The sequence below is a fragment of the Erinaceus europaeus genome, chromosome X, assembly GCF_950295315.1.
Source record: "Erinaceus europaeus chromosome X, mEriEur2.1, whole genome shotgun sequence".
Taxonomy (NCBI): domain Eukaryota; kingdom Metazoa; phylum Chordata; class Mammalia; order Eulipotyphla; family Erinaceidae; genus Erinaceus; species Erinaceus europaeus.
This window is the reverse complement of record NC_080185.1, coordinates 84,607,473-84,751,651: the sequence shown is the minus strand read 5'-3', so window position 1 is coordinate 84,751,651 and position 144,179 is coordinate 84,607,473. Positions and strand designations below refer to the sequence as shown.

General features: G+C 41.8%; 2 protein-coding genes across 5 annotated transcripts; one reads left to right on the top strand and one right to left on the bottom strand.

Annotated features, from left to right (window-relative positions):
- The first annotated feature begins 54,515 nt into the window (after positions 1–54,515).
- On the top strand, positions 54,516–74,711 carry TSR2 (TSR2 ribosome maturation factor). Of its 4 annotated transcripts, XM_060183396.1 has the most exons (6): positions 54,522–54,640; positions 54,798–54,888; positions 57,038–57,129; positions 58,218–58,394; positions 58,561–58,709; positions 72,370–74,711. In XM_060183396.1, the coding sequence occupies exons 1-5, from the start codon at positions 54,560–54,562 to the stop codon at positions 58,693–58,695; spliced, it is 576 nt and encodes a 191-aa protein (XP_060039379.1). In that variant the 5' UTR covers positions 54,522–54,559; the 3' UTR covers positions 58,696–58,709; positions 72,370–74,711. The 4 variants fall into 4 exon arrangements, with proteins under 4 accessions (XP_060039381.1, XP_060039379.1, XP_007538381.1 ...); XM_007538319.3 differs by lacking the exon at positions 72,370–74,711 and having other exon boundaries at positions 58,561–59,375; XM_060183398.1 differs by lacking the exons at positions 54,798–54,888; positions 72,370–74,711 and having other exon boundaries at positions 54,516–54,640; positions 58,561–59,375.
- FGD1 (FYVE, RhoGEF and PH domain containing 1) lies at positions 59,519–128,380 on the bottom strand. Its single transcript, XM_060183395.1, has 18 exons — positions 127,247–128,380; positions 98,488–98,661; positions 98,044–98,221; positions 97,477–97,915; positions 94,956–95,045; positions 93,567–93,715; positions 90,164–90,320; positions 89,869–90,007; positions 82,374–82,432; positions 82,092–82,238; positions 81,034–81,126; positions 80,817–80,896; positions 65,167–65,197; positions 64,566–64,667; positions 64,104–64,229; positions 63,766–63,927; positions 60,915–61,058; positions 59,519–60,414 (listed from the first exon to the last, which is right to left on the bottom strand). Exons 1-18 carry the CDS (start codon positions 127,548–127,550, stop codon positions 60,121–60,123), a joined length of 2,868 nt encoding a protein of 955 aa, XP_060039378.1. The 5' UTR covers positions 127,551–128,380; the 3' UTR covers positions 59,519–60,120.
- Between the last annotated feature and the right edge of the window lie 15,799 nt (positions 128,381–144,179).

Genomic DNA, 144,179 nt, shown 5'->3' with positions numbered 1-144,179 from the left:
GTTTACGTGTATGTTTAAAGTTTGGTAAACAGTAACTTTAAGGCTAAATTTTTACTAGTCAAAGTTAAATGAAAAAGGTTTTCAACGTAATTCTCATAAAGATAAAATTAACTTACGTTTAGAGTCTGAGGTAAAAATTAGTTAACAATCAATATATTTTAACTAAGTTGGTCTAAACAAAAGGTTAAATAGACTTGTTGATATGTAAAACTCTCCATTACCTTCTCTATTAGAAATGGTAGATCGCACAATGGCTATGCTAATTATTCTCATACCTGAAGGTTTCCTTTCCTGACTCCATCTTGAATGGGTGTAACAAGAGGTTAAAAAGACGTTGTTGCTATATAAAAGTCTCAAATTCCTTCTCTATTAGAAATATGCTAATAACAAGTTTTGTTTCATAGTAAATAAATTGCAGCCAGCTGCCTTTGGGACTCTAGGCCATTCCCCGCCCCCATGCAAATGCCCGTTGAGGCAAGTAGCCCCCCAGAGGCAAGAAATGTTTTTTTAAGCTGATAAAGTTTTGCCCACAGAGGCAAAAAATGGCCAGCCCCCTCAGGCCTTCCCTTGGAGGCATACTGGTTCTTGTTACTTGCTTACATGTTTCTCCGTGTTTGTGCCAGTTTCTTTTTTAAAAATGCCTGTATGATATATGTTTCTGTTCACCCCACACCCTTGATACTATAGTCATTTAGTTAAAAAGAAAAGGGGGAATTGTTGTATGCTTTACATTGGGTAGTTCTCCCCCACCAAGAGAATTGGATCAGTCCAGTTAGTTTCGCGGGCCTGCTTGGCCCCGCCCCGAAGGAACCCCGCCAGAGTTCCAGAGTGACAGGGTTAGAGAGTTCCGGAGTCGGAGAGTTGCTGAGTTAGAGAGAGTGCTTGCGCCACGGCAAAGAGGCAGCAGAGTTCTGTTTGGTGATTAGTTTGGTTTAGTTTATGAATCGTTGTTCCTGAATAAAGAAATACAGCTTCCCTGCCCAGCCGTTGTCTCTGCATCTCTGTTACCCACCCGTGAAGCTAGCCGGCCAGCTAGAACCTCCGAATTTTAACAACGGTTTTTGTCAGTGTTTCCTTTTTATAAATAGTTTTTTTTAAAAAAAGAAGTAATTTTTTTTTTTGAAATACAAACCCTTAATTTATTATTCCAATCTGAAATTCAAAAAAAAAATTTTTTTTTAAATTTTTTATTTAAGAAAGGATTAGTGAACAAAAGCATAAGGTAGGAGGGGTACAACTCCACACAATTCCCAACACCCAATCCCCATAACCCACCCCCTCCCATGGTAGCTTTCCCATTCTCTATCCCTCTGGGAGCATGGACCCAGGGTCGTTGAGGGTTGCAGAAGGTAGAAGGTCTGGCTTCTGTAATTGCTTCCCCGCTGAACAAGGGCGTTGACTGAAGTAATTTTTTTAGAAAATAATTTTTTAAAAAAGACTGGGCATCTTCAAAATGGTAGAAAGTTTCTTTCTTAGATAACAGCTGAGAGAATCCTTTGGAGAATTATGTGTATAAATGCTTAATTTAGGTTCATCTAATTTTGCTGCTTTAGTAAAGAGAAGGTCTGAAAATCACTATGATTCTTTGCATTGATATCAAAGTCTCCACTGACAACTGTTCTGTTTCATCAAGTTGCAGGAAGGCATGTTCAAAAGACTTGGTATTACAAATGCAGTGGTTTATTAAAAGCTATGTGATGAGAAGGAATATGATTAGAGGTTATCTGAGCTTGATGTTCCAAACTCACTGTTCTCATGATTTGGGTACAAAGCTACATAACACAGTACAAATTTCTCAATGTGTACCTGAGAAATTGTTACCAGCTGATCTGGACAATTCAGAAAGTTCCTCATTACATTTTTTAAAATAAACTAACTTTATGTGTATTAACCTTTGAATAAAGCAGTCATGTGAAGCCTCTAGTTTCAGAAATGGAATGGATGTCTGGATACATAGGCTTTATTGTGGATGAGGCAAACTCAGCAGCTGGGAATTCCAGGAACTATTCAGTTCTGGTTTCTCCCAGACAAGGTAATAGAACATTCTTATGGGATTGTCATCTAGGGGCTATATTTGGTGTGGAGCAGATGCTATAGTGGAGGAAGCAAAAATATTAGTCCACATTGTTCTTATGACCCATGGTCCCAGCCTTTCCAACATCTCCCTGAAATTACTCACCCTCCTCTGGCTAGAAAAATTTCATGGGAGCAAATAGTATGACCTATTACATCCATTTCAACTTTGGTTTATAATTACATATAGATTAGATGGGATAAACTTGAATATGTAAGACTTCATTCACTAATATTTAAAATGTTATTCCAAGGCTTTCCCTTAAAATTATTCTTTTTAATTTTTCTTAACAATTTAACAGTATCTTACAAACTCACTAGATTTTAGGGGTATAAATTCATATCCACACATGATTTGTGTAAGTCAGCACACTCTCCACTAAAGTTTTGTATTCTCCCACCAACTGATAGCTACTATTGTTCACACAAATTTCAAAAGACAGTTTAGCTACTGGTTTTTTTTTTTTCAAATTCACTTGCTTTAGTGTCTATATTGTACATATAAGGAAAATCATCTGGTAATCGTCCTTTACCTTTTTCCTTATTTCATTTAACAGAATCAAACACTCTGTTATCATTTATGTTACTTGAAGAGTAGTATTCCATTAAATGTATATCACATTATTGAAGAGTAATATTCCATTAAATATATATCACATCACTTCTTTTTTATTCTGTAATTAATTTTAATTTGTTTTTATCCATAAGTGCTTAGCTTGATGAGGGAAAGATGAGGGAAAGGATGGCAAAGCACAATGCATACACTTTTTATTTTTCAAAACTTTCCAAGATCATTAGATCATTGCTGCTCTGACAAGTAAATGACTATCCCTTTTCCCCTTGCCAGTAAAATGATTTGGAAAAATTATATATTTGAATATTATGTGTTCTTTGAGGCTGAACTCAAGTCATGAGAATGAAAATTAACACTAGTATAGTGATAAATCACATTAATTTTAACATATTGTCAGACAACAGAAATCCATCTGCTAAAAGGTATTCCCCAATAGTTTCTACCTGTATTCCCTCCCCTTCTTTTTTCTGTTTATTATTATATACATATATATATATATATATATATATATATATATATATATATATATATATATATAATAATTACATGTTGACAGGGGTTTGAATCCACACCATTCCCACCACCAGAGTTCTGAATCTTCACTCTCCCCACTGCAATCCACCACATTTCCACTCAAGTTGTATATATGGTTCGACCATCTTCTCTACAACTGTCAGCATTTATACATAGTTGCCCCTTCTTTTACTGATTCAATCCTCTCTTCCCTTTTAAGCCATTCATAACATCATAGCTACCTTCATATGTCTCCTTTTCCTTCTCTCTCTCTGAGTGCTGATGGAGCTGGAGTGCAGAGCCCTCTTATCTTCATCCTAGCACTTTCCCCCGCTGGGAGTATGGATCAAGGTTGTTTATGGGGAGCAGAAAGTAGGAGTTCTGGCTTCTGTAGCTGCTTCTTCACTGAGCATGGGCATTGACAGATCGATCCATACCCCTAGCCTATTTCTATCTTTCCCTAGTGGACCAGAGCTCTGGAGATGCGAGGGTCCAGGACACACTGGTGAGGTCATCTGCCCAGAGAAGTCAGGGTGGAGTCATGGTAGCATCTGTAACTTGGTGTCTAGAAAGTGGCATGACCTAAATTGAGACAAGATGGTTAACATACAGGAACCAAAAAGTAGGACCAGAGCAGATGAGATTAGAGATTTTAGGGTAGAAGAAAGCTAGGAGAACCATTTTAGACGTGTTCCTAGGGGCACACAACAATGGTAGTTTTGCTTGATTTTGGTAGCTAGCCTGAGATTGGATGAGAATATTGTCTGATAGAATGGTGTCAGAGTAGAGAAAAGGGCTAGAAAGTTGGATTAGGGCAGGGAGTATCTCCCATTCTTACAAAAAAAGCTGTGGCTAAAAGTAACTATTTACATCCATGCACCTGCTCCAGGGTCCATATGTAATTACATACACACACACACACACACACACACACACACACACACACACACACACACACACACACACAGTGCCAGAGTCTGTGTAACCTCTAAGTACCTATTTAGTCTGAGTTTATAGCTCATGGTCACACCTGAGGAACACTCATTTCAGGACTAGTCTTTTTTGAGTGGCAGGGCAACATACCCCCAGCCTCCCTTTGGGGACTGGTCCTATCCCTACCGTCATAACTTTATGGTAGAGCCAAAGTCCTGAGAGGGCTCACAAGATGCTGTTATTTATGGAAGCGACCAGTGATAGTAGAGAGAGGGACCCTTTAGAGGTCAAGGCCCATCATATATGTATGGGAATCCAACGATTCCCTAATTAGGACCCCAGATGATCAGGTGGTGTGACATTGGCCAATTGGGCCATTTTTAAGGGGGCTAGTATCTTGCCCTTATTCAACTTTTGTAGTCCTTTCTTTATCTGATTATCTTAGATTTTCTCTCAGTTGTTTAGGCTTTGAATATCATTTGTTGAGCCCAACCAGAGTTAGGTTTTGGTGATCTGTCTTCTTTGGGCCTCTCTGCTAGACTGTCCTGCTAATTTGGTCTAAATCCAATCAATTACAGAATTTATGATGCCTTATTTAGGCACTTCAAACATTATTGATCACTTTGATTTTGAGCTATATGATTGCCCCTTGTTTATGTATATGTGTACACCTGTATCCAGTACCCTAAACCATAGCCTAATCTGGTGTCTGTTACTTAGTTAAATGATATGCCATCTAACTTGGATGTAGGTAGTCCCATGTGTTAGGAACGGTCTCAGCAGATTTGAAGAGTTGCAAAGTTTATGTCTCAGGTTACAGTAGGATTTCAATAGCAGCATAATACAGGATGGCAGTACCTGTAGTGGTTTTGTTGAAGTCAACAAAGTTGGTATGATGGTAAGAAATTATAGAGAAGGAATTTCAAGAAGTATGGGCATGTCCTAGATGTACCAGACTAGGAGAAATGAGGGTCTTAAAGAGAATGCAAGGGGGTTCTTATAGTCTTAGAGAGAGTTAAAATATCTATAATTAATTATTATAGCCAGGTTAGTTGGGGGTTTTGTATCTATATTAATATACTTGACTTCACTATGATTTGAACCTTTTAGTGGTATCTGAAACTCTTTGTATTTTAAATACTTACAAGGTCAAAAGACCTGTCTGGCCTAAAGCTATAGTTGATTTAGATGTTCGCAGAGCTATATTTTCAGACACATTTTTAGTGATCCATAAACATATCAGAGTTTGATTATTTTGCAAATCTAAGATAAATATTAGCAAAATCTGGCATTTGTGCTTAGGGCTATGGTCTAGGTAGTTAGGGAACTTGAGGTATTAAATCTCTCCACCCCCCCATGTCGTATTGATAGGACTAAATAGTGATAAACTACAGTTTCACATCTTTCCAGCCCTACCCCCTTTGTGCCCTACCCCCTCCCTCCTAGGAAACCACTATAGTTTTCCCAGTTTAAATATGGGCTGTGTTGTGTCTGGTTGTTTAAGTATGTGTGTTCAGTTCTTTAAATTCCACATATGAGTGAGACCATCCTGTAGTTTTCCTTTGCCTCCTTGTTTATTTCACTAAGCATAATGTTCTCTAATTTCATCCATTTAATCCCAAAGGATGTAAAAATATCGTTTTTATTGCTGAGTAGTACTCTATTGAGTATATGTCCCAGTTTTGAAGTAGCATCCTTGCAGAAATCAGGCCATGTGTTGTCTCCAAGTCACCATATTGGCTTGGCTCCCTTTTCCATAACTTTTTTAGCCAGTCATCTGTGGAGGGACATTTTGGTTTCTTCCAAATTTTTGCTATTGTAGATAATGTAGCTAAGAACATGGGGGTGCATATATCCCTTTGAATTAGTGATATTATCTCTTTTGGATAAATGCCTAGAAGTGGGATTGCTGGGTCGTAAGGTATTTCTATCTGTATTTGCTTAAGGATTCTCCATACTGTTCTACATAATTGTACCATTTTGCATTCCCACCAGCAGTGTATTGGAGTTCCTTTCTCTCCACATCCTTTCCAACATTCATCTTCTCCTGTTTTGTTGATGAAGGCCATTCTTACAGGTGTGAGGTGGTATCTCAATGTGGTTTCATTTTGCATTTCTCGAGTAATGAGTGAATTAGAGCATTTCTGCATATGTTTGTGGGTCATGCATATCTCTTCTTTGGAGAACTGTCTATGCATGTCCTCTGCCCACTTTTTTATTGGGTTGTTCTTTTTCTTTTTCTTGAGCTGAATGAGTTCTTTATAGATGTTTGATATCAAGTGCTTGTCTGAATTATGATGTGCAAATGTGTTCTCCCATTTGTTGGGTTTCCTGTTTGTGGAGATTTCTTTTGATGTATGGAAGTCTTTTAATTTTATATATTCCCACTTGTTCAATATTGATTTTTCCCTTGCCCATGGGGTGAAGTCTCCAAATATGTCTTTATTGTTTATGTCATGAAATGTTTCACCAGTAAGTTCTTCTCTGTATTTTACACTTTCAGATCTGATATCCAGATCTTTGATCCATTTTGAGTTAATTTTGGTGTATGCTGTTAATTAGTAGTCTAGTTTCATTTTTCTACATGTGGCTGTCCAATTCTGCCAACACCATTTATTAAAGAGACTTTCTTTTCCCCCATGGGCAGATTTCGCCCCTTTGTCATATGTGAGGTGTCTCTACATGTATGGATTGAGTTCTGGGCTCTCTACCCCATTCCATTGGTCCATATGACCATTTTTGTTCCAGTACCACACTGTTTTGTTTACTACTACTTTGTAATATAACCTGAAGTCAGGTATTGTAATGCCTCCATTTTTCTTCGTTTTCTTTAGGAGTGTTTTTGCTATTTCAGTTTTTTAGAGTTCCACACAAATTTTTGAATAATCTGTTCAATTTCCTTGAAATATATCATTGGGATTTTAAGAGGGGTTGCACTAAATCTATAGATTGCTTTTGGCAAAATTGCCTTTTTTAAATAATTTATTTCTTTATTGGGGAATTAATGCTTTACATTCAACATTAAATACAATAGTTTATACATGCATAACATTCCCCAGATTCCCATTTAACAATACAACCCCCACTATGTCATTCATCATCTTTCATGGACCTGTATTCTCCCCACCCAACCACCCCAGAGTCTTTTACTTTGGTGTAATACTCCAACTGCATTTCAGGTTTGACTTGTGTTTTCTTTTCTAATCATGTTTTTCAACTTCGGCCTGAGACTGAGATCATCCCATACTCATCCTTCTGTTTCTGACTTATTTCACTCAACATGATTTTTTCAAGGTCCATCCAAGATTGGCTGAAAACGGTGAAGTCACCATTTTTTACAGCTGAGTAGTATTCCATTGTGTATATATACCACAACTTGCTCAGTCACTCATCTGTTGTTGGACACCTGGGTTGCTTCCAGGTTTTGGCTATTACAAATTGTGCTGCCAAGAACATATGTGTACACAGATCTTTTTGGATCGATGTGTTGGGTTCCTTAGGATATATCCCCAGGAGCGGAATTGCAGGGTCATAGGGTAGGTCCATTTCTAGCCTTCTGAGAGTTCTCCAGACTGTTCTCCACAGAGGTTGGACCAATTGACATTCCCACCAGCAGTGCAGGAGGGTTCCTTTGACCCCACACCCTCTCCACCATTTGCTGCTGTTACCTTTTCTGATGTATGACATTCTCACAGGAGTGAAGTGATATCTCATTGTCGTCTTGATTTGCATTTCGCTGATGATCAGAGACTTGGAGCATTTTTTCATGTGTTTTTAGGCCTTTTTGATCTCTTTTGTGGTGAATATTCTGTCCAAGTCCTCCCCCCATTTTTGGATGGGGTTATTTGTTGTCTTGTTGTTGAGTCTGGCAAGCTCTTTATATATATATTGGTTATTAAACTCTTATCTGATGTATGGCATGTAAAGATCTTCTCCCATTCTGTGAGGGGTCTTTTGGTTTGGGTAGTGATTTCTTTTGCTGTGAAGAAGCTTTTTAATTTGATGTAGTCTCATAGGTTTATACTTGCCTTAGTCTTCCTTGTAATTGGATTCGTTTCATTGAAAATATCTTTAAAATTTATGCGGAAAAAAGTTCTGCCAATATTTTCTTCTAAGTATCTGATAGTTTCTGGTCTAACATCCAAGTCCTTGATCCACTTGGAATTTACTTTTGTATTTGGTGAAATACAGTGATTCAGTTTCATTCTTCTGCATGTTTCAACCCATTGTTTCCAACACCATTTGGTGAAGACACTCTTCTTTCCCCATATAATAGTCTGGGCCCCTTTGTCAAAGATTAGATGTCCATACGTGTGGGGTCTCATTTCTGGGCTCTCAATTCTATTCCACTGGTCAGTGTTTCTGTTCATGTTCCAGTACCAAGCAGTTTTGATGACAATGGCCCTATAATACAGTTTGAGATCTGGGAGTGTGATGCCTCTGGTTCTGTTCTTTTTTCTCAAGATTGTTTTGGCAATTCTAGGTCTTTTCTGGTTCCAGATAAACATTTGTAGCATTTTTTCTATTCTCCTAAAAAATGTGCTTGGGATCTTGATGGGGATAGCATTAAATTTGTAGATGGCTCTGGGTAATATATTCATTTTGATGATGTTAATTCTTCCAACCCATGAACATGGAATATCTTTCCACTTCTTTGTGTCTTTTTCAATTTCTTTGAGTAGTGACTCATAATTTTCAGTATACAAGTCTTTCACTTCTTTGGTTAGGTTTACTCCTAGATATTTTATTGTTTTTGTTGCTATAGAAAAAGGAACTGATTTCTGGATTTCAATATCTTCTAAATTAGTGTTTGCATAAAGGAATGCCACTGACTTTTGAATGTTAATTTTATAGCCTGACACCTTACTGTATTGCCTGATGATTTCCAAAAGCTTCTTGCTGGATTCCTTAGGTTTTTCCATGTATACTATCATGTCATCTGCAAATAAGGAGAGTTTGACTTCTTCTCTTCCAATCTGTATGCCTTTAATTCCTTGCTCCTGCCTGATTGCTATGGCAAGAGCTTCCAACACAGTGTTGAATAGTAGTGGTGATAGTGGACAGCCCTGTCTAGTACCTGATCTGAGTGGAAATGCTTCCAGTTTTTCACCATTGAGTATGATGTTGGCTCTAGGTTTGCTATATATAGACTCCACTATCTTCATGAATTTTCCAACTATTCATATTTTTTGTAGTGTTTTGATCATAAAGGGATGTTGCATTTTGTCAAAAGCTTTCTTTGCATCTATTGATACGACCATGTGGTTTTTGGTCTTGCTTTTGTTGATGTGGTGGATCACATTGATTGATTTACGTATATTAAACCAACCTTGCATGCCTGGGATAAACCCCACTTGGTCATGATGAACAATCTTTTTGATATACTGCTGTATCCGGTTGGCTAGAATTTTGTTCAATATTTTTGCATCTATGTTCATCAGAGATATTGGTCTGTAGTTTTCTTTTTTGGTTGTGTCCCTGTCTGCTTTTGGTCTCAGGGTGATGTTGGCTTCATAGAAGCTGGCAGGGAGTATTCCAGTGTCTTCAATCTTCTGGAAGACTTTTAAAAGTAGAGGTATTAGTTCTTCTTTGAAAGTTTTGTAGAATTCATTTGTAAAACCATCTGGTCCAGGACTTTTATTTTTGGGGAGATTTTTGATAACTGTTTCAATTTCATTAGCTGTGATGGGCCTGTTCATGTTATCCACTTCCTCTTTACTTAGTTTTGGAAGTTGGTAGGTATCTAGGAAATCATTCATTTCTTCCAGGTTCTCTAGCTTGGTGGCATATAGTTGTTCATAGAAGCCTCGCATGATATGTTGAATTTCTGCAGTGTCTGTTGTGATTTCTCCTCTTTCATTTACTATCCGATTTATTTGGGTCTTCTCCTTTTTTTGTTTTGTGAGTCTGGCTAGAGGTTTGTCGATTTTGTTTACTCTTTCGAAGAACCAACATTTACTTTCATTGATCTTTTGTATGGTTTTCCTATTCTCAATGTTATTTATTTCTGCCCTAACTTTAGTGATTTCTGTCCTTCTGGTTGCTTTAGGATTCCTTTGTTGTTCTTCTTCTAGGTCTTTAAGATGTGCAATCAGGCTGTTTATTTGTGCCTTTTCTTGTTTCCTAATGTGTGCTTGTATAGCTATGAACTTCCCTCTTAGGACTGCTTTAGCTGTGTCCCAAATAGTTTGATAGCTTGTGTCTTCATTTTCATTGAACTCTCGAAACATTTTGATTTCATCCTTGATTTCCTCTTTGACCCAGAAGTTGTTAAGAAGTGTACTGTTGAGATTCCACATTTTTGGACTGTTACTAATCTTTTGTTGATTGTTAAGTGTTAGTTTAATTCCACTGTGGTCTGAGAAGATGCTTGGGATGATTTCAGTGCTCTTGAATTGGCTGATGCTGTCTTTGTGGCCTAACATATGGTCTATCCTTGAGAATGATCCATGTGGATTTGAGTAAAATGTGTATTCCAGTTTCTTGGGATGAATGACTCTGAAAATGTCCAATAGTTCTAGTTTATCTATCTCCTCATTTAGCTCCCTTGTGTCTTTACTGATTTTCTGCCTGGATGATCTGTCAAGTTGAGAGAGTGGGGTGTTGAAGTCCCCTACTATGATTGTGTTGCTGTTAATATATTGCTGTAGCTCTTTCAGTAGACGTTTGATGTATTTAGATGGCTTCTCATTGGGTGCATAGATATTAATAATTGTTAAGTCTTCTTGATGGACTGATCCTCTGAGCATTAAGTAGTGTCCATTCCTATCTTTTTTAATCTTATCTATTTTAAAGTCTATCATGTCAGATATGAGAATAGCTGCTCCTGCCCTTTTTTGTGGGTCATTGTCTTGTATGATAGTTTTCCATCGTTTCACTTTAAGTCTGTGTTTGTCTTGTTGAGTTAGGTGAGTTTCCTGTAGACAACATATTGTTGGGTTGTGTTTTCTGATCCATCTTCCTACTCTGTGTCTTTTAATAGGTGAATTCAGGCCATTCACATTTATTGATATCAAAGATTGAAGATATTTTAAGGCCATTCTTGTAGAGTTTTAGAGTGTTTTGATATATGTCCTATTTGTGGTGGTCTGGTTGTTTATAGGAGACCTTTCAGAACTTCTTTCAGGGCAGGCTTGGTGATGGTTGCTTCCTTCAACTGTTGCCTGTCTGAGAAGGTTTTGATGCTTCCATCTAGTCTGAATGACAGTCTAGCAGGATATAATATTCTTGGCTGAAAGCCTTTCTCATTGAGCACTCGATAGATATCTTGCCAGTCTCTTCTGACCTTTAGTGTTTGTATGGAGAAGTCTGCTGCTAATCTTATGGGTTTTCTTTTGTAGGTGACTCTTTGTTTTTCTCTTGCAGCCTTGAGGATCCTTTCTTTATCCTTATTCCTTTCCATTCTAAGTATGACATGTCTTGGTGTCTTTAGGTCTGGGTTAATTCTGTTTGGGACCCTCTGGGCTTCTTGAATCTTTATGTCTTTGGTGTTGTCTAGACTAGAGAAATTTTCAGCTATTATGGCCTGGAAAATGCTTTCTTCCTCTCCTTCTCTTTCTTCCTCTGGTAAGCCAATAATGCGTATATTGTTTCTTTTGAAGTCATCCCATAGGACTCTGTTGTTGTTTTCAGCATCTCTTAATCTCTTTTTGAGATCTCTTACTTCTTTTTTAGTTGTCTCTAATTCATCCTCAATCTTGCTAATTCTGTCTTCAGCCTCATAGATTCTATTCTCTCTGCCCTCTACTGCTTTCTGGAGTTCATCTATTTTGTTGTCCTGTTCTGATACTGTTTTAGCTTGTTCAGCTAGTTGCCTTCTTAGCTCAGCGATTTCAGCTTTCAGCTCTCTAATAACCATGAGATTATTAGAATTTTCTTCCATATTCTCATTTGTTGTTCCTGCATTTCTGATTACAATTTTTTCAAATTCTTTACTCACTCCTGTTATTATTTCCTTAGCTAATGTTTGGATGTTGAACTCATTGTGCTTCACCCTCTGGAGGACTTTTAGCTAGACTCTTGTCCTGGTTGGATTCTCCAATATTTTTTCTTGTTGTTTTAACCATTTTATATGTTATGTTATGAGTTCCCTTTATCAGTACTTTTCAAATTATTGATCACTATGCCTGGATTGATTTGTGTCTAAGTAAGTTAATTAAAGGGTTCACAGTGGTGGAAGTTAACAGTTTTTTCAATCCCTGAGTTGGAGCTCAGTGGTGTAAAAGCCTCTTTGTTTTTCTTCCCTGTAGGCTATGGGAGCCTGAGGGCTTTTAAACTATCAATAGGCTTCTTAGCTTAATCACTGACTCCTTACCAAGCGATAAAGCAGGGTGTGGCAGAGATAATCCAGTGGTTATGCAAAGAGACTTTCACAGCCCCTCAGCTATGCCACCGAGGTATAGGTCTTCTCCTGAGTTTCCCGGTTAGATCTCTGTCCCCTGGTGTCCCTCCCTGTTGCTGCTCCAGATTCTGAGGGTAGTAGCAATGGAGACTCAGAGTTGCACTTGGTGAGTCTCTGGGGAGTCCTTTCCTCCCTTCAGCTGTCTCCTTGTTGTGGAGCAGAGTGGAGGTGGTGTCTCCACTGATAAACTGTTGAACTGTTAGCAGTCACTTAATCTCTCCTTAGGGCCCTCTCTCCTCTCTGTCACCAGCCACGCATGTTTGTACTCACAGGTGATTTACTGGGTTCCTGTGGTCATTCTAGTCCTGTCTTGTTTCGGTCTGGGTGGTCTCCTTTGGTATTCCTAGTTGATCCGGGAGAGGAGAGGAGAGGAGAGAAAGCGATCTGCTGCTCATAGCTCCGCCTCCGGAAGTCGAATCGGCCCTCTTTCTTTCTAAATAGCCAATAGGATCTACAAAAGGGAAAGACTGCCCTTAGGTGTTTTTTTTTGTGTGTGTGGCTTTTTTGTTTGTTTGTCTCTTTTACTTTCTTAACAATCAGCTGCCTCTGCTCAGGAAGCTTGAGGCAATCTGGGACAGGTTTTTTTACCCTGCTCTATTTTATTATTAATATTATATAAAGGTGTATCTCTTTACCCCTCCTTTAAGTTGACCAGAATTAACTCTTAGTGTATTTTCCATTGCTATGGGACTGGGCGTCTTATCCATTGCGAGAGGAACTTGTTTCACTACTCCTACCTCCTCTACCCACTCTCCCCTTCTCCCTCCTCCTAGCTAATTAAAAAATAAAATAAATAAATAAATAAATTAATTAATTAAAGAACTTTCCTTTCTCTGCTCTTTATTACAGTTCTTTTTCTTTTCTTTTTTTTTTCTCTCTCTTGTTTTTCTTCCATTTTTTTTCTTGTCTTCCTTTCTTCCTTTCTCCTTCTTTGGCTTTCTGAATTCACTGATACTCATTTGTGAATTATTTGGGGGAAGAAATCTGACTCAGAGTGGACTCTCTATGTGTGTATCTCTGCACTACCTCCCTTTCACCTTTTGCTACCCCTAGAATATACAGTGGATAGTAGATTTGCATAGATGTCTATTCTTACTATCCCTTTTTTCCTTTCTCTTTCTTCTTCACTTGGACTTGGTTGCTATTTTTTCATGGACTGGAGACATTGTTTGGCTAACTGGTAGTGGTTCAACTGATTCAATCCTTGCTTCAGTTGCTATTGTAATTTCTGAGGTTGATGATTGCATTTGTCATAAAGCTATTCAGTACAGTGTTGCTTGTACTCAAAACACAACAACTGGGGAACAACAGAACATAAAAATAAGAAACACATAAATCAAAAAAATGGGTAGATCAAGAGCAAATAAAACTGCTACTACAATGAATGAAGACAAGAACCCAGAAGAAACTATAAATCAGCCAGAAGTAACCATAGATAAGAAAAGTATGGAAGCAATAATAAACTTATTAATCACAGAAATGAAAACAACATGGGAGGAAAGGAATGGCAGTATTAGGGAAACAACAGTTGAGACCCCCAAGGAAAATACTGATTATCTTGAGGCAATTAGAGAACTGAAAGCTGAAATAGCTGAACTGAGGAAAAAAGCTGAGGGAAGGGAAAGCTAACAGACTAACAGAAGTAGAAAACAAAATTAGTCAGACAGAGGATGAGCTAGAGAAAACTAAGAAAGAGGTGAAAGAGCTCAAAAAGAGATTGAGAGACACTGAAAACAACAACAGAGACATATGGGATGGTCTCAAAAGAAGTACCCAGAGAGTTCCAAATAGAATCAACCCAGAACTGAAGACACCAAAACACATCATAGTCACAATGAGAAGAAGTAAGGATAAAGAAAGGATCCTAAAGGCTGCAAGAGAAAAACAAAAAGTCACATACAGGGGAAAAGATTTTCTGTAAGATTATCTGTAGACTTCTCCACTCAAACTCTAAAAGCCAGAAGAGAATGGCAAGATATCTATCAATCCCTGAATGAAAAAGGGCTTCAACCAAGGATAATATATCCTGCTAGGCTTTCATTCAAACTAGATGGAGGGATCAAAAACTTCTTAGACAAACAACAGTTAAAGGAAGCAACCATCACCAAACTGGCCCTGAAAGAGGTTCTAAAAGACCTCTTATAAACAAGAACTTCACTATAATACTTTCCATATATCAGAGCAAATAAAAATTCATTGAACAATGGCACTACAATACATTAAATCCATAATATCAATAAATATCAATGGCTTAAACTCACCCATCAAAAGGCACAAAGTGGGAGGATGGATCAGAAAACATAACCCAATCATATGCTGCTTGCAAGAATCCCATCTGACACAACAATATAAACACAGACTTAAAGTGAACGGATGGAAAAATATCATACAGGCTAGTGGACCACAAAAAAAAAAAAAAAGCTGGAACAGCCATTCTCATCTCTGTCAGAATAGATTTTAAATTAAATAAAGTAATAAAAGATAGGCAAGGACATTACTTAATGATTATAGGATCAATCAGCCAAGAAGATTTAACAATTATTAACATCTATGCACCCAATAAGGGACCATCTAAATACATCAAACACCTACTGAAAGAACTTCAAAAATACATCAATAGTAATAAAATAATTGTGGGAGATTTCAACACCCCACTCTCACACTTAGACAGACCAACAAAGCAGAGAATCAACAAAGAAACAAGAGAATTAAATGAAGAGATGGTAAGACTAGACCTCCTGGGCATCTTCAGAGCCTTCACCCCAAAAAACTGGAATATAAATTCTGGAATATAAATCATGTCTTACGGATGTTTACCACACGGCCTCTTTGACCTTCTACGACTCCATTACTATTGGAACCATTCAGCTCGTCAACATATATAAGCCTCCCAGTGCCTCATGGGATAATGAGGTCCTGCCTAGCCCGAATCACCCAGCTGTTTACGTTGGAGACTTTAATAGTCATCACCAAGACTGGGGGTATTCCTCATGCTCGTGCTGACAGCTCTAAGCCGACTGGGCTTCAGCAAATGACCTCTCCCTATTATATGATCCCAAACAGCCAGGCTTTTTTCACAGTGCTAGATGGAATAAAGACTCGTCACCCTACCTGTGCTGGATTTGCAGTCAACGGCCAAGCCTTTCCTGCTACGAGACACGTTCTCAAGATCTTCCCACACAGTCATCACGGCACAGCTATCATCCACATTAGTCTCCAGCTCCCACTGATTCTGTGCTCGGAGAAACTAAGATGGAACTTTCGGAAAGCAAACTGGCATCTGTTCAGTGATCTTACCAACAAATCTATTCCTGCAATTCCAATTAACTCTATCCCCTCTGAAGATTCCTACAGGTGCTTCCGCCAAGCCATCTTCAAAGCAGCTTCCCAAGCCATTCCTCATGGGAGACGTGCTAACTATACGCCTTGTCTTGATGCTGAATGTGAGCAACTACTAAAGCAGTATGATGAGTCGGGCGACCCAGATGTGGCTGACCATCTCATTGCCTCCCTGGATGCAGCACGCCAAGCCCGCTGGCAACAACTCATGGAAAGTCTGAACTTCACCCACTCAAGTAGGAAGGCCTGGAAGCTTCTTCACAGACTGGGTGCCGGTAGCCAACCCCCTCCCGTCTCCCATGCTCCCGTATCTCCAAACTCAGTGGCCAGTCACCTAACTCAAGTTGGACATGCTAAGATCGACCCAGTCTGGAAAAGAGAAATTTCCCATGAGTAGTCATCCCACTTCCGTTTATCTTGTCATCTCCAAAACTCTCTCCCTTTACACTGTCTGAACTGGAAGACACTTTGAAGAGGGTTAAACCAGGAACAGCTGCTGGCTATGATAACATCACCCCAGAACTCATTCTTAACCTGGGTCCCGCGACAAAGAAGTGGCTTGCTTCATTCCTGTCCCACATCTTGGAATCTGAGTCTATGCCCAAAGTTTGGCGTCATGCGAAGATTATAGCGGTTTTGAAACCAAAGAAAGACCCAACACTGGCCGCCAGCTACAGACCAATTTCTCTCCTCTCTGTGTGTTACAAACTCCTTGAGAGGCTGCTTCTGTCACGTACTTCTCATCTTACAGAGAAATTCCTATCACCCGCCCAAGCTGGTTTCCGCCCAGGAAGATCTACCTGCGAACAAGCCCTGGCCCTCTCAACTTACATTGAAAATAGATTCCAGAAGAATTTAAAGATGGGTGCTGTCTTTGTTGATCTCACAGCAGCCTATGACACGGTCTGGCACCGTGGTCTCCTAGTCAAGATCCCAAGATGCCTGCCTCCATGGGTGGCCAACACTATATCGTTTCTTCTCCAAAACAAGATTCTGGGTGCATCTGGGTGACAAGTCTAGCAGATGGAGACTTGTCTCAAGTGGCCTCCCCCAGGGCTCTGTTCTGGCTCCTACGCTATTTAATATTTACATCAATGACCTCCCAGAAACTTCTTCAAGGAAGTTCATCTATGCCGATGACATCTGCTGTGCAACTCAGGCATCCAAGTTCGACATCCTAGAGGAAACACTCACGAAAGACATGTCTCTGATATCTGATTACTGTAAAAAATGGAGACTAATCCCTAGCACTGCAAAAACAGTATCATCTGTTTTCCATCTACACCATGTCTCGGCCTCGCGTGAGTTTAATGTGCAGCTTGGCAGTACGAGAATCCGGCATGAAGCCCAGCCAGTCTATCTTGGCGTTACTCTCGATCGCACCCTGTCATTTCACAAATATCTCATAAAAACTGCAGCAAAGGTGGGCGCGAGGAATAACATCATTGCAAGACTGGCCAGCTCCTCATGGGGCATGAGCACTTCCACACTATGATCATCATCTCTGGCATTATGCTATTCCACTGCAGAATACTGTGCCCCAGTATGGTTCCGTAGCCCCATGTCCACTTGGTCGATTCCAAATTATATTCCTCCATGAGGATAATTTCTGGAACCATCCGTTCCACCCCGGTTCCATGGCTGCCAGTTCTTAGTAGATATTCGTTGGGATGCGGCATCATCTAAGTTCATTTCCCACGTCTACGCTCGACCGGACCTGCCAATATACGCGGATATCTTCGCCCACCCTGTCCAACGCTTGACCTCTCTTCACCCAATCTGGTCTCCTATGCCTACACTGAACTTCTCTGTTCCAGTCTCTTGGAAACAGAGTTGGCAGTCAGCTGAGGTAAAGAACAAACACCTCATCACAGACCCCTGCAAGCGTCAACCCGGCTTTGACCTAGCATGTTATGATTGGGCCCTCCTCAATCGCTATCAAACAGGCCATGGCCAGTGCGCCGCTATGTTCCATCGCTGGGGAGCCAGAGACGACCCGAATTGCCCCTGCGGCTACAGACAATGACCCACATAGTCAATGACTGCCACCTCTCCAGATTCAAAGGAGGTCTCGAAACTTCACATCAGGCTCAACCTGATGCTGTTGACTGGCTACGGAAGAAGGGCAAACGCTAGAAGAAGAATAAATTCTTCTCAAATTCACACAACACATACTCAAGGATAGACCACATGTTCGGCCACAAAGACAGCATCAATAAATTAAAGAGCACTGAAATCATCCCAAGTATCTTCTCAAACCACAGTGGAGTAAAGCTAACATTTAGCAACAAACAGAAAATTATGAAAAGACATAGAATTTGGAAACTAAACAACATACTGCTTAATAACCACTGGGTCAGAGAGTCACTCAAGCAAGAAATTCAAATGATCCTGGAAACAAATGAAAATGAAGACATAACCTATCAAAATATTTGGGACTCTGCTAAAGCAGTATTGAGAGGGAAACTCATAGCCATACAATCACATATTAAACAACAAGAAAAAGCTCAAATAAACGACCTTACTGCACACCTCAAGGACTTAGAGGAAGAGGAACAAAGGAACCCTAAAGCAACCAGAAGGACAGAAATCACTAAAATTAGAGCAGAAATAAACAACAATGAAAATAAGAGAACCATACAGAAGATCAATGAAGCCAAATGTTGGTTCTTTGAAAGATTAAACAAAATTGGCAAACCCCTAACCAGACTAACTAAATAAAAAAGGGAGAAGACTCAAATTCATAGAATTTGAGTAAACGATAAAGGAGATATCACAACTGACACCACAGAAATCCAGAAAATCATGCAAAACTTCTATGAAGAACTATATGCCACCAAGCTAGAAAACCTGGAAGAAATGGAAGAATTCCCAGAAGCATACACCCTTCCAAAACTGAACCAAGAAGAACGACAAAACCTAAATGCACCAATCACAGACAAAGAAATCAAAACCATTATTAAGAATCTCCCAACAACAAAAGTCCTGGACCAGATAGCTTCACAAAAGAATTCTACAAAACCTTTTGGAAACAGTACCCATACTTCTAAAGCTTTTCCATAAGATCGAAGAAATAGGAACACTCCCTTTCACCTTCTATGAACCCAACATCACCCTGATACCAAAAGCAGATAGGGACAGAACAAAAAAGGAAAACTACAGACCAATATCTCTGATGAACATAGATGCCAAAATATTAAACAAGATCCTGGCCAACCGGATACAGCAGCATATTAAAAAGATTGTTCCATCCCGACCAAATGGGATTTATCCCAGGAATGCAAGGTTGGTTCAACATACGTAAGTCAATCAATGTCCTTCACAACATCAATAAAAGCAAAGCCAAAAACCACATGGTTATTTCAATAGATGCAGAGAAAGCCTTTGACAAAATCCAACACCCATTCACTCTCAAAATATGGGGAAAATGGGAATAGATGGGAAATTCCTCAAGACAGTGGAATCCATATACAGCAAACCTACATCCAACATCATACTCAATGGACAGAAGCTGAAGCATTCCCCCTCAGATTAGGGACTAGACAGTGCTGTCCACTGTCACCATTACTCTTCAACATAGTGTTGGAAGTTCTTGCCATAGCAATCAGGCAAGAGAAAGGAATCAAAGGAATACAGATTGGAAGGGAAGAAGTCAAGCTCTCACTATTTGCAGACGATATGATAGTATACATAGAAAAACCTAAAGAATACAGCAGAAATGACTGTAAGTTACTAGGCAATATATCAAGGTGTCAGGATACAAAATCAATGTACAAAAATCAGTGGCATTTCTTTATGCAAACACTAAATCTGAAGAAGAAGACATCCAGAAATCACTCCCATTCACTGTTGCAGCAAAAGCAATAAAATACCTAGGAGTAAAGTTGACCAAAGAAGTGAAAGACTTTTATACTGAAAACTATGAGTCGTTCTTCAAGGAAATAGAAACTGATACCAAGAAATGGAAAGACATTCCATACTCATGGGCTGGCTTCACGGGCAGGTAACAGACGACCAGGGACTCATAGTTGAGCTGTAGGCAGTATCTCTTTATTCATGCAGGACGCAGCACAATCTAAGCCGAGCTGAGCTAAACTAAAGGTAAAGTACTCTAAAACTCACAATGCTGTCTTTATATATACTTCCCAAGTAGTGTGGAAACAGGATGTGACATAGAGAGGGTGGAGAGAAAAGTGACTGGTGAAAATCAGGGTGTGACAAAGAAGGGATCAGGGTGTGACAAGGAGGGGGTGGAGCAGGCGAGAATCCTATCACTGAACCACAAATGCCCTGGAGGGAGGTGGAACTTGTTAACAGTGGTTATGTAAATAGAATAGTGTTAAGCAGGGGGGATTTAAACCAAATGAAACAGAAGGGGTCTCATGCATACCAACAGGTGGGTGGGTGGGATGGGACACAATATTTTGGTGATGGGAATGGTGTTTATGTACACAGCTATTAAATTGTAGTCATATAAATCACTATTTGGAGCAGCAGATCGCTTTCTCTCCTCTCCTCTCCTCTCCTCTCCCTGATCAACTAGGAATACCAAAGGAGACCACCCAGACCGAAACAAGACAGGACTAGAATGACCACAGGAACCCAGTAAATCACCCGTGAGTACAAACACGCGTGGCTGGTGACAGAGAGGAGAGAGGGGCCTAAGGAGAGATTAAGTGACTGCTAACAGTTCGACAGTTTGTCAGTGGAGACACCACCTCCAGTCTGCTCCACTAACAAGGGGACAGCTGAAGGGAGGAAAGGACTCCCCAGAGACTCACCAAGTACAACTCTGAGTCTCCATTGCTACTACCCTCAGAATCAGGAGCAGCAACAGGGAGGGACACCAGGGCACAGAGATCTAACTGGGAAACTCAGGAGAAGACCTATACCTCGGTGGCATAGCTGAAGGGCTGTGAAAGTTTCTTTGCATAACCACTGGATTATCTCTGCCACACCCTGCTTTATCTCTTGGTCAGGAGTCATTGATTAAGCCAAGAAGCCTATTGATAGTTTAAAAGCCCTCAGGCTACCATAGCCTACAGGGGGAAAAAAAAAGGCTTTTACACCACTGAACTCCAACTCAGGGATTGAAAAAACTGTTAACTTATATAAAATGGTTAAAACAACAAGAAAAAATAATGGAAACTCGAACCAGGACAAGAGTCCAGCTAAAAGTCCTCCAGAGGGCGAAGCACAAAACAATGAGTTCAACATCCAAACATTAGCTAAGGAAATAATAACAGGAGTGAGTAAAGAATTTGAAAAAATTGTAATCAGAAATGCAGGAACAACAAATGAGAATATGGAAGAAAATTCTAATAATCTCATGGTTATTAGAGAGCTGAAAGCTGAAATTGCTGAGCTAAGAAGGCAACTAGCTGAACAAGCTAAAACAATATCAGAGCAGGGCAACAAAATAGATGAACTCCAGAAAGCAGTAGAGGGCAGAGAGAATAGAATCAATGAGGCTGAAGACAGAATTAGCAAGATTGAGGATGAATTAGAGACAACTAAAAAAGAAGTAAGAGATCTCAAAAAGAGATTAAGAGATGCTGAAAACAACAACAGAGTCCTATGGGATGACTTCAAAAGAAACAATATACGCATTATTGGCTTACCAGAGGAAGAAAGAGAAGGGGAGGAAGAAAGCGTTCTCCAGGCCATAATAGCTGAAAATTTCTCTAGTCTAGACAACACCAAAGACATAAAGATTCAAGAAGCCCAGAGGGTCCCAAACAGAATTAACCCAGACCTAAAGACACCAAGACATGTCATACTTAGATTGGAAAGGAATAAGGATAAAGAAAGGATCCTCAAGGCTACAAGAGAAAAACAAAGAGTCACCTACAAAGGAAATCCCATAAGATTAGCAGCAGACTTCTCCATACAAACACTACAGGCCAGAAGAGAATGGCAAGATATCTATCAAGTGCTCAATGAGAAAGGCTTTCAGCCAAGAATACTATATCCTGCTAGATTGTCATTCAGACTAGATGGAAGCATCAAAACCTTCTCAGACAAGCAACAGTTGAAGGAAGCAACCATCACCAAGCCTGCCTTGAAAGAAGTTCTGAAAGGTTTCCTATAAACAACCAGACCACCACAAATAGAACATATATCAAAACACTCTAAAACTCTACAAGAATAGCATTAAAATATCTTCAATCTTTGATATCAATAAATGTGAATGGCCTGAATTCACCTATTAAAAGACACAGAGTAGGAAGATGGATCAGAAAACACAACCCAACAATATGTTGTCTACAGGAAACTCACCTAACGCAACAAGACAAACACAGACTTAAAGTGAAAGGATGGAAAACTATCATTCAAGCCAATGGCCCACAAAAAAGGGCAGGAACAGCTATTCTCATATCTGACATGATAGACTTTAAAATAGATAAGATTAAAAAAGATAGGAATGGACACTACTTAATGCTCAGAGGATCAGTCAATCAAGAGGACTTAACAATTATTAATATCTATGCACCCAATGAGAAGCCATCTAAATACATCAAACTTCTACTGAAAGAGCTACAGCAATATATTAACAGTAACACAATCATAGTAGGGGACTTCAACACCCCACTCTCTCAACTTGACAGATCATCCAGGCAGAAAATCAGTAAAGACATAAGGGAGCTAAATGAAGAGATAGATAAACTAGAGCTATTGGACATTTTCAGAGTCATTCATCCCAAGAAACTGGAATACACATTTTGCTCAAATCCACATGGATCATTCTCAAGGATAGACCATATGTTAGGCCACAAAGACAGCATCAGCCTATTCAAGAGCACTGAAATCATCCCAAGCATCTTCTCATACCACAGTGGAATTAAACTAACACTTAACAATCAACAAAAGATTAGTAACAGTGCCAAAATGTGGAAGCTCAACAGTACACTTCTTAACAACTTCTGGGTCAAAGAGGAAATCAAGGAAGAAATCAAAATGTTTCGAGAGTTCAATGAAAATGAAGACACAAGCTATCAAAATATTTGGGACACAGCTAAAGCAGTCCTAAGAGGGAAGTTCATAGCTATACAAGCACACATTAGGAAACAAGAAAAGGCACAAATAAACAGCCTGATTGCACATCTTAAAGACCTAGAAGAAGAACAACAAAAGAACCCTAAAGCAACCAGAAGGACAGAAATTACTAAAGTTAGGGCAGAAATAAATAACATTGAGAATAGGAAAACCATACAAAAGATCAATGAAAGTAAATGTTGGTTCTTCGAAAGAGTAAACAAAATCGACAAACCTTTAGCCAGACTCACAAAACAAAAAAGGGAGAAGACCCAAATAAATCGGATAGTAAATGAAAGAGGAGATATCACAACAGACACTGCAGAAATTCAACATATCATGCGAGGCTTCTATGAACAACTATATGCCACCAAGCTAGAGAACCTGGAAGAAATGAATGATTTCCTAGATACCTACCAACTTCCAAAACTAAGTCAAGAGGAAGTGGATAACATGAACAGGCCCATCACAGCTAATGAAATTGAAACAGTTATCAAAAATCTTCCCAAAAATAAAAGTCCTGGACCAGATGGTTTTACAAATGAATTCTATAAAACTTTCAAAGAAGAACTAATACCTCTACTTTTAAAAGTCTTCCAGAAGATTGAAGACACTGGAATACTCCCTGCCAGCTTCAATGAAGCCAACATCACCCTGATACCAAAAGCAGACAGGGACACAACCAAAAAAGAAAACTACAGACCAGTATCTCTGATGAACATAGATGCGAAAATATTGAACAAAATTCTAGCCAACCGGATACAGCAGTATATCAAAAAGATTGTTCATCATGACCAAGTGGGGTTTATCCCAGGCATGCAAGGTTGGTTTAATATACGTAAATCAATCAATGTGATCCACCACATCAACAAAAGCAAGACCAAAAACCACATGGTCATATCAATAGATGCAGAGAAAGCCTTTGACAAAATACAACATCCCTTTATGATCAAAACACTACAAAAAATAGGAATAGATGGAAAATTCCTAAGATAGTGGAGTCTATATATAGCAAACCTACAGCCAACATCATACTCAATGGTGAAAAGCTGGAAGCATTTCCTCTCAGATCAGGTACTAGACAGGGATGCCCACTATCACCATTACTATTCAACATAGTGTTGGAAGTTCTTGCCATAGCAATCAGGCAGGAGCAAGGAATTAAAGGAATACAGATTGGAAGAGAAGAAGTCAAACTCTCCTTATTTGCAGATGACATGATAGTATACATGGAAAAACCTAAGGAATCTAGCAAGAAGCTTTTGGAAATCATCAGGCAATACAGTAAGGTGTCAGGCTATAAAATTAACATTCAAAAGTCAGTGGCATTCCTCTATGCAAACACTAAGTTAGAAGAAATTGAAATCCAGAAATCAGTTCCTTTTTCTATAGCAACAAAAACAATAAAATATCTAGGAATAAACCTAACCAAAGAAGTGAAGGACTTGTATACTGAAAATTATGAGTCGCTACTCAAAGAAATTGAAAAAGACACAAAGAAGTGGAAAGATATTCCATGCTCATGGGTTGGAAGAATTAACATCATCAAAATGAATATATTACCCAGAGCCATCTACAAATTTAATGCTATCCCCATCAAGATCCCAAGCACATTTTTTAGGAGAATAGAACAAGTGCTACAAATGTTTATCTGGAACCAGAAAAGACCTAGAATTGCCAAAACAATCTTGAGAAAAAAGAACAGAACTGGAGGCATCACACTGCCAGATCTCAAACTATATTATAGGGCCATTGTCATCAAAACTGCTTGGTACTGGAACATGAACAGACACACTGACCAGTGGAATAGAATTGAGAGCCCAGAAATGAGGCCCCACACCTATGGACTTCTAATCTTTGACAAAGGGGCCCAGACTATTACATGGGGAAAGCAGAGTCTCTTCAACAAATGGTGTTGGAAACAATGGGCTGAAACATGCAGAAGAATGAAGCTGAATCACTGTATTTCACCAAATACAAAAGTAAATTCCAAGTGGATCAAGGACTTGGATGTTAGACCAGAAACTATCAGATACTTAGAGGAAAATATTGGAAGAACTTTTTTCCGCATAAATTTTAAAGACATTTTCAATGAAACAAATCCAATTACAAGGAAGACTAAGGCAAGTATAAACCTATGGGACTACATCAAATTAAAAAGCTTCTTCACAGCAAAAGAAACCACTACCCAAATCAAGAGACCCCTCACAGAATGGGAGAAGATCTTTACATGCCATACATCAGATAAGAGTTTAATAACCAACATATATAAAGAGCTTACCAGACTCAACAACAAGACAACAAATAACCCCATCCAAAAATGGGGGGAGGAATTGGACAGAATATTCACCACAGAAGAGATCCAAAAGGCCCAGAAACACATGAAAAAATGCTCCAAGTCTCTGATTGTCAGAGAAATGCAAATCAAGACAACAATGAGATATCACTTCACTCCTGTGAGAATGTCACACATCAGAAAAGGTAACAGCAGCAAATGCTGGAGAGGGTGTGGGGTCAAAGGAACCCTCCTGCACTGCTGGTGGGAATGTCAATTGGTCCAACCTCTGTGGAGAACAGTCTGGCGAACTCTCAGAAGGCTAGAAATGGACCTACCCTATGACCCTGCAATTCCCCTCCTGGGGATATATCCTAAGGAACCCAACACATCCATCCAAAAAGATCTGTGTACACATATGTTCTTGGCAGCACAATTTGTAATAGCCAAAACCTGGAAGCAACCCAGGTGTCCAACAACAGATGAGTGGCTGAGCAAGTTGTGGTCTATATACACAATGGAATACTACTCAGCTGTAAAAAATGGTGACTTCACCGTTTTCAGCCGATCTTGGATGGACCTTGAAAAAATCATGTTGAGTGAAATAAGTCAGAAACAGAAGGATGAATATGGGATGATCTCACTCTCAGGCCGAAGTTGAAAAACAAGATTAGAAAAGAAAACACAAGTCGAACCTGAAATGGAATTGGAGTATTACACCAAAGTAAAAGACTCTGGGGTGGGTGGGTGGGTGGGGAGAATACAGGTCCATGAAAAATGATGAATGAAATAGTGGGGGTTGTATTGCTAAATGGAAATCTGGGGAATGTTATGCATGTAAAAAAAAAAAAAAAGAAGTAGAAACGCAAAGCAGAAATTGACTGAGTTTGGAGTATGGCACCAAAGTAAGAAAGCAGAAGTATACTAGAGTTTGCAGTGAGTACCTCCCTAATACTTCCTCTCCACTTTTCCAAGCTTTGGGTCCATGATTGCTCAACAATTTGTTTGGCTTTGTATGTTAACTCTCTTTTCAGTCACCAGGTTCCAGGTGTCATCAGGATGCCGGCCAGACTTCCCTGGATTGAAGACACCACCAATGTGTCCTGGAGCTCAGCTTCCCCAGAGACCCATCCTACTAGGGAAAGAGAGAGGCAGACTGGGAGTATGGACCAAGCAGTCAACGCCCATGTTCAGCGAGGAAACAATTACAGAAGCCAGACCTTCTACCTTCTGCAACCCTCAATGACCCTGGGTCCATGCTCCCAGAGGGATAGAGTGGGAAAGCTATCGGGGGAGGGGGTGGGATATGGAGATTGGGCGGTGGGAATTGTGTGGAGTTGTACCCCTCCTACCCTATGGTTTTGTTAATTAATCCTTTCTTAAATAAAAAATAAATAAAAAAACAATCACTATTTAATTAATATGAGAGGGGGGAAATGATTGTATGTTTAACAAAGGGTCTTTTCAAAGTTAACCCAATTACCAAATAATGTGATGATAACAGTAACTATCCATTGTCTTTTTGAACCCTAAAACAACAGGAACCTCACATTTCCACTATAGAGCCTAAACTTCTCCCAGTCCTGGGACCCTAGGGTAGGCCCACTTTTCCGTATGCTTCTCCCAGTTCTTATCTAATAATATTGCATCTGCTGATCACAACCTAATCAATGCAACAAGTGCCACCCCAGTGTGCTTCACCTCAGACTGTGTCCAGAGACTTCAGGTGTGGAACGACAACCCTTCAGCTTCATCACTCGGGTGAGACCTTTCCTTTCATAGTATTCTCTAATTCCATCCCAGGTGGTTCACTTCCTAACAAAGTCCCAAAACCTAGATATAGACCAGGTTCCAGGATATAGAGCATATGCCCACACGTATCCATAAACTAGGGCAAATATATACCTGAAAGCAGTACTACACTAGCGTTTGCAATGAGTACCCCCCACAACACTTCATCTCCACTATTCCAACCTTTGTGTCCATGATTCTTCAACAATTTGTTTGGCTTTGTATGTTAACTCTCTTTTCAGCTACCAGGTTCCAGATGCCATCAGGATGCTGGCCAGGCTTCCCTGGACTGAAGACCCCACCAATGTGTCCTGGAGCTCAGATTCCCCAGAGACTCACCCTACTAGGGAAAGAGAGAGGCAGACTGGGATTATGGATTGACTAGTCAATGCCCATGTTCAGTGGGGAAGCAATTACAGAAGCCAGACCTCCCACCATCTGCAACCCACAACTACCCTGGGTCCATGCTCCCAGAGGGATAGAGAATGGGAAAGCTACTGGGGAGGGGATGGGATACGGAGATTGGTTGGCAGAAATTGTGTAGAGTTGTACCCCCCCATCCTATGACTTTGTTAATGTCTCCTTTCTTAAATAAATTAACTAATTAAAAAAGAATGTGTCCATTTCTTCTAAGTTGTCAAATTTTGTTCCATACAGATGTCCATTATATTTTGCATAATCTTTTTGATCTCTACTTCTTCTGTTGTAATATCTCCTCTTTCATTTTTGAGTGATTTTACCATAACATTCTCTCTTTTTCTCTTGGTGAGTGTAGCTAGTGGCTTATCTATTTTATTTATACTTTCAAAGAACCAGCCCTTGGTTTCATTAATCTTCCTAATGGTATTTGTGTTTTCTATTTCATTGATTTCTGTTCTGACTTTGACTATTTCCTGTCTCCTGCTGACTGTTGGTTCCTTTTGTTGCTCCACTTCTAGATGATTGAGGTGGGTTGTTAGATGGTTTACTAGTGATTTCTCCTATTTATTAATGTGGGTCTGTATTGCTATGAACTTCCCTCTCAGCATTGCTTTTGCTGCTTCCCATGGGTTCTGGTAAATTTTGATCTCTTCAATGACTCCTTTACTGTTCAGCAGCATATTATTTAGTATCCAGGCTTTGGGGAATTTTTTTTTCCTTTTTTGGTTGAATTCTAGTTTCATGCCTTCATGATTTGAGAGGATGCATTTTAATATTTACATATCTGTTTAGACTGTCTTTGTGCCCCAGCATATGGTCAATCCTTGTAAATATTCCATGTGTACTTGAGAAGAATGGGTATCCATTACTTTTGGCATGGAAAGTTCTGTATATATCTATTAGGTCCATTTCATTTATGGTTTCATTTGTGTTTGCTATTTCTCTATTGATTTTTTTTTGTCCAGATATTGTCTCTTGCTGTGAGTGGTGCGTTGAAATCTCCTGCTATTATTGTTTTGCTATCAATGTCTCCCTTGAATTCAGTAAGTGTTTGTATTTTATATTTGGTTGCTCCTAATTTGGGAGTATATATATTTTTGATGGTTATATCTTCTTGTTGGATTGACCCCTTAACCATTATGTTGCTCTCTATCTTTGATTACTTTCTTTGCCTGAAAGTCTGTTTTGTCAGGGAATAGGATAGCTGCCATTTCTCATGAATTATTAGCTTGGAGTATCTTGCTCTTATATTCAGATTCTGTTCGTCTTTTCTTTGGATGTGTGTTTCCTAAAGGCATATAATGTATGGGTCCTGCTCTTTAATCTATTTAGCTACCCTGAGTCTTTTGACAGGTGAATTTAGGCCATTCACATTTAAGGTGATTTTTGACATATGTGGTTTACTTATGTCTATTCTGATTTTTGTTTTGAGTTTATTTTAAATTGTTGAATCTTTGCCCATTTGTTTCTATCTAACCTATTGTCCTGATGAGTTTCTGTGGTGAATTCCTCACTGATTTTTTTTGTGTGTGTTTTCTGTAAATCTCTGTTCCCTGGTTTTTTTCTGTGGTTACCATGTGTGTGATAACTACCATTGTGTGTTTAGAAAAGTCTTTTTTATTTTTTATTAATATTAAACAAGATCCTGGCCAACCGGATACAGCAATATATCAAAAAGATTGTTCACCATGACCAAGTGGGATTTATCCCAGGAATGCAAGGCTGGTTCAACATACATAAGTCAATCAATGTCATTCACCACATCAATAAAAGCAAAACCAGAAACCACATGATTATCTCAGTAGATGCAGAGAAAGCCTTTGACAAAATCCAACACCCATTCATGCTCAAAACATGGGGAAAAATGGGAATAGATGGGAAATTCCTCAAGATAGTGGAGTCCATATATAGCAAACCTACAGCCAACATCGTACTCAAAGGACAGAAGCTGAAAGCATTCCCCCTCAGATTGGGGACTCTAAAGGGCTGTCCATTATCACCATTACTCTTCAACATAGTATTCAAAGTTCTTGCCATAGCAATCAGGCAAGAGAAAGGAATCAAAGAAATACAGATTGGAAGGGAAGAAGTCAAACTCTCACTATTTGCAGATGATATGATAGTATACATAGAAAAACCTAAAGAATCCAGCAGAAAATGACTGGAAGTTATTAGGCAATATAGCAAGGTGTCAGGCTACAAAATCAATGTACAAAAATCAGTGGTATTTCTTTATGCAAACACTAAATCTGAAGAAGAGGATATCCATAAATCACTCCCACTCACTATTGCAGCAAAGTCAATAAAATACCTAGGAATAAACCTGACCAAAAAAGTGAAAGATTTGTATACTGAAAACTATGAGTCACTATTCAAGGAAATAGAAACTGATACCAAGAAATGGAAAGACATCCTATGCTCATGGATTGAAAGAATTAATGTCATCAAAATGAATATTCTCCCCAGAACCATATACAAATTTAACATGACACCCATCGAAGTTCCACCAAGATCCTTTAAGAGAATAGAACAAAAACTACTATGATTTATCTGGAAGCAGAAAACACCTAGAATTGCCAAAACTGTCTTGAGGAAAAGAAACAGAACTGGAGGCATCGCACTCCCAGATCTCAAATGACATTATAAGGCCATCATCATCAAAACAGCCTGGTACTGGAACAAAAACAGGCACACAGACCAATGGAACAATATTGAAAGCCCAGAACTAAACCCCCACATCTATGGACATCTAATCTTTGATAAAGGGGCCCAAAATATTAAATGGAAGAAGGAGGCTCTCTTCAATACACGGTGCTGGGAAAACTGGGTTGAAACATGCAGAAGAATGAAACTGAACCATTTTATCTCACCAGAAACAAAAATTAAATTCAAATGGATCAAGGACCTGGATGTTAGACCAGAAACTATCAAATACTTAGAGAAAAACATTAGTGAAACACTTTCCCACCTAGACCTCAAGGACATCTTTGATGAAACAAACCCAATTGCAAGGAAGACTACAGCAGAAACAAATCAATGGGACTACATCAAATTGAAAAGCTTCTCCACAGCCAAAGATACTATCACACAAACAAAGATATTACTCACATAATTGGAGATCTTCACATGCCATACATCAGACAAGAGACTAATCACTAAAATATACAAAGAGCTCAGCAAACTTATCAACAAAGAAGCAAATGACCCCATCCAAAAATGGGCAGAGGATGTGAACAAGATATTCACTACAGAAGAGATCCAAAAGTCTAACAAACATATAAAAAATTGCTCTGGGTCGCTGATTGTCAGAGAAATGCAAATAAAGACAACATCGGGATACCACCTCACCCCTGTGAGAATGGCATACATCAAAAAGGACAGCAGCAACAAATGCTGGAGAGGCTGTGGGGACAAAGGAACACTTCTGCACTGCTGGTGGGAATGTAAATTGGTCCAGCTTCTGTGGAGAGCAGTCTGGAGAACTCTCAGAAGGCTATACATGGACCTTCCATATGACCCAGTAATTCTTTTCCTAGGGATATACGCCCAGGACTCGATAATGCATATCCAAAAAGATATGTGTATGCCTATGTTCATAGCAGTACAATTCATAATAGCTAAAACCTGGAAGCAACCCAGGTGCCCAACAACAGATGAGTGGCTGAGAAAGCTGTGGTATGTATACACAATGGCATACTATGCAGCTATTAAGAGCAATGAACCCACCTTCTCTGACCCACCTTGGATGAAGCTAGAAGGAATTATGTTAAGTGAGCTAAGTCAGAAAGATAAAGATGAGTATGGGATTATCCCGTTCATCAACAGAAGTTGAGAAATAAGAACAGAGAGGGAAACTCAAAGCAGGATTTCACTGAATTTGGATTAGCGTACCAAGTAAAGACCCTGGGTTAAGGGTGAGGGTTTATGTTAGGCTTCATGGTGAAGGTAGGGGGGAGGGAGAAGGGACACAGTCTTTTGGTGGTGGGAATGGTGTTTATGTACACTCTTATTAATCTGTAGTCAAAAAAATCTCTAGTTAATTAATATGAGAGGGGAAATTTGATTGTATGTCTCAAACTTTTTAATACATAGACCATAGGCTGAGTCTTTGATATGTTGACTCTCTTAAAAGCTTAGACCAGGAAGAACAGAAGCAACCGGTGCCATAGCTATATACAAATTATATCAAAGGACATAAATTGTGGTGGTGTTGTATATAATATAGCAAATCCTAACAAAAAGACTTTTCAAAGTTAACCCAATTGTCAAATAATATGATTATAGCAATAACTTTTTTTTAATTTTTTTAAATTTATTTATTTATTCCCTTTTGTTGCCCTTGTTGTTTTATTGTTGTAGTTATTATTGTTGTTGTTGTTGTTGGATAGGACAGAGAGAAATGGAGAGAGGAGGGGAAGACAGAGAGGAGGAGAGAAAGATAGACACCTGCAGACCTGCTTCACCGCCTGTGAAGCGACTCCCCTGCAGGTGGGGAGCCAGGGTTCGAACCGGGATCCTTATGCCGGTCCTTGTGCTTTGCGCCACCTGCTCTTAACCCACTGCACTACAGCCCGACTCCCAGCAATAACTTTCTATTGCCTTCTTAAACCCTAAGACAGCAGGAACTTCCCGCTTCCTCTATAGAGCATATATTTCCCCAGTCCTGTAACCTCTAGAATGGGGCTCACTTTCCGGCATGCTTCTCTCAATTCATACCAAATGATATCGTATCCGCTGATCCCAACCTAATCAACGCAACGAGTACCACCTCTGTATGCTTCACTACAGACTGTGTCCAGAGACGTCAAGCATGGAATGTCAACCATTCATCCTCATTACTCAGGTGAGACCTTTCCTTTCACAGTATTCTCTAATTCCATTCCAGGTGGTTCACTTCCTAACAAAGTCGCAAAACCTAGATATAGACCAGGTCCCATGAGATATGGCGATATTCACATGTATCCATAAATTAGGGCAAAATATATACCTGAAAGCTAAAGTACACAATGGTCTACAGTGGGTCAGTATGAAGTTCATAATGAAATAGTGTGTACTTAGACTCAGATACCCTCCTCACCTATTTCCCATTATACTTCCCTCACTCACTCCCAAGCTATGCTTATCAAAGCAAGGACTGCAAAAACTGCATAAGGGCATGAGACTGGCATACTTTAACGATGACTCTTTAGTCACTGTTAGGTCTGCAAATCTATGGAAGCACCAAGAGACTGGGATGATGTAAGAAACAAAGAGCCTTTTTTGAAAGAAGCTTAAGCCTGGGCTACATGCACTTTCTAATAGTGGCATGTGAGCCCTGAAATAATGCAAACAGGTTCCTTTTATACACGTTAGGAAGGCGGCGGGGAGGGGGGTTGGGGAGTCACTTAAAATTCAGACCTGTTTGTCAGGGAATTTGACCACAGTCACTGGCAGTTTTTGTCAGTTCTGCAAATTTTGGGTTTCTGGGCTATCATGACCTCTGTTTACAGAACTACTGCTGATAGGTAGAAACGTTGAGACTAGTTTTTCAAGGGTAAAGTGTGGCTGCACTGCTGCTGTTGGATTATGAGGTCTCTCTTGGCTACCTTAGACAATATGAAGTAACAGTGGCCCTCACATCACAATCGGGCCACCTCATCAGCTGGGGCCTTATTCGGGGAGTCCTGAGATTCCCAAACAGACATGATGGGCCATTGTTACCAGTCATCTATATCAGAAACAACAAAACAAACCCCTTTGTGAGCCCCCCCATAGGAACTTGCCCTCAACTTGGATCAACAGTGGTAGAGAATATGTCATCTTCTGATGGGAGGTTGGACAACATACTCTATGCTACACCTGAGGAAGATGGGTCCTGATATTAGGGCAGCTTGGAATGTTCCTACTCATGACCACAGAATGTCAGATCTACAAGGATGCAGAGGTCACATATGCTCCTAAGCTGAATATGGGCCCCAGATCACATCTAATTGATGGGGGTTATAGTCAACAAAATCTATACACCTTTCCCATACTAGAGAGCTACTCTCTTCCCTGATCCAGTTTTCTGGTCCTTTTTCCAGCCATGACATCATCTCCCCAGACAATAACTTGGATCCACCTACATATCAGATTTCAGGCTCAGGGGAAATAAAAGTAGTATAGCCACAGGCCCTTTGAAATATAACTAAAATATGCCTACTAGCTATCTACAGAACAGAGACCCCCTAACTCTTTATCTGCACTACTCCAGCCTTTAGGTTCATGATTAGTCAATAACTTATTATGTTAACTTTATATGTTAACTCTCTTTTTAGCCACCAGGTTCCAGATGCTAGCATGATGCCAACCAGACTTCCCTGGACAGACGACCCCACTAATGTGTCCTGGAACTCCAATTCCACAGAACCCCTCCCCACTAAGGGAAGAGAGAGGTAGGCTGGGAGTATGGATTGACTTCTCAATGCCCATGTTCAGCGGGGAAGCAATTACAGAAGCCAGACCTTCCACCTTTTGTATCCCACGATGACCTTGGGTTCATACTCCCAGAGGGTTAAATAATAGGAAAGTTATCAGGGTAGGGGATGGGATACGGAGTTCTGGTGGTGTGAATTGTATGGAGTTGTACCCCTTTTATCCTATCGTTTTGTCAGTGTTTCCTTTATTACTTAATTTTATTTATTTATTTATTTATTTTTATTATTGGATATAGACAGAGAAAAATTGAGAGGGATGGGGAAGACAGAGATAAAGAAGGGCAGAGAGACACCTGCAGCCCTGCTTCACCACTTGAGAAGCTTTCCTCCTGCAGGTGGGGACCAGGGGCTTGAACCTGGGTTCTTGTGCACTGTGATGTGTGCACTCAATTAGGTGTGCCACCACCTGTATCCCTGTCAGTGCTTCCTTCTTATAAATAAATAATGATAAAAAGTCTTTTTTAAGTTGATCTTGATTAACAAACATTTGATAGGGCTTCTTTGTCTTTTAATTCCCTCCCCATTTGCCTGTTGTTCTTTCCTATTTTATTGTTTTTGTCTCTAGTCTACTACTATTCACCTTGCTGAGATAGTGTGTTCCTTTGCTTCATCCTTTTCTGTAAGACTCTATTAAGTATTTCTTGTAAGGTTGGGTTGATTGTGGTGAATTCCTTTAGTTTTTGAATATTTGGGAATACCTTTATTTCTCCCTCATACTTGAAGGATAATTTTGCAGGATACAAAATTTGTGTCTGAAATTCCTTCTCCTTTAGTGCCTTGAATATGTCATTCCACTCCCTCTTTGCCTCTAGGGTTTGTGAAGAAAATTTTGATGAGAGTCTGATATTTCTCCCTTTGTATGTAACTTCTTTCCTTTCCCTAGCAACCTGAAAAATCTTTTCCTTGTCGTTGACTTTTGATAATTTTACAACAATGTGCCTTGGTGTTGGTCGTTTTGGATTTCTGAACCTGGATGATTGATCTGCCCCCGAAATAAATATGTTCTTAGGATAGCCTAGGTGAGGGAAATTTTCATCTAAAATTTCTCTGAAAATTACCTCTGAACCTTTGAGCTGGTCTACCTCCTCAGGTTTCCCTATAACTTGTATATTCTACCTTTTTATGGAGTCTGCAATTTCACAGAGAGTAGCTTAATTCTTTCTAAACCTTTCCTCTCCCTCATGTTTAAATTGAGAGAGTGGGCTAATTGTGTCTTCTAGATTGGAAATTTTTTCTTCAGCATGTGTGAGTCTATGTCCTAAACCTTCTACCTGAGTTTAAACTGCACGAAAGGTGTCTGTCGGTCCTTGCAGTTCTGTTTGAAAATTTTCTTCCTTGCTGCTTAACTGCTTATTAAACTCTGCTTGGAGTTCTTCTTTTATCCTTTGTAGCTTCTTATCTAATTCCAAAGTAAAACGCTCTTTCAACTCTTGCTTAAATTCTTGTAGAGCTCTCATAACCTTTCTATAGTTTGTTTATGATAGACTCTCTGCATCTGGAATTTCTAGGATTTTGTCTGATTTGCTTTTCTATGTTTATTGTGGCATATTGCGTAACTGTCTACCTCTTTGCTTTTGCATGTATTGTGTTGGTTATTATTTGACCAGCAGGTGGTGCTGTTGTGGTCTTTGCATTCCACTTATTTGTATAATCTGCAGTGGTGGATAGGGGGAGGTGTGTTTTGGGCTATCTTGAGGGCTGAATTTTATGTCTTAGCCTTTTTTTTAATTTAAAAAATTTTTTTATTATATTTATTTATTGGATAGAGACAGCCAGAAATTGAGAGTAGGAGGAGATAGAGAGACAGGGAGACACCTGCAGCCCTGATTCACCACTTGCAAAGCTTTCCCCCTGCAGGTGGGGACCGGGGTCTTGAACCTGCATCCTTGTGCACTGTAACATGTGAGCTCAACCAGGTGTGCCACTCAGACTGAGAACAAAAACGAACACACACACAAAATAAAATAAAATAAAATAAAATAAAATAAAAGTAAAGTAAAGTAAAAACCCTGAATCAAAGATTGAGAGGTTTTAGGCTCTAATTTCTTTTCTTCTGGGGAGTCTGATACTGTCCAAGATGGCACAGTCTGTGCCAGAGCTCTTGTTTCGACCATGTCTTCCAACCCACTCCCGTTTCCCAACCGTGCTTGTGGGCACCCATCTGAGGCTGTGGATTTTTTTTCAGCTGTAGATTACTTGTCTGATTTGATCTCTTGTTGTGTAGAATAGTTATGTTGGGGAAAGCAAAGGTCTGATTGCAACTACTCCACAAACCATGCCTCTTGGAACGTCGCTTCTTTATCCAGTGTCTTTTGATATATTTTTTTATATTTGACAATATTTTGATCATTGTAAGTATTACAGTTATGACCATAGGAGTGCATAAATACTTTCAAATTAGTGCTTTCATGCCCTTTGGATATATGCCTAAAAGATCAATTGATGGATCACAAGGGACTTCCATTTTATTTGTTTAAGGACTTTACAGACCATTTTCCATAGGGGCTGCACCAGTTTGCATTCCCACCAACAGTGCAGTAAAGTTCCTTTTCCTCCATATCCTCACCAGCACTTGTCATCCTCTGTTTTGTTGATAATAGGCCAGCCTCACAGGTGAATTGTATCTAATTGTAGTTTTAATTTGCATTTCCCTAATGATAAGTAATGTGAACAGTTTTTCATATGTCTATGGGCCATTTGTATGTCTCCTTGTTTAACTTTATTTATTTTATATGATAGAACATAGAGAAATTGAGTGTGGGAGTTAAAGAGGGAGAGACAAAGATACACCTGCAGTCATACTTCAGCACTCAGGAACCATCCTCCTTGCAGGTGGGGACCAAGGGCTTGAACCTGGGTCATTGTACATGGTTATGTGTGTACTTAACCATGTATGCCACCACCTGTCACCTTCTGTATACCTTCTTTAGAGAATTATTTGTTCAGATGTTTCAATATCAATACCTTGTAATATGTATGTTATGCGAATATCTGCTTCTGGTTGCTTGACTGTTTTAACTTTGTGAAAGTTTCTTTCAATATGCAGATACTTTTAAATATGATAGAGTCTTATATATTTATTCTTTCTTTAGTTTCCTTGGCCCTCAAATTCATTCTTATAAAACTGGCAGGTAGTCAACTCAAGCTCATCTTCTCTCTTATAACTGTAGGTTTTGATTAGGATTCCTTGGCTGCAAGAAACAGAAAGTGGCCATAGGAGAACTCACAGGTGGTGTATCCAGTTGAGTGTACATATTACCATGCTCCAAGAATTGGGTTCAAATTCCTGATCTCCACCTGCAGAGTGGAAACTTCATAAGCAGTGAACCAGTACTGCATGTGCTTCTCCTTCTCCATTTCTATATTTGCCTCCCTCTCTCAGTTTGTCTCTGTCTCTCTCTATTAAGAAAAAGAAAGAAAGTCCACTGAGAACAATGGATTCCTCGTGCAAGCATTGAACCCCAGGGATAACCCTGGTTAAAAAAAAGAAAAAAAGAAATAAAGAAAGAAAGAAAAAGAAAGAGAGTAAACCCAGTAGAGCACACATATTATAGTGCACAAAGACGTGGGTTCAAGCCCCTGGTCTCCACCTTCAGGTCTAAAGCTTTATGAGAGTGAAATATTGCTACAGGTCTCTCTCTCTCTCTATCCCTCTCTATCCTCTTCCTATTCCTCTCTATCTTCTTCCATCAATTTCTCTCTGTCTCTATAAAGATTTAGTAAATAAAAATATAAAAAAGAAAATTGAACAAGTAGCTCTTCTATTACCAAGGAAATTTGAAAACAGAAATGTATTAAGAGTTTCACCCAGATACCACTCTTAGAATCAATGAAAACAACCATTTTTCCTCCACTGCTGATTACTGGACACAAAGAACACCAAAAGAACAATAAAGAATACCAAAAGAACAATAAAGAATACACTAATAGACAATTCACAGAAAAATAAATACAATAGAGGAGTTTGTATTAGAGTAGATGAGAGAAACACTAGATGAACAGAGATGGTCCCTGCTACAGGGTGTTCAGGCTAAATTCCCCTCAGGCAGGGCCTAGGTCCCACTATCTATTTAAGGCTCTTTATTAGGTGATTTGCATAATTTAGTTCCTTCAGTCCTCACTATGATTTTTTTCTCACTATGATTTCTAAATAGGTAAAGTAAGTATGATTATGTCTCCATTGTCCAGGGAAGAAACTGAGGCTCAAAGAGTGAAGGTCACTGTTCTGTTGTCTAGCTAAATGGTAAAAGAACTGAGACTGGGAGACGTGGAAGTTGGGAGGTAGTGCAGCGGGTTAAGCTTACTTGACAGGAAGTGCAAGGACCCGCCAAAGGATCCCAGTTCGAGCCCCTGGCTCCCCACCTGTAGGGGAGTGGCTTCACAGGTGGTGAAGCAGGTCTACAGGTGTCTATCTTTCTCTCCCCCTCTCTGTCTTCCCCTCCTCTCTCCATTTCTCACTGTTCTATCTAACGATGACATCAATAACAACAACAATAATAACTACAACAACAGCAACAAAAGGGAAAATTAATTAATTAATTTAAAAATTCACTGAAATATTATCTTAAAAAAAAGAACTGAGATTGACATCATAGTGGTCATCTCCTCTATCCTTGCTGCCATAGCTGGTTTGCAATTTATGTGCTGTGTAATAGTACTCATTCCAGAGCATGAGTGGAAATTAAGCTAGGATCCAGCTTGTAATCTACTTAACAAGCCAACTTTCCCTTTGTGAACCAATGCCTTCTTGAAGAAAGGAGCTTATTTTTCTAATTTGTACACCAAAGGGGATACCTTTCTCACTATATACAGAAAACAGTGGTAGGACCAAGCAATGGCCATGTTAAATGCACGTGTTATCATGCACAAGGTCCCAGGTTCAAGTCCCTCATCCTCTCAAGTGCAGGGAGGAAGCTTCATGAGTGGTGAAGTAGTATTGTAGGTGTCCTTCTTTCTCCCTCTCTATCCCCTTCCCTCTCAATTTCTGTCTGTTATATCAAATAAATAAATATTTAAAAGAGAAAATTGTGGCAAGTATAGGGCAGCTCTTACCTGTTGTATCTCTCTAGAGTAAGCAGGTAGAAAGGGGTGGGTAGGTGTGACTGAATAAGTATTTCTGGTCACCCACCAGTTGCTTACTATTCTTTTGGCAAAAAAACATTTAGATTTAAGAGATTTTAATCTTCATTTCCCCCTTTGATATAGTCAGTAGGACTGTGAATCACCTGCATGGGGGTCGCTTCACAGGTGGTCAAGCAGGTCTGCAGGTGTCTATCTTTCTCTCCCCCTCTCTGTCTTCCCCTCCTCTCTCCATTTCCATTGGTCCTATCCAACAACAATTACATCAATAACAACAACAATAATAACTAAAACAATAAAACAACAAGAGCAACTAAAGGGAATAACTAAATAAATGTTTTTAAAAAGGATCCTGTTCCAGCCCCCGGATCCCCACCTGCAGGGGGGTTGCTTCACAAGCGGTGAAGCAGGCCTGCAGGTGTCTTTCTCTCCCCCTCTCTATCTTCCCCTCCTTTCTCAATGTCTCTGTCTCATCTAAAAAATATTGAAAAAAAAGTGAATCCAAAATAATTAAGTACATAAGTAAATAAACAGGTAACAATGTTGAGGGGCAGGGCAGGGCAGGCAGAGGGAGAGAAGACACTACAGTACCAAAGCTTCTTCTTCTTTAAAAATTTTTTTTTCTCTTCTGTTGCCCTCGTTGTTTTATTGTTGTTGTAGTTATTATTGATGTCGTCGTTGTTAGATAGGACAGAGAGAAATGGAGAGAGGAGGGGAAGACAGAGAGGGGGAGAGAAAGATAGACACCTGCAGACCTGCTTCACCACCTGTGAAGCAACTGCCCTGCAGGTGGGGAGCCCGGAGCTCGACCTGGGATCCTTATGCCAGTCACTGGACTTTGCACCATGTGCGTTTAACCCGCTGTGCTACCGCCCAACTCCCCCAAAGCTTCTTCTGATAAGGTGTAGGGTTGGCTCAAACTTGGGCCAGGTGTAGGGCAAAGCAAGTGCAACTGTCCAAGTAAGCTATTTTGCTGGCCCTCTAACTGATCATATTCTCATACCTTATCTATTTTCCTCTCTAATCTCTCTATTCATCATTCTAGCTGTACATATGACTTCATCTTGTTAATACGCTAGGAATTCAACTGTGAACTTTAAAGAGGAAAGCTGCTTTGATATAAGCTGTCCTGGAGACAGTCAGATTACAGGGGATTTCAGGCAGATTCTAGGATTGAAGGCTTTATAGGCACAAAGGACTAAATTCTGCTAGTTACCAAATGAACTTAGAAGAGAATATGAGATGGCAACCTTGGATAGGGCTCACTTTCCCGTATGCATCTCCCAATCCAAACCAAATAATATTGCATCCGCCGATCACAACCTAACCAAAGCAACGATTGCCATCTCAACATGCTTCACCTCAGAGTGTATCCAGAGACTTCACGTGTGGAATGACAACCCTTCAGCTTCATTACTCGGGTGAGACCTTTCCTTTTATAGTACACTCTAATTTCATCTCAGGTAGTTCACTTTCTAACAAAGTCCCATAACCTAGACATACACCAGTTTCTGTGAGAGAGAGCGTATGTGCACACGTATCCATAAACTACTGCAAAATATATACCTGAAAGCAGGATTACACTAGAGTTTGCAGTGAGTACCTCCCTAACACTTCCTCTCCACTATTCCAAGCTTGGGATCCATGATTGCTCAACAAATGGTTTGGCTTTGTATGTTAACTCTCTTTTCAATCACCAGGTTCCAGATGCCACCAGGATGCTGGATAGGCTTCCCTGGATTGAAGACCCCACCAATGTGTCCTGGAGCTCAGCTTCCCCAGAGACACACCTTACTAGGGAAAGAGAGAGGCAGACTGGGAGTATGGACCGACCAGTCAACGCCCATGTTCAGCGGGGAAGCAATTACAGAAGCCAGACCCTCTACCTTCTGCAACCCTCAACGACCCTGGGTCCATGCTCCCAGAGGGCTAGAGAATGGGAAGGCTATCATGGGAGGGGGTGGGTTATGGGGATTGGGTGGTGGGAATTGTGTGGAGTTGTACCCCTCCTACCTTATGCTTTTGTTCACTAATCCTTTCTTAAATAAAAAATTAAAAAAAAATTAAAAAAAAAAAAGAAGAAGAGAATATGAGATAACTGAAATTACAGCCATGACCATCATCTTAGCTGAAACCTGTGAATCACTGTGCAGAGAACCCATCTAAATAGTGCATGAACTTATATTATAGCTCATGCAAACTGTGAGATAATAAGCATGTGGTCCTTTTAGTTGTTAACTTTGTCATAATTTGTTAGGTAGCAATGGAAATACATCCAGCTTAGATTTCAGAAATCACATTATAATAATTTCCTTATAAATATTCTTACTGTTCTAGCACTTGTGGCCTAAGGACCCTACAAACTATAATCCCCAAAACCACATGTTAATGTCCTATGTAGTCTTTTCCCCTTAAGTGAAAATATAACCCATGACTTGCTTCTAGTCAATAAAATAGACAAAAGTGATGGGCTATCACTAGCCCTAAGACAACACCTTATCCAACTAGAATTGGAAAAACTCTTGCTAACACTGAATAAACTGTTATTGTGTGAGAGACTATGGAGCCATGTGGCAAAGAACTTGGTTTCTAGCAGCTGAGATCCATTCATGCCTGAAAGTTACCAAGAAAATGAAAACCACTGTCCTACAGCTTCAAGGAGATGAATTCATCAGACATCCCAAAGACTCCTGGAAGTGGATTTTTTTCCTAGTCAAGCTTTTAATGATGCTGCAGCCATAATAGACATCCATATTGCAATTTGATGAGGTCTGGAAGCTATTTTCCCCAGACTTCTGACATATAAATCATAAGGCAATAAATGAATGTTGTTTTAAGTCTCTACAATTGTTGCAATGTTTTATGCAGCATAAAAAGGAAAAAAAAGTTTATTACAGCTCCTCTCCCATTTTCATACAAGCCTGGTCAAGCATAAACCAGTTAGTCAGAATTTTCCATTTGCTCTTTATCTATATCAGAGCAGTTGAATGTTATTACAGAAAACCAAAAACCACACACATTATTTATTTTACTCTAAATTATCATTTGAAACCTCAAATACAACCCAACAGTATAGTAATCCCATTATATTCACTTCCCTACACTCAGAGATAAGCATTTCATAACTTTTCTTTCCTCTTCAGCCTCCTACATCAAAGACTAGACCATAGTCGGTCTCAGCTGATAGCCTCCTGTTGCCTTTCATTAAGAAAATAGAGGCATTCAAATGGATTATCTCACCATCAAATCTCTGCACCCAAATTCCTGTTCCTCTGACTTGTCACAAGGAATAACTGTCCCTCATTATATCAAAGGCCAAACCTTCAGCTTCTGCTTTAGTTTAGTTCCCTCCTACTTACTCAAGGCTTTCATTTCTTCACTGACTCTCATCTTTCCTGGATCATCAACTTCTCTTCACTGAGTTGTTCTCATCAATCTATGCATCTATATTTACAAGATCTAAGGTCTCCACTTGAATTCCGCTTGCTCTTCCTGCTTCTACATATTTCTCTGTCACTTTCACAGTAACATTTCTTTAGACATTGAGAATGTTACAGGATTATGTATTGTCTCCACTTTCCAATCACTTTTTTTTAAGCAGTGAGGCTGGCAGTGCCACCCCATTCACTCTTCAACCAATTCAAATTTAGTATTTTTGTGCTACTTCATGAAAACTGCTCTTGTTAAAGTCACCAAAGAATTCATGTAGCCCCCAAACCAAAAGCAAGCCAAAAGAGGTTTCCTCTTCTTATCCTATTTGTTTTCTCAATAGCATTGAACATGATCAACAAATATATCCTTCCTGAAACATGTATGTTTCTTCTCACTCTCCTTTTCGGACTTCTAAATGTCATGCATAGGTCCAGGTATGAGTACTGGCACCACATAGAAGATGCTATGGACCTGCAGGAAACTCTGATACTGTAGCATCTTTCCTTTTTCTCTCTATCTGAATGAAAAGTGCCACAGAGTAATGCAATTCTTTATGGGTGAGGTCTTAGAGATGTCAAAAAAAAAAAAAAGATTGGAGGATTTTTTTTTTAAATCAGAACTACTTTCTAGGAATACAGAGCTCAGATAATCTTCAACATTACTAATTATTTCAGTTTCAGTAAAGGAACTTAATTTGAAAATTCAGTCTGAAGAATCACTTGCTTGTCTAATCTACGCATTCAGTCTATAGCATCTTTTATTTGGGTTTAATCCAAACAGCCTGGAAGGCCCAGTTCGGACTGACATTGCAAGTCAGTCAGTCTAGAGTCATCCTGAGGGACTCTACTATGGGACTTAAAATTGACAGACCAGTTTCAGAGAACTGTATCAGGGAATTTAATTCTTGAAAGCTGAGTTTGGGAAGTTGAACTAGGGTATTTTTTAAAATTTATTTAAAAGTTTTTTTATATTTATTTATTTTCCCTTTTGTTGCCCTTGTTTTTTATTGTTGTTGTTATTGATGTCACTGTTGGATAGGACAGAGAGAAATGGAGAGAGAAGGGGAAGACAGAGAGGGGAAGAGAAAGATAGACACCTGCAAACTTGCTTCACCGCCTGTGAAGCTACTCCCCTGCAAGCGGGGAGCCAGGGGCTCGAACTGGGATCCTTGAGATGGTCCTTGAGCTTTGTGCCACCTGTGCTTAACTCGCTGCACTACTGTCTGACTCCCAGGGGTATTCTTTATACTAGGTACAGTCAAGGGGCTCATTCTGGATCTAACATGGTAGTGTTTCATTTAAGGATTCATTCTGAGGCTGGTATTATGGGTTGGTTTCATTTAGTGCTCAGAATGTTACCTCAATATGGAGGTGTTAAACTTCATTTTTCAGAGTTAACCCCTTGCTTCAAGGACTTCACATCTGCATGATTCTTCTGCTCCCAAAGGACTTATTTTCCTCACTTTTTAAAAATTCATTTTTTTAGAATTTATTCATTTATTTATGAGAAAGATAGGAGAAGAGAGAGAAAGAATCAGACATCACTCTGGTGCATGTGCTACCGGGGATTGAACTCAGAACCTTGTGCTAGAGAATCCAATGCTTTATCCACAGCACCACCACCCAGACCACAAATTATTTTATTATAACTATTTTTATTTATTTATAAAAAAAAGAAACACTGACAAAACCATAGGATAAGAAGGGTACCAGTACAACTCCACACAATTCCCACCACCAGAACTCCATGTCCCATCCCCTACCCTGATAACTTTCCTATTCTTTAACCCTCTGGGAATATGGACCCAAGGTCATTGTGGGATACAAAAGGTGGAAGGTCTGGTTTTTGTAATTGCTTCCCCACTGAACATGGGTGTTGACAGGTCAATCCATACTCCCAGCCTGCCTCTCTCTTCCCTTAGTGGGGAGGGGTTCTGTGGAATTGGAGCTCCAGGACACATTGGTGGGGTCATCTGTCCAGGGAAGTCTGGTTAGCATCATGCTAGCATCTGGAACCTGGTGGCTGAAAAGAGAGTTAACATATAAAGCCAAACAAGTTGACTAATCATGAACCTAAAGGCTGGAGTAGTGCAGATGAAGAGTTGGGGGGGTCTCCGTTCTGTAAATAGTTAATAGGCATATTTTAGTTCTATTCCAAAGGGCCTGTGGCTATACTAGTTGGTTTTTTTTTCCCTGAGCCTGAAATCTGATATGCAGGTGGACCCAAGTTATTATCTGGGGAGATATTGTCATGGCTGGAAAAAGGACCAGAAAACTGGATCAGGGAAGAGAGTAGCTCCCTAGTATGGGAAAGGTGTATAAATATTTTTGACTGTAACTCCCATCAATTTGATGTGATCTGGGGCCCATATTCAGCTTAGGAGCATATGTGACCTCTGCATCCCTGTAGATCTGAGCTCACAGTCTGTGGTCATGGGCAGGAACATTCCAAGCTGCCCTAATATCAGGACCCATCTTCCTCAGGTGTAGCATAGAGTATGTTGTCCAGTCTCCCATCAGAGGATGGAACATTCTCTACTGCTGTTGATCTAAGTTGAAGGCAAGGTCCTATGAGGGGCTCACAAAGGGGTCTGTTTTATTGTTCCTGATATAGATGACTGGTAACAATGGAGAGAGAGATTTATTCGAGGTCTAGGCCCATCATGTCTGTTTGGAAATCTCAGAACTCCCCGAATAAGGCCCCAGCTGATTGGGTGGCTTGATAGTGAGTAAAGAGTCATTGTTAAAGTATGCCAGTCTCTTGACCCTACCCAGCTCCTGCAATCCTTGCTTTGATAAGGTAAGCTTTGGAATGAGTGAGGGAAGTGTAATAGGAAGTAGGCAAGGAGGGTATCCAAGTCTAAGTAGATACTATTCCATTATGAACTTTATACTGACTCACTGCAGACTATTGTGCACTCTTGCTCCCAGGTATATATCCTGCCCCAATCTATGGATACATGTGAACCTATGCTCCGTCTCCTGGGACCTGGTCTATATCTAGGTTTTGCGACTTTGTAAGGAAGTGAAACACCTAGAATGGAATTAGAGAATCATATGAAAAGAAAGCTCTCACCCAAGTAATGAGGCTGAAGGGTTGACACTCCACGCCTGACATCTCTGGACACAGTCTCAAGTGAAGCATGCCGAGGTGGTTGGTACTCATTTGCACTGACTAGGTTAGGATCAATGTACACAATATCATTTGGTATGAACTGAGAGAAGCATGCAGAAAAGTGAGCCCCATCCTAGAGGTTCCAGGACTGGGGGAAATACAGGCTCTAAAGAGGAAGCGGGAGGTTCCTGCTGTCTTAGGATTTAAGAAGGTAATAGTTATTGCTGTAATAGTATAGCACAATGGGTTAAGCGCACATGGCACAAAGACCGGCCTAAGGATCCTGGTTCGAGCCCCTGGCTCCCCACCTGCAGGGGAGTCGCTTCACAAGTGGTGAAGCAGGTCTGCAGGTGTCTTTCTCTCCCCGTCTCTGTCTTCCCTTCCTCTTCATTTTTCTCTGTCCTATCTAACAACAACAACATCAATAACAACAATAATAACTATAACAATAAAAAACAACAAGGGCAACAAAAGGGAAAATAAATAAATATAAAAATAGTCTATAAAAGAAAATTAGGTATTGTTATAATAACATTATCTGGCAATTGGATTAACTTTAAAATATCCCTTTGTTAGGATTTGCTGTATCATACACAACATCACCATAATTTATGTCCTTTGACATTATTTGTATATAGCTGTGCCACTGGTTGCTTTTGTTCTCCCTGATCTAAGTGTTTAAGAGAGTCAACATATCAAAGACTCTGCCTATGGTCTGTGCATTAAAAAGTTTGAGACATCTAACAAAGTCCCATAACCTAGATATACACCAGTTTCTGAGAGAGAGCTTATGTGCACACGTATCCATAAACTACTCCAAAATATATACCTGAAAGCAGAAGTACACTAGAGTTTGCAGTGAGTACCTCCCTAACACTTCCTCTCCACTATTCTAAGCTTGGGATCCATGATTGCTCAACAAATTGTTTGGCTTCGTATATTAACTCTCTTTTCAATCACCAGGTTCCAGATGCCACCAGGATGCTGGCCAGGCTTCCCTGGATTGAAGACCCCACCAATGTGTCCTGGAGCTCAGCTTCCCAGAGACACACCTTACTAGGGAAAGAGAGAGGCAGACTGGGAGTATGGACCGACCAGTCAACGCCCATGTTCAGCGGAGAAGCAATTACAGAAGCCAGATCTTCTACCTTCTGCAACCCTCAACGACCCTGGGTCCATGCTTCCAGAGGGCTAGAGAATGGGAGAGCTATCATGGGAGGGGGTGGGTTATGGAGATTGGGTGGTGGAAATTGTGTGGAGTTGTACCCCTCCTACCTTATGTTTTTGTTCATTAATCCTTTCTTAAATAAAAAAAAAGTTTGAGACATTCAATCAATTTTCCCCTTTCATATTAATTAAATAATGATTTATATGACTGCAAATTAATAGGAGTGTACATAAACACCGTTCCCACCACCAAAAGACTGTCCCATCCCATCCCCCACAACCCATGAAGCCGAACATCCACCCTCACCCTCAACCCAGGGATTTTACTTTGGTGCCCTACTCCAATGAGTCTGATTCTTAAGGTTTCACCTGGAAGTTCAGTCTGAGATCTTTCTGAACTTCTTTATTGGCAGTTTGATTCTTTATTATGGGTTTTGAGTTTGTGGGCCCAGATTTTGGAAGCTAAATATAAAGGCAATATTAATTTGGAGAATTATCCTTCAATTGCCACTTTAGGACTTAATTGTGGGGCCCTCAGTATGAGTTTTCATGGAACACTTTCTTTGGATGTCTTTCTGATGATTCACATTTAGACTACATCTTGGGAACTCAGTCTTCACAGCTAATTATGTGACATAAATCTAAGGTTTTTAGACTGAAATTTCAATCTGGTAGTCTCTATGGTCCACCTGGTTTGTTCCCTCTTCCACACAAGTCCAAAGATGGACAGTGAGGTAATAGTTTGGATTTGAGGCCTTCTGTTTCTAATTTATAATCTGTAAATTCACTCTGAAAATAGGTGTTGAGAGTCTCAGTTATTAGTAGCTCTGTATTGGTAACCAATTGGCTTAACAGTTATTGCAAGAATGGCCTTTCAACTACATGTGGGGTTGAATTTCAGAAAACAGAGGTTGGATTCTTGATCAGTAATGCTCCCTGAAGTCTAAAGTCTGATAAGCATTTTCATTGTTCCACAGAGTGCATAGTAGTGTTTCTTTTTGACAGTTCTGTCTAGGATTTATTCTGGGCATACTATTCAGGATCCCACTGTAAAGAAATTTGTTTCAGAAACTGACACTTTCAACAGAGGGACTGCCTAAAGAGGAATCAAGGCATTCTCAAATGAGTAAGTGCTTTACTGTGAACACATACAACATAAGAGGATTTATACCAGAAGAAACTCCTCAGACAATGAAGAAGCAAGGATTTTTATTCTTTACTGGTTTCGCAAGTTTGGATGTAAAGGACAAAATCAGAGCATGTAGAAGTTGGACCATAATATACAGTGTATCACCATGTTTCTTCTCACATCCTACATTCAAAAAGTAGCTCCCAAATCCTGTCCAGAAGTGAGATCTTACTACAATAACGAGATATTGGTCAGGCTCTGTCTCAACTTTGCAAACATGACCACTAGTTCAGTCCCTGGGTTGCAGTCTTCACAGAGCACTGATTGGTCTGATAAATGAAGGAATGTGTGGTTTAACTGAGAAACAACTTGTGATAAGATTATCTTCCTTCCTTTGCCCTTGTCTACAGACCTTTCCCTAGGATAAATGTAGGAACTTTTGATTGGACCAATGTCTTCGATATCAACATTGTGGTTTACAGAAAAATGTAGTCAGTCTTTGAACTGTTTCTGACACATAGATCCTAAAACTCAAGGAATTTCCTAAATGTTGAGAATGGAGAAGGGGAGGGAGAGAGAGAGAGAGAGAAAAAGAGAGAGAGAGAGAACACAAGAGTTCTAGCAGTCTCATTGTTTCCATCCTCCAGTGCCATGAGTATTGTGGGCTAGAACCTGGGTCATGAGCATGACAAAGCAGGCACCTTCCCAAGTGAACTATTTTGTTGACCCTTGGACAATCTGGCACACCAGACTGAACATCTGACCAAACCCCATTACTCAGAGCATTTAGTAGCACAAGGCCAGGCCTAGGAGTGTCAATATAGTTTGTTGGCATGACCATGTTCAAAGTTTGTAACCTCTGCAAGAAAAACTCACCTACATTTTTCTAGAAACAGTTTTATTAAGCTATAGTTTAAACATCTAAATGTTCAGTTCAACGTTTTTGTTTAATATAGTTATAGAGCTCTATAGCTATATTAGTTTTCAGGGCACCCAGAACAAATACTACAGATTAGTAATTTTAAATACAATTTTATTTTCTCAGAATTCTGAAAGCTAGAGGTCTGAGATCAAGGTATGAGCAGGTTTAGTTCCTTTGGAGACCTTTCTCCTTGGCTTGCTGATGGCCACCTTCTTTTTTTTTTTTTTTTTTTTTTCACATTGTTATCCTTTTGTGATTGGTTACCCTTTTTTTTTTTTACCAGAACATTTCTCAGCTATATTAGTTTTCAGGGCACCCAGAACAAATACTACAGATTAGTAATTTTAAATACAATTTTATTTTCTCGGAATTCTGAAAGCTAGAGGTCTGATATCAAGATATGAGCAGGTTTAGTTCCTTTGGAGACCTTTCTCCTTGGCTTGCTTCTTCTTCTAGCGTTTGCCCTTCTTCCGTAGCCAGTCAACAGCATCAGGTTGAGCCTGATGTAAAGTTTCGAGACCTCCTTTGAATCTGGAGAGGTGGCAGTCGTTGACTATGTGGGTCATAGTCTGTCTGGAGCCGCAGGGGCAGTTCGGGTCGTCTCTGGCTCCCCAGCGATGGAACATAGCGGCGCACCGGCCATGGCCTGTTCGATAGCGATTGAGGAGGGCCCAATCATAACGTGCTAGGTCAAAGCCGGGTTGACGCTTGCAGGGGTCTGTGATGAGGTGTTTGTTCTTTACCTCAGCTGACTGCCAGCTCTGTTTCCAAGAGACTGGAACAGAGAAGTTCAGTGTAAGCGTAGGGGACCAGATTGGGTGACGAGACGTCAAACGTTGGACAGGGTGGGCGAAGATATCCGCGTATATTGGCAGGTCCGGTCGAGCGTAGATGTGGGAAATGAACTTAGATGATGCCGCATCCCGACGAATATCTGGCAGGGCGATGTTGCTAAGAACTGGCAGCCATGGAACCGGGGTGGAACTGATGGCTCCAGAAATTATCCTCATGGAGGAATATAATTTGGAATCGACCAAGTGGACATGGGGGCTACGGAACCATACTGGGGCACAGTATTCTGCAGTGGAATAGCATAATGCCAGAGATGATGATCGTAGTGTGGAAGCGCTCGTGCCCCATGAGGAGCTGGCCAGTCTTGCAATGATGTTATTCCTCGCTCCCACCTTTGCTGCAGTTTTTATGAGATGTTTGTGAAATGACAGAGTGCGATCGAGAGTAACGCCAAGATAGACTGGCTGGGCTTCATGCCGGATTCTCGTATCGCCAAGCTGCACATTAAGCTCACGCGAGGCCGAGGCATGGTGTAGATGGAAAACAGATGATACCGTTTTAGCAGTGCTAGGAATTAGTCGCCATTTTTTACAGTAATCAGATATCAGAGACATGTCTTTCGTGAGTGTTTCCTGGAGGTGGCTTGCTGATGGCCACCTTCTTTTCTTCACATTGTTATCCTTTTGTGATTGGTTACTTTTTTTTTTTACCAGAACATTTCTCAGCTCTGGCTTAAGGTGGTGTTCTGAACCTGGAACCTTTAGTGTCTCAAGCATGAAAGTCTTTTTGCATAGCAGTTATGCTATCTCCCCAGCCCTTGATTGTTCATCCTGTCTTTATCCTAGTCTCTTTTTACAACCTTTTTTTATCAATCCATATTAGAGTTGGCCTCATTTACCTCAATTAATTCTTTAAATGTTCTATCTTTAGTCACACTCTGAGGTATTGAGGGCTAAGGATGCAATATATGAATGGGGGGAGTGGTGAGATTGAGCTGATAATAGCTACTGTATCTACGTTGAATTTTCTTCACATTCCAGTTAAATCTCTGTAATTATGAAGGAGTCAGAATCTCTCCCTCCCACTCCATCCCCAAGCACTGGGAAACTACTATTTTCCATATCTGTAGATTTGCCTATTCTGAACATTTCATATAAATAGTATCATATGATACATGGTCTTTTTTGACTAGATGGTTAGGATGTCCCCCCTTTCATTCCTGATTTCAGTAATTTTAGTTTTCTTTTTGTAATAATTCTAGTTTTGATCTTTTTTAATAACTATTTTTCTAAATTTTTTAAAATTTATTTTCCCTTTTGTTGCCCTTGTTTAACATTGTTGTGGTTATTGATGTCATTCTTGGTGGATAGGACAGAAAAATGGAGAGAGGAGGAGAATACAGAGAGGGGGAGAGAAAGATAGACACCTGCAGACCTGCTTCACTGCCTGTGTAGCAACTCCCCTGCAAGTGGGGAGCCGGGGGCTCGAACCAGTATCCCTACACCGATCCTTGTGCTTTGTGCCACGTGTGCTTAACCCGCTGCACCACCGCCCGACTCCCTAATAACTATTTTTAATATTTTAAATGGTTTACAACATTTTAAGATTCTAGGAGTATAATCATACACACACAGACACACACTCCACAGTACCCACCACCAAAGTTTCTATACTAGCACACATAAATCCACCTGCCCCTAACCCTATTCCCCCTGATAACCATTATAGTTTTCACAGAATCTAAAAATAAATTGTGTTATTACTTTTTGCAAGTTCATTTGTTTTAGTTATCTATATTACACGTATGAGTGAAGCCATATGGTAACTTCTTTATTTCTTAATTCGTCTAGACTAATTACCTACAATTCCATCCATTTTTTGTCCTGAGCTACACAGGTCAGCTTTTTAAAATTTAATTTAATTTTAATTACCAGAGCACTGCTCAACTTTGGCTAATAGTGGTGTGGTGAATTGAACCTGGGTTGTTGGAACTTCACACATGAGATCTTTTTTCATAACCATTAAGCTACCTCCCCCCCACAATATCACATTTAAAACATTGATTTTTTTGCATATATCTCATAATTCTTTATCTAGTTATCTGTTGATGGGTATTTCAGTTAATTATATATATTGGCTACTGTAAATAGTGCATCTATGAGCATAGGAGTAAAGATTTTTTTTCTAACTAGTTCAAATAATTTTTGTTTACACTGATTTTAATTTTTCTTTTTTCTGTCCATCTTTCTTACTTTCTTTTTATTTTTCTTTTTACCAAAGCACAGCTCACCTCTGGTTTATAGTGCTGTGACTTGAATCTGGGAGCAAAGAGCCTCAGGCATGGAATTCATTTGCATAACCATTATGCCTTCTCCCCAGCCTTTTTTCAGTCTTTCTCATTTCTTTCCTCTGCTCACTTTACAGCTATTTCATTTTTTCCATTTTCTAGTTTCTTAAAGTAGATTTAGGTTCTTAACTTGCAATATTTTTAAATAATTTTGTTTCATTTCTTTAAAATTTTTATTGATAGAACAGAACGAAATTGATAAGAAAGGGGGGATAGGGAGAGACAAAGAGATATTTGCAGCATTACTTCACCACTCATGAAGTGGGTGAAGCAAGTGGGAACAGAGGCTTGAACTCGGGTCCTTGTACATGGTATTGTGTGCACTCTTCCCCTTGCTCCACTGCTCAACCCCAGTTGATATTTATTTATCTATTTATTTATTGCCAGAGCACTGCTTAACTGCAGTTTATGATATGGAGGTTTAAATCTGTGACCTTGGAGCTTCAGGCATGAGAGTCTCTTTTGTATAACCATTATGCTATTTCTCCGCTCAAGTGATCAAATGAGAGAGAGAGAGAGAGAGAGAGAGAGAAGCCAGAGCACAGGTAAAGCATATGCAATGTAAAGGATCAAACCCAATGCCTTATGCAAGTCCTTCACTCTACCCACTGAGCCACCTCTTCATGAGATCATTTTTAATATGGGCATTTGTTGTAGCTAAATAAATATCCATGTAAACATTGCTTTAGTTGTATCTCATAAATTTTGCCATGATAAAATTTCATTTTCATTTCAATATGTTTTATTTTCCTTGATTTATTTGTTATTTAAAAGTGTGTTAATTTCTGTCGGGCGGTAGTGCAGCGGTTAAGCACAGGTGGCGCAAAGCACAAGGACCCGCATAAGGTACCCGGTTCGAGCCCCCGGTTCTCCACCTGCAGGGGAGTCGCTTCACAGGTGGTGAAGCAGGTCTGCAGGTGTCTGTCTTTCTCTCACCCCCTTCTCCATTTCTCTCTGTCCTATCCAACAATGACATCAATACCTACAACAATGAAACAAGAGCAACAAAAGGGAATAAACAAATATTAAAAAAAACAACTTAAAAAAAACGGGCGTGGGTAGATAGCATAATGGTTATACAAACAGACTCTTATGCCTGAGGCTTCGTCAAGTTCCAGGTTCAATCCCCCGAACCACCATAAGCCAGAGCTGAGTAGTGCTCTGGTAAAAAAAAAAAAAAAAAAAAAAAAAAAGTGTTAATTTCTATACATTTGTTTTTCACAAATGTGTCACTGGTTTCTAATTTCACTCCATTACAATTAGAGAACAAGCTTCACATGACTTCAAGTCTTTTATGGTCTGTCCTGGAGAATGTGTCATGTATACTTCAGAAAAAAAATGTATTCTGATGTTATGGGGTGCAGTGTTCCACAGATGTTACAGCTGAGATCCTATTGTTTTTATTAATACTTACATTCTTTAAAGTTAGATGTAACTAGAGGGCAAGGAAGATAGCATAATACCTATGCAAAAAGACTTCTATGCCTGAGGCTCCAGAGTCTCAGGTTCAATTTCCATATCGCCATGGGACTAGGTGGTGGTGCACCTGGTTAAGCACACATTTCACAATGTGCAAGGACTTGGATTCAAGCCTCTGATTCCCACCTGCAGGGGGAAGCTTTGCAAGGTGATGAAGCTGCAAGTTGTTTCTATCTAACCAGTCCACTCTCGATTTCTCTCAGTCTAATAAATAAATAAATAAATAAATACTTTTTAAAAGACTTAACTAGACATGTTGGTTCTTTGTTGGTCTTTTTTGCTCACACCTGCAGCCTGTCCCCATCTACAACTTGCTAATATATTGTTTTAACTAGATAATTTATGAAATGGCTTTACAGAAGAAACAAGTACCCTTAAAAAACTAGAGTTACAGCTGCTCTGATGCTAAGATGTCTAGTTATACAAAGTGCTAGGAAGGGGGAAGGGAAGAGATAGCATAATGGTTTTGCAAAAAGACTCTCATGACTAAGGCTCCAAGTTCCCAGATTAATCCGCCACACCACCATAAACCAGAGCCACTGTGATCTGGTTTTAAAAAAGAAAATGCTAGCAGGATGTGAAGAACTCCCCCTCCTTTATCGATGGATATTTTATTTTCCTTTCTTTTAATCAGATCACTGCTCAGCTCTGGCTTATGGTGGTGATTGGGATTGTACACGGGACCTTTGGTGCCTCAATCATGAACATTTCTTTTTGTATAACCATTATGCTGCCTCCCTTAGCCTCCACAGTCCTATGAACACCTTGCCTTTTATTTCCCAGGCATAGCGAATTTGATCCTCTGTTCTCACCTTGACAAATTTTAAGTAAATCCGGTCTCTCTCTCTCTCTCCAAGGACCTTGGTGCTGTGTTTGCATTCAATTGCCATTCAGATACCGAAAACCAAATTGGGTTCTCCGGATACAAGGTTAGAACTTTTTTTAAAGTTATTTTTATGGCAATGTTCACTAAACGAGGTTGATTCTTCTGCAGAGGGGGGCTGGAATCTATATGAAGTTCTCCATATCTTTTCTATGTAGGCCCGCGGTTTGGAACCCGTGACCATGCCTGACCCCTAGTCCAGACGCCCTTTGACTAAATTACTACATGTGACTAGGAGCACTTGCAGCGGCTCTGATCGATAACTATTTTTCTATTGCGCTTGCCTTGCTGCACGTCAGCGGAAATGCGGATCTAAGTTCTCAAGATCGGCTTTCGATTAATTCATCCTGCGCCTTGCTACGCGAGAATTGGGCCACTTGGGCATCACGTGGCCCCTAGCAGGATAATGGCGGGCGGAGGGGAAGACTCACGAGCTCTCTTCCGGGCTGGGGTCCGTGCGGCTCTACAAGGTTGGCCAGCCTTGCAGGTGAGCGGGGCCATATACGGGGATAAATTTGAGGGCCTAGGGGCAGAACTGGAGTTGACCTGACCAGGAACCTGAGGTTCGGCTGAGCGACGAACGCCTCCGCCACTAGCAGACCCTCTCGGATTCTGATGTGCTGAGCTTGGGCCTGTTTTCGCAGATTGCTGTGGAGAATGGCTTCGGGGGCATACACAGCCAGGAGAAGGCCGAGTGGCTGGGAGGTGCTGTGGAGGAGTACTTCCTCCGCAATGGTGAGTGAACGTTAGTCATTGAGACCTGGAGGCATGAGGAAGAGTCGACAGGCCCTCAGTTTCCTCCACGAGCAGTTGTTGACTGGTGTCTGAGGGATAGCCGGGATAATTTCAGACTTAAGGAGTCAGAATTGTAAGCTCTAATGCCTTTCGGACTGTGCCATTGCAAGATGGAATCAATCTGGGAAAGTTGTTGTATGAAAGGTTACGTACATCTTAATTTGTCTTAGCCACATTTTCATTACTAAGTAACCACATCTGCTTATTTGAGTAGTAACTATCTGCTCCTTTGGCTTAGCTTGAGGGCCATACAATAATTAAGGGCCCTGCATAGTATAATTTAAGATATGTTGTATATTTTTAATTTGTATTTAATTCGATTATTTTTACTAGAGCTCTGCTCAGCTATGTCTTATAGTGGTGCTATGGATGGAGAACCTGAAACCTCAGAGCCTCAGATTTGAAAGCCTTTTCCATAACCAGCCCTGTTCTTTCATTTTATTTTTAAAGCACTTTATTTTAATGAGAGCAGAACAGAGAGAGACTAAACCCAGTACACTGTTCAGCTCTGGTTTATGATGGTGCTGGGGACTGAACCTGGGACCTTGGAGCCTCAGAGAGGAAAGTCTCCATTGATTTTTTTTTTAGTCTTGGAGATATCGCGAGGTACAGTTCTGTATCTCAAGGAAGGTTACCATCTAGTGAGACAAATAAATGGGCATTTACACAGTTTGATAGGTGTTTTGACAAACTGAGTAACAAGATTGGGGGGGGGGCTGGAGAAATAGCTCACCTGGGTAGTGTGCCTGCTTAATCATGCATGCTACTTATGTTTGGGCCTGCCCCTTACATAATTGGAAAAGGTTTCAGTGTTTTAGTGTCTTTCATTCAGTTTGTCTATCTGAAAAAGTTGATCTGAAGTCTGGTGACAACAAAAAGATAAAATTAAAAATGAAACTGGGGGGTTGGGGGGTGAAGTATAAGAACTGGCACAAGGATCCCATTTGGAGCCCTGGCTACTCACCTGCAGGAGGGTTATTTCACAAGTGGTGAAGCAGGTCAGCAGGTGTCTTGTCTTATCTTTCTCTCCCTCCTCTCTAGATTTCTATCTGTCCTATCCAACAACAATAGCAATAAAAACACTCTAGTTCTCTTTGTACAACTTTCATTAAATCCAACAGGACCATTATTTCTCTAATGCTGGTTCTGAAATACCCCAGTGGGTGATAGAAATTCATGGACATAGCCTGGGAGATGGTACAGTGGATAAAGCACTGGACATTAGGAGTGGTTCTGTGCTTCTGTCTTCTCCTAAATCCACTTTTTTTTTTTAACCAGAGCATTTCTCTGTTCTGGTTTATGGTGATGCTGGGGATTGAACTTGGGACCTTGGAGTGTTAGGCATGAAAGTCTTTTGTATAATCACTATGCTATTTCCTCATCTTCCCATGCATCAATCTTTTTAAAAAAAACAAGTCCATGTCCACTACCCAGGGAGGTGTCACAGTGGTACTGGACTTGCAGGCATATGCTCCTGGACCCAATTCCTGGCATCGCATATGCCAAAATTATGCTCTGGTTCTTGCCTCTCAATTCATTACTATTAATAAGGTCTTCAGATTTGTGAACAGGTTCTTTTAATATGGCCTGGTGGCGGTAATAGTATGCAGACACTGATCACTTCACCACTTGTGAAGCTTTCCACCTGTAAGTGGGGACCAGAAGCTTGAACCTGGATCCTTACACACTGTAATGTGTGCACTTAACCAGGTGTGCCACTGCCTGGCCCAGCATAAAATATCTTACCTATCCTATTGGTCTGTGGCCTCCTTGTGTCAGTGAACTCAGTTGCTAAAGGTCTCTATATATCACAAGTTCTAACTTTTGAGTGATGGAAACTGATGTGGATGGGGAGAGGTCCTCCTTTGTGCTGGAGCACTCTTCATAACAGATCTTCAAGGAGACTACTGTTAGCCTCACATTACAAGTGAGAAAACTTGAGACTTAAAAGATAAATAAGTAACTTGCTCACTGTTTGGACCTTTAACCACCAATCCGATGTTGATTCACCAGTCGGTGTTGAAAAGCAGCAGGCAGGAGAAATGAAGTTGACTGATATAATTAAAAGATCCTGTATTTTTCTACTCAGCTGACTTGGAACTAGATGAGGTGGAAGACTTCCTTGGTGAACTCATGACCAATGAGTTTGATACAGTTGTGGAGGATGGAAGTTTGCCCCAGGTGAGTATATTGTGGACACAACTGTATTCTGTTTTACCCAGATGTCTGTTTTGAGCCAAGACCCATGGTGTGTGTGGTGTGTTTTAACCATTCTTCTCTTGAGTCCTGCACAGGAATTTTCTCTGACTCTTGCTTAAAGGAAAAAGTCTAGCTATCCTAGGCTTGTCCAGACCTTGCTTCTTCTCTCATTTCTCTCCATACATTATACTCAACCAGGTCTGTTTCTTACTCCCATGCTAGGTCAGGCTAGGTACATTTCTATCCCTGCTCTGGCTAACATTGCTCCTCCAACTGGGATTGCTTTCCATTTATATTTCCTTTAAATAACAACTAACATTTACTGAGGATTTGTACTTTTTAAAAATTTATTCCCTTTTGTTGCCCTTGTTGTTTTATTGTTGTAGTTATTATTGTTGTCATTGTTGGATAGGACAGAGAAATGGAGAGAGGAGGGGAAGACAGAGAGGGAGAGAGAAAGATAGACATCTACAGACCTGCTTCACCACTTGTGAAGTGACCTCCCTGCAGGTGGGGAGCTGGGGGATCTACCTGGGATCCTTACGCCAGTCCTTGTGCTTTGCACCACCTGCGCTTAACTCGCTGCACTACCGCCAGACTCCCGAATTTGTGCTTTTTTTAATTTATTATTGGATGGAGATAGAGAATTGAGAGGGGAGGGGAAGTTAAAGAGGGAAACAGACAGCAAGACACCTGCAGCCCTGCTTCTCCATTCATGAAGCTTTCTTCCTGGAGGTGGGGACCAGAGGCTTAAACCTGGGTCCTTGTGTACTGTAATGCATACACTTAACCAGGTACACCACCACCTAGCCCCTCCATTTATATTGTCTAAACCCAGTTATAGTGCTGTCTATGGCAGGAGGACCTGCTTTAATGTTTTAAGTTCTTTTAGGCTCTCCCCTGAACTCTTCATATGTAGTTGTTTCATTCATAAACTCCTTGGGAAGGGAAGAGTACCACTCTTCTGAAAAATCACAACCCCTCCCCCCTAAACACACTTGCTCTAACATGGGCTGGTTGTGTTGTAGGTTCTCTGGAAAATTGTAGCTGGTTGAATGTTTTCTTCATAGGTGAGCCAGCAGCTGCAGACCATGTTCCATCACTTCCAGAGGGGTGATGAGGCTGCACTGAGGGAGATGGCCTCTCACATTGCCCAAAGAATGCACAGAGTCAGAGCCACCATGGTTACAACAGCTAGGGAAGCCGATGAGGATGAAGACGACGTGGACAGTATGGAAGAAATGGAGGTGAAGGGGGTACTTCCTGTGGGGGGGTCGGGGGGTGTTATACCTAGGACAGAGAACTTTTCTAAGGTCACATAGCAATCTCAGTGAAGGTAGGATAGCCTGGGTTTCCAGTAACCACAGTCAAAGAAGGCATTATATTGAGGTCTCTCTTGTATTTCTTCTGTAGGTTACAGCTATGAATGATGGGACAGCAACAGATGGGGTCTGCCCCCAACCTGAACCCTCTAATCCAGACTCCCAGACCATTAAGGAAGAAGATATAGTAGAAGATGGCTGGACCATTGTCCGTAGAAAGAAATGAGTGCACTGGAAATGGTTTGGGTTCTTACTTGCTTCTGGGTTTGCAACCATTTTAGGTGACCTGTTTATTTTTTTGAGGGTTGTGAACCTTTGGACTGATTATCTCATCCTCACTTTTTCCCCATTTTTTTAACCAGCCCCCTTTTGGGGAAGAAGAGACCTAGGGTCCTTGGTCTCAGGGTGATGGGACCCGATTCACCAAAGTTACTAGGTAATGAGGCCTGGTTTCTGAGCACAGGATCTCTCAGTATCTGTGTTCTCCGTGTGAAGAGATATAGATAAGGTTGGTAAGGCTCAAAGAGAAGCTCAGTGCCCACTGACATTGAGGAGGTGGCTTTGTAAAGGGAGAGGACCAGCAGGAGAATCATTACTCCTTATAGATCACTAGTGTTCAAATTAACTTGTTGACTGAAGAGAGATTAGTTGAAGGTGTGAATGGAAGTAGTTGTGGAACTCTTCCTTCCACCCAGCATTTCTATGGCCCTGCCCAGAATTTGAACCTTGTAGCCCAGCTTCCAGTCCTGGATTCCTTTGGAAAGTCTTAAGACCTTGGGTAGATGTTCAGCTTGGGATATTGGGCTTTACTTTCTGTCTCCTCCAGTCTCTTTCTAATCTCTTCATCTCATCCCATCCAAGTACAGGGGTGAAACTTAAGACCTCAATAAATAATACTGTATTCAATCCATGGCTTGATTGTGAGTAGCCTAAGAATCAGCCCTTTGGGGGAGCTGAGCTTCAGAGCTGAACAAAGGAGGTTTCTGGGTCCAGCCTACAATTTTGGACAAACAACAGATAGGTAAATACAGCACAGCAGTACTCTGAAATCAGTTTCCATAAGCCTGAAATAAACTGTATTTTTCTTAAAAAACAAAAACAAAGCAGAGTATCCACCCCCCCCCCCCCGCTCCTGTCCTGCCCAGTGGCCCTGCCGTGGGTCTGGACAATAAAATACCTGGGTAGCCTTGTGGCCCTGTAGAAGGTGTGGGAGAAGCAGGAGGGGTCTGCTTACCATCCCACATGAAGACACTGGTTGAATGGGCAGGAGTGTGCCAGGGCTGGTCAGTGGCAGATCAGGCACTTTGTTCCAGGTCTCCTGCCTCTGTTGCATTGTGGGGAGAATTGGATGGAGGCAGGATATATAGGTTGTTGAGGGGGTGGTGGAATGACCTAATTCAGGCATGTCCCACCCTTCCTAGGGATTGGGGTTAAGAAAATGAACATCACTTTACGAATTTTTTAAAATTCACAATTTGTGAAAAAAAATGAATAAAAAAAAAAAAGCCCAAGGCCCAGCATTCAGGATTGAAGTGCCCGTGAAGGGAGTTCAAGTATTGACTGAGCTTGGGGGAGGGCTGTGGCCCCAAACTGGACATGGGCAGCTAGAAAGGGAGAAGGAATCCCCACCCCAAGTCCTCTAGGTCTTATCTCAAGTTTGGGGGGCTTCGTGGGGTTCAGCAGTGGTCCCAGAAGTGGCCACTGATACCTCCTCCCTCTCCTTGTCCTCAGATAGTGTGGGCCCTGGGCAGAATGTGTCCCCACGGCCTGCCCGGCCTAGGACTGCCATCCAGCGCCGCTGTAGCTCCTCAGTCTCAGGGCTAAAGTACCAGCTCAGGTGGCTCTGTGTGATCTTGAAGACATGTCGTCTGTCGGGCCTCTCCCCTGCCTCCAGAGGCCCCACCTCAAAGCCAATGAGAGGGAGGCTGCGCTGAGCTTTCACATCCTAGTGAACAAGTAGAACCAGGGTTATCTTGAGGCTGGGCTCCTCACTGGTTTTAAATTTAACTTTTCTCCCTTCAGAAACCTTCCATGGCTTCACTAGTAACAGTAGGAAAATATCCAAACTGGGGCTTGAAGGAAGGCTGGTTTAAATGCCTGTTTGCTCACATACCCATAAACAAGATGGCTAGTGCACATAGCAGATAACGTATTCAGACTTTTCTGTAAATGATTCCCCCATCTGCAAGTTCTTCCCTACTCTAACCTCATCTTTACTCAGGATTCCTCTAGGAAAACTACCCTCCCCAACTTAGCCTTATTTCCCCAATAAATGATGGCTCATAATAAGTGTCTAGCTGGTTTTTGTCTCACAGGGGTGGGTTATGATTTAACCTTAGGTTCATACTATCCCCCAAGGCCGGTGAATGACCAAGGATTAAGGTGGTAAGGGGAGCCACCTGGTTTTGCCAAGTGGCTGAAAGGACCTTAAGAAGTTTTGCACACCTGAGGGGCTCCATAGATGTACAGCACCAAGGGTTCGTTCTCAGGGACCACAAACCAGGCTTTATGCCAGCCTTTCCCACCTTTCTCCATGTAGTGCAGGAAGCTGCAGATGATGCTGTTCTCCGCAGCCACTGAGGCCTGTTTCTGTAGCCAGAGACAATGGGGTGGGGGTGGGGGTGGGGGAAACACATCATTGGTGATAGAAGGCCTGTCTTGGCTTTAGCATCTCTTGGAGCATAGGAACTGGCATTCCCATATATCAAATGAGGATGCTAAAGTTCACGTGGCAAGAATGATTTGTCCAGTATCCCCCAATAGAGCTGAGATTTAAAGTGAGGCTGTTGGACTCAGACCATGACTGCTACTTTATGAATTGGTGGAGGGCTGGGGAAACAGTATAATGGTTATTATGAAAAAGACTTTCAGGTGCTGGGCAGTAGTGTGGTGGGTTAAGCTCATGTGGCGTGAAGCACAAGGACTGGTGCAAGGATCCTGGTTTGAGCTCCCAGCATCCCACTTGCAAGGGGGTCGCTCCACAAGCGGTAAAGCAGGTCTACAGGTGTCTATTTTTCTCTCCCCCTGTCTTCCTCTCCTGTCTCAATTTCTCTCTGTCCTATACAATAACAACAAGGGCAACAAAAATGTTTTTCCTACAGGAGCAGTAGATTCGTAGTGCAGCCACTGAGCCCCAGCGATATCTCTGGAGGCAGATAGAAGAAGAAAAAGACTTTTCATAGTCTGAGGCACCAGAGGTCCTGAGTTCAATTCCTTACACCACCATAAACCAGAGTTAAGTAGTGCTCTGAGGGGGAAAAATTGGTGGAAAGGGTGTAGCTTTCAGCAGAGGTACCTAAATGCAAGCCAGGCATTCTTCCCTCAATCTATTTATTCCTCAAGTTATTTATGCATTCACACTTCACTTTCAGTCTTTTATCACATCCATTTCCTTGGCAACCTAGCATTGTGGGTAAGTAAGGGAATGGGTGGTTGGGAGAAGGACTGGTTCAGAATCACAAATCTAGATTAAAATATATTGAATTTACCTATCAAGAAGTGACTTGGGTAGTGGTCTGAGAGGTGGTGCAATGATAAAGCTTTGGACTCTCAAGAGAATGAGGCCCTGAGTTCGATCCCCGGCAGCATATGTGCCAGAGTGATGTCTGGTTCTTTCTCTTTCCTCCTATCTGTCTCATAAGTTTTAAAAATCTTTAAAAAAAAAAGTGACTTTGGTAGAGTGCAGTCCTTGCATGAAGCCCTGGATTTGATTCCTAGAGTCACATATGCCAAGGTGGTTCTCTCATGAAATCTAAAGAAAAACTATTGACTTTGAAGGACCAAAAATAGATGAATATAAGCAAAACACTTGGAATAATGTCTGGCAAAGCATTGTCTTTATGTGTTAAAAAAAAAAAATCAAATAGAGAGGCCAGGTGTTGGTGCACCTGGTTAAGCACTCAAATTACAATGTGGAAGGGCAAAGGTTCAAGCTCCTGGTTCCCACCTGCAGGGGAAAAGCTTCATAAGTGGTAAAGGAGGCCTGCAGATGTCTCTTGTCTTTCTCCCTCTCTGTCTACCCCTGTCTCAATTTCTCTGTCTCTGTTAAATAAATAAACAGCTTGAAAAATCTACTTTAAAAATAGCTCGGGACAGTGTATAGCTGACTTTGTCAATTCTGTACTTTATCATGCTTGAGGCCCTTGTTTTTAGTTCTGATACTACATAGGAGTACCAAGGCAAAGGAAAAGCGCCATGGATGGTGGGGCAGTGCTGTGGTCTCTTTTTCCTCTCCAAACAGACATGGGATGTGGCACAGTGAATAAAGTGTCAACCTCTCAAGCATGAGGTTCCAGTTCAGTCGCTGACATTGTATGTGCCAAAGCAGTGTTCTGTTTCTGCCTCTGTCCAATCATACACTTTTCCTGGTCATTGCCACTAAAGATGACATTCAGATAGAGACAGGCAGAAACAGTGGAAGAAAGAGCATAGTACTGAAGCTTCTTCCAATAGGTTGAGGTAGGACTTGAACCTGAGTCACACACATGATAAAGTAGCAGAGTATCCCAAGTGAGCTTTTTTTGCCAGGCCTCCAAATTTTTTAAAGGATGAAAGTCAGCTGGGAAAAAAAAACATACATGTATGAGCCTCTGGAGCCATAACACACACACACACAAACACACTTCAATTTGGTTAAAAAGAACAAAAAGATGTGTGGAAAGATAAGGTGGCTGATTAATCTGGATAGAAGCAACATGGTATTTTTACTATTTTGTATAAATTACATAATTGTTCTTCAGTGTACATATCCTACTTTGTAATAAAAAGATAATTTGTTAATAAAAAGATATCCCAGCTCTGGTTCTGGGGATATCTTTATATCTTTATCACTGTAGTGCTCTGGTTCTGGGGATATCTTTATATCTTTATCACTGTAGTGCTGGCTAGTGCACAGGAATTGCATATGAGAGCTCCTAGGTTTGATCCCTGGTACCACCAATAGCCAAAGCTGACTGGTATGCTGGTCAAGCAATAAATTTATTTTAAAAGAAATCCCAGCTTGCCCCTTACTGATTGTGTAACTGGAAAACTAACCTCTTTGGGTCTCAGTTTCCTTATTTATAAAGTAGGAATACTACAGAGTGTACAGATAAGTTACTATAGGGATTAAATGTCTAGAGCACCTAAATAAAAACTGTCTTTTACTCATACTCATTTTACTCATTCTAAGCCTGGGTGGCTTGTTCAGTGGATGCACTTGATACCCCTATGCTCAGGCCTCAATCACACTGGGTGGGTGAGTAGCTGGGTCCTGTGTAGTTGGTGTGGAAGGGTTAGTTGGGTATCTGACTCTTACCTCCAGGATGGATCTCCGGCGTTGCGGTGTATGCTGGCTGCAGGCTGGGCTACTCCCAGGCACCCCATGCAACGCCACATAGCAGTCAGTACACACACGATTGGAGCGGTTGTTGTCATAGATGAGGCGGGCTCGGAACTCGGAGCACTTCCCACAAACCACCTGGGTGGCAAGTAGGCAAGAGTAGCTTGACTCCAGTGGGCCTTCCCCTGTAGTATACCAACTTCTATAGCAGACTTACAAATTTCCCACACCTTGAAGGTTGTCCACTTTGAAGTAGGCCTTCTGGTTTCCAGTCTGCCCCCTCCCTAGCTCTGCCCCTATTTCCCAACACTCACATGCCCACAGGCCTTGCAGTGATGTCTGCGTTTGGTGATGGAATTGAAGGGCTCCTGGCAGCGCATGCACATGGTGACTTCTTTTTCACGTATGGGTGTAGGTGCTCGTTTCCCAAGATCCACATTCTGGAGAGAGGGTCAGGTCCCAGTTAAGAGATAGCCATTTCCCAACTCATTTTACCCAGACCTGGTCCCTTCCCCAAGACTTAGATTATAGGTTGGGTAGAGGAGAAAATACATTCCTTTGAGTCCTGGCTCTGCCCTCACTTCACTGTGCCACTGAAGTCACTTCTGTTTACCTGGTGATTTTTCTGCAGCCCTATCAAACAGAAGACTCTGCTTCTGAGGTCATGCATTAGTCTGGTCTTTACTCTATGGAAAAGGGAGAAGACCATCCAAATAAGTAGGGTGTTGAGGCCTGGAAGAGGTCCCCAAGCCAGGGAAAGAAGTATTAATACTTACTGGAGAGTTAGGAGGTGTATCTTCGTCTTCCCTGTTTGCTGAGTTCAATAGTTTGAAGGTTTCGAGTGTCTGTTCATGCTTTAGGAGGGTGGAGTTTATGGCCTGGGGAGGAGGTATTTAAAAAATGAGAAATCAGATCACCTCATGATGCACCCATTTATACCCTCACTATATTTTCCTATGACTAGCCCGAAGTCAGAAAAGTTGGGTTCAGTTCTTCCCCTTGTTATGCATATGAACTTGAGCAAGTCCCTTCCCAAATCCAGGTCTCAGTTCTTTACAATTGAGAAGGCAAAGGGGGAGCAGTAGCTTAAAAACCTCTAAAAGCCTTCTAGGTCACTGTTTGGACTTAAAGCTTTACAAAGCTTAACTTACTGGTGTCATACTTTCAGAGATGCCAACTTCTAAAATAAGAAACTGAGTTTCTGATCATTACTGACTGAGAACCCAGTTTGTTTATTTAGAAAATGGAGGTGATAAAGTTTGTTCTAAGTGTTCAGACCCATTCTGGTCAGATGTAAATTTCAGGGTAAAGTCCACCAACCCCTAAACCTACTAATACTCTTCCAGTCCCCTGCCACAAGGCCCTCTTGGATATTACCTGGACCCAGTCTTTTTTCTCTTCCTCAGTCCTGTTGGGGGGGAAAGTGGGGGGGGGGGAAGATGTTGGGTTAGGCAGACCAAAAGCAATTGGAGTGGTTAAAAAAAATTGGTGTATGGGGAGTTGGGCAGTAGCACCATGGGTTAAGCACACATGGCACAAAGAACAAAGCATAAGGACTGGTGTGAGGATCCCAGTTCGAGCCCCCGGCTCCCCACCTGCAGGTGGGGGTCGCTTCACAAGCGGTGAAGCAGGTCTGCAGGTGTCTATCTTTCTCTCCCCTCTCTGTCTTCCCCTCCTCTCTCCATTTCTCTCTGTCCCACCCAACAATGATGACATCAACAACAATAATAACTACAACATGGGCAAAAGGGAGTAAATTTTTAAAAAAATTTTTAAGTTGGTGTTTTGGAGTCAGACAGACCTGGATTTGACTCACTCTTCTTTCATATATTAGTCATGTAATCTTAGGCAAGGCATTTAACCAGTATGATTTCATTTAGTCAAATAGTTACGAATACCTTTTAGACACTGTAAACTTGAGTATCAAAGAGGACCCTACCCTCAAGGAGTTCATGGACTAGTGGAAGAGAAAGCCAAGTACAATCCTGAGGAATCAGTGTTGTGATCATGTAAATATAGCTGAACATTCCCAAGAGAGGGAACCTGCCGCAGTGTGGAATTTTAGGTTTTTTCAAGGAGATTTAGACTTCAGGTAGAGGAGTATGGAGTATAGAGTGTGTATGAGTAAGAGTATGAAACACAAGAAATCATAAATAATTCCCTGTTGCTAGAATGTCAAGTTTGAGAAATAAAGGGAGATGACAATTAACAGTATGTATTGTTCTAAGCAGTAACAAGGTAAGAGCACCCAGCTCAATTCCAGTACACTAGAAGCTTAGTCAATGTGAATTTCCTCTTCTTTGACTCACCGGTCTGCCTTTTAGTCTCTAAGGCCTTTGCTCTAGTGATCTCCCAACAAATACTAAGAATGTGCCCCATCTACTTGACTGACTCCCATCTGGCCTCTTCTAATTCCTTTCCATATCCACACTACAGACACTGAAAGTATTTCTCTATTAGGAAAGTCTGGCTAGGGGTCAGGCTGTGGGATACCCAGTTAAGCGCACACATACACAGGTTCAAACCCCCACTCACCACCCATAGGGAGCAGAGGAAGCTTCACATGTGGTGAAGCAGGCTGCAGGTATCTTTTGTTCTCTCTACCCTCCCCTACATACATCATACATATAATTTAGAGGGAGGAAAAGGAAAGTGATCATATCCTTAGAACCACTTCATCACAAATTCAAGATGTGAGTAAATTTAGCTGTAAGAATTACTATCAGGGCCAGATGATGGCATACTGGCTGAGTATACATTACAATATGCAAGGACCCAGGATCAAGCCCAAGTCCCCAAACGTACAGGAAGAAAGCACCACAAATAGTGAAGCAATGCCACAGATGTCTCTCTTTGTCTCCCCCTCTCCAGCTCCCACTTCCTTCTCAAGTTCTCCAATAAATAACTAAAGAAAAGCAGTAAAGTGGTCCGGGAGGTGGCGCAGTGATAAAGCTTTGGACTTTCAAGCATGAGGTCCCAAGTTCGATCCCCGGCAGCACATGTGCCAGAGTGATGTCTGGTTACTTCTCTTTCCTCCTATCTTTCTCACTTTCTCATAAATAAAATCTTTAAAAAAAAAGCAGTAAAAATGGGGGCCAGGTGGTGGCATACCTGGTTAAGCACACACATTACAGTGTGCAAGGACCCAGGTTCAAGCCCCTGATCCCCACTTGTAGGGGGAAAGCTTCACAAGTGGTGAAGCAGGGCTGTAGGTGTCTCTGTTTCCCTCTCTACCTCCCCCTCCCCTCTCAATTTCTCTCTGTCTCTATCCAATAATAAATAAAATTAAAAAATATATTTTTAAAAAGCGTAAAAATGCATATTGCCATTCAGCAAGAGAGCTAGGAAGGTGCTTGCTTTGTCATGCACAACCTAGGTTCAAGGCCTGTACCCACCACACTTGGGGGGGTGGGGGGAAGAGGTGGAGTTTTGGTGCTGTAGTGCCTTTCCCTCACTTTGTCTCTATCTGGATGTGAGGGCGATCTGGCTGCGACATCTGTCACCCCATTGATCACCAGGGTTGGCTAGGCGGGTATCCCCTTCTTCCCTCACTGCTCCATGTGCATCCCTCCCGAAGCTGCACGCTTGGTCGAAGAGGACAGCCTTCCCCGAATAGAGACTGACAGGTTGTCAGTCGAGGGTATATGAGTAGCTGCGCTCCCCTGCTAGAACCTCCAAACAAGCTCACTTTGTCTCTATCACAGTCTCTTCCTATTTGCAAAAGTTGGCCTAGAGCAGAGAAGCCCTTATTATTATTTTTTAAATATTTATTTATTTATTTATTCCCTTTTGTTGCCCTTTTTTTTTTTTATTGTAGTTATTATTGTTGTTGTCGTTGTTGGATAGGACAGAGAGAAATGGAGAGAGGAGGGGAAGACAGGAGGAGAGAAAGATAGACACCTGCAGACCTGCTTCACCGCCTGTGAAGCGACTCCCCTGCAGGTGGGGAGCCGGGGTTCGAACCGGGATCCTTATGCCGGTCCTTGTGCTTTGCGCCACCTGCGCTTAACCCGCTGCGCTACAGCCCGACTCCCAGCCCTTATATTTTTTTAAGGAAAAGAAAGACTATTGCAATAATATGTAATGAAAAACTAGAAGCTGCATGTAACAATTGGATGTAAAGGGCCAGGTGGTAGCACATGTGGTTGTGTACATGTTACAAGGTACAAGGATCCTGGTTCAAATGCCTGGTCCCCACCTGTAGGGAAGAAACTTTACAAGTAATGAAGCAGTGCAAAAAAAAAAAAAAAGAAGAAGAAGCAGTGCTTCACATCTCTTTCTGTGTGTCTCCCTCTCTAGTTCCTCCTTCCTTCTCAATTTCTCTGTGTCTACCCAATAAATGAATAAAACATATCTTTTAAAAATTAGATTTAAAAGAAATAACAATAATCCTGCGATATTACTGCCATAGATCATTAATGATGTGGAAGGTCATGACACTTTTTTTTTTCATAGAAAAACAGACATGACAACCTAACTTAGGTCAAAACCACATGTATACAAGACATAAACATCCTATTTTTGTTTAAAATGGGTATTTGGGTTGGGGAGGGGTGGCCCTGGAAGTTACAAGGAAAAGAACAGACTCCCCAAACAACAAATACCTACAACTATCAAACTTAACAAAACTCAACCAACTACAGCTGAGACATTCACAGAAGCACCACAACCTCAGAGAGCAAATAGATTTAATACTTAAGGTGCTGCAACTGCCAAGACCATAGCTCTGAGTATACATATTGTCTTTTTAAAAATTATCTTTATTTATTTATTTGGATAAATAAAGAGACAGCCAGAAATCGAGAGGGAAGGGGGTGATAGAGAGGAAGCAAGACACCTGCAGCCCTGCTTCACCACTTGTGAAGCTTTCCCCCTGCAGGTGAGGGCTGGGGGCTTGAACCCAGGTCCTTGCACACTGTAACATGTGCGCTCAACCAAGTGCGCCACCATCCAGCCCCACATATTTTCTTTAGCCCAAGTATTTAATGTTTCAGATCTGTAAGATGATCAAATACTAACACCGGACTTAAACTGTTTAAGCAGCTCTGAAAGCATATATATGTATAAATAAATACTAGGAGAACTAGGAGAAATAAGAACTAGGAGAAATAAGAACTAGGAGAAATAAGAACTAGGAGAAATAAGCATCTTAAAAAGAATGAATGGGAAGGGATCCTGTCATATTAGGACGAGTTTAAAATAGCAGCAGTTAATTATAACCAAGTTAGTTTGGGGGCATGTCTTTTCTTTGAAAATCCAATGTTTAGGATTTACTGTAATATATTGATCTATGTTTTGTACCTTTTAGGGGTATCTACTAATCACGGTATATTAGATACTGACAGAACTAAATGGTTTTGATTTATCTGGCCTAGGGTTGTAGATAACTTAGAAATTTAGAAGTATTTATATATACATATATATGCTTTCAGAGCTGCTTAAACCCTAAGACTTTGCCTGTATTTCTGATGCTTCTTATCTCTGATTCCTTACCATCATACTGCCTCTGTTGACCTCAACTAAATCAGCACTACCAGTGCTGCCATGCCACATTATGCTGCTACTGACTTGGTACTGCAGATTGTCGCCAGAGATGTCTACCTCCCAACTCCTCTAATCTGGTGAGATCTTTCCTAATACATGGAACTAACTAATTCCATTTCAGATGGCACATTATCTAACAAAGTTACAGATACTAGATACAGGCTAGGGTCTAGCATACTAAGTACAGGTATACATGTATCCATAAGCAAGGGATAATCATATACCTCACAGTAAGTGTTTAATAGGCCTCTGTGATTAGACTTAGAACTAATAAGCTTGGGATTCTAGTAGAAGGGCCTAAAGAAGGCATTATAAATTCTCTAAGCAGCTAGAATTAGACCTAATAAGCTCAGTAATCTAGTAGAAAGGCCCAAAGAAGGCAGACCCCATAAACCTAAAACTGATTTGAATACAACAGACACTCAACACTTTTAACAACTGGGATAAAGTTTAAGCTCATCAGATATAGAAAGGACTATAAAATCTAGGTAAGGGCAAGAGACTGGCACACTTAATGATGGCCTTTTTGGATAATACCATCATCTGGGGCCCTAGTCAGGTAATCCTTGGATTCTCGCATAGATATGATAGGCCTAGACCTCTAATAGATCCCTCTCTCCACCATTGATGATCAGTTCCAGGAACATCATCATAAGCCCTCTTGTGGGCCACTTTAGGAACTTGTCCTCCCTATAAAGGAGCAATGGTAGGGGCTGCCCCACTCTCTGAATGGAGGCTGGGTCATCCTATCCTGCCACTCAAAGAAGACTGGTCCTGAAATACAGCCTGGAATGTTCCCAGCAGTTACCATGGACTGCAAGCTCAGACTGACAGGGACTCAGAAGTTATACAGGCCCTTGTGTTAAATATGAATATATATGGGCCCTGGGTCAGGTTGATGGGGTAAACAGTTAATTGTATTTATATATTTTCTTCAACTTTGAGAGCTACTCCATGCCCTAATCCAACTTTCTTTAAAAAAAATTATTTATTTATTTATTATTGGATAGAGACAGAAATTAAGAATGGAGGGGAAGATAGAGACGGAGAGGAACAGACACCTGCATCCCTGCTTCACCACTTGTGAAGCTTTCCCCCTGCAGGTGGGGACCAGAGGCTTGAACCTGGGTCCTTGCGCACTGCCATGTGTGCGCTTAATCAGATGCGCCACTGTCTGGCCCCCCTAATCCAACTTTCTAGCCCTATTCTCAACTCTGACACCACCTTCCAAAACAATATTTTAAATCCCATAAAGCATTTTGGTCCAGGGGCTAGGTGGTGGCACACCTGGTTGGACACATGTATTACAATGCTCAAGGACCCTGGTTCAAGTCCCCAGTCCCAACCTGCAGGGGGAAAGCTTTGCTAGTGATGAAGCAGTGCTGTCTATCAGTCTTCCCTCTTGATTTCTGGCTGTCTCTATCCAATAAATAAAGATATTAAAAAATGTTTAAAAAATTAAAAAAAAGAATTTTGGTCTATACTCCCAGAGGGGTAGAAATATGAGGGAAAGATAACTAGAAGGCTCTGAGCTCCAGTTCTATCAGGACCCAGAGAGAGAAGAGGAAAAAAGGAAGAACATGTAGAAGTAGTAATAGGTGTAGATGTTACTTAGAAGGTAAGAGAAGGCAAGGCTGTAGGGGGAAAGAAGGGCAAATATATATAAATATAGATAGTTATAGAAATGATAGTCAACCCATATCTGTGACTTTGAGAGAACTATTACAATTTCCGATGGAGGGAATGGGGACACTGAACTCTGGTGGTGGGGAACGGTGTGGAATTATACCACTGTTATTTCATAATTTTGTAAATCAATATTAAGTCACTGATAATATTTTTAAAAAGTATTTTGTTTTTTTAACCAGACCACTGCTCAGCGCTGGTTTATGGTGGTGCAGGGGATAGAACCTGGGTCTTTGGAGCCTCAGGCATGAGGGTCTCTTTGCATAACCATTATGCGATCTACCCCACCCAAACAAAGATATTTAAGGGCTGACAATATCGACTCCTCATTTGAATAGTGTGCCTACTTTGCCATGCATGTGACCCAGGTTTGAGCCCCATCCCTGCTGCACTGAAGGAAGTTTCTGTGCTGTGGTGCTTTACCTTCTCTTCTTTTCTATTTCTCTCCATCTGAAAAGGTTGGTTCAGAGTAGTGAAGCCCCAAGACAATAACAACCATATACACATTTCACACAGTCATTGAATTTGTCAAAATTCATTCATGGCGCCCTTAAAACCTATGTGTGGGGGATGGGCAGTAGCACCGCGGGTTAAGCTCACATGGAGCAAAGTGCAAGGACCAGCGTAAATATCCCAGTTTGAGCCCCCAGCTCCCCACCTGTAGCGGGGTTGCTTCGCAAGTGGTGAAGCAGGTCTGCAGGTACCTTTCTCTCCTCCTCTCTGTCTTCCCCTACTCTCTCAATTTCTCTCTGTCCTATCCAACAACAACAGCTATAACAACAATAACAACCACAACAAGGGTAACAAAATGGAGAAAATGGCCTCGAGGAGTAGTGGATTTGTAGTGCAGGCACCGAGCCCCAGCGATAATCCCTGAGATAAAAAAAAAAAAAAACCAGAAAAAAAACACCTGTATTTCACTATATGAAAATGTTGCCTAAAGAAGCCCAAGAGGTAGTGCAATGGTTCAGTGCAGGACTTGGAAGTGTGAGAAGTCAAGTCTAAACTCTGGGACCACATATACCAGAGTGATGTTCTGGTTTCTCTCTCTCTCTCTCTCTTGCCACTGGGGCTCAGTGCCTGCACTAGGAATCCAATGCTCCTGGTGGCCATCTTTTGTCTCAAACCAGGATCCCTGCGCTTCGTACCATGTGCGCTTAACCAGGTGCACTACTGCCCAGCTCCCTGGTTCTCTTTATATCGTTAATAAATACACATTTTACTTGCAGTGACAGGATCTCACACATTCAATTTCACTGCTTCTTGGAGGGGGCAGTCAGGTGGTAGCACATCTGATTAAGCACACATAGTACTGCTCCTGGGCTGACCCTTTCATTCTTTCTATTTCAGGCAGATATATAAGAAGATGGAAAAGAAAAAACACCCCAGTACTGTTCCACTGTCTATGAAGCTTCCCCTAATGCTCTTCATGGTGCTCCCATGTGGGTCTGGGATCCAAATCCAGGTCTTTTTGCATGGCAAGACATGTACTCTACTGAGTGAGCTATATCAAGGACCTATATAATCTTCACTGTTCCAGGTTGACTTCTTCAGACAGAAAAGGATGGGGACACATGGACACACACACACACACACGGAGGAATACCATGGTACTGAAGTTTCCCCTGTTCTGTGGGGGCTGAGACCTGAAACTAGGTGGTATGGCAAAGCAGACGCCTTTCCCAGTTGAGCTATCTTGCCAGTCTGATAATTATTTATTTATTTATTTATATTGGTAATAGGGTTGTTCCTGGGGCTCAATGCCTGCTTTCCCAGGTTGCTGCTTTTTTTTTTTTATAGGACAGAGATAAATTGAGAGGGAAGCGGAAACAGAGAGAAACAAAGAGACACTTACAGCACTGCTTCACCACTTTTAAAGCTTCTGTGGTCCGGGAGATGGCGCAGTGTTAAAGCTTTGGACTCTCAAGCATGAAGCCCTGAGTTTGATCCCCGGTAGCACATGTACCAGAGTAATGTCTGGTTCTTTCTCTCTCCCCTCCTGTCTTTCTCATAAATAAATAAAAAAAATCTTTTTTTTTTTTTAAAAAAAAGCTTCCTTGAGGACTGGGTGCTTGAACATGGGTCCCTCTGCATGGGAATACATGTGCTCAGGTGCTCTACTTTCCAGCCCATAATAATCTTTTTTTTAAAGAAACTTTTGCCTTGGGCTAGGAGTGGCACACCAAGTTGAACATACATGTTACAGTACACAAGGACCAGGGTTCAAGTGCCCAGTCACCACCTGCAGGAGGGAAGCCTTGAGAGCACTGAAACCGTGCTGCAGGTGTTTCTCTTTCTCCATCTCTGCCTCTTCTCTTAATTTCTGTCTCTATCCAATAAATAAATAAATAAATAAAAGCAAGAAATGTTTTCCTCAAGAAAAGAACAGAGGCTGTGAAGGTAGCATAATAGTTCTTCAAAAGACTTCATGCCTGTGAGTTTGATGTCCCAGGTTCAAACTCCCGCACCACCATAAGCCAGAGCTAAATAATGTTCTGGTATCTCTGTCTCTCTCCCTCCCCCCACTCTCTCTTCCTCTCTCCATATCTCTCTGATTAAAATAAAATAAATAAAATATTAAAAGAAAACAGAGAAGCAGAGGGCCTGGTGGTGGTGCACCCTGTTAAGTGCACATATTACCAACCACAAAGACCTAGGTTCACAAGCCCTGACTGCGCACCTGCAGAGGTCCACTTCACAAGCGGAGAAGCATGTCTGCAGGTGTCTATCTTTCACTCTCTCTATTTCCCTGTCCTCTCTCAGTTTTTCTCTGTCCTATCTAATTAGAAGGAAAAAAGAAGAAAAAAGAAAAATTAAAAAATGGTCGCCCAGTGTGGTGGATTCATAGTGCCAGCACCAAGTTCCAGCAATAACCCTGGTAGAAAAATAAAGTTTTCCCATTGTTTTCCAGTAATGATCTACGTGATTGTTCTGACTGATGCTCTCAAGAGCCTCAACAATGCTGACAAGACAGACAAATGCCAGGCTAGGCTCCAAAGTCATTGTCCAGTTTCTAACTATGATGATGTAACGTGGTTTCACTGGTAAATCTGAAATTAGTGATGATGACAGAACTGGGAAAATTTCTATGGACCGCACTGGCAGGTTAAACAAATGCAGGGTAATCCAACCTAGATTTGATTTGCAATTCAAAGCTTTAGATAAAAGACAAAATAATTTGTTCCTGTTGATTAGGTTTTTCTGTAATGACACCGTGTGTGTGTGTGTGTGTGTGTGTGTGTGTAAAATTCCTCAGTGGACAAGGAAAAAGAAAAATAATAGTCAATAAATATTGAAATTGTGGTCTGGGAGGTGGTGCAGTGATAAAGCTTTGGACTCTCAAGTATGAGGTCCCGAGTTCGATCCCTGGCAGCACATGTGCCAGAATGATGTCTGGTTCTTTCTCTCTCCTCCTATCTTTCTCATTAATAAATAAAATCTTTAAAAATAAATAAATATTGAAATCTATTTAATGATATGCAATCCAAAGTCATTAGGAGTAAAGTATAGTGATATCTGCAACTTTTGTTAATACATATTAAGATATCAGATGTAGTCTGGGAGGTAGAGCAGTGGATAAGGCACTGGACTCTCAAGCATGAGTTCAATCCTGAGTTCAATCCCCAGCAGCACATGTACCAGAGTGATGTCTGGTTCTTTCTCTCTTTTCATTTCTCACAAATAAATAAATAACATATTTAAAAAAAAACTTAAAAATCATCTCGGGGGGGGATGTGGGAAATAGCATAATAGTTTTGAAAAAAGACTTATGTCTGTGGCTCCACGAAGTCCTCTCTTCCATCTTCCACACCACCAAAAGCCAAAGATGAACAGTATTCTTCTCCCTCTCTCTCTCTCTCTCTCTCTCTCTATTTATATATATATATATATATATATATATATATCCCTCCCTCTCCACTCCTCTCTATTTCTATCTTCCTCCCTCCCCTCCCCTCGTCTTCACTCTCTCCCCCTCCCCTCCTTTCCTCTCCTCTTTTCTTCTCTCCTTCTCCTCCTCCTCCTCCTCCTCCTTCTTCTTCTTCTCTCCCCCCCCTCATTTGAGCACATTTTACAATGCACAAGGACCCAGGTTTAAGCTCACAATCCACACCTGCAAGGTGAAGCCTCATGAAAGTGAAGCAGTGCTACAGGCCTTTCCCTCCCTCCATCCCTCTCTATCTCCCCCAACCTTCTTGATTTTTCTGGATATACCCAATAACAAAAATTCCAGTAAATAAATAATTAAAATCACCTCTACATTTTTAAATTTCTTGCAGTGAGCAATTCTACTTTATCATTCCAGACTGATTTTTTTAGGGAGGTGTAACACACACACACACACACACACACACACACACACACCCCACACACACAATGGAGGGAAAAGCAGCATAGCAGTGAAGCTTCCTCTAATACTGCAGTAGTCCCATGTGGAGTCCTTGAGGCTTGAACTTTGGCAAAGCAGGTGCCCTTCCAAAAGAACTATCTCACCAGTACCTGCTTTTGATTTCTAAGACCAATACTATTTTTGATGATGTATGCTGAAAAATACAGGGATGAATTATCTTTTTTAAAATATTTAGTTACTTAGTTGATAGAGACAGAAATCAAGAAGGAAGGGGAAGATACAGAGGAAGAGTCAAAGAGAAACACCTGCAATCCTGCTTTTCCACTTTCAAAGCTTCTCCCCCTGCAGGTGGGGACCCGGGTTCAAGACCACTCCTTGAACATTGTAACATGTGCTCTCAATCAGGTGCACTCCAGAGATGAGTTATCTTGTTATCAGTTATCAGTAGCACTTCATGGATTGTGCTGTGTGGCTTTGGTATCTTTCTTTCTCCCTGCCTCTACCCCTCTCTCCTTCCCTCTCTCTATAAAAATATAGAATTAGGGTGGGGTAGACAGCATAATAGTTATACAAAGAGACTCTCATGCCTGAGGCTTCAAAGTCCCAGGTTCAATCCTGCCCTACCATAAGCCAGAGCTGAGCAGTACTCTGGTAAGTAAAAAAAAATTAATAAGAAAAATAAAAATACAGAATTAAAAATTGGGCCAGAGAGGTGGATCAAAAGCAGTGCACATGCACAAACCCTTGATTTCCTTCCCTGCCACTGGAACTACATTAAAATGACTCAACAAGGGGCATGGAGGTGGCTCAGCAGTAGAGCACATGACTTGCATGTGTGGATCTAGGTTTGATACCTACTATGGCATGTGGAAATAGTAGTCTTCTCCCCTCAAATAAATAAACAAATAGGGGTCGGGCGGTAGTGCAACGGGTTAAGCGCACGTGGTGCAAAGCTCAAGGACCGGCTTAAGGATCCTGGTTCAAGCCTTGGCTCTCCACCTGCAGGAGAGTCACTTTACAGGTGGTGAAGCAGGTCTGCAGGTATCTATCTTTCTCTCTCTCTCTTTCTCTATCTTCCCCTCCTCTCTCCATTTCTCTCTGTCCTACCTAATAACGATGGCATCAATAATAACTAAAAAAAGGGGCAACAAAAGGGAAAATAAATAAAAAGTAAATGATAATTAAACATTTTTTAAAAATGAACAGAGATCTTTCTCTCTCCCTCTCTGTTTTCCTCTCTCCATTTCTCTCTGTCCTATCCATCAATAACAACAACAATAAGTACAACAATAAAACAATAAGGGCAACAAAAAGGAAATAATTTTTTTAATGAACAAAGAATAAAGTAGTTCAATAAAAATCACCTGGGAGCTTTAAAAACTCCCCTTGTTGGGTGGGGGAGATATCATAATGGTTATGCAAACAGACTCTAATGCCTGAGGCTCCAAGATCACAGACTCAATCCCTACACCAGCATAAGCCAGAGTTGAGCAGTTCTCTGGTTAAAAAAAAAAAGTGGTGGTGGTGGCACACCTGGTTAAGCACCCATGTTACAATGCACAAGGACCCAGGTTCGAGTCCCTAGTCCTGACCTGCAAGGTGAAAGCTTTGTAAGTGTTGAAGCAGTGCTGCAGGTGTCTCTCTGTCTCTTATCTCCCCCTTCCTTCTCAATTTCTGGCTGTCTCTATACAATAAATAAAGATAAAGATAATAAATTAGTAATGTCAAAAAAATCCCTATGCTTAGACAACATTCTACACAGTTTAAATCAGTCTCTGGGTTGGGGAGAGGGTGAGTCTCAGACATCATCTTTTATTCTTTATTTATTTACCAGAACACTGGTCAGCTCTAGTTACTATTAGACTGGGGATTGAACAAGGAAGCTTTGGTGCCTCATACATGAAAGTCTTTTTGTATAACTATTATGCTTTCTCCACAGCCCTTAGATATGATCTTATTTTTAAAAGCTTCCCAGCATATTACAATGTATCAACAAGGCTGAAAACCAGTTGTCCAAGTGGTGAGCAAGTGGGTATTTGCTGTATTTCTACTTTTCTGCATATTTGGAAGTATTCATTAATTTTTTTCTTAAAAGAATAAAAAGCATCTAAAGGGAAGTAAAAGCAATGGCAATGCAAACCCTTCCTGCCTTCTCTTTTGTATCAGGAAGAGTCCCTACACAACTTGTGCATCCAATATGCCTCTGCAGTCTCTTCCCTCACACCCTCCCGTCAGACCACATGCCCAGTTACATGACTGCTCTGCTAAGGCCCCACTGTGCCCAATATTGCCCTCTTCTCAGATGTGCTAGTCCTTGGGTTTGTTCTTGTAGTTGCCTTGCTCGCTCTCTCTCGCTCTCCATCTGCAGGCCTTCAGGATAATCTCGAATTCTCCTGAAGCTTCAAATCTTCTTAGAGGACCCTCTAATAGATATGTCTCTCTAGGAAGTCAGAGTAGTGGAAGTTCTGATCTTTATTTCAAAATCTCTGCTTTGTACCTTATCAGATGTGTGCCATTTATTCATGTATATCTGGTTATGATCTTGATACTCTTATCACCTGAGTCCTCAACAGATGACATGACTGCAATCCTAATTTTCTTTTCCTTTCTACCTATGGAATCTTGGGCAAAGAAAATTATTCTTGAGGGAGTCAGGTGGTAGTGCAGCGGGTTAAGCGCACGTGGCACAAAGCACAAGGTGTAAGGATCCCAGTTCAAGCGCCTGGCTCCCAACCTGCAGGGGAGTCGCTTCACAAGCAGTAAAGCAGGTCTGCTGGTGTCTATCTTTCTCTCCCCTCTCTGTCTTCCCCTCCTCTCTCCATTTCTCTCTGTCCTATCCAACAACAACAACATCAATAATAACTACAACAATAAAACAACAAGAGCAGCAAAAGGGAATTAAATAAATAAATAAATATTTTTTAAAAAAATCTTTTTAAAAAAGCCTCTATTTCAAGTTAGTGGTAATCATATCTACTTAAAAGTTAGACCCCATAATGACCTTGGGTCCATACTCCCAGAGGGATAAAGAATAGGGAAGCTGTCAGAGATGGGGATGGGATATGGAGTTCTGGTGGTGGGAATTGTGTGGAGTTGTACCCCTCTTATCCTATGTTTTTGTCAGTGTTTATTTATTTATTTTTAATTTTTTTATATTTATTTATTCCCTTTTGTTGTCCTTGTTGTTTTGTTGTTGTAGTTATTATTGCAATTGTTGTTGTTGGATAGGACAGAGAGAAATGGAGACAGGAGGGGAAGACAGAGCGGGGGAGAGAAAGACAGACACCTGCAGTCCTGCTTCACCGCCTGTGAAGTGACTCCACTGCAGCGGGGGTGCCGGGGGTTCAAACCAGGATCCTTACTCCTGTTCTTGCACTTTGTGCCACCTGTGTTTAACCCGCTGTGCTACCGCCTGACTCCCTAGTGTCTCCTTTTTATAAATAAAAAATTTTTTTAAAGTTAGTTTTATGAATTCAACTAGTCAATTTAAACCTCAATTGCTGGGGCTGGGTGGTGGCGGACTTGGTTGAGCACACATGTTACAAAGCACAATGACCTGGGTTTGAGTCCCCAGTCCCTACCTGCAGGGGGAAAGCTTTTGAGAGGTGAAGCAGTGCTGTAGGTGTCTCTCTGTCTCTCTCCCTCTCTATCACCCCTTCCCTTTCAATTTCTGGCTGCCTTTATCTAATAGACAATTTAAAAACTTATAATAAGAGGCCGGGTGGTAGCACACCTGGTTGAACGCACGTGTTAAAATGCGCAAGGACCCGGGTTCGAGCCCCTGGCCCCCACCTGCAGATGAAAAGCTTTGCAAGTGGTAAAGTAATGCTGCAGGTGTTTCTCTGTCTCTCTCCCTCTCTATCACCCTCTTGATTTTTGGCTGTCTCTAGACATTAAATAAAGAAAAAATTAAAAAAATAATAAAAACTTATAATAAATAAAGTGCTTAAGTTAAGATGAACTTAAAATAGTATCAGTCAGGGAGTCAGGCTGTAGCACAGTGGGTTAAGTGCACATGGCGCAAAGTGCAAGGACTGGCGTAAGGATCCCGGTTCGAGTCCCTGGCTCCCCCCCCCGCAGGGGGGTCACTTCACAGGCGGTGAAGCAGGTCTGCAGGTGTCTATCTGTCTTCCCCTCCTTTCTCCATTTCTCTCTGTCCTATCCAACAACGATGACATCAATAAAACAACAAGAGCAACAAAACGGAATAAATAAATAGAAAAAAGATATTAAAAAAAATAAAAAAAGAAAAGAAAAAAATAGTATTAGTCATTATGTTAACTGCTATTATTAATCATCCAAATGGATGATGGCTATAAAACTCCCGTTGCTACATGGCTGGGCATTATTGCAAAAAAAATAAATATTTTATTGTAATGAGATAAAAGGGAGAGAGAGAGAGATGGAGAGATCGAGACCAGAGCACTGCTCAGCCCTGGCTTGCAGTGGAGCCAGGGATTGAACCCAGGACCTTAGAGGCTCAGGCATGAAAGTATTTTTGCATAACCATTATGCTATCTCCCCAGTCCTTTAAATTTGATTTTATTTTCACTCTTTTTGTTTTGAAATTTTCAAAACAGGACATCATAGGTATAATAATACCTGTTACATAGACGTAAGAATAGCATTTTGCCTTATTTAGTTCACATGTCCACATGTGAATGAATGTGTATATGTGTGCATTTTTGTTTATAAACCATTTTAAAAAACAAATTTCAGGCTTTTCTCAAATAGGTGCTCTGACTGAATTATGTATTCCTTTTTCCTTTAGTTAACTATTGAATGAATACATTTTCTACTCCACATGCAACTTTTATCTCAATGAGTCAAGCCCTTACTCTGGAGTATTTATCTTTTTTCTTCTCTTTAATTAGATACATTTTCTATACAGTGTGTAGATTAGAGCCTGGCTTTTGTCACTTTCTTGAAAGGAAGCATGCACTTTGCCTTTTGGTGTGTGCCTTTGCTAAATGAATCTGTACTCTGCTAAAATAAATAAGTGAATGTCAGATATAATACTAAATTCTCAGCATGTATCTCCAAAACAGGGCCACTTTTAGTATAAAGACTGTACCATATCACACTTAAGAAAATCAGCAGTAATTCCCCAATCTATAATGCTCAGGTCATATTTATATTCCCATATTGTTCTGCAAATGTATCTTAGGGTATTTTCTCAAACATGGACAAGCATTGCATTTGATGATTATTTCTCTTAAATCTCTGGATCAACAATAAGCTATTTGTGTTTTTCTTATTCATGTTCACATTAATATCCTACTCTTCCCTCTTTAATCCACCATAAAAGCAAACCCGCGTTTTTGGAGAAAGGTGTTCACCCCTTCTCTGGAAATATCTTTTCCCTACAGAGGTAGGCTAGAATTATAATCCCTCTCCATATCTTAAGGGGAGATGGGGCTGCAAAGAAGGGGGAGATAAAGGCAAATACCTGGCCTGTAGCTCCAGGGAACGCTGCTTTCCTGACACCAGGAAGGTCCGAGGCAGATTGAGGTTGGAACTTTCCTTTAGCTGAATAAAAGCAAAGGGGGACTTGGTGATGTCTACTGTGCTCCACAGACCCTTGCCTTCTGCACATACACATTTTTATAAACGTGGTCACAGTCAGAATGTCTTCAGGTTCCCATTTCCCACTTCCCAATGCTCACCTCCATGCCATCTACATCAATGCGTGCCCGCACGCTAAACTTTTGGCCAAGGAGACGCAGCCTGGGTACGCAGTAAAGAAGGCGGTCATTGAACTAGGAAGAAATAAAGTTGGGATCTATAAGTGGAAGACCAGGGTGAAGTGTACCTTCTTCATGGGACATCTGAATATATATTACTAGGGATTCAAGGCAAGTTTCAAGGAAAGAGACATGGGATGGGAATCATTTTTTAGTTAGGTAACAACTTCTAAGTTTTGGTCACAATATCTATAGAAAAGAAAATTCCCAGGACCAGGTGGTAGTACAACAGGTTAAAAACACACATTACAGTGCAAAAGGACACAGGTTCAAGCCCCTGGTACCCACCTGCATGTGAAAAGCTGCACAAGTGGTGAAGTGGTGCTGCAGGTGTTTCTCTGCCTCTTTTCCTCTTTATCTCCCCGCTCCCCTCTCAATTTTACTGTTTCTACCCAATAATAAATAAATACAATTTTAAAAGAAAGGGGTCGGGCGGTGGTGCAGTGGGTTAAGCGCATGTGGTGCAAAGTGCAGGGACCAGCGTAAGGATCCCGGTTCGAGCCCCCGGACCCCCACCTGCAGGGGAGTCGCTTCACAGGCAGTGAAGCAGGTCTGCAGGTGTCTATCTTTCTCTCCCCCTCTCTGTCTTCCCCTCCTCTCTCCATTTCTCTCTGTCCTGTCCAATGGCGAACAACATCAACAATGGCAATAATAATAACCACAGCGAGGCTACAACAACAAGGGCAACAAAAGGTGGAAAAATGGCCTCCAGGAGCAGTGGGTGCATGGTGCAGGCACCGAGCCCAGCAATAACCCTGGAGGAAAAAATTTAAAAATAAATAAATAAATAAATAAATAAATAATTAATTAATTTAAAAGAAAAAGAATATTTAAAAAAGAAAAAAAATCCCTAATATGGGTAGTGAAAACATTCGTTTATAAAGGAAAGGATAGCTAATGGGAGTTATAATAGTCTGTCAGGTAAATGTGTATGTTTGGGGCAGAGGGAAGAGGGATGACCTCTTACACGTAGCACTTACTAGTATGAGGTATCGGTCTTGAGTGGTCCCATTCTTGGCTGACAGCTTAAGGATATGGCCTTCTTTTATGAGCTCTTTGGTAGGGCTAACAATGTCTTCCTCACCCCCTAGAAGCTCATATACTTTCAGAAGCTTGTGCATTCGTTCCTGGTAGGGGACGTTGAGCAAAAGACAGTTGGGGTGCTATCCTCTCATCAATTGTCTACAGGTTAGAAGCCCACCAGGACAGAGATACCATAAGTAGGTGACCAAAGAAGATCAGGGATTAGAAAGTCCACTCACCATTTTGCGGATGGCAGCATTAGAGTGTTCAGCTGCTGTGGCTATCAGCTCCAGAGATTCTGCAGAAAGAGTAGGAGGTCAGGGAGTTGGGCTGTAGCGCAGCGGGTTAAGCGCAGGTGGCGCAAAGCACAAGGACCGGCATAAGGATCCCGGTTCGAACCCCGGCTCCCCACCTGCAGGGGAGTCACTTCACAGGCGGTGAAGCAGGTCTGCAGGTGTCTTTCTCTCCCCCTCTCTGTCTTCCCCTCCTCTCTCCGTTTCTCTCTGTCCTATCCAACAACGACGACAACAACAATAATAACTACAACAATAAAACAACAAGGGCAACAAAAGGGAATAAATAAATAAAATAAAATATTAAAAAAAAACTTTGAAAAAAAAGAAAGAGTAGGAGGTCAGATGGGGGGCTACAGAAGAAGGCTGTTTGTTACAGGTTTCTTTTTCTCTTTTTAAAGTGAATGCTGGAGGGACTTGGGTGGTGGTGCACTTGGTTAAATACATGCATTACAGTGCACAGTGCACAAGGACTCTTGTTTCAAGTCCTTGGTCCCCACCTGAAGGGTTAGGGGGGATAGTTTCATGAGAGTGGTTACAGGGCTACAGCTCTCTCTCTCTCTCTCTCTCTCTCTCTCTCTATATATATATATATATATATATATATACATAATATATATAGTATATATTATATATATATATATATATTTCTGCCTCTATCCAAAAATAATTTTTAAATATTTTTTAAAATAGGTCTGGGGAGGGGAGTTGGGTGGTAGTGCAGCAGGTTAAGCACACGTAGTGCAAAGCATTAATGGACCAGTGTAAGGATCCTGGTTCAAGCCCCTGGCTTCCCACCTGCAGGGAAGTTGCTTCATACGCAGTGAAGCAGGTCTGCAGGTGTCTTTCCCTCCCCCTCTCTGTCTTCCCTTCCTCTCTCTGTTTCTCTCTGTCCTATCCAACAACAACATCAATAAATAACAACAATAATAAAGACAACAATAAAACAAGAGCAACAAAAGGGAATAAACAAATATTTTAAAAAATAGGTCTGGGGAAACAGCATAATTATGCAAAAGGATTTCATGCCTGAGGTTCTGAGGTCCCAGGTTCAATCCCCAGCATCACCATGAGAGGTGAGCAATGCTCTGGTAAAAAATAAATAGGGGACAGGACGGTAGCTCAGCGGGTTAAGTGCACATGGTGCAAAGCGCAAGAATCCTGGTTCGAGACCCCAGATCCCCACCTGCAGAAGGGTTGTTTCACAAGTGGTGAAGCAGGTTTGCAGGTGTTTATCTTTCTCTCCCCGTCTTCCGCTCCTCAATTTCTCTATGTCTTAACAATTATGACATCAATAACAACAATAATAATAACCTTAACAATAATTTTTAAAAAAAGGTGGGAGTCAGGTGGTAGCGCAGCAGGTTAAGCGCAGGTGGCACGAAGTGCAAAGACTGGCTTAAGGATCCTGGTTCGAGCCCCTAGCTCCCCACCCAGGGGAGTCACTTCACAGGAGGTGGAGCAGGTCTGTAGGTGTCTATCTTTCTCTCCCCCTCTATGTCTTTCCCTCCTCTCTCCATTTCTCTCTGTCCTATCCAACAATGATGACATTAATAACTACAACAATAAAAACAAGAGGGAATAGATAAATACAAATTTAAAAAAGAAAAAGATTTAAAAAGGGGGGGCATCAAAAGGGACAAAATAGCCTCCAGGAGCAGTGAATTCTTAGTGTAAGCACCGAGCCCCAGCAGTAACCCTGGAGGCAATAATAATAATAATAATAATAATAATAATAAATAATTTATTTAGACTTTATTTTTAAAAGTTACATGTAATTATGTCCTTGTTTTTCCAATAAGGAAACTAGACTCAAGAGATAAAGTGGCAGCCCTAATTTTATTTTTTTAATATTTATTTATGGGGCCAGGTGGTGGTGTACCTGGTTAAGTGCACAAATTACAGTGCTCAAGGACCTGGGTTCAAGTCCCCGAACCCCAACTGCAGGGGGAAAACTTCATGAATGGTAAAGCAGGGATGCAGGTGTCTCTCTGTCTCCTCCCCTCTTTATCTCCCCCTCCCTTCTCAATTTCTCTCTGTATCTAAAAATAAATAAATAGTACTAAAAATTTAAAAAAACTTTAAAAATATTTTTAAAACTAGGTACATTCCATTAACTATGATACTTGCTTTTCAGGTTCTGCCCCTTGCTACAAGAATTTTACTCTATGACAACAAATCTGGATAGATTTTTCTTGGCCCACAGGCTGAGAGAGAAGGTTGTATTGCCATATGCAATCACCCATAATTCTGGTGTCTCGCTGCTGCCCTTAGGGTCTATAGATTGTGCGTGGGATAACTAGAATAAACTCAATATCATCAAAGGAATGTACCTGATGTAATGACATTCTGACAATGACATTTTAAGCACCTTTACCCTGACATTGTCTCCCTTAGGAATGTATTCTGGTTTTTATTTATGTAAACCACTTATTATCTGTCTAAACATTTACTCTTGGTGTGTATTTTACTTTAAAACATCTTTAATCTTCCTTGTTCCCTTCTCCTGTAATACACAATATTACTCCTGGAAGGTTGGGATGGATGGTCCTACACTTAACACTGTCCCAACTTGGAATGTGTGTCCCACCTGACCTCTTCTGGTAAAATAATATATAGAGAGAGGTAGAAATATTTAACATATAATTAATAGATAATATGTAATTAATATGATATATATATATATATTTTTTAACCAGAGCACTGCTCAGCTCTGGCTAATGGTGGTGTGGGGCATTGAGCCTGGAACTCCAGAGCCTCAGGCATGAAAATCTCTTTCCATAACCATTATACTATCTAACCCCACCCGCAGTCCTAATTTTTAGATTGTCTACCTGGAGTCAACAGAATTAACATCAGGGGCAGGAGAGATAGCATAATGGTGATGCGAAGAGACTCTCATACCTAAAATTCCAAAGTCCCAGATTCAACCCTTCCCTCACCACCACCAAGAAGCCAGAGCTGAGCAGTGCTCTGGTAAAAAAAAAAAAAAAAAAGAGTTAACATCAAAGCTGGAACTGTTCCCAAAGCTGCCTTTTTCTCCTTTGCATTCTTTATCTCCTCCACCACAGGACAGATGACATGCTGGGTGGTGGAGGCAGGAGGTGTCCAAGGAAGGAGGCAGGAAGATGTCACTGACAAGATGTGAGCATACAAGCTCAAGCCTGTGTAGGTTGCTGAGCTCAGATATCAAGGACTGTCTAGAGGTGTACTGCATGGGTATAAAATGACATTTCCAGGGGTTCTATGTGTATAGGCTGTCTGGGAGTTTAGCATTTGGGTGTTAGTCTGTCATTTGGGGAATGAAGTTAGGAAGCTTGGCATATAGGCTTGATCTGAAAGCTATAGTGGGGCACAATCTGAAGTAGGCAGACTAGGATCTAGGTTTTAAATTCAGTCTAGAGCTTGGAGTAGACTCCTAAGATCAAGAGTTCCAGTTGGTCTGATTTTGGAAGTCCTAGGTTCCGGAATTCAGTCTGAGATATAGACAGTGGGGGAGTCAGTCTGGGGAACCAGAGATATGAATCAGCGGTGCTCAGAAGTAGAGGTAGTTCCTGGGATTTAAGTATACAGGGTAAAAAACAGGGAGATTAACTGTAAGATCTCAGGCTGGAGAAGTTAATCAGCACATTTCTGGATGGCTCTCAGAGATTGTTAATCTAAGGATCTCAGAAAACCAGATTGAGAAATTCTTTTTGAGGGTTTTATCTTTGGGCTTAGTGTGAAGCTCAGTCACCAAACTCAAACTCTGACATTCATTCTGGGTCCTCAGATAAGGTTAAGGTTGACACAGAACAGAACCAAAGTTAATTAACTCAATTTAGGCTGATTTTCAAAGTATTCAGTATGGAGTATCTCATCCATTTAATAATACAAATAGCTAACACTTACTGAGCCATTACTATGTATAAGATATTATACTAAAAGTTTTACCTGCATTATTTCATTTATTCTCCAAACAGTCCTATGAAATCAGTAGCACCTTTGTCCCTATTCTACACATGAGAGTATAGGAGGCCAAAATGCTAAGCAGCTTGCCCTGAAATATACAGTTAGTAAAAGGGACTCTATCCAGGGTTTAGTTACAAAGGAGTAAACTCCTTTGGGGAATCTAGTTTATGGACACACACACACACACACACACACACACACACACACACACACACACACCTGCCTTGGGGGAATTTCAGTTTGGGAATGTCATGTAAGCTAGGGGTCCAGTGTAGTTGAAGAACTCAGTCCTGGAAGTTCAATATTGGCATTTGACTCTGAGATTCATGGGCCCTAAGTGGGGAAATGAGATAGGAGGTGTCTTCAAGAGTCCCTAGATGGAGGGAAATAAAATGTGGAGAATTAGCATGGCATTGATAATCATTTTTCTGAGGTCTCAATATGGGGTCCAGTCCCAATTCTACTGGACTAAGCCTGGAAATCTCAATCTGTGAATCTATGTCTAGTAGGTAGGAAACGGGGGAAGGGGTTTAGCACCCCAAAGGTGCTGCAGTGGTAGAATGCAGGACTTAAGGACATGAAGACAGGGGAGATAGAATAATGGTTATGCAAATAGTCTCTCATGCCTGAGGCTCCAAAGTCCCAGGTTCAATCCCCTGCACCACCATAAGCTAGAGCTGAGCAGTGCTGGGGAGGGGGGAGTACAAGGTCCTGAGTTTGATCCCTGGCACTACATATGTTTGAGTGATGCTCTGAGTCTCTCACCCCTTCATTAATAATAAAACATTAAAGGTAATAATATAAAAACAACAACAAAAAGAAAGGACTACAAAATAGCTTACATGGATAGTGTGCTTCTTGGTCATGCACAAAGTCTATGTTTGAACCCGGCCTCCAATGCACTGAAAAATTATACTGCTACTGCCTTTTTGCTGTGAAATATCTCCAGAAATGCCAATCCTGAGATGCCAATCTCCCAAATTCTATTGCCTGGTGAGATTTTTCCTAACACAAAGGACTACCTTGTCTATTTCAGCTTGTGTGTTTTCCAACAAACTTACAGATCTTAAATATAGGCTGGGGCCTATATTACTGTGTACGTGTATTCATGTTCCCACAAATTAGGGGCAAGTCTATATATTTTTTTATAAATATTTTTTTTATTAATGAGAAATACAGGAGGAGAGAGAGAAAGAATCACATATCACTCTGGTACAAGTGCTGCCGGGGGTTAAACTCGGGACCTTATGCTTAAGAGTCCCATGCTTTATCCATTACGTCACCTCCGAGACCACAAGTCTATACTTTAAAGTAAAAGTATTTAGTAGTCCTTTGTGATTAAATTTAAACTTAATAAGATAAAAAAAAAAACTAGTAGAAGGGCCTAAAAAAAAGGCACCATAAATTCTTCAATCAACTATTTATTACTTAGCCCTAAACATCTTCCTCTCCTGCCCCTATTTCATTTCTCTCATTCACTCTAGCTATTCAACTAACTATACAAGAGACAGTAAATAAGGTTTACTCTTCCATCTTTTTATCTCTTTTGACAGAGTACCAACATTATTGTCACCACTTGCCAATCTTTAGCAGGAACACTGTAAACAGCTGGCCAAGTCTGGATATATATATATATCCCTAAGACATCTTTTTTATATTTATTTATTTATTTATTTTCCCTTTTGTTTGTTTAACATTGTTGTCGTTATTTATGTCGTTGTTGGATAGGACAGAGAGAAATGGAGAGAAGAGGGGAAGACAGAGACGGGGAGAGAAAGACAGACACCTGCAGACTTGCTTCACTACTTGTGAAGCAACTCCCCTGCAGGTGTGGAGCTGGGAGCTTGAACAGGGATCCTTAAGCCAGTCCTTGTGCTTTGTGCCACATATGCTTAACGCACCGCGCCTCCGCCCGACTCCCCCTAAGACAACTTTTATTATAATTATCAAACAAGTAAATGCCAAAAACTTGTTGTTAACTTAGACCCCACTAAAAAACTAGGTCTATGGTGGGGAAGATAGCATAATGATTATACAGACTCTGTTGACTGAGGCTCCCAGGTCTCAGGTTCAATCCCCCATTCCACCATAAGCCAAAGCTAAGTAAAAAAAAAAAAAAAAAAAAAACCTAGGTCAGTTTCCTCCCTAACTCATTTGGACTGGCTTGTATATAACAAATGACATTCAAAGCCATAACAACTATGAGAAAGTTTAAGCTTGTCAGACAAAGAAAGGACCATAAAAACTGGAAAAGAGCAAGAGACTGGCTCGTTTAATGATGGCTATTTTGGCCAATATCAGGCCACCTCATCATCTGAGGTCCTATACATACTATGGGTCTAGATCTCTAACAGATCCCTGTCTTTACCATCACTGGTAACTTCCATTAGGAATGTCATCACTAGCCCTTTTGTGGGCCTCACCATGACCTTACCCTCACTACAAACTAGCAATGGTAAGGACAGCCCCACTCTCTGAACAGAAACTGGGTCATCTTACTCTGCCACTTAAGGAAGAATGGTCCTGTAATGTGTGTAGCGCAGACTGTTCTGGGCTGTTACCATGACTCACATGATCATGAGCTCAAACTCACAGGGACCCAGAGGTTACAAAGGCTCCTGTACTAAATATGAATATACATGGGTCCTGGGTTAGATTTATGTGATAAACTGTTAATTATCTTTATTTTTTTCAAGTTTGGAAGCTAATTTTTTCCTTAACCCAGCTTTCAAGTTCTATTTTCCACTCTGACATCATCCTCCTAGACAATATTTCTAGTTCACCACTTTGCTCAAGCAAAGACTACTAAAGTCCTGGGCTCCTAGGAACACACCTAAAATAGACATCCTAGTTTCTTTCCACCCTTAGGGTCCTTATTCTTATGGGCTCTACTCCTACTTTTTGGCTCCTATTTATTAATTATTTTGTCCTGTATCACTGCGTTTCAGCCACCAAATTTCAGTTGCTACTATGATCTCATCCTGACCTCCCTAGGCAGATGAACTTACCAGTGTACCAGTGTATCTTGGAGCCTCACTTCTCCAGGGCCTACCCTACTGGGGAATGCTAGAGACAGGCTGAGGGTATGGATCTGGGTTTTCAGTTCTTGGATCTTCAGGTTCAGTTTCATTTTAGACTTGGAACAACTTCACTGAGGGATGAGATTGGGGGTAAGTTTTGGGGTCTCAGCCTAGGAAATGAGTGGGTCCTTCTAGGGAATCATTCTGGGCATGCTCTCCAAATTCTGGAATTCTAGCTGGGAATTTCAGACTGGGAGAATCCCTCTGAATATTCTGTCTCAGTACTCAGACAGACATCCCATCCTCGAGGTTCATGCTAGAGTTTCAGATTAGAGTCTCTCTCTCTCTCTCTCTCTCTCTCTCTCTGTGTGTGTGTGTGTGTATTCTATGCTTGATTCTAAATTATGTTGCAATTGAAGGCTGTGAGATAAGGTTTGACGGATAGTGGGAGGTCCAGGTGTAGTACTCACTTTGGGCATCCTTACTGTCAGGGGAGCCATGGGGCAGCTTTAACAAATAGTCTTTGAGAAGCAGCTCATAGCGAGGGATACGTTGCACAGGTTCCAGCATGTGATGCTGCAATGTCAGGTTGCCACAGGCTTCCTCCTTCTGTGACAAACAGAAACAGAGGTGTTCAAGATTTGGCAGCAGATCCCCTTCACACACACACACACACACACACACACACACACACACACACACACACACACACACACACACGCAATGAATCCCTTGGGACTTCATCTCTCCAGCTGCACTGCTTACCTGTACCTCATGGATAATCACTTTAAACTGGGTGGAGCGCTCTGTCCAGGTGTTGACCAGCTCCACAGCCCTGTCAAAGTTCTTCACATATTCACCATACATCTTGAGGAAAGGTGCCAACTTCTGCAGTATATCTCCAATGCGTGGATAGCGGTCCCTGGGGTGGGAGCAGAGTTTGACAAAGTCCAGCTAATTTTTCTTATCTCCTGGAACCTCAACCCCCTAGGTCTCCAACCCTAGCCAGACTATTCTCATCTTAAGTCTTGAACATCTACTTCATACTCAGTCTTCTCCTTCAGAAATATTACTTACAGCTTGAATTATGTGCCAATTAGTCTAAGAGGCTTAACTTGACCTAAGAGCATGCCATAGGGTAGCACTTAACCTAATTCTACTCTGCCTGAACACTAGAAATAACATTTCCTGGATATCATCCCTGATTTCACTGCAAGGGTTTCTTTACATACTGATTACTAGTACTGTAGTACTAGACTTGTGCTGGGTGATTCTAGGAATGCAAGTAAGTCACACTCAGTAGAATCCTGAGAGAGTAACTGGCAGGGGAGGTAAAATCACCAGGCCTGGGGAGTCGGGCTGTAGCGCAGCGGGTTAAGCGCAGGTGGCGCAAAGCACAAGGACCGGCATAAGGATCCCGGTTCGAGCCCCGGCTCCCCACCTGCAGGGGAGTCACTTCACAGGCGGTGAAGCAGGTCTGCAGGTGTCTATCTTTCTCTCCTCCTCTCTGTCGTCCCCTCCTGTCTCCATTTCTCTCTGTCCTATCCAACAATGACGACAACAACAATAATAACTACAACAATAAAACAACAAGGGCAACAAAAGGGAATAAATAAAATTAAAAAAAAAATCACCAGGCCTGGTCGTACTTTTTTTTAATTTTTATTTATTCATTCCCTTTTGTTGCCCTTGTTGCTGGTTGTACTTCTAACAAAGGGCCAGGTCTAGTCCCAGTCCTCACTGACCACAATTTAGTAGAGGATATATACAACTAGGTATGGTTCCCACTCATAGTGATCATAGTCTGGTGGGAGAGACACATGACTTAGGCTTGGCTGCCAGAGATGTTCCTCAGAGGCGGAGCCAATATTTTGCATGTATGAGGTCTGAGTTTAGTTCCAAGCACCAAAAACATACAACAAAAGAAAAATCAGGCTTGTGCTCAGCCCCTGGGGAGGTGGGGTCACAATAAGTTCACAGAAATATGAGTCTGTTTCATACTTTATCATGTGAGAGAAACTGAGATGTTTAGCAGGAAATGATATAGTTGATTGATGTTTGGAAAAATTATGGATGGTGGCAGAGACTGTAAAGGGTGACTTTGAAGAGGAGAAATTGGAGCCTGAGAGACTACCTTAGGACTCAGCTGAAGCATTCATTACTTCTCTTTAAATCCTAACTCTCAGGCTAGGTTTAGTCCATTGATCTAGATTCCCATTCTTTGCTTTGCTGTAGCACTGATTAAAAATAAACCAATGGGAGCCAGGCAGTGGTGCAGCGGGTTAAGCATATATGGCACTAAGTGCAAGGACCCGAGTAAGGATCCCGGTTCAAGCCCCCAGCTCCCCACCTGCAGGGGGGTCGCTTCACAGGTGGTGAAGCACGTCTGCAAGTGTCTGTCTTTCTCTCCCCTCCTCTCTTGATTTCTCTCTGTACTATCCAGCAATAACAACAGCAATGACAATAGTAATAACAACAAGAGCAATGGAAACAACAAAATGGGAAAAAATGGCCTTCAGGAGCAGTGGATTCGTAGTTCAGGCACCGAGCCCCAGCAATAACACAGGAGGCAAACAAACAAAAAACATTTAGGGTATAGTCTTATAATCTCTAAAAAATAAGTATATAAATGTTGGGGCCAGGTAGTGCTGCACCTGGCTAAGCATACACATTATATTGTGCAAGAAGCCAGGTTCAAGCCCCTAGTCCCCATTTACAGGGGAAAGCTTCAAAAGTGATGAAGTAGAGATGCAGGTGTCTGTCTCCTTCCCTCTCTATCTCCCTCTCCCTTCTCAATTTCAATTAATAAATAAATTAATTAAATTAAATTAAAAAGTATATAAATGTTTTAAAAATGAAGCAAACAAAGTATACAAACGAAAATTTTAAAAGGTGATCTGGGAGGTGGTGCAATGGATAAAGCACTGGATTCTCAAGCATGAGGTCCCGAGTTCAGCCCCCAGCAGCACATGTACCGGTGTGATGTCTGGTTCTTTCTTTCTTCTCCTATAATTCTATTAATAAATAAATAAAATATTTTTTAAAAAAGAAAATTTTAAAAGATCTCTACTTGAATCAACCCATTTAATCCTTAAAAAGTCTAAAGGGGGCTGGGTGGTGGCACACCTGGTTGAGCGTATGTATTACAATGCACAAAGACCCAGGTTTGAGCACCCGGTCCCCACCTGCAGGGGGGAAGCTTTGCTAGTGGTGAAGCAGTGCTGCAGGAGTCTCTCTGTCTCTCTCACTCTCTATTACCCCCTCCCCTCTTGATTTCTGGCTGTCTCTATCCAATAAATAAAGATTTAAAAAATCCTGTAAGAGTTGTTTTATTATTGTTCTCATTTTATAGATGAGAAAACTACAGTGATTGAAGAAACTCGCTTAATGTCACAAAGCTTTAATTAAGCAGCAGAGTTAGAATTTGAGTCTAGTTAATTTGGTTCCTAAACGCCTACACTTAAGGCCTATGCTATTCTGTTGTAATTGTTTTTTTTTATTTTGCCTCTAGGGTTATCACTGGGGCTTAGTGCCTGCACTATAAATCCACTGCTCCTGGTGGACATCTTTTTTCCAGTTGTTGCTGTTATTTTTGTTGCTGTTATTGTTGGATAGGACAGAGAGAAATTGAGAGAGGAAGGGAAGACAGAGAGGAGGAGAGAAAGACACCTCGGGCAGCGATAGATAGCATAATGATTATGCAAAGAGACTCTCATATCTGAGGCTTCAAAGTCCCAGGTTTAATCCCCTGCACCACCATAAACCAGAGCTGCTGAGTGCTCTGTTAAAAAAAAAGAAAGAGAGATAGAAAGAAAGAGAGAAAAAAAGACAGACAGACAACTGCAGACCTGCTTCACTGCTTGCGAAGTGAACCCCCTGCAGGTGGAGAGCCAGGGACTAAAACTGAGATCCTTGCACAGGTCCTTGTGCTTCTCACTATATGCACTTAACCCAGTGTGCTACCATGCGCCCCCCCCCTTATTTGTAATTTTCTGAGACTCAGTCTGTTTTATATTAGATTGAGAATGTCTAGAAGATAAAACTTAGATCTGATTCTTTTGGTAAAAAAACAGTATGAGAGGAAAGCCAGTAGGAATGGCACATCTCCAGCTTGGGTTTGTGGGATAATGGACAGGAGGAAGGGTATCCTAGTTCTGGAGTTCCTTACCACTCCTCCATGCGTTTCTCTAGCTCAGGCAGCAGGAACTGCTGATGGAAGCAATAGATGGAGCAGATGTTAGAGAAGATGCCATGGACAATGTCAGCTGGGAAGGAACTTCGGTTCCGAGCTTCTTCCAGCAGACGGGCACAGAACACCTGTGGGGCAGAGCAGTAGCACTTAGCCAGTTAAGCCTGGAGATTGGCTGGGGAAGGGGAAACTCGCCAATGAGGGAAGTGTTTGTGGACCAACTCTGTGGAGTTTTGGTATTAGCACTGGTCTTGAGATCAAGGAAAGAGACTCTCATGCCTGAGGCTCCAAAGCCCCAGATTTAATCCCCTGCACCACCACAAACCAGAGCTGAGCAGTAAAATAAATAAATAAATAAATAAATAATGGGAAGTCAGAGGTAGCACAGCAGGTTAAGCACATGTGGCGCAAAGCGCAAGGACCAGCTTAAGAATCCCGGTTCGAGCCCCCAGCTCCCCATATACAAGGGAATTGCTTCACAGGCATTGAAGCAGGTCTGTAGGTGTCTTTCTCTCCCCCTCTCTGTCTTCTTCTCCCCTCTCCATTTCTCTCTGTCTTATCCAACAACAATGACATCAATAACAACAACAATAATAACTACAACAACAATGAAAAACAACAAGGGCAATAAAAGGGAAAATAAATATATATATATTTTTAAATGTGGTTGGATTTCACACCATTAAGGTAAGGACTTGGAGGAGGCACTAGAATAAGAAGGCAGCATCAGGGTCAGTTTCATAATTAGATTCCAAATCAGGAAGATGACTGGAACTATGGCTGGCTGAGTGGTGGCGCACCCAGTTGAGTGCATCTGTTACAATGAGCAAGGACCAGGGTTCAAGCCTCCAATTCCCACCTGCAGGGAGGAAACTTCACACCTGGTGGAGCAGTGTTTCAGATATCTCTATCTCCCTCTTTACCTCTTCCTTCCTTCTTAATTCCTCTCTATATCTATCCAATAAATAAATAATTAAAAAATTTTAAAGAGGGCTGGAATTATTTCCATTCATTTAACAAATACTGTACAGTTCCTATTCTAGAGGTGAGGCTAGAATAGTGAACACAGCAGACAAAAATACCTACTTTCAGGAATTCTAGTGAATTTGGGGTCTAGAATGGGGTTCAAATGAGGTTTAGGGTATGGTTCACAGCCAGAGGGCAGAGTTGTAGTCAGGCTTAGTGTTTCCCTAGGGAATTAGGTATGACGGTGCAAAATTCAATCTTGGGTTGATAATCAGAGTTGGCTTCAGGGACAGGATAAGTGATTCTAGATTCTATTCCCAGTGGTGAAGTAATCCTATTCCTACTTCCATGATACCCACCTACCAAGTTATGGGGTCCCATGACCTCTGAGGGACCATTTACCTGATCCAAGAGATGGAGCCGGGAAACATATGCCTTCTCAGTTTGTAGAAGTTCATTTGCAATATGGAACACCTTCTGCTGCACAGTCAACTGGAAAGGAAAAGAGGCAACTGCTGATCCACCATTCTGTACTCTAACCCTCACCCATCCAGTACTGCTATCAGATAACCATACTCCTATTCCTGGACCCATAAATTTCTCAGCTTCATCCCTGACTCCTCAGGATAAAGTCCACCCCTCAAGTCTAATGGTTTTTAGCTACTCATTGACCCAGCTACTTCTCATCCTAATCATTTCAGCATAGTTTAGTGGTTAAGTGTATTGGTAGGGGAAGTCTGACTTTCTGGGTTTAAATCCCAGCTCTACCATTTGTTAGCTTATGTAAGTTGTGTATGTATTCTGAACTCAAGTCCCCTCAGGCACAAATACAGATAATAATAGGACCGCAGTTCATTTGTAACTGAGATAATTACATTGTTTCATATAAATAAAACATAGCAGGTAGGGAGTAGATAGCATAATGGCTATACAAAGAAACGTGTGCCTGAGGCTCCAAAGTCCCAGGTTTCAATCCCCACACCACCATAAACCTAAATAAAGCAGACTACAGGTTAAATAGTCTATAGCTGCTATTTACCCACTCAGTCCAATGTCAGCAAAGACTTGCTGAACACCTAGGGTATGAGGAAAACACAAAAGAATAAAATATAGGAGCCAGGTGGTGGTGCACCTGGTTAGGACCTAGGGTCAAGATCCTAGTCCCTCACCTGCAGGGGGAAAGCTTCATGAATGGTGAAGCAGGGCTGCAGGTGTCTGCCTCACTCCCTCTTTATCAACTCTTCCCTTCTCAATTTCTCTCTGTCTCTATCCAATAATAAATAAATAAAAATATTTATAAAAGTGGTCTGGGAGGTGGTGCAGTGGATAAAGCATTGGACTCTCAAGCATGAGGTCTTGAGTTCGATCTCTGGACGCACATGTGCCAGAGAGATGTCTGGTTCTTTCTCTCTCCTGTCTTTCTCATCAATCAATAAATAAAAATCTTAAAAAATAAAATATTTAAAAATATTTATAAAAAAGAAAGTGTTTATGCCAGAGGCCACACTTATTTAAAAAAAGAATAAAATGTATAAAATTCATTACTGTTAAACCAGTTTCCTATATATGGAACACATGTTTGTTGAGTTTATGGCTCTGCCCCATGCTTGATCTGATTGCTGGAGGGGCAGATACTTTGTCTCTGATCTTACTTAAGGATAAAGATGTCCTGTAAAACAGTGTTAGTCTGTCAGGGCACATAAAGGGATTTCTACTGTCAAGAGTGTTCATTCCCATAGCTCAGGTCCCTGGGCGAGCTGCCCCTCCAGAAGCCAGATATTAAGAAATCTCTCTAGATGTGAGAGCCTTTCCATTTTACAAATAAGAAAACTTAGGTCTGTGGTAGGGAAACAGAGAGAAGAGATTTGTCCAAAGTCACATAGCTACTGGGTAATGGGATTTTCAACCTGGAATAGGACTTGAATGATTCCCATTCTGGGCTGTGGAAATATCATGGTGGTAGTACACAAGATTTGCATGTGAGAGGCCCCAGGTTCAATCCTTTAATAGCCAGATATGAGTAGTTCTCTCATATAAACAAACAAGCCAGGTGGTGGTATACCCAGTTGAGCAAGGACTTGAGTTCAAGATTCCATTTGCAGGGGGAAAGCTTTACAAGTGATGAAACAATGCTGCATGTGTCTCTCTCCCTCTCTTACCTTCCCATTGTCTCCTGATTTCCTTCTGTCTGTGACCAATAAATAAATAATTTTAATAAATAAATATTTTATCTTAAAGAAACACAAATTAAGGACCCCCCCCCAGTAAGCCCATCTTCAAAATAAAAACTCAGGTCTGGGGAGTCGGGTTCAAGGTCCTGGCTTCCCACCTGCAGGGGCGTCGCTTCACAGGTGGTGAAGCAAGTATGCAGGTGTCTATCTTTCTTTCTCCCCCTCTGTCTTCCCCTCCTCTCTCCATTTCTCTCTGTCCTGTCCAACAACGACAACATCAATAACAACAATAATAACTACAACAATAAAACAACAAGGGCAACATAAGGGAAAATAAATAAAATAAATAAATATTGAAAAAAAATTAAAAAGAAATTCAGGTCTGCAAGAGGGTAGATAGCATAATGGTTATGCAGAGACTCTCATGCCTGAGGCTTCAAAGTCCCAGGTTCAATCCTCCACACCACCGCCAGCCAGATCTGAGCAGTGCTCTGGTAAAACAAATCAAAACAAAAGAATAACAACAACAAAAACTAAGGTCCAGTTAGTGGCTCCCTAATAATGGCTCCCTAGTGATGGAGAGAGTGAGAAGGGCACACTAATGATAGTACTAGAAAAGCCTGGAAGCTAAACATCCAAAATGAAAATGATGTCCTGTTTCAATAAATTCTGGGCTAGAAGAAGAAGCATGCATAAGAGACAGGCTCCTGGTTTTTCCACATGGTCCTGCTTCGGTGAACATGGATCAGTACCTCCACAGACTCATGTCTTTCCATCGGGAGCACTGCGATTTCTCTGTCCTTCTCATCTTCCTCATCTTCATCCTCCTCCTCCAAGTCACTATCAACCTCCTGGGAGCCAGGTCGATGGGGATCAGCCAAAGGAACAGGGGCACTGGCCAGGGCAGGAGGCCCAAGGCAGAGGCTGTGGCTGGGGGGCCCATCATCACTGACGAAGCAGGTCTCCTCACTGTTGGATGGTGAGCTGATGCTGTCAATACCACTGTCCCGGTTGGGCATCTTCTCGCCATCCCGGGGCCCAGGAGCCAGCAGGAACAGGCAGCGGGATGCTTCACCCTCAGGGAGCTGGGACACTGGTGGCTGCAGGGGTGGCTGTGGCAGCATGGCTGGTTCTGTGGGACCTGAGCTGGGGCCAGGGACTGGCCTATCTGAGGCAACAATCACAGGTTCTCTGAGATGGGTGGTGGACACACATGGAGATACGACATGAGTTTGACTCAAAGGACTGTCTTGTGACCATCCTTCTTGTTATAAGTTCTACCCTCACCCCCATAGGTCCCCTCCAGGGACTAGACTCACCGTTCAAATTTCTCAATCAGTGAGGACACTGCTGCAGAACTGGGGCTTGAGTCCACTCTGAGGGTCAAGCCCTTAGCCACTCGAGGGTCTGCAGGCAGTGGGCGGGATGGTGGAGGGGGGATGGGCTCAGGTGGGGCGAGCAACCTGGACATCTGCAGATAGCTAGGCTTTGGTGGCACTGAAGAGATGGACAAAGAAAAAGAAAAAGATATTGTTGAGCTGAGTTTGGAGGTGGCTGACATGCTAAGCCCATGAGTCCCTCTACAACCCCCGACTCTTCACCTTTGCCCCAGATAAGCACAGAGCAGGTCTAAGGTGAGATCCCAATATGTACACATTACTCAGACCATAGTCTTCTTCTAAACCACAGCTCAACCCCTGACAACACTTCTCCCCTCTTCCTTCTCTAGGGCAATCTTTCTGTTTCTTTCTGGAACTACTTACCCTGTGGCTTTGGTCCTGGTGCCCGCTTCAGTGGTGAAGGACGTTGGATGGGGCTTTCAGTTGGGGGACCTGGATCTGAGCGAAGCCGTTGGGGACCTTCTGGATGAGGCTCAAGGTTCTGACCAGGATCAAGGGACAAACTTTTAACCAGGATCCGGTTTCCTTGGTGCAGCCCTGTGGAAAGGGATAAGTGAGTGTAAAACAAACCCCCCTAAGAGGACTGGAGAGTTAAATATCTTAGCAGATATCTGGAGGGTCAGGCTTTTCTGACCACACTGATCTTCCCCCTCCCCCCCGCCACACCTCCCTTTTGAAGATTTTTCATTTGTTCATTAATGAGAGAGCAGAAAGGAAAGGAGAGAAAGAACCAGAGCATCACTCTGGTACAGGCACTGCTGAGGATCAACTCAGGACCTCATGGCTGAGAGTCCAACACTATCCACTGAGCTACTTCCTGGGCTGAGCTGATTTAAGAAGTCCCTAACCTAACTGTCAAACAGGGAGACAGACCCAGGGCTGCAGCTGACTGTTTTCATCAATAGAAAAGAGATTTTTGTGATTAGCACATTGATTCCTCATCATGGGGCATTATTGATAAGAGTATAAGCTGGCTTGCCTGGGACTAAGTACCTTATGGTTTGTGATCATATTTCAACCCTTGCTTATATGTTTAAAACTAATAAACTTATTTTCTTTCTTCCTTTCTCTTTTCCTTCCTTCCTTTCTTCCTTTTCTTTCTTTTTTTTTTAATTCTATTTATTTATTCCCTTTTGTTGCCGTTGTTGTTTTATTGTTGTAGTTATTATTGTTGTTGTCGTTGTTGGATAGGACAGAGAGAAATGGAGAGAGGAGGGGAAGACAGAGAGGGGGAGAGAAAGACAGACACCTGCAGACCTGCTTCACCGCTTGTGAAGTGACTCCCCTGCAGGTGGGGAGCCGGGGTTCGAACCGGGATCCTTATGCGGGTCCTTGTGCTTTGCGCCACCTGCGCTTAACCCGCTGCGCTACAGCCCGACTCCCCTTTTCTTTCTTTTTTACAATTTTAATCTTTATTTATTTGATAGACACAGCCAGAAATTGAGAGGGGAGGGGTGATATATATAGAGACAAACAGACAGAGAGACACTTGCAGCACTGCTTCACCACTTGTGAAGCTTTCCCCCTGCAGATGGGGACCAGGTCTCAAACCTGGGTCCTTGCGCAGTGCAACATGTGTGCTCAACCAGATGCGCCACCACCCAGCCCTGCTTCTTCTTTCTTTTCTTTCCTTCCTTCCCTTCCTTCATTTCCTCTCCCTCCCCACCCCCTTTTCCACCAGGATTATCACTAGGTCTCAGTGCCAGCATTATGAATCCACTTTTCCCAATGGCCATTTTTTCCTTTTATTTATGTTTTTTTTGTTTGTTTTCTTTGATAGGACAGAGAAACTGAGAGGAGAGAGGTAGACAGAGAAGAAGACAGAAAAAGAAACACCTGAAGATCTGCTTCACCACTTGTGAAATGTCCTCTCTGCAGGTGGGGAGTGGGGGTGGGGGTTTAAACCTGGGTCCTTCCGCATGATAACATGTACTCAACTGAAGGCACCACCACTTGGACCCCTAAAACTTGTTTCTTAAGATCCTGAGGATAGCTGGACTCCCTTGTTTACAATTTTATACAGCTGGATGTGCTTCAAAATGATGAAACTGGGGTCCAAAGGAATAAACCACCTGTCTTGCCATATGACTCATATTTGAGTCCCAGTATCACTTGGGAGTGGGGTAGCTCTGGTACCATGTCTCCCCCCTCCCCCCATGTCTATATGAATGAAAAAGCAGACTTAAAGTGGTGGAACTTTCTGTATGTGTGAAACCCTGGGCGTCAATGAGATGAAATAAAATGAAAACCTGTATCTTATAAGGAAAAGTTTTGATTCTTAAAACGCCAGCTTCTCATTTATTTTTATTACCCTCCTCTACTTCCACACCCAAACATACCTGATCACCAAGAGTGCAGGTCACAGGAGCAGCTCTAAAACACCAAGTAACTTCAGAAAATAGAGAGGCCTTCTAGTATTGCTGTTCTTTCTTCAAAGTAGGCTCCCTAAACTCTCTTCTGTCTTTACCTTTGGAGGAGATGACAGCCATATTTGGGAGACAAGATTGGTCTGGAAGACTGGGGAGCTAGCACAGTGGTTATACAGAAAGACCTGATATACCTAAGTTTCCAGGCTCAATCAATCCCCAGTACCTCTAGAAGCCCATAGTTTAGCAGTGCTCTGGTAAAAACAAAATATAAAACAGCCTGGGAGATAGATAACATGTTGGACCCTCAAATCAAATCATAAGATTCTGAGTTCAATCCCTGGCAATGCATGTGCCACAGTGACACTCTAGTGTTCTAGTTCTCTCTCTCTCTCTCTAACAAGTAAATATTTTTAAAAAGATTAGGGGCCAGAAAATGGCACCCCAGGTTAAGCACACACATTACTATGCACAAGGATCCAGGTTCAAGCCCCCAATCCCTATTTTCAGGAGGAAACTATCTGCATGAGTGGTAAAGCAGTGCTCTCCCCACCAATATCTCCCTTCCCCCTCTCAATTTCTCTCTATCCTAATATATATATATGATCTTGAAGGCAGAGGGGGACCCAATGTGTCCCAGGGTAAGAGTGTGGGACTCAGCTGGGCCTAACTTAGCAAGGAGCTCTGGGACGTCTGAGGATAGAGCATGAAAGACCAGAATGGCAGACAAACTCTGGATGGCAGGCTGAAGAATCAAACAAACATTCTTTAGGCAGAAAGACCACTGTGTAGAACAATCTGCAGGCAAACAGATGTGAGCATGAGAAAGCAAGTGGTAGGCAAGAGCTCCCAGAGCATATGATCTTGGTTTTTCTGTGCCACAGCCATATGGCTTCTCATAGCTACAGAGGATCTATCACCTTAGATCACATAGTTTCATACATAACCATTCACAAATGGACACACTCAGTAACAGAAATGTATGATGTAATTTTCTCTGTTTCACACAGCTGGAAGGCCATATACAGTTAAAACATCCTGTCACATGTTATCTGCTATCACACCCCTGAAAGCTTGATCACATAGCCAGAAAGACCCACGGTCACTGCCTCATGTACCATCACATAATCTAAAAGTATTACACACACCAGCAAATATTGTCATGAAGAGCTACAAAGACACAATCATGCAGCGGTATGCCTAACACTCCACACACACAGCCTCACACAACAATCACTTAACCACTTATATGTTCTCTATACTCCACACACTTGATTGTACCATGTCACTGAAATATACAGTGACATTTATACTGTCTCACAATTTCAGGGAAATGTGGTCTCAAATATACTATAACATTCCCACAACTGCAAGTTTTCAAGTCTCACAGGGCCACACATGTCCATCATGCCATGTCAAATAATTTCACACCATGGCAAAACAGCACAAAGTCATGCAAACTACCTCATACTCAGTCACAGATGTGCAGTATCACTTATAATATCATACTCTAGAAACACACATGCCCATAGTAACCTTGGATCTTAGGGACATGGGCATACACACACTTTGACACTTGTTCCCTACCCTAAATAGTCATGGTGTTACATGTAGTCTCTATTACAAAAGTATACATCAATGTAATGCAGAAACACCCTATCAGGCCACATAGACAAAAAGGTGCAGTTTACTTCAGTCTCTCAGACCCAGATGAGTGGACCAGCTCAACACACAGGGTTCTAGTAGTTTCCCTGGGTCCCTGAACCCAACCTTGTCACATGCCAGTCAAGCAGAAATTCAGAGGACTCTAGTCAGGCTCCCTTCCTAGCCCTGTTGCTCCAGACCACAGGTGGAGTCCCCTGTCTTAGCCTGTGCATTGCTTTGGGTGCTGTTTCCTCACTTTCTTTCCCAGTTGAACAGGCAGGGCCCAGGTGGGAAGGGAGGAGGCTCTTCTGGACTCACCTGGGCTGCTTACTTTGCCTAGCTCAGCACATCCAGCCCTGGTCCTGCCCTGTTCCCCCACCCCCTTAGGAATGGGGTTCAGGAGGATGAATCACCTGGAAGGCAGTACAGGTAGAGACAGTGTTCCACAGACACATGGCCAGAGAAAGTGAGAGATACAGAGTGGCTGGCCAACAGGGCCAGAGATCTAGAAAATAAAGCCAGGCACCACTGTGTAGAGACTCTTCTCAGAGATACACAGGTTCCACAGACCCAATTGCTCTAGTTTGTCTCTTAGGGTATGGAGAAGCACCCCAGATATGTCTTTTATGCTTTCCATTGGCACCACCCCCATCCCCACCCCCATCCATGCAGTAAAGTATGGCCTTGCCTAGGGCTTCTCTCCTGCTTGGCTGATTTTCCTGGTGATACCATACCACCCTCCAGGGCACTGCATAATAGATAGAGCTGAATGGAATTTAAATATTATGTAACTCTATGGGTTCCCAGGTAAGAGACAGAGATTGTCACCCCAATTTCTGATGAAGACGGCAAAGAGAGGGATAGTGACTTGCCCAATGTCACATAATAGGTTAAGGGTAGACTTTCAGGCAGATTGGCCCTGGAATGGGCTCTTTTTCTTTATTTTTTAAAAATCTATTTGTTATGGACTTGGAAGATAGCACACTAGTTATGCAAAATGACTTTCATGTCTGGGATACCAAAGGTTCCAGGTTTAATCACCCAGTACCACCATAAGCCCAGAGCTGAACAGTGCTCTGGTAAATAATAATAAATTAAATGTATTTGCTTATTAATTAATGGTGGGAGAGAGAGAGAGAGAGAGAGAGAGAATCAGAGCATCAGTCTGGCACATGTAATGCTATGGATCAAACTTGGAACTCAACATTTCATCCATTGTACCACCCTCCCGACCTATTGTACTCCTTTTTCAACACTGCCCTCCAAGGGGGACCAAGGAAAGAAGGGAGCTAGGAGGGCCATGGGCATCACTCTGTGCTACTCTATGTGTAAATGTGGCTACGGAGGGCAACACTGCCAACAACCCTACCCATTGACACATTAACAACCTAGCCCCTGCTGCGTTGGAGAAAACTTCAGTCCTTTGGTATATTTCCCTCTTTTCCTTTCTTCTTCTGTGTCCATCTTGCTATCTGAAAAAACAGGCCCAATGAGGTAAATCCCTGGAGTTGAGAAGAAAAGGACACACAATTGCATTGGAGTTAACAATGAATATTGTCTTAGGATAAGCATAACTAGAGGAGAGGGTATAGCTCAGGGGCAGAACATTTAACTGCAGATCAAGAGGATAAGCATAACTCATGAACACTTATATTAAACAGTTACTATGCTACTGAAAATTATTTGCTGTATATGTGAAATTCACATCTACTATGGGAATCAGGATGGAGGGAATTCCAGTGATCCTAGTCAAGGAGTGTTTTGAGTTAAGGAATAGATTCAAACCTCTGAGGCAACACTAGGCAGCCAGGGGCTCCAGGTTTTAGTTGGTTTAAGTCTCAGGAATGCTGTGGGATCTACCCAATTCCCTACAATAGACATCTGAATGCTCCAGACAGTGGCATTAGCTTAAGGATAATCATGAATCTAGTGCTATGATTAAAAAACAAACAATATGGATCGACCAGTCAACACCCATGTTCAGCGGGGAAGCAATTACAGAAGCCAGACCTTCCACTTCTGCAACTCACAACGACCCTGAACCCTGAGTCCATACTCCCAGAGGGATAGAGAATGGAAAAGCTATCAGTGAAGGGGATGGGATACGGAGACGGGGTTGGGGGGGTGGGGGTGGGGGGTGGGAATTGTGTGGAGTTGTACCCCCCTATCCTATGGTTTTGTTAATGTCAACTTTCTTAAATAAATAAATAATAATAATAAACAAGAAAACAAAGATGAAAGACAGTAATTTGGGCAGAGGGTAGATAGCATAATGGTTATGCAGACTCTCATGTCTGAGGCTCCGAAGTCCTATGTTCAATCCCCCACACCACCATAAGCCAGAGCTGAACAGTGCTCTGGTTAAAAAATAAAAGAAAGGATGAAAGAAAGAAAGTAATTTGACTGTCCCAAATAAAGGTGGTATGACCATACTGAATATACCGCATGGGTTAAGATGTGCCATCTTCATTAGGAAGAGCTTAAATTCCAACACTGTCATTTACTTGTGTCGTCCTGAACATGCCTCTTCATTTATCTGTGCTTCAGTTTTCCTTGTTTGGAAAATAAAATAATAATCACAATTCTCTGATTTTGAAAAGTCCCAGACAATGAAGTGAATGGCTTAGTGAAAGCCCCTATGCCCCTATTCAGATTCTGTTTAAAGCTAGGAAGATAGTAAGTACAATGGTTATGCAAAAGGCTTTCATGCCTGAGACTCCGGGAAGAAAAAAAAACACCACCAAAAGGCAGTGCTGAACAGTGCACTGGTTTAAAAAAAAAAAAAAATATATATATATATATATATATATATATATATATAAATATAATAAAAAGCTGTGAGATACGTGTCAAGAAGCAGAAGAGTTATTAGTTTTTTCCTATGACAATGGAAAAAATTGGGGTATTACTTGTAGAATAGGTCTACCTTCCAGTTAAATTTGAATACAAAGACTCCTCCATTCACCCATTCCCAGGAGAACCTGACTTTTTGCTTCTTTATCACCTTCTTCTGGGAATTAGATCCCAGTTTCCCCCCTTCCTTATCAAGTATCACTCCCTCCACCTCCTACCCAAATCTAGCTTTAGCTTCATCTCAGCATAGTTAAATACCCCATACTAGAAATCAGCCATTTGTGAACTTGGGAGTAGCCACGGTGAATTTGGGAGTAGCTTCACAACTTTGGACAATTTTCCATCTAGTGAGTAGAAGAACATGTTGCTCTTCATGTGTGATATGCTAGAAGAGACAGAAGCTGTGCCCACCACTCAGCCTTTTTGACTCCCAATGCATGCTTGTTTCTACAATCCCCAAATTTCTGCCTTTCTAGGCTGAGAAGTATGTCTCAGGGACAACTGGAATTCCTATGGGTGGGGCGGGGTGAGGTGGGGTAGGGTGGGGTGGGGAAAGGCAACAAAGGGAGTGAAGAAGAACAACAGAATGAAATGAAGTGCCTCTTGGGAAGTCAGCTGGTGGATGGGGGTTGGGCAATCAGCTTGGAGAAGAACAGGGTGTAAACTGCCTCACTTTCCCACGTGTTGCTCCTTGAATATGAGGTCCAACCCAGCTGCCTTTCTCCACCTTTGTGATCAGACTGGACCCAAGCCTTGCTTGGCCTAGCAGATGCTGTCTCTGAAAGTTTAAAGCACAAAGTTCTGTTCAGCAGGAAAAATACAGGAGTACTATCTATAGGAGCCCTATGGGTAGATCAAAGGTTCCTTCCAAAAAGAAAAAAAAAAGGTTTCTTCCCTAAAACTGCTTTTCAGAGCTTAAAGACTGCAGAAAAATGAAGGAACTTTCTGTAGAGTAAAAGCCCTTTTTGGAAATTTTTGGAAAGTGGGAATCATTCAAGTAAGGAGTTTCCTAAAGTGTGTTTTCTCCTGCAAAATGGAGACACTTTCATTAAAATAGAGATTGCTTTGATTAAAATAATAATAATAAGGCCCTTTCTGTAAAGGGAAGAAGTTTCTCTTAAGTGGATGGGCAGTCTGTAGAGCCTGTAGACTGAGGAGAATCTTATAAAGACCCTTTCATAAAATGGATGACCTTTCTGTAAATGAAGGACTCTGTCAAGCTAGAAGACTCTACCAAAAAATGGAATAACTTTTTTTTTCCTAAAAAGAGCACTTCTGTATAGTGAAGGGTTCTTCTTTAAGGTATGGATTCTTGGGGCATGGTGGTGGCACACCTGGTAGGTATGGCATATTACCATGTGCAAGAATCTGGGTTCAAGCCCCTGGTCCCCACTTGCAGGGGGGGTAAGTTTCATGAGCAGCAAAGCAAAGCTGCCTCTCTCTCTCTACCTCCTGCTTTCTCAATTTCTCTGTCTTTATCCAATAAACAAATAAAATATTAAAAATATAGTTTGGATTTTTATATAAAGTGAGATCCTGTCTGTAAAATGGGATAGTATAATGTGATAGGGGATCATGCAAAGTAGGGCAAACTACTTTTTAGGGTGAACATACCTCACCTAAAGCTAACCTCCTCCTACACATATAGATAATTGTCACCTTGCAGTAATAGGACCCTTATTTTGAAATCTTCAAATATTCTGAAGATCACAAATCCAGGCTTTATGTGGAATACCCTAATTTTTAAATATTTTATTTACTTATTTTGGATAAAGACAGAAAGGAATTAAGAGGGGAGAGGGAGATCAAGAGGGAGAGAAAGACAGCTTCAGCACTACTTCACTCTTGAAGTTTCTCCCCTGCAGGTAGGGTCCAAGGGCTTGAATCTGGGTCTTTGCTCACTATAATGTGTTCACTCAACCATGTGTGCCACAACCCAGCTCCAGAATACCCTAATTTTAAAAACAATGAATACATCAAATGAAACTTAGGAGTCAAATTGAATTTGTGGGCCACCACTTTGCAATGTCTGAATCAGACAGTCCTTAATGGTCTTTTCCACCTAGGCTATTTATATTACACCCTATCTGACATGCTCTAGCCCTTTAGCAGCAATCTTTTTTTATTATTTTTTAAAATATTTATTTATTCCCTTTTGTCGCCCTTGTTTTTTTATCATTGTAGTTATTATTGTTGTTGTTATTGATGTTGTTGTTGTTAGATAGGACAGAAAGAACTGGAGAGAGGAGGGGAAGACAGAGAGGGGGAGAGGAAGATAGACACCACCTGTGAAAGTACTCCCCTGCAGATGGGGAGCTGAGGGCTCGAACCAGGATCCTCACATGCCACGTGCACTTAACCCGATGTGTTACTGCCCGACTCCCAGCAGCAATCTTAAAGGCCCCCTCTCCCACCACCTATAAGGGCTCAGCTTCCTCTGAGCCTGAGTAGGCTCAGGGAGTTGGCACATGCAATACTTGTCAGAAACTTTCTGAACTAGAATTTGCCTATTATCTGGGTCCAGATCACATTCTTCTTTGTGCAGAATGTCTGGAGAAGAGAGCAAAGGATTGAAAGAATGTTCAGAACCTTCTGAAACTCAAAGTATTTGCTTTGCTAATGGAATACATACAGTCTGGGGATTTAATTGTGTGCTCAGCATCTACTTGGAGCTAGGTAATATGTCTGTGATTCCCTGTATGCCATCTTCCTAATAACCTGGTGTACTATTAGTTCCTCATCTCTCAGATGAGGAAAGTGAGACACAGAAAAGCAAAATAATTTGCTTATAGATTCACAGCTAGATTTTTTTTTTAGCTTGGACTGGATTCCAAGTGTGTCTGCCAGAATCACAGAGCACAGCCCCAGTCAATGTTTGCTGAACTGGGAAATAAACTGTATTTGGAGAGGAGTGTAGCAGAGGTCCAGTAGAGGACTTTCTAACAGGAGTAGTTTCTCAGTACAGTCATCCTGAATGAGGTATATTTATTTCAGGTATAGATGGGCTCTGAGTGACCTTGCAGTCAAGGAAAGAAAAATGAACAATGGTAAAGATGTTTAAGGAACACAAAGTCCCGGGTTTACAAGGTTGTGTTCCAAAGCAGGAAGAAAGGGCAGTAACGCCCAAAAGATATGCAGGTACTCCCCTCCTTCCCTGAACCACCACCACCAGCAAGACACATATCCATAGAGGGATAGAGACAGAGAGACAGACAGACAGACAGACAGACACACACACACACACACACACACACACACACATACACGGAACTACAGTCAAATGGGAGCACAGGCAGCCATCCCTCTTCCAGACACTTCTGCAGTGTGGTCTTGGCCATCTCCTCCCAGAGACTCTGAACCCAAGGCCAAAGAAGGACGGAGGTAGTGGTTTCACCCACAGGGAGGAGCTGGGGACTTCAGAGGACAGGAAAGGAAGGGAGTGGAGCTGCATCTGGGAGCACTAGGAATAGTAATTACTAGTGCTGGGGCTGCCACCCTTACTGTGATTTCCCTTCCTTCCAGAACAAAGCCACTAGGGCATGTCCCCTCAGACCCTTGCTGTGATCTCAGGGATCCTAACTCAGATTTTGACCAGAGGTCTGGTCAAATTTGAGAGTTAGTGATAGATTTTTCAGGGGGAAAAAAAAGACAGAAGGTACTAGGTACAGATAAGGAAGGACAAGACAGGAAAACTACAGAGAATCAGAAACAGCTAGAATGAGACAGAAAAAGGGAAGGTGGGGCAAATCAAGAAGGGAATGAGAGTGAAGGATACAGGCTCAAAGAGGTAGAGGGGCAGGGACAAAACGGGCAAGTCAAAGTTATTTGTAGAACATAGCTACAATGTGCTATGATGAGTGCTATGAACTTTACTTGTGGGATTTAATTCTTACAACAACCCTGGGAGATGGGAATGACAATCCTATTTTATAGATGAGAGAAAAAAAAGCTTAGAGAGGTGTAAGGAGACTTCCCTAAGGTCTCAGGATGCTAGAGGTGACAAAGCTGGGTCAAAGAGGAACCTCAGCATTTACTAGAAACTACCAGAAGCATGTGGCTAAGAAAATAAAGAAAAGAGAAGAGCAGAAAAGGAAAGAAAAAGAGAGATCCATGAAGGAATTCACTATAGACAGAAGCAGTTGAAGAGTCTTGGAGACTGGAGGCCCTAAAGGATACATAGTGAAAGGACTCATAGCCCCCCACCACCACCCAGGGTGGGGGAGGGGACAGGTCTACACCTGGATTGAATTATAATGGGGTGCCTACCCAGGGGAGCCAGGGAGAGATGGAGTGGAGCAGGGAAGTTGAAAGCAAAAGCAAAGTGAGCTGAGGTGGCAGCCTGGAAGGTGCATAAAAGCTACTTGGGAATATGTCTGCCAGTCCAGGCGCCTTCCCTTAGTGACTTTAACCCCTTTCCTGCAGACTACAAGAAAATTAATTTAGAGGGTTAAACTAAAGTTGTTTTGTTTTGTTTTTAAGAGAACACAGTTCCATGCCAGAGGTGATAGCTCAATAGTAGACCTCAGGACTTACAAGCATGAGGTGCTGAATTCTATCCCAAACACTGCATATATCTGAGTGGAGTGATGCTCTGATATGTTCTCTCTGTCTCTCTCTCTTCTTAAATAAATACTTTTAAAATTGAAAGGAAAAAGGAAACTGTTTTCTTCAATTCCAACGATCCTTTAAAGGGCTCTACTTGCTGTCAGGGTTAGTTGCAAACTCTGAAGCCAGGAACAACTCAGCTTGAGAGTACTTCCCCACCCCCATCCTGCAGATACAATGGCTTCTTGTTTGTTCCTCGAAAGTGCTTGCTTCAGCCTGGAGCCTTGGCACCATGTCTTTTCAATTTCAGTTTGTCTTTACCTCTGGACTTCTATCTATTCTTCAATTCCCAACTCAAGTGTCTTCTTTTCCCTGCCAGCACCCTTCTTGTATTTTTCTGTAACATCTGCACTTGGAATTATGTCTTCCTTGCTAGAAACTCCATGAGGACTTAGATTGAGATGTCCTGCTGTTCATCCAGTAGCTATTAGCACAAGACCAAGCACACTGTAGGAACTCAATGTATACTTATTAAAGAAATGCAATCCAAAAATTAGTAAAGTCATGGGCCCCATGGAATATACCTAAATAGACTTCCTAGCTTTTTCCAAAATGGAGACCCCCAAATGTTATATTCTTACCTCTAGGCTCCTGATTATTAAACAAATTGTTCTGCTTTATCTCTTAGTGTTTTTCAGCCACCGAGTTGAAGTTGTAGATGCTATTGTGGAGGGCCAGAAGGTACCTGGAAGGTACAGCCCAGGAAATGGGAGTGGTGACAGGTGTGGCTTAGAAAGGTGGAGGCAGGGGATGGGTGTTGAAAGGTAGACCTGTGGGCATGGCTCTCTGTCCAGGTCATCATGTGAATATTTGCTTCTCTCTCTCTCTCTCTCTCTCTCTCTCTCTCTCTCTCTCTCCCTCTCTTTCTCTCTCTCCTTAATGTGAATGTTCTTAATTTTCCCAAATGAAATTTAAAATTCCTGAAAATCTCAACAAAGAGTTGAGGAGAGAGCATGATTTTTCAGGAATTTTAAAATTTATTCGGGAAATTTGAGAATATTCACATGTTAGGACATGAGAAAGAAGCAGATTTATTATTGTTATTGATTTATTTATAAAATTAAAAATATGGACAAGTGGTCTGGGAGGTGGTGCAGTGGCTAAGGCATGGGGTCAAGCATGAGGTCCCAAGTTCGATCCCCGGCAGCACATGTAACAGAATGATGGCTAGTTCTTTTCTCTTCTCCTATCTTTCTCATAAATAAATAAACAAAAAAAAATATATCAACAAAACCATAGGATAAGAGGGGTACAGTTCCACACAATCTCCACCACCAGAGCTTCGTATCCCACTGAGAAGCAGATTTAATACATGGATGACCTTGACAGAGAGAGGGCCACGCCCACAGTTCTACCTTTTAACACTCATGCCTCACCGCCACCTTTCTAACCCACACCTGTCACCACTCCCATTTTCTGGGCAGTACCCTCCAGGTACCTCCTGGCCCTCAACACTACCATTACACCAACCTGACTTCCCTGGGAAGATGACCTCACCAATATGTCCTGGAACCCCATCGCTCCAGAGCCCTGTCCCACTAGGGAAAGATAGAAATAGGCTTGGAATCGCTTCTCGGTCTTTTGGCTAAGATCAAGTGTAGAAATAGGCTTGGAGGGGAGTCAGACGGTAGTACAGCAGGTTAAGCTCATGTGGTGTGAAGCGCAAGGACCTGCTTAAAGATCCCAGTTGGAGCCCCCCTGCTCCCCACCTGCCAGGGAGTCGTTTCACAGGCGGTGAAGCAGGTCTGCAGGTGTCTCTCTTTTTCTCCCCCTTTATGACTTCCCCTCCTCTCTCCATTTCTCTGTCCTATCTAACAACAACGACATCAGTAACAACAATAACTACAACAACAATGAAAAACAACAAGGGCAACAAAAGGGAAAATAAATAAATATGAAAAAAGAAACAGGCTGGGAGTATGGATCGACCTTCTAACACCCATGTCTAGCGCAGAAGTAATTACAGAAGCCAGACCTTCCACCTTCTGCACCCCATAATGATCCTGGGTCCATATTCCCAGACAAATGCAACAATTAGGTCCTGCATGTTACAAATGCGGAAACTAAGGCCTGAGAGACTAAGGGCAGTCTGGGGGTGGGGTACATAGCATAATGGTTATGCAATGAGACTTTTATGCTGGAGGCGCCGAAGTCCCAGGTTCAATCGCCAGCACCACCAAAATAAACACACACACACACACACACACACACACACGTGAAGCTGCACCCCCCCAAAAAAAAGGCGACATATCAAGCCAATAGCAGAATTAGTAGGGCTGGGGTTCCCTATGCTCCTGCCCTATATATAGCCTTGTCTCCAGTCTTGTATGTGCTTTTTAAAACTTTAGATTTAAAAGAAAAATGTTTATTTTATGAGAAAAACCAAAGCATATTTCTTAAAATTTTATTTTTCCCTTTTTGTTGCCCTTGTTGTTTTTTATTGTTGTTATAGTTATTGTTGTTATTGATGTCATTGTTAGATAGGACAGAGAAATGGAGAGAGGACGGGAAGACAGAGAGGGGAGAGAAAGAGACACCTGCAGACCTGCTTCACTGCCTGTGAAGCAACTCCACCGGGGGCTTGAACTGGGATCCTTATACCGGTCCTTGCGCACTTTGCTACTCAAGACAGAAAGACACCTGCAGCCCTGCTTCACCACTTGTGAAGCTTTCCCCCTACAGGTGAGGACCAGGGGCTTGAACCTGTGTCCTTGCACACTGTAATGTGTGTGCTTAAGGAAATGTGCCACCACCTGACCCACAGAGCATATTTTTATTGAAACTTTTTATTAGTGATTTAATAATGATTGACAGTATTGTGGTATAAGAGGAATACAATTCCATACAATTTCCACCACCAGAGTTCCATATTGCCTCAGACCAAAGCACAATAACATGTGACCAAAGCTCAGGCATATGCTATGGAAATGCATGCAAGGACCTTGTGTGTGAAAGGAATGCACTCAACTTGACCAGCCACCTCTCCAGCCACCCCTGTATGTGTTTTGAGAGATGTGATGCCTTTTGGAGGTATGATGCTTTCCAGATCCAAAGAACTGACTATTATAACTGGAGAGGGACTGGACTCAACTACTCTAAGGGTATCTGCTCTCTCTAGAAAAGAAGACTGAAATTAAATCTGTGGGGATAGCCAATGACAGTCTGAGTTGTCTGTCATCATTCCAAACTGGTCCTAGTCCCACCCAGTCAATGGCCAGCCAACTCCACATCTGTCTAATAAATTTAGTTAACTGGACCTTGGAAGCCATGTGTATATGGGACAGTGAGCTACTAATCAACCTTAAGGGAGCAGGCAGCTCTCCCATAGGGACAGAAACACCTGAAAGGTCCAAGAAATGAGGCTGCAATTTGGACATTTTAATTCTTTCAGTATGGCCTAGAGGTACTTCCCCCTCCCCCCATACATTTTGTTGGGATTGTCTGGATGGCCCTACCTGACTTTTCCCATGCACTCTCCTGAAATCTCAAACTGCCCTTCAGTATCCACAGCAGAATCTACTATGCCCTCCAGTCTCAAGCCCCCTCTTCTCTTTTCCATAAGCAACCTATGCCTTTTATCAGTTCCTGTTCCCACTAACCATCCCACCTGAACTACCTTCCATGTTCCTTTTTGCTCTATAAATCTTGCTGACATAGAGCTCTTCCTTAGGACCAGGCTCTGTACTTGATGTTAAGTATGCTAGTGTTTCCTCTGCCTATGGTCCAGACAACAATTATATTCCAACTTAAACTGCCAAATAGCAGTTATTGAGCATTGGGCATAGAGAGTAAACTGAGGCAGCCAGTGTTTCTGTGGGTGAAGGGTCAACTCACTTGAGCTTATAGACTCCTTCAGGGTTTGTGAGGGAGATTCATATAATACCCTAGGAACAGGGCCTCAGAGATAATATCTAAGCCTTCTCTTGGCCCCTAATGACAATGACTAAAGGGAATGGGGTTCAAGCTCCCAGTTCTCCTCTGCAGGGAGGAAGCTTCACAGGTGAAGTAGTGTTAAAAGTGTCTATTTCTCCTTCCCTCTCTATTCCCCTTTCTCCTTCCCTCTCTTTTCTTTCTCCTTCCCTTTCTACCCCTCCTCCCTAATTCTTTCTGTCTCTATAAGAAAGAAGAAGAAGAAGGAGGAGGAGGAGGAGGAGGAGAAGGAGAAGGAGAAGGAGAAGGAGAAGGAGAAGGAGAAGGAGAAGGAGAAGGAGAAGGAGAAGGAGAAGGAGAAGGAGAAGGAGAAGGAGAAGGAGAAGTGGTGACTAGGAGCAGTGGAGCTGTCATGCCCCAGTAGTAACCTTGGTGAAAAAAACTGATTCTTAGGTTTCCACTTTAAAAATCTAGACAATGGAGATGGAGTCTAGAAATTACTTTTTAAAAATTACCAACAGGGTTATCACTGGATCTCCGTGCCTGTACCATGAATCCACCACATATGGTGGCCTCTTTTTTTAAATATAGAAACAGAGAGAAATTGAGAAGGAAGGCAGAGATAATAGGGAGAGAGAAAGAAAGAAAACTGCAGCATCACTTCACTTCCTGTGAAGTTTCCTCCTTGGAGGTGGGGGTAGGAGGTATGAACCTGGGTCCCTGCACATGACAATATGCACACTCTACTGGATACTCCACAGTCCGGCTCCATCACATTAATTTTTTTAAGCTAATGAAGAATTCTTTTTATTTTATTGTATTTATTTCATTGTTGTTGTTACTGATGTCGTCGTTGTTGGATAGGACAGAGAGAAATGGAGAGATATGGGGAAGACAGAGAGGGGGAGAGAAAGTGAGACACCTGCAGACCTGCTTCACCACCTGTGAAGCAACTCCACTTCAGGTAAGGAGCCGGGGCTCGAATCAGGATCCTTAAACCGGTCCTTGCGCTTTGTGTCACATGTGCTTAATCCGCTGCGCTACCACCCAACACCCTTAATGAGGAATTCTAATGTTCACCCAGTATGGGAAACTCAAAACTAGATGATGTCCTGGAGGTCTTTACAGTTCTTTGAACCCCAGGTTCCAAATCAGAAGAAGCAAATCCTTCTTTCTGCTACTCTCAGTTGACTCAGTCTCTCTACTACACAGAAAATGCTTTAGCATCAGCTAAAACTGTTTCTTAAAAAAAAAAAAAAAACTATTTATTTAGAGACAACCAGAGCATCACCCTAGCACATGTGGTGCTGTTTTTTGAACCTGGGATCTCGTGTCTGAGAATACAACAACTTAACCATTGTGCTACCTCCTGGATCACAAGACAAAACTCTTTATTTTATTTACTTATTTATTTATCTTTTTTTTTTTTTTACCAGAGCACTGCTCAGCCCTGGTTTATGATGGAGAATTAAACCTGGGACTTTGAAGCCTCAGGCATGAAAGTCTCTTTATATAACCATTATGCTATCTACCCCCACCCCAAAACTCTTTCTACCAAACGAGGATCAGGCCCTGGATTCTGTCCCCACCTAGCATCTAGAACAATGCTCTAGGTCTCAACCCTGGAAATTATCTCCAAATCTTTATGCAAAAATAAAGGGGGAAACTACTGTTCACCTCTCTGAAAGCTTTCTCATTGGCAGACTGGATAGATTGATTATACAAAATGATTTTCATCGGGCGGAAGGTAGAGGGCATAATGGTTATGCAAACAGACTTTCATGCCTGAAGCTCCAAAGTCCCGGGTTCACTCCTACACACCATAAGCCAGAGCTGAGCAGTGCTCTGGTTAAAAAAAAAAAATGATTTTCATGCCTGAGGCACCAAAGTGCTCAGGTTCAATCTCCAGCATCACTATAAACCAAAGCTGAACAGTGCTCTGGCTAAGAAAAAGAAAAAAAAAAAAAAAAAAAAGAAAACAACTGGGAGTCTGGTGGTAGCACAAAGCGCAAGGACCAGTGTAAGGATCCCGGTTCGAGACCCTGGTCCCCACCTGAAGGGGAGTTGCTTCACAAGCGGTGAAGCAGGTCTGCAGGTGTCTATCTTTATCTCCCCCTCTGTCTTCCCCTCCCCTCTCCATTTCTCTCTGTCCTATCCAACAATAATGACAACAATAATAACTACAACAATAAAACAACAAGGGTAACAAAAGAGAATAAATTTTTTTAAAAAAAAAAAAGGAAAAAACAAAAACTCTCTGGATGCTCACCGAGTCACTGCCACAACCCAATGAAGCTTTAGGGTTTATTTATCTGGTGAATGGCATAAAATCAATCACAAAAGATCTGTGCATAGAAAACTACATGGGGTGGTCCGGGAGGTGGCGCAATGTTGAAGCTTTGAACTCTCAAGCATGAGGTCCCGAGTTCGATCCCCAGCAGCACATGTGCCAGAGTGATGTCTGGTTCTCTCTCTTCTGTCTTTCTCATAAATAAATAAAATATTTAAAAAAAAAAACTACATGAGGGAGTCAGGCAGCGGGTTAAGTGCATGTGGTGCAAAGTGCAAGGACCGTGTAAAGATCCCAGTTCGAGCCCCCGGCTCCCCACCTGCAGGGGAGTCAGTTCACAGGTGGTGAAGCAGGTCTGCAGGTGTCTTTCTCTCCCCCTCTCTGTCTTCTCCTCCTCTCTCCATCCTATCCAACAATAATGACAACAGTAACTACAACAACAATAAAACAACAAGGGCAACAAAAGGGAATAAATATTAAAAAAAAATAAAACTACATGGAAAGAAATAAAAGAATACACAAGGAAACAGATCACACTTACAAGCTGGAATAATTAAAAATAATTGAAATAACCATCTTACCCAAAGGGATATAGCAATTAGCACAAAAAACCGAAGGATCTTCTTTAAAGGAATAAAGCAAATGCTACAGAATTTTTATCTAGAAACATAAAAGACCCAGAATTGACAAAGATGCCCCAAGGAAAAAAAGAGCAAGACCGGAAGCATTCACATTCTCTGACTCAGAACTATATTACAGGATTATAGTAATCAAGACTGTGTGGTACTGGAACACAAATGGATACCTAGATTAATGTAATATAATTGAGAATCCAGAAATATGTCTTCATACATATAGACAGTAAAACTAGACAAAATGGTCCAGAACACTAAATAAAGAAAGGAAGGCTGAGGAGACAGCATGGTTATGCAAAAGGTTTTCCTGACACAGACTCTGAGATCCCAAGTTCAGTCCCCAATACACCATAAGATAGAGTTGAACAGTGTTCTACTTTTTTTATATATATCTTTCTTTCTGCATCTCTCTTTCATTAAAAATTAAAAAATAGAATAATTTGAGAGAGAATGATTTTGGGGAGGCTGGGGAGACAGCATAATGGTTATGCAGAAAGACTTTCATGCCTGAGACATGTTTCTCATTAATAAATAAATAAATTAAATAAATAAAATCTTTAAAAATATTTTTATTTATTAATTGAGAGAGAGAACAGAGTACGGCTCAACTCTGGCTTATGGTGGTGCTGGGGATTCAACCTGGGAGTATGGAGCCTCAGGTATGAAAGTCATTTGCAGAACCATTATGCAAGTCCATAATAGAAAGAGAAAGAGCCAGACATCATTCTGGTACATGTGCAGCCGGTGATTGAACTCAGGACCTCATGCTTGAGATTCCGATGCTATATCCACTGTGCCACCTCCCGGACCACATAAAAATAATTTTTAAAAAAGACAAAAGAGACCAGGGGTGACACCCCTGGTGGAATGCACACATTAATTATTGTGTAAGGACCTGGGTTCAAGCCCTTAGTTCCCACCTGCAGGAGGGAAGCTTCATGAATGGTGAAACAGTGCCGCAGACATCTCTCTCCCTTTCTCCCTGCGCCCCCTCTCCTCTATTTCTCTGTCTCTATCTAAAATAAATAAATAAAAGTATAAAATATAAAAGGAGAAAAGTGCAATTAAAAATTATAGAAAAGTGGTCCTGGAGGTGGTACAGTGGCTAAGGCACTAGACTGTCAAGCATGAGGTCCTGAGTTCAATCCCCAGCAGTACATGTACCAGAGTGATGTCTGGTTCTTTCTCTCTTTCTCCTTTCTCATTAATAAATTAATAAAATATTTTATTAATATTTTATAATTAATATTTTTGATAAATTAATAAAATCTTTCTCTCCCCCCTCTGTCTTCCCCTCCTCTCTCCATTTCTCTCTGTCCTGTGTGGCAACAATGACATCAATAACAACAACAATAATAATCACAACAACGATAAAAACAACAAGGGCAACAGAAAGGAAAATAAATAAAATATTAAATAAAGGACTTCCGGGGGCAGGGCTACAGAGCAGCAGCAGCTGTGTTTCTCTCCTCTCCTCTCCCAGGTCAACTAGGAAGACCAAAGGAGACCACCTGGGACCGCAACAAGACAGGACTAGAACGACTTCAGGAACCCACCAAATCACGGCCACCAGGTTCCAGATGCTAGTAGCATGATGGCGACCAGACTTCCCTGGACAGACAACCCCACCAATGTGTCCTGGAGCTCGCTTCACCAGAGCCCCACCCTATTAGTAATAGAGAGAGCCAGGCTGGGAGTATGGATCCACCTGTCAATGACCATGTTCATCGGGGAAGCAATTACAGAAGCCAGAACTTCCACCTTCTGCATCCCACAATGACCTTGGGTCCATACTTCCAGAGGATTAAAGAATAGGAAAGCTGTCAGGGGAGGAGATGGGATACGGAGTTCTGGTGGTGGGAATTGTGTGGAGTTATACCCCTCTTATACTATGGTTTTATCAATGCTTCCTTTTTATAAATAAAAAAAAACCTCAAAGAAATGAACCTACTATATGACCCAGCAAGTTCTAGCCTAGGTCTCTAACCAAAAAACACAGAAACACCTACCCAAAGAGGTTCTAAATACACCTATGTCCCTGGTAGCACTATTTGTAACAGTCAAAATTTTAAAACAATCCACAAGTTCAACAACAGATAAATGGTTAACTAAATTATACTTGCAATAAAATATTACATGGATATAAGAAACAATGAAGTGGTCTGGGAAGTGGCACAGTAGATAAAGCATTGGACTCTCAAGCGTGAGATCCTGAATTCAATCCCTGGCAGCACATGTATCCAAGTGATGTCTGGTTCTTTCTCTCTCCTCCTATCTTTCTCATGAATAAAGAAATTTAAAAAAAAAAACTTTTTTTAAAAAAAGAAAAGAATGAAATCTTCTTTTTGCTATGACATGAGAATAACTGAAGAGAATAATGTTGAGTGAAATAAGCCAGAAAAAGGATAAATACCAGATAATCTCAAACATAGATGGGACCTAAGAAACAAAGTAAGGGATAATATAAGGTGAAACCTCAATAGACTGTGGTCTATCACTGCTAATCCAAGGACTCAGAAGGGGTAACGAAGTGGTGCTAAAGTAGAGTTGGGGGATCTATTGCTCTACAGTGGAAGAAGAAGATGGTTTGGTGGAAGGTGAGGTGTAGACACGTATCTTAGGGATATGTGTAAATGTACTCCTGTGACAACAAACTCCTATAAATCAACATTTCCTCAATAAAATATTAAAGTTGAAAAAAATAATCATGGGGGCTAGGAGGTGGTGCACCTGGTTAAGCGCACACATTATAGTGCGTAAGGACCCAGGTTCAAGCTCCTAGTCCCCACCTGCAGGGGGAAAGCTTTACGAGTGGTGAAGTAGGGCTGTAGGTGTCTATCTCCCTCTCCCTTCTTAATTTCTCTCTATCCAATGATAAATAAATTAAAAATTAAAAAAATAAGGAAGTCCACTGTTGCTAGTAGACTCATTAAAAAAAAAAAAAGGAAAAAAGTATCCCTCCCTACCTCCCTACACAAAGAATTAGACAGGATATGTAAAAAATAAAAAGCTCTCTGAAACAATTCAAAGTTTTTTTAATGGATGAACTAGAACTATTATTTTTATATCTATTATTATTATTTTAAAGATTTATTTATTTATGGTGTCAGGCAGTAGTGCACTTGGTTAAGTATACATGCTTCAATGAATAGGACCCAGCTATAAGCCCCTGGTTCCCACCTACAGGGGAAAAACTTCACAAATGGTAAAGCAGTGCTGCTGGTGCATTTCTCTCTCACACTCTTTTTTTAAAAAATATTTTAATATTTATTTATTTACTTATTCCCTTTTGTTGCCCTTGTTATTTTATTGTTGTAGTTACTGTTGTTATTGATGTCGTTGTTATTGGATAGGATAGAGAGAAATGGAGAGAGGAGGGGAAGACAGAGACGGGGAGAGAAAGACAGACACCTGCAGATCTGCTTCACCACTTGTGAAGTGATGCCCCTGTAGCCAGGGGCTCGAACCGGGATCCTTATGCTGCCAGTCCTTGTGCTTTGTGCCTCCTGCGCTTAACCCACTGCGCTCCTGCCCAACTCCCTCCCTCTAACACTCTTATCTCCTCCTTCCCTCTCTTGATTTCTGTCTCTATCCAAGGAAATAAATAAATACATTTATTTATTTAATATTTATTTATTTATGACAGAGAGAGGAGGAAAAGACAGAGAAAGAACCAGAACAGCGCTTTGCCACATGCTGAGGATAGAATCTGGATGTCATGCACTCTCGAGAATTCAATGCCATCCACTGTACCCCGCCACCCCCACCCCCAACCCACCCCGTCCCAGAATTATCTCTTTTTTATAGCACTCCCCATATGTCACCCAAGAATCATGAGTCAATGGAAGTCCTAAGCAGGCTGAGGTAGGAAGTCAGCAAGCACACCGGGGCTCTTAACATGTGGACTAAAATGCTTTGTACCTTTAATTGAATCTATTTCTCACATACATGCACATGAATACACACACACCCTATAACTATCAACTCTGTGATCTGGGAGGTGGCGCAGTGGATAAGGCACTGGAATCTCAAGCATGAGATCTTGAGTTCAATCCCTGGTAGCCCATGTACCAGAGTGATATCTGGTGTTATTTTTTTCTCTCTCTTTCTCTCTCCCCTATCTTTCTCATGAATAAACAAATTCGAAGAAGGAGGAGGAGGAGAAGAGGAAGAAGCAAGTCACTAATTTCTACTCCTGTGCTGTCTGAGCAGTGGGGGAGGGGGGCCTTTACACCCCATGCTGCTGTGAATCACAAGACTGAGTGCCTGTCTTGCCAGAGTTTGAGTAATAACTCTGCCTCCTCTTCAGTATGCTTTCTTTCATTAAAAAACAAACAAACAAACAAAAAACGATGTTAGGGGCTGGGAAATAGTTCACCCAATAAATCCCACTCTTTACCAAGCATGAGGATCTGGGTTTGAGTTCATAGCACCACACGAGAACATCATGTAGCGGAAGTTCCGCAGTTGGAGTGGTGGAGTGTTTTCTCCTCTTTCTCTGATTCTATTGGAAATTATAATGGAAAAAAAGTCCACCAAAAGCACTGGAAATGCACATATGTGAGATCATGACACATATAAAAAAATTCAGCCTGGTGGAATAGCTCAACTGATAAAGTATAGGAATTGTGCTTGAGGCTCCCAGTTTAATGCCTTGTGTCTTACTGATAAAATGGTGCTCTGAGTTTTCTTTTTCTTTTGCACTACTTCAGATTAAACAAATAAGCAAATATTTAATTAATAAAGAAATAAAAGCTAATTCTATTTTGCAGGCTTTGCAATCATAGCCCCCTTATAGCATTCTCTAGAGGAGGAAATTGAGGCTTATAGAAAGGAAGTTACTCACTCAAGGTCACACTGTGATTTAGGAATAGTTGAAATGCCCAGGTCTTTCCCTGAAACACTTTTTTTTTTAACCAGAGCACTACTCAGCTCTGGTTTATGGTGCTAAAAGGTATTGAACGTGGGACTTTGGAGGCTCAGGCATGAAAGTCCCTTTGCATAACCATTATGTTATCTATCCCTGCCCCCTTAAACACTTTTTAAAATTTTTATTTATTTATTCCCTTTTGTTGCCCTTGTTGTTTTATTGTTGTCGTTATTATTGATGTTGTTGTTGTTGGATAGGACAGAGACAAGTGGAGAGGAGGGGAAGACAGAGAGGGGAGAGAAAGATAGACACCTGCAGACCTGCTTCAAAGCCTGTGAAGCGACTGCCCTACAGGTGGGGAGCCAGGGGCTCAAACCAGGATCCTTACGCTGGTCCTTGCACTTCACACCACGTGCACTTTACCAGCTGCGTTACCACCTGACTCCACCTTAAACACTTTTTATTCTCAGTACTTATCATGAAAAAAAAAATTAAAAAGCCCCACCTGCAGGGGAGTCGCTTCACAGGCAGTGAAGCAGGTCTGCAGGTGTCTGTCTTTCACTCCCCCTTTCTGTCTTCCCCTCCTCTCTCCATTTCTCTCTGTCCTATCCAACAACGATGACATCAATAATAACTACAACAATAAAACAACAAGGACAACAAAAGGGAATAAATAAATAAATATAAAAATAATAAAAAATAAAATGGGAATCTGGGGAATGTTATGCATGTTCAAACTATTGTATTTACTGTTGAATGTAAAGCATTAATTCCCCAATAAAGAAATTAAAAATAATAATAATAAAAAATTAAAAAATAAAAAAGACAAAAATGAAAAAAAATTTTAAAAAATTCCAGTTGTCGTACGGGAGGTGGCGCAGTGGATATAGCATTGGACTCTCAAGCATAAGGTCCTGAGTTTGATCCCTGGCAGCATATATACCAGAGTGATGCTTGCTTCATTCTCTCTCTCCTCCTATATTACTTATTACTAAATAAACAAAAATCTCTAAAAAGAATTCCACTCTAGGAAATGGCTCAGCATGTAGAGGACAGGACTTGCATATTTGAGGTCACATTTAATCCCCAGCACTATACACTACATATACTAGAGAAGCGCTCTGCTATCTTTAGCTCATACAGAATAAATAAACATTTAAAAAGGTAGCATAATGGTTATGAAAACAACTTTTTAATGCCTAAGGCTCTGAAGTCCCAGGTTCAATCCCCAGCACCACCATAAGCCAGAACTGAGCAGTACACTGTTTAGTAAAGGAGAAAAGTCAAGGTAATACTTAGAGGAAAACATTGGTAAAACATTTTCCCACATACACCTCAAGGACATCTTTGATGAATCAAACCCAATTGCAAGGAAGACTAAAGCAGAAACAAACCAATGGGACTACATCAAATTGAAAAGCTTCTGCACATCCAAAGAAACTATTAAACAAACAGAGAGACCCCTCACAGAATGGGAGAAGATCTTCACATGGCAGACATCAGACAAGAAACTAATCACCAAAATATATAAAGAGCTCAGCAAACTTAGCACCAAAAAAGCAAATGATCCCATCCAAAAATGGGCAGAGGATATGAACAAAACATTCACCTCAGAGGAGATCCAAAAGGCTAACAAACATATGATAAACTGCTCTAGGTCACTGATTGTCAGAGAAATGCAAATTAAGACAACACTAAGATACCACCTCACTCCTGTAAGAATGGCATACATCAAAAAGGACAGCAGCAACAAATGCTGGAGAGGATGTGGGGACAGAGGAACCCTTTTACATTGCTGGTGGGAATGTAAATTGGTACAGCCTCTGTGGAGAGCAGTCTGGAAAACTCTCAGAAGGCTAGACATGGACCTTCCATATGGTCCGGTAACTCCTCTCCTGGGGTTATACCCCAAGGACTCCATAACACCCAACCAAAAAGAGGTGTGTACTCCTATGTTCATAGCAGCACAATTCATAATAGCTAAAACCTGGAAGCAACCCAGGTGCCCAACAACAGATGAGTGGCTGAGAAAGCTGTGGTATATATACACAATGGAATACTATGCAGCTATCAAAAACAATGAACCCACCATCTCTGACCCATCTTGGACAGAGCTAGAAGGAATTATGTTAAGTGAACTAAGTCAGAAAGATAAAGATGAGTATGGGATGATCCCACTCATCAACAGAAGTTAAGTAAGAAGATATGAAAGGGAAACTAAAAGCAGGACTTGATCAAATTGCAAGTAGGGCCACCAAAGTAAAAACCCAGTGGTGAGGGGTAGACATGCAGCTTCCTGGGCCAGTGGGGGGGTGGGAGTGGGTGGGAGGGATGGGTCACAGTCCTTTGGTGGTGGGAATGGTGTTTATGTACACTCCTAGCAAAATGTAGACATATAAATCAGTAGTTAATTAATATGAGAGGGGGAAAATCGATTCTATGTCTCAAAGTTTCTCAAAAGACAAACTGAATCTTTTTAATATATAGGCTATGTATTTGATATGCGGACTCTCTCAAAAGCCTAGACCAAGTAGATTAGAAGCATCCAATAGCACAGCTATATACAAGATACTGGATACTGTATAGCAAACCATAACAAAGGGACTTTCCAAAGTTAACCCAATTAACAAATAATGTGATGATAACATTAACTATCGACTGTCTTTGAACCCTAAGACAGCAGGAACCTCACATCTCCACTATAGAGCCCCTATTTCCCCCAGTCCTGGAACCCTTGGATAGGGCCCACTTTCCCGTATGCATCTCCCAATCCAAACCAAATAATATTGCATCCGCCAATCACAACTTAACCAACACAACGATTGCCACCTCAACATGCTTCACCTCAGACTGTATCCAGAGACTTCACGTGTGGAATGACAACCCTTCAGCTTCATTACTCGGGTGAGACCTTTCCTTTTATAGTACACTCTAATTTCATCTCAGGTAGTTCACTTTCTAACAAAGTCCCACAACCTAGATATACACCAGTTTCTGTGAGAGAGAGCTTATGTGCACACGTATCCATAAACTACTGCAAAATATATACCTGAAAGCAGAAGTACACTAGAGTTTGCAGTGAGTACCTCCCTAACACTTCCTCTCCACTATTCCAAGCTTGGGATCCATGATTGCTCAACAAATTGTTTGGCTTCATATGTTAACTCTCTTTTCAATCACCAGGTTCCAGATGCCACCAGGATGCTGGCCAGGCTTCCCTGGATTGAAGACCCCACCAATGTGTCCTGGAGCTCAGCTTCCCCAGAGGCACACCTTACTAGGGAAAGAGAGAGGCAGACTGGGAGTATGGACCGACCAGTCAACGCCCATGTTCAGCGGGGAAGCAATTACAGAAGCCAGACCTTCTACCTTCTGCAACCCTCAACGACCCTGGGTCCATGCTCCCAGAGGGCTAGAGAATGGGAAAGCTATCATAGGAGGGGGTGGGTTATGGGGATTGGGTGGTGGGAATTGTGTGGAGTTGTACCCATCCTACCTTATGTTTTTGTTCATTAATCCTTTCTTAATAAAAAAAAAGTCAAGGTAAAATATAATAAATCTTTTTCTCAAATGAAACTCACCAACTACAAAAGCAGGGATATGATTTTAAAAAAGAATACTTGGAACTTTATGCAGTATTTTTTTCTTTGTTTGGTGGGGGGGGTCCAGAAAAATATTGTGATTTTAAATTGAATGAATTATTGGAATAAGAAGGCAACTCAAGGGAGTTGGACAGTAGTGCAGCGGTTAAGTTCACGTAGTGCAAAGTGCAAGGACCGGCATAAGGATCCCGGTTTGAGCCCCGGGCTCCCCACTTGCAGGGGAGTCACTTCACAGGCAGTGAAGCAGGTCTGCAGGTGTCTCTCTTTCTGTCTCCCTCTCTGTCTTCCCCTCCTTTCTCCATTTCTCTCTGTCCTATCCAACAACAATGACCTCAATAACAACAATAATAACAACAACAATAAAAAGGGCAACAAAAGGGAATAAATAAATAAATATTTAAAAAAAGAAGAAGGCAACTCAAATTACAACTGTATCCTGATTAGAGACCAGATCCCAAGGATCTAGATACGACCCAGCTACTAACTCCCAGGCCGAGAGTATCCAGAGGGCAGGAATTCAGTTGTAGTTCTCTTAGACTAGAGTTACTAAAGGTCTAGTATGTGTTTTCTTAGTATATGTTCAGGGATTTGTTCAACAAGGATTTATTGAGCACTTACCATGTGCCATTCATTATGTTAGCCACTGGATAATAATGAACAGTAAACAAGGAGACACATATACTAACATTAAGTGTAAGGGTGGAAGTGCACTGTTATTGATGGAGACTCACAAGTGGTACTATGTAAAGTGGTCAGGGGGTGACAAAGGTGCGACCTGAAAGATGATGAACTGGCCAGGTAGAGTGCATGGGTAAGGGCCATTAAGTAAAGAGAAGATCAAATGCAAAGGTCCTGAGCTAAGAATATTTGTAGCATGTTGGGGAATCTTGAAGGTTCAACAGTGATGTGCGTTAGTAGGCTGCTCCACACAGCCATCTATCAAGGGGAATTTAGAAAGTCAGCAGGTGTAACATGTATGGCAGGGTGTTAGAGGTCTGTTGTCACCAGTCCACATGGAGGGAGTCCTTGAAAAATCTCAGTTTCATGACTAATTCAAGATCAACATGGCATCATGGGGCACATCTTGCCTATGATTTATGAACTATAGATACTTTTTTTGATCTATGAGTAAGTAGCTGAGCAGTGTCTATACCCTTGGAGTCTGATCACTGATCAGCTACTTTGTCCACACAAAGTAACAGTTCCAAGACCTGTAGCACCTAGAAGTGAACCCTGGGTGGGGGTGAGGGGGAGACCAGTGGTTCAACAAAACAACTCCGTCCCTCAGTACTGCCCAGTGGAAGGCAGGGCAGACAAGCGCTGCTCTTCCTCTGTGGTGCCTGGGCTGGGGTTCATGTGGGGATGTCTCCAGATTGAGAAGCCCGGCTGGACTCATACATTCAGATCTGTGAAGTGCAGAGGTCTCTTTAGGCAGTGATCTGTGGCTTTAGCATGACCTAGACCTGCTCCACCTCTGCAAGTCCAAGTTTAAATACTCTCATTTCTTTGTACAACCTTGTAGCCCTGCAGCCCTCCAGCTTTGTTGCAATGAGATTCTGACCCCATCTCCTGATGTTCTGTTGTTTATTTGCCTAAAACTCCCTCCACACCTCCTTTCCAACTTGACCCCGAGACCAACTTCTTCTACCTTTCTCATCAGTACCTTGTACTCCTTCCTTCCCTTGTCCTCCTGCCACATACACCTGGCAAAACCCCAACCCTGAATCAGTCCGCCATCCCTCCTTTTTTTTTTTTTCCACTCATACTTCAGAGCTGTTGAGCAGTACAGGAGAAAAATCACATAAGCAGAAGACTTGGCATTACTTTCATGGTCTCCAACCTCAATTTGGGGGAAGTGAAAAGACAGACTTTGGACTCAAATAGATCTGGTTTTGAGCCCTGGCTCAACAGTAGCTGTGTGACCTTGGGCAAATTACTTAACTTGTCTGTGCCACAGTTCTCTCCAGTACAAAAGACGATTAATGGGTGCGACTTCACAGGGGGCTTCTGAAAATGGAAATCAGAATCCATGCCAAGCACCCAGTTCAGTGCCTGGCACAAGATGCAAGTGGGAGACTTTTCCCCTCCTTTTCCCCCAAACTCCGTTTCCCCAGCCAAATCCCCCTTGCTGACTTGCAAGTATACCCAATTATTCTGAGTGCCACTTTTCCCATCAGTCACAGCAGATAGAAAAGGGGTTCGGAGGGATTACGGGGTACAGAGAGAGGAGACAAGGACGGAGGTTAAAAGAAATGGATGAAGGCTGAAGAGCAAGGGAAAAGGGTGTGGGTGAAGAACTGTGGGGCCAGGGTGAGCTGCCAGAGAACAGAAGCCGCTTCCAGTTCCAGGCCCGTGGCTGGGGCTCCCAATCTCTCTTGATCACTCACCAAGTCGGGATTGAGAGCCTTCCAGGTGGTAGAAGCGTAGGGTCTGGTGGTGCTGTGGACTGGGGACACAGGGTACGGCCCAGGGGCTTGGAGCAGTGCCAGAGCTGGCGTCCGAGGGTCCAGCAAACTGTGAATCCGGGGGGGCGCCAAAAGCCGAGCCTGAGCCCCTGGGCAGCAGCAGTCCAGGATCCAAGGTTCCAGGGTTCGAATCGGCGTAGGCGGGTGGAGCGGCGCAGGCGGGATTCGAAGCTGGGAGTTCGGCCTCTGAAGGCCCGGCACCCCCCGGAGCTCGGTGGCCATGCATGGCTCGGGCCTGGGCGCGGGGCCGGGGCTCCCCGCTTGGCTCCAGCTCCTGAGGTGGAGGCTCCGGCAGAGGGGGAGGCCCAGCGCCCAGCAGAGCAGCGGCCTGAGGCTCAGGGGGCGGGGCTGCGGGCTCAACCCCACTACAGAGTCTAGAGCCCCCGGCCCGGGCCCGAGCCAGCAGCAGTGGCAGAGATGGCAGTACCAGCAGCAGTCGCGGCTACAGTAGCTGCAGTGCCAGACATCGCCGCCCCGGGCCCCGCGCAAGGAGTGGGCTCGGCAAGGCCGGAGGCCCGCTGGGGAACGCTGTCTTTGCAGCAGCGTCTGCGTGAGGGAGGGTCGGGGGGCTGCGCTAGAAGCGGGCCCTCGCGTTCACAACGAGCCACTTCCGTGGCCCTAGGGTGAACGCTCGGCTTGTTCGCAGCGCAGGGGTCTCTTCTTTCTCCCCAAATGGGAATAGACCTAGGCTCTCCAAGCAGATCAGAAAGGGTTCTTCCTCCCGCTGCAGCGGAGGTTGGGGGGCGGAGAGGAGAGGAGGCAGGGGAGGAGAAGGAAGAGAGGGAGGAGATGACAGAGGTGGCTAGGAGGGAGGGAGGGGGAGGGGGCGCGTAAGCCTAGCGCTCGTACTTCAGGACTCGCCCTTAGCTAGTCCCTCCGGACGTTACTCCATCCATGGGGACGAGGGAACTGACTGGGCCCAGCTCTGCCGTCCTCCCCAGCCTCGGCCAGGGTCTCCGCAGCTGTGGGCGGGAAGAAGTCTGGAGAAGGGGGGTGGGGAGGCGGGAGCTGTCTCAGAGGCAAGCACCAGCCACAGCGGCGCTGGGACCCAGTTGCCCGGCCCCGCCCCCTAGCCCCGGATTTTTCGTCTGACCACGCCCCTCCCCGTCCCGCCTCTTTTTCCCAGCGACCGCCCAGCAGCCTTTCCTAAAATTTTCCCTACTGCCAACCTTCCCAAACTCTCCCTGTCCTAACTCAGGCAAGTTTCTGGACTTGCCCCCCAACACCCCCACCGCTGCCTTTCTGGCCCATTTCAGGTGTTTCCCCCTTCATTGACCCTTCAGTCTCTTCCAGAAACCTTTCCACATATTCCAGAGTTTCCTTAGAACTTGCTTCATGAACGACTATTCTTTACTCTTCATTCTGCTCATACCAGACCTCATCATGGTCCTTTACTTTGCCACTCTCTTGTCAATATCCTCAGCTCCCAGGACTGTGCCATCTGCCTGACATAATCTCAGCTTTGTTCTCCTTATTTTTATTGATTTAACAGTGGTAACAATATCGTAAGATTTTATGAGTATAGTTTTACAGTTAACACACACACATCATCATCGTCATCATTATCATCGCCATCATCATCACCAAAGTGTGTCATCACAGCAACTGGAATCCTCTATCTAGCCTCTCTTCCCCTCTCTGTTAATCACCACAGTTTTCACAGTCTGACTCAATTTGCCTATTATTATGATATGTATTATTGTTATTATATGTGCTAGGTCATTTGATTTTATTACCTATATTCCATATGAGTGAAGCCATGTGGCTGTTGTTCATTTTTATTTACTTTTTATTAGAGATTTAATGTTGATTTACAAAGTTATAAGATAATAGGGATATAATTCAATAATGTTCCCACCACCAGAGTTCTGTATCCTCACCCTCTCCAGTGAAACTGCAGTAGTTCTCCCAAGGTCCCAGATATGGGTTGACTTTTTATCTATAACTATCTGTCTATATCTATATATTTTTGCCTTTTTTTCCTCTATGCTCCTGCTTATACTTCCTTTCTAAGTTACACCTAACACCTATTACTATTTCTGAGTGTCCTTCCTCCTTACCTCTTTTCTCTCAGATAAAGGAAACAGTACCTGGCTTCCTATGATGTTTTCCAGATTCACTTCACTATCACTGATGGTATGAAAACAAGATTCCTGGTGAGAAATGCTTCAGGTTCTGGTGGAAGTGGGATTTAGAGCCCTTTGGTCTTCCCTTAACATTTACCCCTCTGGGTGTATATACCAAACTTCTTTTTGAGGTCCAGAAGGTGGGAGCTTGGGCTTCTATAATTACTTCTTCACTTGACATTGATGTTGGCAGGTCAATTCATATTATTGGATAGGACAGGTGGCACAAAGCGCAAGCACTGGCATAAGGATCCCAATTGGAGTCCCCGGCTCCCCATCTGCAGGGGAGTCCTTTCACAGGCAGTGAAGCAGGTCTGCAGGTGTTTATCTTTCTCTCCCCCTCTCTGTCTCCCTTCTTCTCTCCATTTCTCTCTGTCCTATCCAACAACGGCATCAATAACAACAACAATAATAACTACAACAATAAAACAAGGGCAACAAAGGGGAATAAATAAATAAATAAATATTTTTAAAAAGAAAAGAAAGTTATTCAGAATTGAGGAAATAGCACAGAGGTTGTCTAAAAGCCTTTTTTTTTTTTTTTTTTTTTTTTTGCCTCCATGGTTATTGCCAGGGCTCGGTGCCTGCACTGTGAATCCAGTGCTCCTGGAAGCCATTTTTTCACTTTTGTTGCCCTTGTTATCTAAAAGCCTTTTATTAAACCTTTTATGCCTGAGGCAACAAAGTCCCCCATTCAGTCCCTAGAATCACCATAAATCACAGTTGTGCAGTGCTCTGGTAGAAAGGAAGGAAGAAAGAGAGAAGGGTATGGGGAAAACTGGGAAATGTTATGCATGTACAAAATATTGTATTTACTGGAGACTATAAACCAACAATGCCCCATAAAAAAAAAAAAAAAGAAAAGTGGTCCGGGAGGTGGCACAGTGTCTAAGGCACTAGACTCTCAAGCATGAGGTCGCGAGTTCGATCTCTGGCAGCACACGTACCAGAGTGATGGCTGGTTCTTTCTCTCCTATCTTTCTCATGAATAAATAAATTCTTTAAAAAAATAGAAGAAAAGAAAGGAAGAAAACCATTTAGTCTGTGCTGTTCTAATTTCATAGCCCCCAACCAGCTTTCTCAGTGTTGATCCACAACTTTACTTCATTCAGCTCTCTCTCTCATTCTCTATAGCAGAAATTTTCAACCATAACTCTTTGCTTCAAACCTTTAACTTCTCTTTTTAAAAAATATTTTATTGATTCACTCATTGGATACAGACAGAGAAAAACTGAAATAGAAGGAAGAGATAAGGAGTCGGCAGTATCGCAGCAGGTTAAGCACAAGTTGTGCAAAGCGCAAGGATCCCGGTTCAAGCCCCCGGCTCCCCACTTGCAGGGCAGTCGCTTCACAGGCGGTGAAGCAGGTCTGAAGGTGTCTATCTTTCTCTCCCCCTCTCTGTTTTCCCCTTCTCTCTCCATTTCTCTCTGTCCTAAATAAGTAAATAAATAAATACAATTAAAAAAAAAAGAAGGAAGAGATAAAGAGGAAGAGAGACCTGCAGCACTGCTTAACCACTCATGAAGCTTCCCTGCTTTAGGGGGGACCAGGGCTTTAACCTGAGTTCTTACGCACAATAATATGTGCACTCAACCAGATGTGCCACCAAGCAGCCCCCCAGAACTTTTCCATCTGCCCCTTAACCCTCAGCAGATTACTTCCTACTTCAGTGAATAAACAAATCACCAAATAGGGTTTGTGACTTATTGCCACCAAACCTACAAAGTCTGTCCTCACTCCTTTCTTTTAGCGTGTAAAGATACCCAGGTTTCCTCCAGTTAAAAAACAATCAAGGGGAGTCGGGCTGTAGCGCAGCAGGTTAAGCACAGGTGGTGCAAAGCACAAGGACGGGCATAAGGATCCCGGTTCGAACCCCGGCTCCCCACCTGCAGGGGAGTCGCTTCACAGGCGGTGAAGCAGGTCTGCAGGTGTCTATCTTTCTCTCCTCCTCTCTGTCTTCCCCTCCTCTCTCCATTTCTCTCTGTCCTATCCAACAACAACAATAATAACTACAACAATAAAACAACAAGGGCAACAAAAGGGAATAAATAAACTAAATAAATTAAAAAAAAAAAACAATCAAGATTATCTCCTCCCACTCATTTATATAAACACCTCAAAAGAGCCACCTACACTTTAATCTCCTAATCTCTCCATTTATCTCTCAACTCACTGCATTTAATATGCTTCCACACCCTGCTTGATAATGCTCTCCTCAAGGGTATTATCTACATCCAATAGAATCTTTCGGAGGGTGCCAGGGCTGGTAGAGCACCGGGTTAAGAGCACATGGCGGGAAGTACAAGGACCCGCTCAAGGATCCCAGTTCCAGCCCCCCCCCCGTTCCCCCCCCCCCCCGCTACCCACCTGCGCGGGGGGGGGGGGGGGGGGCGCAGGTATGTGAAGCAGGTATGCAGGTGTCTGTCTTTCTCTCCCCCTCTCTGTTTTCCCCTCCTCTCTCGATTTGTCTCTGTCCTATCCAACAACAGCAGTGACAACAATAACGATAATAACAAGTACAACAAAAATGGGGTGGGGGGATGGCCTCCAGGAGCAGTTAGTGCAGGCACCCATCCCTGGTAATAACCCTGGGAGGCAAAAGAAAATCTTTCGGGAGTCGGGCGTAGCGCAGCGGGCTAAGCGCAAGTGGTGAAAAGCACAACGACCAGCATAAGGATCCCGGTTCAAGCCCCCGGCTCCCCACCTGCAGGGGAGTCGCTTCACAAGCAGTGAAGCAGGTCTGCAGGTGTCTATCTTTCTCTCTCCCTCTCTGTCTTCCCCTCCTCTCTCCATTTGTCTCTGTCCTATCCAACAATGACATCAATAACAACAACAAAAAAAACAACAAAAGGGAATAAATAAATAAAATACAAATTTTTAAAAATATCAGAGATTATTCGACTAGTCCTTTATCCATTGTGCCACCTGCCAAACCACTTTTTAAAAAATGTTTATTTATTTATTTTAAATATTTATTTATTCCTTTTGTTGCCCTTGTTGTTTTATTGTTGTTGTTATTGTTGTTGGATAGAACAGAGAGAAATGGAGAGAGGAGGAGAAGACAGAGAAGGGGAGAGAAAGACCTGCAGACCTGCTTCACCACCTGTGAAGCGGCTCCCCTGTAGGTGGGGAGCCAGGGCTCGAACCAGGATTCTTATGCCAGTCATTGTGCTTTGCACCACCTGCACTTAGCCCGCTGCACTACAGCCTGACTCCCTATTCTACTAGTCCTTTTGATAGTATTTGGCACTGGTGACTACTCACTCCCCCTTAAACTACTGTGACACTGAATTATCATTTCTCTTCTATTTCCTTAGTAATGCTTTTACTTCCCAGACTGATCTTTAGCCAACCCTTAAATATTGGTTCCATTTAGTGCATTTGTCCTGATCCTTTCTGGTTTCTTTCTCTCTGTTCTCTTTCCTTCCATTATTACATTTGCTCCCTAGGCTTCAATCATCTCTTTTTTCATGACCTTCAAGTTGATATCTCAAGTTTTTCTTGATCCAGTCATTCAACTGGTTATTAGTAATTTCTAATACTTCAGAACTACCCAAATCTCAGTCTTCTTTTTCTTTCTTTCTTTCTTTCTTTCTTTCTTTTTTTTTTTGCCTTCAGGATTATCGCTGGGGCTCACTGCTCCTGGAGGTAATTTTTTCTATTTTGTTGCCCTTGTTGTTATTGTTATTGCTGCTGTTGTTGTTGGATAGGACAGAGAGGAATTGAGAGGAGAGGAAGACAGAGAGGAGGAGAGAAAGATAGCCACCTGCAGACCTTCACTGCCTGTAAAGCAACCTCCCAGCAGGTGGGGAGCGGGGGTTGGGGGTGTGTGTGGGTTTGGGGGCTCTAACCAGGATCATTGTGCCTTCCTTGCAGTTCAGCTTAACCTGCTACACTACGGCTCAACCCCAGATTCCACCAGTTCTATGTAAATTCCTTTCAACCTGTTTGTTCTCCTTTGTGTATTTTATTTTAGTGACTGACTCCAGCCAAAGCATAAAACTGAGATCCACTAACTCCTCTATCCATAACCCCAATCACCAAGTCCTGTCATTTTCAGCTCCTGAACATCTCCCAAATTTGTTTATGTATTCCCTTCATTTCTTTTCTTTTCTTTTCTTTTCTTTTCTTTTCCCCCTTCATTTCTACTGTGACAACTTCTATGTTTCTGCCTCATTCCCTGGAATCTATTCTCTATCCTGTTGGCAGTGCAATCTTCTGAAAAGTTAAATCAGAGGCAGGGGAGATGACATAATGATTATGCAAAAAGACTGTCATACCTGAGGCACCAAAGGTCCAAGTTTCAGTCCCCAGCACCACCATAAGCCTGATTTAAGCAGTGCACTGGTGTGAGAGAGAGAGAGAGAGAAGATTGAAGGAGGTTTTCATTCTGTAGTGACTCTCTAAAAAAATGGAAGAAAGAAAAAAAAAGCAAAATAAAAGAAGGAAGGAAGGGAGAAACGAATTGTATCATGATTAGAAGACATTAATGAGTACCCAGTAGCTCAAAACAATACCTACCTGTGGTCTGGGAGGTGGCACAATGGATGGATGACTGGACTTTCAAGGTCCTTAGTTCAATCCCTGGCAGCACATGTACCAGAGTGACATCTGGTTCTTCCTCTCTCCTCCTATCTTTCTCATTAATAAATAAATTAAATATTTTAAAAAATGAAATAAAAGCCTCTCTTCCTCAGCAAAGAAGGTTAAGTAGGACCCTATGTTTTGTAGTTCTTGCCAGCCTTTCTAGACAAACTCAAGTACAAATTGAAATACTGAGGTGGGGCGGTGTGTGTGGGGGTAGATAACATAATGGTTATGCAAAGAGACTCTCATGCCTGAGGCTCCCAAGTCCCAGGTTCACTTCCCCACACCATAAGCCAGAGCTGATCAGTGCTCTGATAGGAAAAAAAAAACCTGAAATACATATGCAGTCCCTGAGTGTTTTTAGTTTCTGAATCTTTTGCATTTTGTTACCTCTGTGTGAATGTCTCCACATCTCTCCAACTCAACATCATTTATTCTTTATTTTTTTAGTTTTTTACACTTTAAAAATATTTATTAAAGTGCTCTGGGAGGTGGTGCAGAGGGTAAAGCACTGGACTCTAAACCATGAGGTCCTGAGTTTGATCCCCGGCAGCACATTTACCTGAGTGATGTCCGGTTCTCTCTCCTATCTTTCTCATAAATAAATATTTGAAAAAAATATTAAAAACAATAAAACAAGCACAAAAAACCCAAATATTATTTAGTAGGAAGGTCAAGAGATTCTTCACCTAGTAGAGCACATACTCCAACATGCATAAGAACCCAGGTTCCAGCCTCTAGCTACCACATGGAATCACCTGCAAGGGAGGAAGAATCTTCATGAATGGTGGATTAGTACTGTGATCTCTCTCTTCTTCTTTCTCTCTGCCCCCCACTTCCATCTCACATCTTTCACTTCCATCTCACATCTTCCATTATTAGAAAAATATATGCCGAGAGCGAAGGAATCATGTGGTTAATGAGCCCCAGCATTATCCCTGGTAGCAAACTCACACACAACAACAACAACAACAACAACAACACACACACCACATTAATTTTGGGTCGGGGAAAGAGTGCCATGATAGTAGCAGTGTACCAGGCTTACATGCCTGAAAACCTCAAAGGTACCAAGTTCAATACCCAGTAGTACCACTAGAGCTGAGCAGTGTTCTCTCTGGTGATTTTTTTTCCAAAAGAGAGAATGAGAAAGACCAGATCACCATGGTGAGTATAGACAGTGCCAGAGATTGTACCTCACACATACAAGCCCTGTGTTCTCTCTGCTGCATAAGCTCCCTGGTAACTTAAATTTTTCTTTAAATCTCCGTTTATTTGATGAAAATCTTTTTTTTTGACACCTGCAGACCTACTTCACCACTTGTGAAGCTACTCCCCTGCAGGTGGGGAGCTGGGGGCTCGAACAGGGATCCTTATGCTGGTCCTTGTGCTTTGCGCCATGTGCGCTTTACCTGCTATGCTACTGCCCAACTCCAGACGAATATCTTTTGAAAATACACTGTGATCCAGGGACCATGTAAGACACTACATATGCAGTAGTGAATAAGACATATATCAACAGAACTGGTGAACAAACCTGACCCTCAGATTTTACGATCTGGTGCCTGAGAGATTGTGAAGTAAACAAAAAAAATTACAACACATAAAGGCACAGAAGCACAAACTGTGGCAAAACCACAATAGGACAAAACAAGGTTATGGGAAAATAGCTGGCATAGGGAAAATTATCCTGGGGAATCAGGTGACGTCTGACATTTATACTGAGGCACAAAAGTGTGGAGTTGCTTCCCCAGAGACCCACCCTACTAGGGAAAGAGAGAGGCAGACTGGGAGTATGGATTGACCAGTCAAGGCCCATGTTCAGTGGGGAAGCAATTACAGAAGCCAGACCTTCCACCTTCTGCAACCCACAATGATCCTGGGTCCATACTCCCAGAGGGATAGAGAATGGGAAAGCTATCAGGGGAGGGGATGGATATGGAGATCAGGTAGTGGGAATTTGTGGAGCTGTACCCCTCTTATCCTATGGTTTTGTTAATGTCTCCTTTCTTAAAAAAAAAAAATTATAAGTGTGGAGTTAGCATGGCAGTATAAGTATTCCAGGCAGAAGACAACAAGCAGAAAGGCCCTAGAACAGGAAGGCCAGTGGTGACTGGAACATAGTGAGCTGAGATCAAGAGGAGTGGAGTATGAAGTTGAAAAGATTAGTAGGATAGTTCATCTGGATAGTGTACTTGTCTATTTGTCATGTACACATCCAAGGTTTGAGCTTATTTCTCACTGCACTAGAGGAAGCCTTGGTGCTATGGCATCTTTCCCTCTTTCTGTCCCTCCATTTCTTTCTATCTGAAAAAGTTGGCTCAAAGCAGTATAGTCTCAGCAATAATAACAATAACAAGAAGGTAGAAATCAGATGAGGGAGGGCTTTATAGGCTCTGATACAGAAAGAATAAATTTTATTCTATCATTAATAGGAAGGTATTGAGAGTGTTTTAATTAAAAAATGGTGTGTGTGTGTGTGTGTGTGTGTGTGTGTGTGTGTGTGTGTGTGTGTGTGTGTTGAGATCAAACCCAGGGCCTCATATGTTATGTATACACTCTACCACCGAGCTATATCCCAGACCAGTATGGGACAAACTGAAAATAGAAAATATCACAGTGTATCATAGGAACATGCAGGAAAGCTAAGTAAGTTTAATGAAACTGATGTTTCCATTTATATGTTACATGATAAAATATTTTTTGTAGTTACTTCAGATTCCTCAAATGCTAAAATTTACTGTGTTGAAAGGTTTTAGGTTTGGGATTGATGTGGTTAGTATTTAAACAGAGTTCTTTGGCTGATGTGGATCAGATGAGAAATAGAAGAGATTAGGAGTGGGGGGGAGATAGTGTAGTGCTTATGCAAAATAATGTTATACAGGGGTTCTAGGTTCAATCCCAGCACCACTTTAAACCAGAACTGAACAGTGCTCTAGTAGATGGGAGGAGGAGGAGAAGGAAAATAGCCAAGATTATAAACCTTTTAACTCATTGTATACATTTGGATAGACACAGAAACTGAGGAGGAAGGGTGAGATAGACACTTGCAACGTTGTTTCACCACTTGTAAAACTCCCTGGTTTCGGGAGTCCGAAGGTAGCACAGTGGGTTAAACAAACTTGGCACATGGCACAAGGACCGGCTTAAGGATCTTGGTTCAAGCCCCCAGCTCCCCACCTATAGGGGAGTTGCTTCACAGGCAGTGAGGCAGGTCTCCAGGTATCTTTTTCTCCCCCTTTCTGTCTTCCCTTCCTCTCTCCATTTCTCTCTGTCTTAACGACGACATCAATAACAACAATAATAACTGCAACAATAATAAAAAACAAGAGCAAAAAAAGGGAAGAAAAAAAAAACTTCCTGGCTGCTGGTGGGGATGGGGGGTGGCTAAACTTGGGTACTTGTGCACTATAATGTGTGTGCTCAGTCAGGTGCACCAATGATTAGCCCCTATAAACCTTCTAAAGTAAGAGATGATGGTTAGTAGGATAAGGTTGTAATAGTGGAGGTGGAAAGAGGTAAACAGATTTGAGAGTTTTAGAACTGAAAGGGCTTGGGAGTGAATCAAGGATGGCATCAAGGATGCCTCTCAGAGATCTGGTGTGAGCTGGGAAATTGTGTAGATGCAGTCACATCTGCCATGTTGTCCCCTCAGGCTATTGCTAGTTCCCGCAAGAGTTGGGACATTCTCAGAGCACCTGTTCTGCCATGTTGTGCCCTCAGGACATTGTCTATTCCCCACAATAGTTGCAGTGCTTTGGTTACTCCTCCCCCTTCCCATTCTCACGAGAGTTATTATCCTACCCTGGAGTGCTATGGTTACTCTTCCCCCTTCCCATTCTCGCAAGATCTACTCCCATAAAAGCCCTTCTTCTGCACCTCTCTCTCTTGCCAGCCCTTCACTTCAGTGGTTAGACGCAGGGAAGGTTGCTGCGTGAGGCGGTCATTTTTGCTACCTCCATGTGGCCCAAGCTGCTTCTCTCTCACCCAACTCTGAGGTGCCAGCGCGAATAAAGATTTGTGTTCGCTCTTCGCTCCGGATCTCCTCTCTCTCTTCTCCACTGCACAGCTCGAAACCTGGCGCCCAACATGGCCTGTACTCACGCCCCGCTGGGTGGCCTGGCCTGAGGTCCAGAAAAGCCGCCCAGACACAGGTAAGTGGCAGCCGCCTGACTCTGCGGCCCCGCGTTTCCCCCCACCATGGGACTTTTTCCGCTTTACGAGGAGGCGTCCCAGACATTCTATTATTTTCTCATGGGACAGGCTCTTGATCTCTGAGACGCTTTAATTGGAACTGCACCGTCGGTTCTCTTGGCTATGTTTGCAACTCTCAGGATATGTATAAGGCATCCTGCCAAAAGGTTAAGAGACCTTGAGGCTGAGATACAAGAGTTAAAGGATATGTTCTTGGCGCTTAAACACCCTAAGCCTTCTGCAGTCTGCCCCAAGAGTTCTGCTTAGGCAAACACATGTTCGGTTTCTCCTGCAGCCACTACGGTGGCTTTCACTTCCGTGACTCCTCCCCCCGCTGATACCTTGTCATTAAGAGACCTTGAGGCTGAGATACAAGAGCTAAAGGATATGTTCTCTGCTCTTAACCACCCTAATTCCTCTACAGTTTTCCCCAAGAGTTCTCTTCCGGCAGCTCTAACAGCTGCCACCCCAGCAGCTTCCACTTCCATGACTCCTTCCTTGGTCATCAAACCAAGTGCACACCTTCCCAGTAAATGTGGCCCCCAATAGACAAAACCCTCAGGTGTGGCATCCATACTCCTCTAAAGAACTCAAAGAACTCAGGTAGGCAGTGAAGGAGGACAAGTTTCATGGCCCATGGACCAAGTCCATTTTACGAGGCTTTTTCCAGCACCTTAATACCCCCCAAGATTGGAGGAAATTAGCTCGTGCTGCGCTCCCAGACCCCCTCTACCTGTAATGGGAGGCATGCTTTCATGATGAATGCTCAAAACAATCCCAAAAAAATAGTCACAAACAGCTAGAATGGAATTTTAATGCATTGTTTGGAGCGGGAGAGTTTGAAACTGGAATTCAGCAAGCAGAAGCCAAGTTTTTGAACAGGTACACATCTACGCAACACAAGCATGGGAGAGGTTAACCCCATCCACAGGAGAGGCCTTAGTCCCCATTAACTCCCTTCACCAAAAAACCAATGAATCCTTAGCTGACTTCATTTCCAGAGTGTGGTCAACCTTAGAGAGAAAGATTTATAATCCTGAAGTCTGTTCTCTCCTCATGCGTTCTATTGTCTGCGATGGCATGATTCCAGAATTCCGTCAGGCATACCTCAGTCTTAAACACCAACACCCAGATAATTGAATTTTAGCAACACAGGAACTTAGACCAGGCTCATATGGGGCACTCATTATGACACAGGCTTATGCAGCTACCCCACATAATCAAAACGGGGCCTGCTTTCAGTGCGGTCGCCAAGGGCATTGGCGTAACCAATGTCCAGATAAGCTGCAACCACGCCTCCAGTCAGGGCAACCATGCCTCCAGTCAGGGCAACCATGCCTCCAGTCAGGGCAACCACGCCTCCAATCAGGGCAACCACGCCTCCAGTTAGGGCAACCACACCTTCAGTCAGGGAGCCAGAGGCCACGAACACCTTGTCCTAGATGTCAGAAAGGTTTTCATTGGAAGAAATTATTGGTCCAACTTTCATCAAGATGGCATGCCCCTGAATGGTACAAATTCAGGGCCTGAGATTTTGTGGACCACTCCTGTTTTAGAACAAGGTCACCCTACTATGACAGTAAGGATTGGCAATATTCCTTTTTTTTTTTTTCAGGTTCGACTTGTGTTTTCTTTTCTAAACTTGTTTTTCAACTTGGGCCTGAGATTGAGATCATCCCATATTCATCCTTCTGTTTCTGACTTATTTCACTCAACATGATTTTTTCAAGGTCCATCCAAGATCGGCTGAAAACGGTGAAGTCACCATTTTTTACAGCTGAGTAGTATTCCATTGTGTATATATACCACAACTTGCTCAGCCACTCATCTGTTGTTGGACACCTGGGTTGCTTCCAGGTTTTGGCTATTACAAATTGTGCTGCCAAGAACATATGTGTACACAGATCTTTTTTGGATGGATGTGTTGGTTTCCTTAGGATATATCCCCAGGAGGGGAATTGCAGGGTCATAGGGTAGGTCCATTTCTAGCCTTCTGAGAGTTCTCCAGACTGTTCTCCACAGAGGTTGGACCAATTGACATTCCCACCAGCAGTGCAGGAGAGTTCCTTTGACCCCACACCCTCTCCAGCATTTGCTGCTGTTACCTTTTCTGATGTATGACATTCTCACAGGAGTGAAGTGATATCTCATTGTTGTCTTGATTTGCATTTCTCTGACAATCAGAGACTTGGAGCATTTTTTCATGTGTTTCTGGGCCTTTTGGATCTCTTCTGTGGTGAATATTCTGTCCAAGTCCTCCCCCCATTTTTGGATGGGGTTATTTGTTGTCTTGTTGTTGAGTCTGGCAAGCTCTTTATATATGTTGGTTATTAAACTCTTATCTGATGTATGGCATGTAAAGATCTTCTTCCATTCTGTGAGGGGTCTCTTGGTTTGGGTAGTGGTTTCTTTTGCTGTGAAGAAGCTTTTTAATTTGATGTAGTCCCATAGGTTTATACTTGCCTTAGGCTTCCTTGTAATTGGATTCGTTTCATTGAAAATGTCTTTAAAATTTATGCGGAAAAAAGTTCTTCCAATATTTTCCTCTAAGTATCTGATAGTTTCTGGTCTAACATCCAAGTCCTTGATCCATTTGGAATTTACTTTTGTATTTGGTGAAAGACAGTGATTCAGTTTCATTCTTCTGCATGTTTCAACCCATTGTTTCCAACACCATTTGGTGAAGAGACTCTGCTTTCCCCATGTAATAGTCTTGGCCCCTTTGTCAAAGATTAGGTGTTCATAGGTGTGGGGCCTCATTTCTGGGCTCTCAATTCTATTCCACTGGTCAGTGAGTCTGTTCATGTTCCAGTACCAAGCAGTTTTGATGACAATGGCCCTAGAATACAGTTTGAGATCTGGGCGTGTGATGCCTCCGGTTCTGTTCTTTTTTCTCAAGATTGTTTTGGCAATTCTAGGTCTTTTCTGGTTCCAGATAAACATTTGTAGCATTTTTTCTATTCTCCTAAAAAATGTGCTTGGGATCTTGATGGGGATAGCATTAAATTTGTAGATGGCTCTGGGTAATATATTCATTTTGATGATGTTAATTCTTCCAACCCATGAACATGGAATATCTTTCCACTTCTTTGTGTCTTTTTCAATTTCTTTGAGTAGTGACTCATAATTTTCAGTATACAAGTCTTTCACTTCTTTGGTTAGGTTTACTCCTAGATATTTTATTTTTTTGTTGTTGCTATAGAAAAAGGAACTGATTTCTGGATTTCAATTTCTTCTAACTTAGTGTTTGCATAAAGGAATGCCACTGACTTTTGAATGTTAATTTTATAGCCTGACACCTTACTGTATTCCTGATGATTTCCAAAAGCTTCTTGCTGGATTCCTTAGGTTTTTCCATGTATACTATCATGTCATCTGCAAATAAGGAGAGTTTGACTTCTTCTCTTCCAATCTGTATGCCTTTAATTCCTTGCTCCTGCCTGATTGCTATGGCAAGAAGTTCCAACACTATGTTGAATAGTAATGGTGATAGTGGGCATCCCTGTCTAGTACCTGATCTGAGTGGAAATGCTTCCAGTTTTTCACCATTGAGTATGATGTTGGCTGTATGTTTGCTATATATAGACTCCACTATCTTCAGGAATTTTCCATCTATTCCCATTTTTTGTAGTGTTTTGATCATAAAGGGATGTTGTGTTTTCAAAGGCTTTCTCTGCATCTATTGATATGACCATGTGGTTTTTGGTTTTGCTTTTGTTGATGTGGTGGATCACATTGATTGATTTACGTATATTAAACCAACTTTGCATGCCTGGGATAAACCCCACTTGGTCATGATGAACAATCTTTTTGATATACTGCTGTATCCGGTTGGCTAGAATTTTGTTCAATATTTTCGCATCTATGTTCATCAGAGATATTGGTCTGTAGTTTTCTTTTTTGGTTGTGTCCCTGTCTGCTTTTGGTATCAGGGTTATGTTGGCTTCATAGAAGCTGGCCGGGAGTATTCCAGTGTCTTCAATCTTCTGGAAGAGTTTTAAAAGTAGAGATATTAGTTCTTCTTTGAAGGTTTTGTAGAATTCATTTGTAAAACCATCTGGTCCAGGACTTTTATTTTTGGGAAGATTTTTGATAACTGTTTCAATTTCATTAGCTGTGATGGGCCTGTTCATGTTATCCACTTCCTCTTTACTTAGTTTTGGAAGTTGGTAGGTATCTAGGAAATCATTCATTTCTTCCAGGTTCTCTAGCTTGGTGGCATATAGTTGTTCATAGAAGCCTCGCATGATATGTTGAATTTCTGCGGTGTCTGTTGTGATATCTCCTCTTTCATTTACTATCCGATTTATTTGGGTCTTCTCCCTTTTTTGTTTTGTGAGTCTGCCTAAAGGTTTGTCGATTTTGTTTACTCTTTCGAAGAACCAACATTTACTTTCATTGATCTTTTGTATGGTTTTCCTATTCTCAATGTTATTTATTTCTGCCCTAACTTTAGTGATTTCTGTCCTTCTGGCTGCTTTAGGATTCCTTTGTTGTTCTTCTTCTAGGTCTTTAAGATGTGCAATCAGGCTGTTTATTTGTGCCTTTTCTTGTTTCCTAATGTGTGCTTGTATAGCTATGAACTTCCCTCTTAGGACTGCTTTAGCTGTGTCCCAAATAGTTTGATAGCTTGTGTCTTCATTTTCATTGAACTCTCGAAACATTTTGATTTCTTCCTTGATTCCCTCTTTGACCCAGAAGTTGTTAAGAAGTGTACTGTTGAGCTTCCACATTTTGGGACTGTTACTAATCTTTTGTTGCTTGTTAAGTGTTAGTTTAATTCCACTGTGGTCTGAGAAGATGCTTGGGATGATTTCAGTGCTCTTGAATTGGCTGATGCTGTCTTTGTGGCCTAACATATGGTCTATCCTTGAGAATGATCCATGTGGATTTGATTAAAATGTGTATTCCAGTTTCTTGGGATGAATGACTCTGAAAATGTCCAATAGTTCTAGTTTATCTATGTCTTCATTTAGCTCCCTTATGTCTTTACTAATTTTCTGCCTGGATGATCTGTCAAGTTGAGATAGTGGGGTGTTGAAGTCCCCTACTATGACTGTGTTGCTGTTAATATATTGCTGTAGCTCTTTTAGTAGAAGTTTGATGTACTGAGATGGCTTCTCATTGGGTGCACAGTTGTTAATAATTGTTAAGTCCTCTTCATTGACTGATCCTCTGAGCATTAAGTAGTGTCCATTCCTATCTTTTTAAATCTTATCTATTTTAATGTCTATCATGTCAGATATGAGAATAGCTGTTCCTGCCCTTTTTTGTGGGCCATTGGCTTGTATGATAGTTTTCCATCCTTTCACTTCAAGTCTGTGTTTGTCTTGTTGAGTTAGGTGAGTTTCCTGTAGACAACATATTGTTGGGTTGTGTTTTCTGATGCATCTTCCTACTCTGTGTCTTTTAATAGGTGAATTCAGGCCATTGACATTTATTGTTATCAAAGATTGAAAATATTTTAACGCCATTCTTGTAGAGTTTTAGAGTGTTTTGATATATGTCCTATTTGTGGTGGTCTGGTTGTTTATAGGAGACCTTTCAGAACTTCTTTCAGGGCAGGCTTGGTGATGGTTGCTTCCTTCAACTGTTGCTTGTCTGAAAAGGTTTTGATGCTTCCATCTAGTCTGAATGACAGTCTAGCAGGATATAGTATTCTTGGCTGAAAGCCTTTCTCATTGAGCACTCGATAGATATCTTGCCATTCTCTTCTGCCCTGTAGTGTTTGTATGGAGAAGTCTACTGCTAATCTTATGGGTTTTCCTTTGTAGGTGACTCTTTGTTTTTCTCTTGCAGCCTTGAGGATCCTTTCTTTATCCTTATTCCTTTCCATTCTAAGTATGACATGTCTTGGTGTCTTTAGATCTGGGTTAATTCTGTTTGGGACCCTCTGGGCTTCTTGAATCTTTATGTCTTTGGTGTTGTCTAGACTAGAGAAATTTTCA

What these genes read in the sequence shown, in the direction of transcription:
- TSR2 (XM_060183396.1), top strand. Translation starts at nt 54,560, where the DNA reads ATGGCGGGCGGAGGGGAAGACTCACGAGCTCTCTTCCGGGCTGGGGTC. An exon ending in AAGGTTGGCCAGCCTTGCAG is followed by an intron (nt 54,641 to 54,797) that starts GTGAGCGGGGCC and finishes CTGTTTTCGCAG; the next exon opens with ATTGCTGTGGAGAATGGCTT. An exon ending in GGAGTACTTCCTCCGCAATG is followed by an intron (nt 54,889 to 57,037) that starts GTGAGTGAACGT and finishes TTTTCTACTCAG; the next exon opens with CTGACTTGGAACTAGATGAG.
- FGD1 (XM_060183395.1), bottom strand. Translation starts at nt 127,550, where the DNA reads ATGCATGGCCACCGAGCTCCGGGGGGTGCCGGGCCTTCAGAGGCCGAA. An exon ending in TGACAGTAAGGATGCCCAAA is followed by an intron (nt 82,433 to 89,868) that starts GTGAGTACTACA and finishes CTCTTTCTGCAG; the next exon opens with AATCTCTGGAGCTGATAGCC. An exon ending in AGAAAAAAGACTGGGTCCAG is followed by an intron (nt 64,668 to 65,166) that starts GTAATATCCAAG and finishes CCTCCTCCCCAG; the next exon opens with GCCATAAACTCCACCCTCCT.